Here is a 134,247-nt window from a genome sequence, read left to right on the forward strand (position 1 = left end):
CTCTTTATTCAAGGTGTTATTTTTGCTGCCCTGATTGCATGCTTTACTTGAAATGAATTGGTATTTTTAAAAAATGCTTTGATAGAATAAGAAAATGAATGCTTTTCTACCCATTGACTTCTAGTTTGTTTTTGCTTTACTCTCTTGTTCTGTGTTTTGGTTGAGATTGGAAAGTACCAGTAGCCGGTGAAAGCTCTTCCCATGCAGGCCTTGCTCGGGTGCTGTGGCATCAGCTTGGATATCGGGTTCTCAAGGCCTCTGCAGGACAGTGTGGCTGGAGAAGTATACTTCTCTGTAGCTGTTTTACCATCGTATGCAGCATGGTTGGATTTGAGACATGAGACTGGCAATTTCAGTTAAGTGTTTTTGATAAAACAGACTTGTTACTTAATATTGTTTATAATAGACTAAGAAATTGTCAAGGGGAAAAAAAAGACAAGGTGAGGTTCTGGATGATATTGACTATAGGGTTAAAGGATGGTTATAGTATAATACAAATATATTTGGTCTGTGTCCCTGGTTCCTGGCACAAGAGGTCCTAAAACCTTTGAAATTCCCTGAGTGATAGGAAAGTTGCTTTCCATCATACCTGAGCTTATGTTAATGAGGTGACTAAGAGGGGTTGGTACTCGTGGATAGCCTCAGCGTAAGGCTGCTGCTGCTGCTGCTGCTAAGTCGCTTCAGTTGTGTTCGACTCTGTGCGACCCCATAGACAGCAGCCCACCAGGATCCCCCGTCCCTGGGATTCTCCAGGCAAGAACACTGGAGTGGGTTGCCATTTCCTTCTCCAGTGCATGAAAGTGAAAAGTGAAAGTGAAGTTGCTCAGTTGTATCCAACTCTTCGCGACCCCACGGACTGCAGCCTACCAGGCTCCTCCATCTAGGGGATTTTCCAGGCAAGAGTACTGGAGTGGGGTGCCACTGCCTTCTCCGCAGTGTAAGGCTAGATAACCAGAAAGACTTAGAGAATTAGAAGGTTGGAATTTTCAGCCCCATCCACTAACCTCCAAGAAAAACAGGTGAGTGTTAGAGTTTGAACCTCTGTTTATGTACATAAATTCACAATTTTGAATATTTGCATACTATTTCAGAATTTTATATTTAAAAAAAATTTCCATTATATCATAAACATTGCCTATCTACTATAACCTTGAAATTATCATTTGTGAATAGATGCATTTTATTCTAAGTGAATGTAACCTTATTTTCTTGTTCCTTTCTTCGTTAGATAAATTACCTTATTTGTATTTTTTCTGCTATTGATGACACTATGATACACATCTTTGCATTCTGTTTTCCTCCTTTGGATAATTTTTTTAAGGTAAATTCTTATAAATGGGCCAAGTGGGCATTTTGTTTTGGATGAATGTTGTCAAATTTAAAGGCACAAACTTTACCTTAAACCTTCTACTTCTGTGATATTTGTCTTCTTTAAAAATTTGATACACTTTTTTTTGATAATTTAAAATTTACAGGAAAATCGAGCAGATAGTACAGAATTTCCCATACACCCTTCTACCTATTACTAGTAACATGTTAGTACAGTACATTTATTGTAATTAATTAACCGGTGTTGGCACATTGTTATTAACTAAAGTCCATGCTTACTTACTTCTCCTTAGTTCTCACCTAATGACCTTTTTCTGAGCCAGGATCCCATACTATAGTACATTTAATTGTCCTGGCTCCCCGGGCTCCTCTTGATTGTTGTTACTCTTAGTTTTGACTGTTACTCAAACTTTACTTGTTTCTGATGACTCTGTCTTGAAGGGTACTGGTTAGGTATATTATAATGTTCCTCTGTTGGAATTTGGTGTTTTTGTCATAAGACAGACAACCATGGACCAAGCAGGCAAATGAACCAGATGTGTACATTGCAACGTAAATTTGCCAAGATGAATATGTTTCTTGTATACCAAAATATGTAAAGTTGGTATATCACTTTTACTGTAACCATTAAATACCTAGAAGTAAATGAAACAAGAGTAGGACTCTACTGAAGGATGCAAAAAATACACGTCTGAGAATAGTCTCAAAAATTATGAAAAAAATAGGACAGTGAGTAGAGAGGGATTTGCATATTCTAACACTGTGGTAGTTAGAGCCTAAGACAGGAGTACACAGGAAGACCCACTGAACAGAAATAAATGCAGGCTGTGAGTAAACTTAATGTATAAGAGGAGAGATGCATTTTACACCAATTAGTAAAAGCTAAATTATTTCATAAATGGTCTCAGAAAAAGTGGTAGACATCATGAGTGGTGGAAAAGTGGAGGAAATAATTTAGACTCATATCTGTATCATTCCATTCCAAAATAAAAAATTCTGAATAAATGAAATATATAAAATTTTTTAAATGTACAGGTACTAGAAGAAAATTTGGGCAGTTTCTGATATGAGATAGACCTTTCTTAGCATGAGAGCATACTCAATGGTCATAAAGGAAAAGATTGATAAAAAGAACAAAGTTGGTATAACAACAGATTGGATAAATAGTGTTTGTAACATTTAAGTCTGGGAGACTGAAAGGGCAGAATGTGAAGTAGTCTTCTAAGAGAGTAGGGGAGCAAATGAAGTGGGGGAATGTGGACTTGTCAGGCAGGACGTAGGGTACACTTGAGTTAGTGGTCAGGAATTTAAGTGAGACCAGGCAGCATTTATATAGCCATGGAATAACAAGAGAGTTGGATTTACAAAAGACTGGTATTATGCCAGATGTGTAGTATGTAGGGAGAGAGGGAAGCTGAGGATGTTTACAGCAAACTGCTTATAATGGTGAGCTGTGATATTTAATTTGGGTAAGGAGGGATATTAGGACATGAGGAAGGGTATAGGGATATAAGGAAGATTGAGGAACAGTTAAAAGGTGATAAGATCAATAGTTTGTAGGTCCAAGTAGGGTTAAAGAATTGTTGGCATTAGGGAACTGGAGAGATTCAGTTGTTGAGATGGTGTTGGTGAAAGGGGCTTGGGAGACTTGAAATGGATTACAGAAGAGGGCAGTTACCGGTAATAAGGCCTTGGGTGCGACCTGGAAGTTGCTGCCTTAGATGAGATGGAGGATAAAATTTTTGGAACACAGGAGGTCAAAGACTTCTTGTTGTTTAGTTGTTATGTTCAGTCTCTCAGTCATTCAGTCTCTAAGTTGTGTCCAACTATTTGCGACCCCATGGCTGCAGCATGCCAGCACGTCAAAGACTTACTTAGAAGCCAGTCTCTGGGTAGGATGATCTGTAAGAACATTGACATCACCAGGAATTCTTATGGGAATAATGGTGGAGAGTAGATAGTGAGCAGTCAAGGAATTATCCTGGTGATTGTAGGGGACAACAGTGAATGAGGAGAGCCAGTGGTCAAGTCAGATGCTTGAAAGTCAAAAGCTAGTTTTCTTTTCCACTTTTATTATGAAAAATGTCAAACATATACAGAAGTTTAAAGTACTGTGATCACTTATTTTCTGTATGCCTTCATTTAGTAGTTGATTTTTTTAAATAATTTTTTAAAGTCTTTATTGAATTTGTTACAGTATAATTTCTATTTAATGTTTTGTTTTTGGCCATGATACATGTGGGATCTTAGCTCCCCAGCCAGGTATTGAACCCACACCGCCTGCATTGGAAGGCAAAGTTGTAACCACTAGATTGCCAGGGAAGTCCCTAGTAATCTGTTTTTTACTTAAATGTGTCTTGTATTTTTGTGGGGGCTTTTGTGATAAGGCAGGATATAAATGCATTTCGAAATTCCTTTCCAGAAAGGGGGTGCCGATTTACACTTGTATTAGCTAAGTATTAAGACTGTGTTTTCAGGGATCATTTTTGTAGTGCATATTAGCCAAGAATTGGTGCAGTACTTACTCTTAGAGCTATTGTTACAGTTCCTTGCATTGCTGTTAGCTCTTCACTATATCATGTGAATAAGCTGCTGCCTATTTTCCCAGACCATGCTCTTCTCTCTGCTTTTGCATGTACTGGTACCTTTGCCCAGAAAGTTTTTTCCCCATATTCACTCATTTGACACATGTTTTTATGTATAAGGCATAAACTAATTTAAACACAATCTGAAATGCATGTGCCTGGTTGATTCTTGGGAACTGATTTGCATGTGACCCTCTCTTCTTTTGACCTGTAGAGGAGAGAAATTTGTGTTTGGGCTCCTGGGGGGCTGGGATATAACAGCCTGTTTTCAGTCTGACTCTTTGGACTGTTGTCTGGGCCTGAAGGAAAGATAAAAAGTTACAAAGAAAAGCTGTACTTTCTCCTTTTCTCAACTTCTTTTTCCTCTGCTTCCAACTTTTTTATTCTGTCCCAGATTCTAACTTTATACTCTAGAGCTGTCAACTTCTACTTTCTCTGGACCCAGACTTATTAGGTAACCTTTCCTTTTCCCTTTTCAAAATTAAATCTCTCCTTCTTCCTCTTATAGAGGTTTTGTTCTCCCATCTAAAAAGTAAAGACTTATAACCTCTCCTCTTTCCTAAAGCTTATCTCTCCTCCTACCCTTTTTCTCCCTTCTTGTAACAACACATACTTGTTGAGTTACCTACACTTCACCTCCAAATTATTGCTTCAGCTTGCCTTTAACAGTCAGCTCACCGTCCTGGAACTGTCTTCACAAGAAATTGCCAAAACGAATGGCTTAGTTTTTACTTCTGTGACATTTGGCAGTATGACCATCATCCTCTTGAAACTCATCTCTGTATCTCAATTTCTCTCCTTTTTCTCAGCCTCTGTTCTGATTGTTTTTCTCCTGTTTCCTGTACATACTTTCTATGGGTAATGTCATTCGCTGACATGTTGACAGCTACTCCCAAGCCTTAAGGACTACCAAAACTGGGTTTCTGCCTTAAACAGAATTCTTAACTGTTCCTTATATGTTTCCACCTAAATGTCTTCCTAGGTGTGTCAGATTAGATATGCTCAAAATGGAACATTTTGTTGCTTACCTCACGAATCTATTATCCAGATCCCTGTTTTCTCAGAGCTTCTGTTGGTGAATATTATCACTCTGCAGTTGCTCAAGGTAGAAACTCATCTGTGATGCTTTTCTTTCATCATCCACATTAGCTGATCAGAAAATCCTGTCTCTTCTACCTCTGCGCAAGTTCAGATTTTCACTGTCTGGACTATACTAGGGGCAATGTCCTTGCCTCAAGATATTCAAATGCAGTTCAGTTTCTGTATTATTTGTCAGAATTCTTTCTCTCTGCCCTTAAAAGACCAGGTTCTTCTCTTGTTTCTTATATATGCTTACCCTGGATAATGTCCTTCATTGACATGGCAACAATTTCCCAATCTGGGTCTCTATGTCAGATATATACTGTGTTTCGTTTGTTTATTTGAGAGGCTGCAGCATGCAGGAACTCAGTTCCTTGACCAGGGATCAAACCTGTGCCCTGTGCAGTGGGATCACAGAGTCTTAACCCCTGGACCACGAGGGAAGTCCTATATGCTATGTTTTAAATATCAACTCTCTGTGACTTGTGTAGTGAGGTTCAAAATCAATAACATGACATACTTTGTTCCTTAATTGAGATCTTGGCAAGTTACTTCATGTCTTTGACCTCTTTGTAATTGTTTCTAAATAAAGAGGATTTGGTATGTGTTTAATTCTTTAAAAAAATAATCATGAGATAAAATAGAGAAACCTCAATATGTAAAACACAAAAAACAGAGCTACTTTCATTAAAATTGGTATCCTCAACAGCTCTGCTGTATCTCCTTGAAATTTCTAGAACTGTAAGGTGCGCAATTTGAAACTATTGAGTTTCAAGAATGAGTTCTTTGAAGTCACATCACTCTCAGATTATATTCTCTGGGTAGGAAAGGCTCTGCTCTTTTACTGGCTGTGTTCTTTCCTTCTTTTAGCAAGTCCTTCTCTTAGATTCAGATATGTCTCCTTTCTTTGTAATAGTGCCTAGCAACAGACCGGTACAATGTATTTTACTATGAAGGGAAGTCGCTCAGTCGTGTCCGACTCTTAGTGACCCCGTGGACTGCGGCCCACCAGGCTCCTCCATCCATGGGATTTTCCAGGCAAGAGGACTGGAGTGGGGGGCCATTGCCTTCTCCGATTTTACTATGAGGGCACCATTAAACCCGCTTACTTTAACAATGACCTCATGTTAGATAATTGTGTGTGTGTGTGCGTGTGTGTGTGTGTGTGTGTGTGTCTGTCTGTCTGTGTGGGTGGGTGTGTGCGTGCGTGCGTGCGTTTTGGCTGCACTATGCGGCTTGAAGTTACCTGACCAGGGATTGAATCCAGGATCTCAGCAGTGAAAGCCTGGAATCCTAACCACTGGACTGCCAAGGAGTCCCCTAGATAATTCTTATATAAAAATTGCTTTCCTTGTGATATGTACGGCACTTTGATTTACCTCCCAAGTAGTGTTCTATCTTCTTGATTCTCATAGCATTCTTCATATCCTTTTATTATAGTTCATTGTTCATATTTGAATGAATAAATATATGGATGAAAGAAAGAATGAATGAGTAGATGGGGAAGGAGAATATATATATATACCCTATAAATTTCATCTTACTGCAGGAACTATAAAGAAGTCGGTATTTTGCTCTAATCATTCTTGCATGGAACTGACCTTGATATCCTTGCAAATCAGATGTGGAAAGAACATTTTCCCCAACTAATGAGCAAGTTTAGAGAGCTCCCTTTTATGTATGTAGCATGTGAAGTGGAGGAGGCACTGGAGAAAGATTATATGATATGCCTTCAGGAACTTGATGATCTTGCTTTTGAATGTCAGACCTTCAGTCAAATCTATACTAATCAACATGATTCAAAGTATAGTTGAGAAACCCAAGGCTTTCTCTTCATTCCAATAAAAAGCCTTTAGAATTCAATGGGAAGTAAACCTTTATCTCTAAAAGTGTACTTACAAGAAGAAAAAAAATTGCAGAAGGTCCATATTACAAAGGATAGTTTTGTCTAAGATCCATAGCTCTGATGCCTGTAGGGTTTCAGGGAAGTAGTTTGAAACCTCCTCTGCTTTTTTACCAGTTTCTCTTCTGTATATGTTTTCAATTCAGTATTACTCTTCTCCATGCCTCCCTTGCTTTTTTATTTTTTTCCATATCTCAACCATCTTATTCATTTACCCAGCTTATTTGTTTAGCAGATAGTTATTGAACATTTTCTCTGGGAGATCTGGTTTAGGCAGTAGGCATAGAGGTAAATAAAAAAAATTCTCTGTCCAGAAAAAGTGAAACAGGCAAACGTGAAATTGGGATACAGTATGATAAGTAAAGTTACCGTGGGATGAACAGGTGTTATGAGCATACCTAAGAGATGATGACTGACTGCCTGAGAGGACAGAAATCTTCCAAAGAAGAGGTGACATACGAGTTGGGGGTTGAAGAATGAGAAGAAAGTGTGGCAAATGTCACAGAGGGGAACAGCTTTTTACAAAGGAATAGGAGAGTGAAAAAAGCCCCTCTGATAAAGGAAAGGTTGGTATAGTTAGGACATCTGAATCTAGGGGATGTGTCTAGCAGTGAATGTGATAAAGTAGATTGGGGTGGGATTTTGAAGGGTGCCGTATTTTGTACTATGAAATTTGGACTTTAACTTGTAATCAGTAGGGGAGTTTAAGCAGGAGAAGGGCATTTTGTTTCTTGTCGGCGGTGGGTGGCGGGGGAACGGGGGCGAGGAGGGACTGGTAGTTCTGTGGAAGGCAGGAAGACCCTTTTAGGAGGTTCATGCCCTGATTCATGTAACGACCCACTTACTAAGTCACAGTTTCCCAGGGATAGGCCTGGGAATCTGTAGAACTAGAAAGTATCTGAGGTGATAGGATCAGGCAAATTGGGATGCTTAAAAACAAAGCATTGGACATAAGAAATGTGCTGTCTGGGACCAGTTTTGCTCATGGAAGTCTTTTCGTTTTTCCATCTTGACAATTGAGGGTTTTACACTAATTACTGTAATTGTTTCCTTCTATAATTCTGTGCTTCTAAACAAATCCAACCTTAATTGAACTACTTTTTACTTATAATGGCTATAATTTTTTTTTCCTTCTGTGTCGTATTGACCCTTTGAAGAAGACGGATTGCCTACTCCTATTCAAGTATTTCTGCTTTTCTCTGCCTTAGTATGAATTTCCCACATACTCCAAATGGTGTTTGGATTATGTTAAACTGAAGCAGTGGTTTTTGCATTATGTCTGTTATCTGCCACACATTTTCTTGGTTTCTGAAAAAGAAACAATGAGCAGGAAAATCTCCACATAAATATTCTGAAACCATTGATAATTAACACTGTTCAAATTATATGATAGATGCAAACTGCCAAGATTGCCTATCATTATATGTTATCCATTTTGAAGAGTAGAGAGTGATGTTTATTGGATGCTGACTTCAGTCATACATGCCTGAAGCAGACATCAGGCCTGTAACTGGGGAGATGCTGATCACCCTTTCTTCCTCAAAGGGTTATACCAAGAGGGAAGAAATAATTAGCATTCCCTAATTTATGCATGTGATTGATGTAGGCCTGAGTGTTAGAAGGCATCTCTGGCTGGCTTGTTTTTCTTCTTTCTTTTATTATAAATGTAGCAAGAATGAGTTGATCTGGTACACAGGAACCTGTGACCCACCCGGCATTAATTATTATACCCATTTAAGAGAGGAAAAGGCAGATAAAGTCCACGGAAAGTTCATGGACTTTAGAACTAAACAGGTTTCATCACTTACTGGCTTCATCACATAACTGAATTTTGGCAAGTAATTTAATCGTCTCATTTCTTCATGTGTGAAATGGGCCCAGTATCATCTGTCCTGCAGGGATGTTGTGACGTTTGCCAGCATTATCAAAGGTGCCTAGCTTTGTCTGGCTGGCAACTAGTAAAGAAACTCCTATGTGTGAAGCTCCTTGTACAGAACCTGAAATATTTTAGATTCTCAATGAATATTGAGCATGACAAATAGATAATAAAGTATACTGAATTTGTGGTAAGCATTTAGTAAATGGTAACTATTATGATTACATAAAGTAAAACTGTTGTTTTTTATAAATGCTGGAGAGGGTGTGGAGAAAAGGGAACCCTCTTACACTGTTAGTGGGAACGCAAACTAGTACAGCCACTATGGAGAACAGTGTGGAGATTCCTTAAAAAAACTGGAAATAGAACTGCAATCCCACTGCTGGGCATACACACTGAGGAAACCAGAATGGAAAGAGTCATGTGTACCGCAGTGTTCATCACAGCACTGTTTATAATAGCCAGGACATGGAAGCAACCTAGATGTCCATCAGCAGACGAATGGATAAGAAAGCTGTGGTACATATACACAATGGAATATTACTCAGCCATTAAAAAGAATACATTTTAATCAGTTCTAATGAGGTGGATGAAACTGGAGCCTATTATACAGAGTGAAGTAAGCCAGAAAGAAAAACACCAATACAGTATACTAATGCATATGTATGGAATTTAGAAAGAAAGTAACAATAATCCTGTATGTGAGACAGCAAAGACACACAGATGTATTGAACAGTCTTTTGGACTCTGTGGGAGAGGGCAAGGGCGGGATGATATGGGAGAATGGTTTTGAAACATGTGAACTATCACATGTGAAACGGATTGCCAGTCCAGGTTTGATGCATGATACAGGGTGCTCGGGGCTGGTGCACTGGGATGACCCAGAGGGGGAGGATGGGAAGGGAGGTGGGAGGGGGGTTCAGGATGGGGAACACATGTACATTCATGGCGGATTCAAGTCAGTGTATGCAAAACCAATACAATACTGTAAAATAATTAAAAATAAAAGTGTACACAAGATGATAAAATCAAATGTATTTGTTGCATTTTTCAAAGTTTCAAGTACTATTTCTCTTCAAATATAGATTATGAAGTAATTATTCTATAGCAGGTCAGACAGAATTAGTAAACCTAACAAATATGAAATAGTAGGCTTTAAAAGTTTAATGATTCTGTGGATGGACCTAGAGAATATTATAATAAGTGAAGTCAGGCAGAGAAAGGCAAACACTGTATGATATCACTTATATGTGGAATCTAAAAAAAATAACACAAGTGAATCTATATACAAAACAAATAGACTCACAGACACAGAAAGCAAACTTTCAGTTACCAAAGTGGAAATGGAGGAGGTAGGGATAAATCAGGAGTATGGGATTAATAGATACAAACTGCTATACATAAAATAGATAAGCAGCAAGGATTTAGTGTATATATGTTCAATATCTTATAATAAACTATTAACAGAATAATCTGAAATATATATATGCACATATATAATTTAAAAAGATGTCATCTGAACAATCCATATATAGTTGGGCAAACATGATATTTTGTATTAAAATTCCTGAATATAGCATATATAAAGTTAAAAAAAAGCTTATTGGTTCCAACAAATGATGCTTCTCTATTCAGATGTTACCATAGTCAATCAGATGTTACATACATACATACAATAATGTGATACCTGTATGCACAGGTGGTTAACCGCCAGGTACCAGGTGAAGAATATTCTGTAATACCAGTACCTTTTGTTTCCCGAAGGGGATTTGCCTGCCTTCCTTGCCCTTCACATTATTTGATTCACTTTTTGGTTTTATTTCAGGATTATACTTGTGATTATTGAGCATCTGTTATATTCACAGTACATGATGACTCACCAGACGTCCTAGATAGATGATCTATAAACTTTTACACCCAAATCTAATTGATTAAGGCTTTGTGGCTATGGGATCCTATACCTTATTTGTCTTTTGTAAGCCTGTGCTTTTCCTTCGAGCTGTCTTTGGTAATGCGCACATTTTTATGCAGTTAAAACATGCATCGTAGGTAATGCTTTTGGAGGATTTCTGCCACATAAAAAAATTTTCTCACAGAGACTTAATAAAAATAGGGGCTCTAGCTACTGCGTATCTGTCAGTAGTTTCTTTGCAAGATTTGGCTTATTTTGGTTTAACGTTACTTGTGATAATTTAAAATTGGGGAAGTGAAAGTGTTCTACGTGTTTGTAGAATTTCTATATTTGGAGATGTTGTAGTCAAAACTTGATTTATGAAACTTCCTTCTGTGTTGACTTTATTTAGCTCCTGACACCGTGCTTCATGCAGTCACAAACTATAATTCTGGGAGTCCGTGGTCTCATATCTCATAGAAGTTCTACCTATTGTGAACACTTTGTTGTTCCTCCAGTTCATTCCCTCTCTTCCCTTCCTGCTGCCAGGGTTCTAGATCAGGTGCCAGGTGTCATTCTTCCCTGTGCCAGATAGTCTAACTGAGCTCCCTGTGGCAGGCGTGGCCTTTTCTTCACAATTGACTGTCTACGTGAAATAGGACTCTCAGTTCAGATCAGTTCAGTCACTCAGTCGTGCCCGACTCTGTGACCCCATGAATCGCAGCACGCCAGGCCTCCCTGTCCATCACCAACTACCGGAGTTCACTCAGACTCAACGTTCATCGAGTCGGTGATGCCATCCAGCCATCTCATCCTCTGTCGTCCCTTTCTCCTCCTGCCCCCAACCCCTCCCAGCATCAGAGTCTTTTCCAGTGAATCAACTCTTCACATGAGGTGGCCAAAGTACTGGAGTTTCAGCTTTAGCATCATTCCTTCCAAAGATCACTCAGGACTGATCTCCTTCAGAATGGACTGGTTGGATCTCCTTGCAGTCCAAGGGACTCTCAAAAGTCTTCTCCAGCACCACAGTTCAAAAGCATCAGTTCTTCGGCGCTCAGCTTTCTTCAGCTCTATCCTTCTTTAAAACCTTTTAAGACTTGTCAGTCATAGGTTCAAGTCCAAAATTCTTAACTTTACAGCTATAACTAATTGTTACTCACCTGTGCAGCTCAACACAGTACCTCCTCTAGGAGTTCTTGACCACCTCACCACAGTTTAGATAATCTTTTTCTGCAACTCCAAATGTAGAGTTCACACTACCTTTGAGAAAAGAGGGAAGAAAACCAACTTGTGCATGAGTAAAATTTTCTCCTACCTAAAAAGATTGTAGTGACAGGTGAAGTCTTAAGTGTGGTAAAAGGTTCCAAGTTCCATTGCAGTGAAGCTTACTAGCATCTAGAGAAAGTGTGTGCACTCTGAGAGGGAGGATGGTATATCGTGGCAACATACAGAAAAGTTAGGAGTCAGAAGACTAAAACTCCTTGCATATTAATAAACTGGATTTTATATACCATTGTTTTGTTAGTGTGACTGACTTTGGTGGTTATACAGGTACCGTCATCTTCCCCTTGAGCGCTGTGCATTCACTGGGATATGATGCCTTGTAACACTTCTTGGCAGCTAGTCAGCCAGCTCCTCTCAGGGCACCTTCCACCACGATGCACACCTCTTTATGCCTTCTTTATTCAGATGGCTTGTGCAAACATTTTTTCTCAGGCTTCTAAAAATACTAATATTTGAATGATTTGGGTAAATAGATGAGTTACTGAGCAGTCTTTTAATAAAGTAGTGTTTTCCTACAGTGTTATAAACCATGGTTTTAATTAAGTGCATTACTATGAATTTGCTAGGTCTTCAGTCTCCCTAATTGGTCCTACCCTCAAGATTTCCTGGAATAAATTTTGAATTCATTTGTAATAATATGATGAATTCAGGATTCAAAGTTATATCGTATTCTTCCTTCCTGGACACCCAGGAAACCATTTTTAAGTCATTTTAAAAACACCCACAATGTGTCAGGCAGTGTACTGGGTTACATTTAATACTTAAAAAAATAAAAACTCATGCCAATTATTTTTATAGATGAGAAATCTGAGACTCTGTAAGATTAAATAACTCTTCTGTGATCATAGCTAGGAAAATAAAGTTGGAATTTGGACCCAGAGCTGTTAATTTCCAAATTCCCTTCTCTTCCTAGTGCAGAATATTTCCTTAGTACCTTTATTATGTATAAATAAACATACATGTTTTAATAGTTACTTTTAGTCCATTTTTATAAACCTGTAGAACTGAATTAAACAGCTATGCTACATTTATTTTGGATATTTTTCTTGCGCGAGGTTTTTTTGTTTGTTTGTTTTGAAGGAGAAGAATATTATGACTTCCCATGTTATTGTACACTTAATTTATAGAGTTGATTTCTCTGGAATAAATTCTTGGCTGGTTGTAGCAACCCTCCTCTTTCACAAATTAGTTTCTACAAAATTGGTTTATGCCAAAGGTTCTTTATTCAGTATTTACCATTAAATATGACAGTTTTTCTGTTAAATGGTTTTATTTTAAAGGCAGCACCATTACCCAACAAAATCTTCTGCTCTTCCCCAGCTGTAAATTCTGCCTGTTCAGCAGCAGCCGAAGCTCTGCACTGTTTTCTGTTGGAAGTGTGAGCTGAAGGGGCCAGGCATTCCTGGTGCTTAACGGGTGCACTAAGCTGCAATCTGCCCTTGCTGTATTATTAATGGCACCATGTTTTCATGTTGCAGATGGCTGACCATTAGCAAGGAAAATTCAGGACCATGATGGCTCAGTTTCCCACAGCAATGAATGGTAAGTAGTTTCATGCTTGTGGTGAGATAAAGTGGTTATGAGATTTTGGGTAGAAGTTATAAAATATTCATTTAGATATTTTCCCTTAAATTTATAAATGCAAAATTTCAAGTATTCTTGTTGAAAGAATTTAGATAGTTTATATCAAAACACTGTATGTGTCTTCTATTAGAATATTATGCAGTAAATCCCAAAGCCCAATATAAGCATGGTCTGTAGTATCATCTGGAGTGTGTGCTTGCCTTTGAGCAGTTAAGAGTAACCTAAACATCCATTGTGTTTAAAGCATAAAACTGGAAGACGGAAAGCATAGTGCCATAAGTGGAGAATATTAAAGATGTTTTTGATAGCATGAGATGATTGTAAACTGATTAAACCAGTAAAGATTCATTTATTAATATACACATAAAATTAGTTTGTTTTCCCTTTTATAAAGGGTTATGTATATACCTATACATACAGTTACTTAATAGGAAACATTTTAGAGGACATGTTTAGGTTATTTCAGTAATAAAAAGTTTTTAAAGTTTTTTTTCTGATTCAAGTTTTGTTTCTCAGATATATATTACCCACCTTTAATAGGTATTTTAAACTGTGTATCATTCATAACTGAAAAAATGCATTATGTTTTAAAATTACTAAGGTAATCAAAGATGCTGAGTTCTTAATTATGAGGTAGATTTTATTAGCTAATTATAAATATAAGGAAATAAAGAGTCCAGTCAATAATTCTTTTAACACTTGAACTGAAAACTGTAATTGAAAAGAATACTAGGGGAAAAAAGAGGGAAAAATCACTAATAATTCCACAGCCTTCACATAGGATTGTGTTAATATTATAAATTGATCAATTCCTTTTTTTTAAATGTTTTCAATCATAGGGCCAAATCAGTACATTTTTAATAAAGAAAATATATGTTGTGTATCTTAAGTTTTAAGACTCAGGATTGATCTTGTGACATTTAGAAAAGTTTTAGAAAAATGAATATTTTCATAAAAGTAAAAATAAGTTTTAATATGTGGTAGGACGCTATCGGAGAAGGCAATGGCACCCCACTCCAGCACTCTAGCCTGGAAAATCCCATGGATGTAGGAGCCTGGTGGGCTACAGTCCATGGGGTCGCAAAGAGTCGGACACGACTGAGCGACTTCACTTTCACTTTTCACTTTCATGCACTGGAGAAGGAAATGGCAACCCACTCCAGTGTTCTTGCCTGGAGAATCCCAGGGACGGGGGAGCCTGGTGGGCTGCCGTCTGTGGGATCACAAAGAGTCGCACACGACTGAAGCGACTCAGCAGCAGCAGGACGCTATCATTTAAGGATGGACTTGAGATAAGGGTTTTGTTGTTTTGTTTTTTGCCTTTTCAGATGTGAGCATTGCTCCTTCTCTGGAAATGGTCTGAGATTATAAAGATTATTTGATGCCATGGACTATTTCTTAAAATGAATTTTTTTTCCTTAATGAGTGTTGAATGTAAGTTTAGAATGAGGGTAATAATTGTGGTAATAATGTGCTCTACTCAGATCTGAGAATTTCTATGCCACATACTAAGGAGTTTGCTGTAAATACATTGTTCAGTTATAAACTTCAATCTACGTGTTAAGCAGGCTTATAAACAAAAGAAGCACAGTAGAAATCATTGTAGACTTGGTCTTTCTTCATTTTTTTTTCCATTCTCTGAACATTTACAGATCACTTTGTAGCTTATTCCATTATATGTAAAATATTGGAAACAAACAATATGTGCAATAATAGCAACAAAAAGAGATTATTTGAATAATTGTCTAAAATGTTGGACAATTAATTTAGGAATGCTCAGCCGCTAAAGTCGTGTCCGACTCTTTGTGACCCTTGGACATTTTCCTCTGTCCAAGGGATTATCCAGGCAAGAAAATTGGAGTGGATTGCCATTTCCTTCTCCAATTTAGGAATAGTATATAAGAATAAAGATAGTAATTTTTTAAACTTCTGAAGAGATGATAGCTAATGCAGACTGTAGTGCCTTCCTACTTACTTTATAAAGTAACTGAAGATTGAAGATAATCATATATGAGTCCAGTTCAGGGTTTAAAATCTTACTGAAAGAAGCATCCATGTATAGCACAAACCTTCAAGAGCAGTGTTTGCTCCTTCAATACATTCTCAGTTATAGATTGAGTTAAACCTTTTTGATGCCCAGTACTATTAGAACTTGTCTCTAACTGCCCTCCCTGGACCAAGCTGTTTGTCTAAATATTTCTGACACAGTCCTCAAATTTTGCCATGTCTACTTTATCATCCTGAGACTTTTAAGACGTTTTTGGTTCTTAGAGCTGTATTGTCTAATACAGTAGCCATTAAGTACATTTAACTATTTAAATTCATAATAATTAAGTAAAATTTTAAAAATTCAGTTCTTCAGTCACACAGCCAAGTGCGCTCAGAACCACATGTGCTCGGCCAGTGGCTACTGTATTGAACAGTGCAGATACATCTCAGAAAGCTCTGTTGAAAGGGTATTCTTTCTTTGTCTGTGTGCTCACCATTTGCTTACAGAACTAAAAGATCATTGCATCATATTTTTACCACTTACAACTTTATTTCTGGTGTCTTCTGCATGAGCAGACTCATCCTTGCCAAAACCGTTTTAGTCATGATAGGTTTGTTTTCTGCTTTTCAGAAATTTAATGAAATTATAAATACAGAGAGCATGATACATGAGCCATAAGTGATAGGCAAGAGGCCACTTTGGATACATGTTGCTGCCAGTTGGTATCGTAGTGTGTCGTGGCTTGTTTCAACCTCAAAACTGTGGAGGTACTAAAGGCTGGTTATGTGAGTATGAAATTCTGGAGCCCATGACAGTGGTTCCGTCTAAAACCTGGAAGAGTGAAAGTGAAGTTGCTCAGTCATGTCCGACTCTTTGGACCCCATGGTCTGTAGCCTACCAGGCTCCTCCAGCCATGGGATTTTCCAGGCAAGAGTACTGGAGTGGGTTGCCATTTCCTTCTGCAGGGGATCATCCCAACCCAGGGATCGAACCCAGCTCTCCGCATTGTAGGCAGATGCCTTACTGTCTGAGCCACCAGGGAAGACGGAAGAGAAAAGGAAGGAGAGAAAAGAAACAGCTAGTAATTTAGGAGGGAAAAAAATATCATTTTTATTCTTAGAACCTTTTATTTTATTACCTTTTAGAATTTTAGAGCTCTTTACTCTTTCTGTAATTAAGAAATTTTTGTTGAACATTGGACCTGTAGAATCAGCTGTAGTGTTGAACTGCATATGTAACAACCCAAGCATTTATTACTCAAGTCCCTACAGTTAGGCTTTTGTTCTATCTAGACCAGTATTCCAGTTGTGTTTTAGAGATTTAACTTAGTACTGGATCAGCATATATCATTTGATTATTATTTTGAAATGAACAAATATACCAATGAAGACTATTTCTGATATCATTTAATTTTTACACTGTACAGGTGGGATGTAACGTATCTGAATCATGTATGCTCAGAACTGTGTATTAGAATATTGCTCTGCCACTACCCAGCTATGTGGCTTAAACACATGGAACTTATTTATGTTTGTATGTGTACATACACATATGTATGTTTCAGTTCAGTTGCTCAGTCGTGTCTGACTCTTTGTGACCCCATGAATTGCAGTACGCCAGGCCTCCCTGTCCATCACCAACTCCTGGAGTTCACTCAAACTCATGTCTATGGAGTTGGTGATGCCATCCAGCCATCTCATCCTCGGTCGTCCCCTTCTCCTCCTGCCCCCAATCCCTCCCAGCTTCAGAGTCTTTTCCAAAGAGTCAACTCTTCGCATGAAGTGGCCAAGTACTGGATTTTCAGCTTTAGCATCAGTCCTTCCAAAGAACACCCAGGACTGATCTCCTTCAGAATGGACTGGTTGGATCTCCTTGCAGTCCAAGGGACTCTCAAAGTCTTCTCCAACACAATTCAAAAGCATCAATTCTTCGGCACTCAGCTTTCTTCACAGTCCAACTCTCATATCCATACATGACCACTGGAAAAACCATAGCCTTGACTAGACGGACCTTTGTTGGTAAAGTAATGTCTCTGCTTTTGAATATGCTATCTAGGTTGGTCATAACTTTCCTTCCAAGGAGTAAGCGTCTTTTAATTTCATGGCTGCAGTCACCATCTGCAATGATTTTGGAGCCCAAAACAATGAAGTCTGACACTGTTTCCACTGTTTCCCCATCTGTTTCCCATGAAGTGATGGGAGCAGATGCCATGATCTTCATTTTCTGAATGTTGAGCTTTAAGCCAACTTTTTGACTCTCCTCTTTCACTTTCATCAAGAGGCTTTTTAGTTCCTCTTCACTTTCTGCCATAAGGGTGGTGTCATCTGCATATCTGAGGTTATTGATATTTCTCCTGGCAATCTTGATTAAAGCTTGTGTTTCTTCCAGCCCAGCGTTTCTCATGATGTACTCTGCATATAAGTTAAATAAGCAGGGTGTACATAGATGTAAAACAGGAATGACACTACTTATTGCATGAGGTCTAGCATATGGCTGATGTTCTGTAAACGTGTGTTTTTCCTTCTACATAGACTATAAGAATACATTTGTCAGAGCCAGTAGATGAGACTAAGCAACAGAAATCTTTATGAAAATACCACTTTCTCAATTTAGTGATGAGTTGGGGGAACTGGATAGAATTTTAATATATTTCTAAAGTAATCATCAGAGAATGTAAAAGGTTTTAGGTTTTAAGGAAATAATTGGAAACATCAACTCCAAAACTTAGATTTTCCTGTCTTTCTGTAACACTTATGAATAAATATAGATTAAGATATGCTTTACTTGAAGTTCAAAGTAATAAGCTGTTGACTCTTTAGAAGGTTATTTTAGTATATATATTCTAAATAAGAAAGCCAGAATTGGATCAACTATTTCAAAATTGGCTTTGAATTATATATATTTCATAGCTTTAGTGTCCAGATTTGAATATTATTTGAATACTAAAAATTTATTCCTTCTCATTTGACTTAGAATATTTTTATTCTGTTAGTAACATTAATCATGACAATATTTAATCATGATTGTTGTGTATGACTCTCTTGGCTTGTGGAGCCCCTTTGAGTATTAGAAAGTCTCCGAGCTCATTTAAGGCATTCATTTTATTCCTTTTTATACCATTGTTGCCCTGTAAATGTGAGTTGCATGAATGTATATAAAGTATCAAAATTTCTGGTTGGAGTCATGAGGAACTAAGCAGTAAGCATTATCAGATAGATTGAGTTGACCACTGTGAAGCCAGGTACCAAAGAAAGTTGAAAGTACCATGTGATGGGACTGACACCACTGCCCTTCTGCTGCAGCAGACCTCTCTGTAGTCCGAGGATAGCAGACTGTCTCTGCCTGGGGATGTACACTGAAGTATGTTAGAGCCGCTCAGACTTCCCCAACCAGACCGTTCAAACTTAAAATAGTCTTAAGGTTTCTGACTAAAAAGTGTCACATTCAGTATTTTTCTGGCAAGAATACCTTTATCACAAAAAGAGCCTATGAAAGGTTTAACGCTCTGCCTTCTGCCTAATTATGCCATTCCCTGGGATTGGATTGAATGAATGAAAGTCGCTCAGTCGTGTTCAACTCTTTGCAACCCACGGACTATACAGTCCATGGAATTTTCCAGGCCAGAATACTGGAGTGGGTAGACTTTCCCTTCTCCAGGGGATCTTCCCAGCCCAGGGATTGAACCCAGGTCTCCCACATTGCAGGCGGATTCTCTACCACCTGAGCCACAAGGGAAGCCCTGGGATTGAGTAAGGAAACTAATTTATTGAGCACACATCATGTGACAGGCATGTGTTTGATGTGTTATATTTTTGTTTTAAGTTGGATTTATTGAGGTATAACCCACACTTTTTTATATAGTTTGATGTGTTTTGACGAGTGTATACAGTTGTTTCCAGGAGTGTATATCACTGAAATATAGGTGCCCAGTGTAATTTTAAACACTAGATGGATTTGATCTAATATTTCTTATCCCCAAATGACTGTTTTTTTTTTTAATCTATAAATATCTTCTCATAAAGACAAGGTTTAAGATTGTAATTAAACAGGGAATTTACTGGTGTCCCAGTAGTTAGAACTCGGCGCTTTTACTGTGGTGGCCCAGGTTCAATCCCTGGTTGGGAAACTGAGATCCTGCAAGCCTGAGGAAACAACTTTGTAAAGCAGATTTTTATGGACTATAGTCAGCAAACATGTGTGAGTTTACATTCCTAAAGATACTTGGTTTCTTATTGGTTCAGTTTAGTTCAGTCGCTCAGTCGTGTCCGACTCTTTGTGACCCCATGAATTGCAGCACGCCAGGCCTGCCTGTCCATTACCAACTCCCGGAGTTCACCCAAACTTGTTCATTGAGTTAGTGATGCCATCCAGCCATCTCATACTCTGTCGTCCCCTTCTCCTCCTGCCTCCAATCCCTCCCAGCATCAGAGTCTTTTCCAATGAGTCAACTCTTCACATGAGGTGGCCAAAGTACTGGAGTTTCAGCTTTCGCATCAGTCCTTCCAAAGAAATCCCAGGGTTGATCTCCTTCAGAATGGACTGGTTGGATCTCCTTGCAGTCCAAAGGACCAGATGCCATGATCTTAGTTTTCTGAATATTGAGCTTTAAGCCAACTTTTTCACTCTCCTCTTTCACTTATTGGTGGAAACTGAGTAAACTGGAAGGGTAATCAGAAGTGAAGTGTAAATGACTGTTAGCCATGTTGAATTTTTTGTTGTTCTGTTGCTAATTTATGTCCAACTCTTGCAACCACATGGACTGCAGCACCCCAGGCTCCTCTGTCCTCCACTGTCTCCCCGAGTTTGTTTAAATTCATGTCCTTTGAGTCGGTGATGCTGTCTCATCTCATCCTCTGCTGTCCCCTTCTCCTTTGCCTTCAATCTTTCCCAGCATCGTTGTCTTTTCCAGTGAGTTGGTGCTTCTTGAATATATAGCTTTAAAGACCTCTTCAGAGGGCCAATATAACTATATGTGAAGGATAGACACCAGAAAGATTTGTAAATGAATTTGTCTTTTTCCAAATCATGATCTTGCCTCTCTGACTTTTGTTTACTCCTAATTTTTTCAGATATTTATTCCTCAGTCCATTTTAAGTGTGTGCTCTGTAATACTCTGCTGGTTCTGAGGATAGAAAGATAAACACACAAAGCTTTTGTCCTCCAAGGACTCATTGTGTGGTAGAACAGATGGATAGAAAACAATTACAGAACCTTTGTAAGTGCCCTATAGAAGCATGGTGAAGTCCCTTGAGAACCTAGAGGAGGAAGCAGTTAATTTGACCTGCAGGTGTCAGAGACCTCCTGGAAGAAATGACCCATGCCCTGGACCTTGAAAGGTAAAGTTTGAAATGGAAGAGGGTTATATGAATGGCAGTCCAAGTAAAGGGAACATGTCACAGTATGAGAAAGACAGTTGTTATATATTGATATATGAGGTTTGTAAGAATTTCCTTTTGTGAGATACAGATATAGTACCAACCTCCTCATGGTCCTCAATTTTTGTTTTGTGTACAGAGAAGTCCATACTCCTGGGACTCAGGTGCGCAGGGTTTGCCTAAGACTGAGAGTGGATCAGTCAAAGCCATCTGGTGGGGGATGGCAGGCTCAGTTACATTGTAAGGTGCTTCCAGCAGTTTAGGAGAGCCTCAGCAGGGCATCCTCCTTGGGGAAAAAGACTCCCCGGCCAGCTCTGAAAGAGAAAAAGTCATGCTTCTCCCCTCCAGTGCTTCTTGCATCTAAGGTATTCTCTCCAGATGCTGCTTGGGGCTCTCCACTGCCACAAGATTTAAGTGTTTTGCTTTAGCTTCACTGTTTTCTAATGATCCAGAAGGGTTAGGTGCAAGAGGAATAGGGGCATTTTTGTAAACCCTAACCAGAATTAGCTTTGAATGCTTTAGGTTCCTATTCAGCCAAGCTGCCACCTGAAGGATATACTAACAGCCTGTCCACAGTTGTTTCTAGGAGAAAGAGAGATGCATCATGTCCAAGAACCATCAGGGTAGAATCCTCAGCTTTCACATTAAGACTTGTATTCGCCTGTGACCCCTCCCCCAACCCCTTTAGTCCTGATCATTAGCCAGGAAACAGCCAGGGGACACGATGATCCCTTTCTCAGGACAGCACATTCAGTGGCCAAACTATCTTACTTTAAGGAGTGTGAACCAGGAGGAGATTATGAAAGTGGACTCAGCCTTGATCAGTGCATATGAACAGTTTTTTCTGATAAATGATTCATTAACATCAGAGTACTAATAGACCAGAGAGCTAAAATCATGACACAGGTTTGTTTTAAGGGCCATGCTAGTATGGACATAGCAGGCTGATTGGTAACCTAGAAAGTGTCAACAGTTTGAAGAACCACCAGTAACCCTAGAGGGCAGTCAAAAGTTTGATGTAGTCCATCTGCAAGAGCCAAAAAGAGAGCAATGCCCTGTGTAATGAGACCCCCTCCCCAGACAGGAATCCTTAAGTCTGGCATGCATTGGTATCCTCTGCCTCAGAAACAGAGTCAGACTTCCATCAGAATCTTGATTTCAGTCTAAGTTAGAGAATGGGCCCTTGCCATCCTTCGTGACCCAGACTATTCAATTAGCAATTAAAATTTGTTTCCATCTTGCAGCCCTAAAGAGGTTATCTTTAATCTGTCAGTTGTAATTTTCCAGGTGGCAAATCAAACAGCTGGGCCATTGGCAACATTCCAAGAATCTGAGTTCTGTCCATTGAAGAAAATGCGTCTCGCTTTGGTTCTGCTCAGCGTTGAGGCTGAAGAGTGATGGCAGCCCAGTGGGCGCTGTCAGAACTCCAGCTGCTGTGACCCCTAAGTGAGCTAGGCTGCGGCATTTCAGGGACTTTCACTGATCCAGTAAAGTTTCCGCTTAGCGAATTTGCTTCCACTTTTTCATGTGAAGCTCAAAGGCCTTTGGGGCCAGGCTGTCTTCTGTTCTTGAATATACCATTTCTGTTTGACAAGCAAGGCTTCTGAGGGTCCTTCTCACCTTGTTAGTTGTGGCATTTGTTTGACCCACCCCTAAATGGGGCTATCAGGCCAGAGAGTCACTGGGCCTGCATAGGTCAAGCATTCAGACCCAGAGTAGGCTACTTCCCTTTGCCAAAGCTTCCACTCGGCAGAATCTTCAGTAAAAAAGATTTGTGCCGTTTCCAGTGCCCAGAGTCTAATTTGTTGGGGTTTACCAGCTAGCCCTGCTGGTGGAGGTATTTAGTTTAGCTAGTAGTAGTATACCTGTCCTAATTTATGTGTTTTGACAAATATACGATGGTTATGTAAATTGTTAACTTAGTGGAAATTGGGTGCAGGCTCCGTACTATCTTTGCAACTTTCCTGTAAGTCTAAAAGGATTTCAAATAAGGAGGTTACTTTAAAGTGTATCAGAGGACACTCCATAACTTCCAGAGTAAAGGTCAGCTAAGGATGCTATTTAAGACCCTTTAAAGCTAGTCCTTCCTACCTCTTTCTTAACCTCTTTCCCACACTCACGTGGTGCTTTAGCCATCAGTCTACTCAGGGCAGTGTCTGGAACATGCCTTGACTCCTCATGCTCTGACCTTGTTTTGTAAAATACCATTATCCCGCCTCTTCACATGGCAAAATTCAAGCCAAGCTTCAAGGCTCTGCCTCAGTCTTACCTTTCCTGTTAGCTCATCACTGATGCTTCTGACTCAAGATTAGCACAGCTCTTTGTATATGTTTCTGCTTAGGATGCTTCACAGATTAACACTGTAAGTGCTGATAGTCATTTTCTAGAGTAAGACTTCCTTGAGGATGGAACAATACTTTATTCCTCTTTTTAGTTCTAGTATTTAGCTTGTTGCCCATTTCCAGTGAGTGGTACACAGCAGTTGTTCAAGTAGATGTTAATTGGGTGATGAATGAAAAGCTTCAGGACCATACTAGGTATGGTTATGAATAGAGATTTTTCCTTTGTGTCACTCCAGTATTAGGACTGTCAATAAAGGAGCATTTGTGATTCATGTTTACATTCTGGAATTGTATTTAAGCATTCTCATATATGCAGTATAATATCTTTGTCTTTCATTTATGTTTCAGGAGGGCCAAACATGTGGGCTATTACCTCTGAAGAACGGACTAAGCATGACAAGCAGTTTGATAACCTCAAACCTTCGGGAGGTTATATAACAGGTTTGTGTTCTTATTTTATTTGTGATTTTATGCTCCTTTTCATGAAATATCCTATAATTAGTTTTAATTTGACTGCCACCAATTTGTACTATTTAATGATAAGTTCCATGGTGGCTCAAAATGTAAAGAATCTGCCTGCGATGGAGGAGACCTGGGTTCGACCCCTGGGTCGGGAGGATCCCCTGGAGAAGGGAATGGCTACTCACTCCAGTGTTCTTGCCTTGAGAATTCCATGGACAGAGGAGCCTGGCAGGCTACAGTCCACGGGGTCAGCAAAGAGTTGGACACGACTGAGTGTGGTCATGTATGGATCTGAGAGATCATAAAGAAAGCTGAGCTTCAAAAACTGATACTCTTGAATTGTGGTGCTAGAGAAGATTCTTGATAGTTCCTTGGACAACAAAGAGATCAAACTAGTCAATCATAAAGGAAATTAACCCTGAATATTCATTGGAAGGATGGATGCTGAAGCTGAAGCTCCAGTACTTTGGCCAGCTAATGCAAAGAACAGATTTATTGGAAAAGACCCTGATGCTGGGGAAGACTGAAGGCAAAAGAAGAGGGAGGCAGAGGATGAGATGGTTAGATAGCATCACCAACTCAATGGACATGAGTTTGAGCAAACTCCCCAAAATAGTGGAGGACAGAGAAGCGTGGTGTATTATAGTCCATCAAATCACCAAGAGTCAGACACAACTTAGCAACTGAACAATACCAGAGCTTGGAAACCTTTAGGTCTGACTTTGGAATACATCCTCTCAACAATTATCAGTTCAGTTCAGTTGCTCAGTCGTGTCCAACTCTCTGCAGCCCCATGAACCGCAGCACACCAGGCCTCCCTGTCCATCACCAACTCTTGGAGTTTACCCAAACTCATCTCCATTGAGTCGGTGATGCCATCTAACCATCTCATCCTCTGTTGTTCCTTTCTCCTCCTGCCTTCAATCTTTCCCAACATCAGGGTCTTTTCAAATGAGTCGGCTCTTCGCATCAGGTGGCCCAAACCTTCAACATCAGTCCTTCCAGTGAACATCCAGGATAGATTTCCTTTAGGATGCACTGGTTGGATCTCCTTGCAGTCCAAGGGCCTCCCAAGAGTCTTCTCCAACACCGCAGTTCAAAAGCATCAATTCTTCGGCGCTCTGCTTTCTTTGTAGTCCAACTCTCACATCCATACATGACCACTGGAAAAGCCATAGCCTTGACTAGACAGACCTTTGTTGTCAAAGTAATGTTTCTGCTTTTTAATATGCTGTCTAGGTTGGTCATAACTTTCCTTCCAAGGAGTAAGCGTCTTTTAATTTCATGGCTGCAGTCACCATCTGCAGTGATTTTGGAGCCAAAAAAAATAAAGTCAGCCACTGTTTCCCCATCTATTTCCCATGAAGTCATGGGACCAGATGCCATGATCTTCATTTTCTGAATGTTGAGCTTTAAGCCAACTTTTTCACTCTCCTCTTTTACTTTCATTAAGAGTCTCTTTAGTTCTTCACTTTCTGCCATAAGGATGGTGTCATCCGCATTTCTGAGGTTATTGATATTTCTCCCAGCAATCTTGATTCCAGCTTGTGCTTCATTCAGCCCAGTGTTTCTCATGATGTACTCTGCATAGAAGTTAAATAAGCAGGGTGACAGTATACAGCCTTGACGTACTCTTTTTCCTATTTGGAACCAGTCTGTTGTTCCATGTCCACTTCTAACTGTTGCCTCCTGACCTGCATACAGATTTCTCAAGAGGCAGGTCAGGTGGTCTGGTATTCCCATCTCTTTCAGAATTTTCCACAGTTGATTGTGATCCACACAGTCAAAGGCTTTGGCATAGTCAATAAAGCAGAGATAGATAGTTTTCTGGAACTCTCTTGCTTTTTCCATGATCCAGCAGATGTTGGCAGTTTGATCTCTGGTTCCTCTGCCTTTTCTAAAACCAGCTTGAACATCTGGAAGTTCATGGTTCACGTATTGCTGAAGCCTGGTTTGGAGAGTTTTGAGCATTACTTTACTAGCGTGTGAGATGAGTGCAATTGTGCGGTAGTTTGAGCATTCTTTGGCGTTGCCTTTCTTTGGGATTGGAATGAGAACTGACCTTTTCAAGTCTGTGGCCACTGCTGAGTTTTCCAAATTTGCTGGTATATTGAGTGCAGCACTTTCACTGCATCATCTTTCAGGATTTGAAATAGCTCAACTGGAATTCCACCACCTCCACTAGCTTTGTTTGTAGTGATGTTTCCTAAGGGCCCCTTACTTCATATTCCAGGATGTCTGGCTGTAGATGAGTGATCACACCATCGTGATTATCTGGGTCAACCATTACAGTGTAATGATATTTGTACTTCTGTAATAATAACTACCTTAACTTGTTTCCCGGTAGGGATTTGATTACCCTGCTTACAAGGTAATAATTTGGTCTGTTACTGTCTCTTGAATGCTGGCAGAATACCCGGAATTCCTAAGTCAGAGACACAGGACACTCTTTGTGATAGCACAGCTGGCAGCCCGAGCATCAGCACATTTCTCTCTGTCTCCCTTGTCCCCTGGTTCACACAGGGCCTATGCGGAGAGCCCAGGATGCTGTACATGCCGTGGCTGTGTTAAAGAAGAGGAACACTCAGCCTCGCAGAACCACCATGTTTTAGCAAGCAGAAAGCAAACTTGTTCTCTATCCCAGTGGAAAACATTACCTCCTCCTTTAAAACTGCTCACAGCAAACCCAGTTCTGAGAATTTATCCAGGCAGAGAGCTGTTAGGACCTTACATTCTTGGCTTACACGGCAGGAGATACAGGATTGTCAGATACCCATGAGGAGTACCTTCCCCAAACCTGGTGTTTTTTTATTTAGAGTTCTTCTGGGGAATAGTGCTTTTAGGTATAAATTTTACAAAATAGGATTATTATCAAGTAAGACCCCAATTAGGAGGGAAAACTAAGATGAATAATGTGATCTTTCATCACTTACATTTCATTAATGCATATATTTCAGTTGTGACATTTTTGTTTTAATACCTCGTGTCTTATTAAAGTAATATAAATAATTTTTCTTTAATAATTGGAATTTAAATCAATAGAATTGTTACTAGTGGCCATTTTTGTTATTCAGAGACATCAAAGTAATTCCATTTACTAATACATTGTTTGATTATTTTGTTTTTATTGCCTTCAGGTGATCAAGCCCGTACCTTTTTCTTACAGTCAGGCCTGCCGGCTCCCATTTTAGCTGAAATATGGTAAAATGTGTTCTTTTGTAGATGAACTTAATTTTTTAATACTTAGTGTTAACATAAAGTTGTTTTTACCTGTAGTTTGTTGTTAATAAGTAAGAGTATTCAGCTTTTTAGAAAATAAGTTTTAGTGAGTAAATGACTGAAAATCAATTGGGGTTTTGTTCTGTAGGACAAAGTTCTGATTTCCTTAGAATTTGTAAAGAAAGGAGATGTATACATTTCTGTTGAAAAACATGTCTTTGTAATTTGGCAAGAGTCTCCACCTTCATTATGTTATTTTGTAGTTATTTATTTCATCATCTTTAAGCCTCAGATTAGCTCACCCTTCCCTTGTTCCTACCTTGAAGAAATTGCTCTTTATAATATCTAAGGTTTTGGTTTTCTAATGTATTGACAATAAACATCAACCCCTATTCCACCCTTCTCTCCAGTGCAGAGGGCCAGGCACTTAGCAGGCATTTGGTAAATATTGAACAAATTGTTTAGAATGATTATACTCTTGTATAGTTTCTTTACATTTGCACCAGTGGAATTCATCCCAAAGGTATCTAGGGTCTATATAGACTCATAGTATTTTATTAGATACTGTCTTTGGTCAGTATTATTGTACAGGTTTTAGCTTTTTGTTATACACTCAAATTTAATTAAGTGATTATCTATGTGTAAATGCAATGTCATTTACAAAAGTAATGCTGATCCTATGTTACCACTCCATCGGCCGCATCGTCCTTTTAGGGCTTTATCAGACCTGAACAAGGATGGGAAGATGGATCAACAGGAGTTCTCCATAGCGATGAAACTCATCAAACTAAAGCTTCAAGGCCAACAGTTGCCGGTGGTTCTTCCTCCTATTATGAAACAACCTCCTATGTTCTCTCCGTTAATTTCTGCTCGTTTTGGTATGTGTTTCTTAATTTAGTTCAGTATATCTGATAGTTAAACTTGATTCCTAGGCATAATGTTTGAGAATCAGAAAAGGATTTGTTGGTGTAAAATGACAGTCCCCGGACTCCCAAGTTAACTTTCAAGTCTGAGATTAGAAGTGTTAAGGTCGCTGTCATAGCTCAGGAGTCCACGTGTCCCGGTTTCCCAGGGACAGTGTGATTTATGCCTGTTGTTCTGGCATCTAGTCTGGTTTGTGCTCCCTTTCATAATTCCCGGTTGGATGATAGATTATATGATCCTGCTAGTCATAGCTGATCCTAAATATTATTCTTACTTAGTTTCCTCCATACTTTGTATGCATAACAAAAAATATGAACAATTTAAGTTCAAAATGGTTTAATTTGGGGAGTAATTTAAAATTATACATTAGTAGAAATTTCTTTAAAGGTTAATTTGCCAGACAAATTTAGGGCTAAAAGTTGGAAACTTTGTGCTAATTAATTTACATATTCATCTGAGATCACCAATCTTCCATTAATTTTGATTAACCATTTTCTTACTAATTATTTGTGAGGAGCACTCATTGGAACGTTCAAGTAGAATCTCTTTATATCTGAACCGTGGTCTTCCACTCCAGATGTTAGATCTTAAAATGCTAAATTCTTTCACTCTTGCACTGAATTCTAGAGATAAATACCAAATCATTGTGTAATCATATTAATATAGTATACTTTGTATTCTGCAGTTAGTAAACAAATAGTCATCACTTTGTCCCTTTTAAATAATTGTCCTTGAATCCATATGTGTGTTGCATATAAGAAAAATGAAACAGATGGCATGCTTTTTTTCCTGCACATAATGTGTATGATTAAATGGGTCTCCTTAAGTATGTAGAATTTAGAACATCCTTTGCGGGGGAGGGAAGAGTTTGTGGAGTGTGTGTGTGTGTGTCTGTGTGTGTGTGTGTGAGCATGTGAACTCAACAGCACTGTATTTATTATCGCTACACAAAAACCCACATTCAATCAGGTGATACATTCTCTCATTGAGAATACTAATGGGTAGTTGGAAAAGGCCTACTTAGTTTTATTCATGATACTAGAAAATAATTTTAGCTTCTTAATAGACATTGCCTCAGTTCACACAGGTCAGAATATTGATATTAAAAGCAGTAGCTTACCTCCTACACTGCTGGATCCAGCTTGCTTTAATGAAGTTTTTAAATCCATTGATATTGCCCACAGTGTTTCTGTAACATAGCAGCTGCTCACTGTACTGTAAATTTGTTTTCTGTCCTGTGTTTTAAAATTGGTTTACCAGTACCAGAAAATGTGTTCTGTTTTGTCCTTAGGAATGGGAAGCATGCCCAATCTGTCCATTCCTCAGTCATTGCCTCCAGTTGCACCCATAGCAACACCCTTGTCCTCGGCGACTTCAGGGACCACCCTCCCTCCCCTAATGATGCCTGCTCCCCTAGTGCCTTCCGTTAGCACTTCATCATTACCAAATGGAACCACCAGTCTCATTCAGCCTTTATCCATTCCTTATTCTTCTTCAAGTAAGTGCTTTGTGTCTAATGAGTCAGTATTTTTATGTGAAGAAACTGTTATATTTGCATCCCAGTAGATACAGATTTTTTTTCATACTCTGTGAAATTGTTTAATGTGAACCTTTTTCTTTTTTTTAGCATTGCCTCATACGTCATCTTACAGTCTGATGATGGGAGGATTTGGTGGTGCTAATATACAGAAAGCCCAGTCTCTGATTGATTTAGGATCTAGTAGGTATGAATACTTAAAACTCCCAACTTTTTAGGCTTTCAATAAGAGCTTCCCAGGTGGCTCAGTGGTAGAGAATTTGCCTAATTCACCTCCAGTGCAGGGGAGACAGGTTTTTGATACCTGAGCTGAGAAGATCGCCTGAAGAAAATGGCAACCCACTTCAGTGTTCTTGCCTGGGAAATCTCATGGACAGAGGAGCCTGGTGGGCTGTGGGCTACAGTCCATGGGGTTGCAAAAGAGTTGGATGCAACTTAGTGACTAAACAACAAACAAAGGCGTATTTAACAAATGGCTGTTTGTTTTTTAAACTTGGAGCTACCCAATTTTTACTTTCTAATGGCCAAATCTAAATACTATAGGTAAATTTACTATTTGTAATTCACGTAAAATAATTTTATTTTTAGAATTATTAACTGTCTGTGGTATTTTACTTCTGAAAAATTTGTCTTATGTAAACTAAAAATATCCTGCTATATTTTAATCAGTCAATTTTTTGCCCAAAGCTCCATATTTTTCCTTTCAAAAAATTTCTCAAAACATCTCATGATCATTACACATTATTTCTTGAGCAAAAACTACTAATTGAGTATCCTTTAAATTTCAGAAAGCACAAAAGCATCAATGTTCATTCATCACTCCTCGTATAAATCACAATAATACTCTTTAAAACAATGACCCAGGAAAACAATGTCTGTATCCTTGCTTAAACACTCACTGATTGTGTAACTTTGTTTTTCTCAATGTCACTGAGCTGTAGTTTGCCCATATGAAGGATGGAGACAGTAATAATCTTTTAAGTTTGTGATGAGGATTATACATAATATTTATAAAGGCCCTAGCACTGTGTGGGGCCTGCCACATGATAGGTATTTGGTATATGGTAGTTCGAAACTTTGTATGGTATTTACTTTCCTAAAATACCGTAAAGATAGATTGTTTTTTCAATATCATATACAAAAGCAACTACTGTTATATTATAGAAGGAAGGATTCTAATTGTGTCTCATTTATAAAGTTTAAATGTATTTTATTTAGTAACAAAAATTTTAAATACATTTTGTTACAGCTCAACTTCCTCAACTGCTTCCCTCTCAGGGAATTCACCCAAGACTGGGACCTCAGAGTGGGCAGTTCCTCAGCCTTCAAGATTAAAATATCGGCAAAAATTTAACAGTCTTGACAAAAGCATGAGTGGATACCTCTCAGGTAAGTGGCATACGGTGCTTAAGAATGTCAGGAAGTTATGATTTTCTATGGACTTCTATTGAAGAGCTTTTATTTGAAGCTGTATTTTGTAGCTCATTTAAAATTTTAACATCCAAAAAAAATAGCAGTCATTTGATAAATACAAATAATGGTTAAGTTATGTAGGAGTTCAACGTTCTTATAATCAAGTTAAACACACAGATACACACCCAATGTTTTGAGAAGACCTCTCCCTTGAGAAAGTCAAACCTCATTTTCCTTGTCTTCCTGTGACCAGAGTGTGATATTAAGCCTCAGCTCAGTTTCTGTGAGAGTCTCCTTCCTCATTGGGTCTTTCTCTGCTTGTCCTTCCAAACACCTCACGTGAACACTGTCACCCTTTAATGCTCCAACCCAAGTGTGGCTATCAAACTGAGATAACCTGAGATCCCCCTGGGACGTCTGAGTCCATGCTGTAACAAACATCCAAATTCACTAATTGAGAATGGTGAAGTGGACATAAACAGAGGGTACTAGGCAAGTAGAATTCTGGTCTTCTCACTGGCCCCTCTCTCCTCACTCAGCAATGACTTAGAGTTTAGACAGAGTAAAGTATTTATAGTAGAGCTTTATCAGATATGATACCACTTATATGTGGAATCTAAAATATGGCACAAATGAACCTGTCTACCAAATGGAAACAGACTGAGACATAGAGAACAGACTCGTGGCTGCTGAGGAGGAGGGGGTAAGGAGAGGGGTCGATTGGGAGTTTAGGGTTGGTAGATGCAAACTACTACATGGATAAACAAGGTCCTAATGTATTTCACATCCATGTTCGGTATCCTGTGATAAACCATAATGGAAAAGGAAACTGAGAAAGAATGTTTGTATGTATATAACTGAGTCACTTTGCTGTACAGCAGAGGTTGACCTTGTAAAAAACATTGTAAAACAATCTACCTTTTAACATAAAAAAACCTCCACAGATCTCACATCTTATATGAAGTCTTTTAAGTATTGTTAATTAATTGAGTGAGGCTGTAAGCTGTTTCCAGTGTATTTCCTGTATGTGGTTTCTATTAAAAAAGAATGGAAAAGATTTTAAAGTTATATAAACGTTTGATTGCTTGTCACAGTATGTGGTATATTTGAGTCTGTTCCGTATAGAATATGTTGCTTTGATTATCCAGATCTTTGTGTTTAAAGTTGAGTGAAGCTGTGGATTTAGCAGCATCTGTGCTGGCTTTGCAGTGCAAGCGGTTGCTGAGGAAGAGCTGGCAGTTGTATGCCTTCTGTGTGGGGTTGTTCGGGTGCTCCTTGACTCAGGCTGGACGCAGGGTAGGGCTGACGCTTCTGGCGCTTGTGGCTTATGCACCCGAGAGTGGGAGGTGTGGCACCTGCTCTGCCACCTAGGAGGCCTTTACCAGAGAAGCCTCCGGATTCATCATGGTCAAAAAGCCACAGACAGGCTTACCAGGAGTGAGTGTTCCTCTGAAGCCAAGAGGGATTTTCTGTTCTGAAATATATTCATTGAAGATCAGGAGCCTGTTACGGAAACATGTTTTTGTTTTGTCTCACTGGAGAAGAGAAAAGAAGTTGAACAGTTTACCATACATAGTAAGCATTCAATGAATGTTAGCTGTCTTTATTATCAGATGCTCTTATATAAGCAAGCCCCCATTGCAGCTAAGATAGAGGAAAACTTTGGGTTACAATTTTATTCATTACTTTCACAAACATTTATTAAGCATCTAGGTACTAGGCATGAGTTATGCATTAATGGACACAGCAGTCAAGGCTTTTGTCTTCATAGAACTTGGCATAATAGGGGAAACAGACAAACAGGTAAACAAGCAAATAAATGTTACATTACAGATTATGTTATGAGATATACAGGATAGAAGCAGGAAATATATTGAATGGTAGAACGGACAGAGGCCTCTCTGAGAAGGTGACGTTAAATTTTGACTTCACAGGTGAGAAGGACCTAGACATACAGTGATGTTGCACCTGGTTGTACAGGACAGGGAGGGTTAAGAGGGGACTCTGATTTCTGGCTTGAGCTACTGGATGGCCTTTGATACCATTCACAGAGAAGATTGGGGTGAAGATTAGGAAGAGAGGCCTAGTTGGGGATTGAAAGAGTAGTTTGGTATGTACTTAGTTTGATATGCTTGTGAAATACATACATAAATTTTTCAATTGGATATAGACGTCTAAACTTAAAGGAGAGGCTTGGGCTGTGAATGTACATTTGGGAATCCTCTGCTTCCAGGTTCTGTTTAGTCATAGAAATGGATAGGACTGCGCAGAGAGAACAGAGTGCCCAGGACAGATCCCTGAAGAATGATTTACATGTTCTTTATAAGAGGAAGAGTAGAGACACAGAAATGATGAGAGAGATAAGAGCAGATCTGAAAATGCTAAGCAAAGCCGTGCTTGGGAGCTTGGCCTCTAATACTGGCCTAGTCCTTTGTGTCAGTCACTTGTGGGGACCATTATCTTCTGGAAGGACATGGGAGCACATTCTTCTACTGACTGTAGATTTTAAGCTCCTTGGTCCAGGGGATGTGTTTATTTTGATGACTACTGAATGCTCAGTGCCTCGTGCATGGTAAAATCCTAGGATAGCAGCAGTGTTATTTCACGAGTACAGCTATTTAAGTTTGCATGACTTTAAGAGGCTAAAGAATCTTCTTTTATGTATTTTTTCCCCCACTAAACCAGGTTTTCAAGCTAGAAATGCTCTTCTTCAGTCAAATCTTTCTCAAACTCAGCTAGCTACTATATGGTGAGTTTGCCCGTTAATTATGATTTTTAACTAGACATTCTGTATGATTTTTAATGAGACATAAGAAAGAAACCATTTCTGTAAACGTGACTCAAAAATGTTCCACAAAAGCAACTGTGTGACAGTTAATGCAAACCTGCAAGCAAATAAAATTGCTTTGTAAAATGTTACCCTTGAGAATTTGGCATTTAATTATCTTACAAGTAAAACTTGTTTGCTTTTATGTAATACCTTCTGTGGAGAATTAGAGAATATCTCATTTTCAGTGTTGTGCATGAGGTGATTTGATAAGTGAATTAACCATGAACCAAGACAAGCTACCTTTTTGAAGGGAATATTTCCCTTTTCATTTCAAAATTTCTTTCCTCTCTTTGGTGATATGGAAATTAAGGGCAAAAATTAGCTCACTTTTCTGTACGTACTTTTTACTAAAATACATTAACCCAGCTGTTTTTTTGTCATTACTCTTGCTTTAAAAATGAAAAAATTGAACTCTTCTGAAAATATTTTACTCTAAATAGGCTTTCTGAGTTGTGAAATTTTATACTTTCTTTAGGACTCTGGCTGACATTGATGGTGATGGACAGCTGAAAGCTGAGGAGTTCATCCTTGCAATGCACCTCACTGATATGGCCAAAGCTGGACAGCCATTGCCACTGGCTTTACCTCCTGAGCTTGTCCCTCCATCTTTTAGGTGAGTGTCTCTGAAGGTTAAGGGGTGTTGTTTCAATCATTTTTGACAGACAAAATTTTTACTCTGGGATTTCCTGACGTCTCTGCTCTACTTTTGTGGAAAAATCAAGCATTTACATTGCCATTTGATTTTGGTATTTAGTGAGTTACACTGATAAGAGAGTAGATTTAAGAAGTACGTATGTGTTTTCACTACATTACAGATAAGGAAACTAATGCCTAAAGAGATTAAGAATAAATTTACCCAAGAATAGCAACTGGTTGAACCATGATGTGAATCCAGATCTGTCTGGCTTGATAATTCGTATACTGATGTTCAGTGTAACTATAGACCATGCTGTTTTAAATATCTTTAATATTATATGCTAAATATTAAATTGCTATAGTCATTGGTAGTCTATATAGTCTGGTCTAAAATTCTCAGATCTCATAATGCTAAATTTATTTGTTGTTTGCCTTTCTTAGAGGAGGAAAGCAGATTGATTCCATTAATGGAACTCTGCCTTCATATCAGAAAACACAAGAAGAGGAACCTCAGAAAAAATTACCAGGTAACATTGAATGTCCAAGTTGTGTATTTTATAGTGAATGCTCTTAAATTTAACTGTGAAGTAGAAATGAATATTTAGAATTTTAACTTTCTTAATATATTAAATGCTATATGAGAAACTTATTTGATGAATAGGATGGATTTTGACATCAGTAAAATTAATACGGTCAAAACTGAGAAGAAGAGTCTGACGTATGTATTTGGCAAGAGTGTATGTACTAGATGTCCAATTTAAAATGTCTCCCACTTTTGGAAAAAGCATTACAGCAAGCTTTATGATGAAATCTTGAGCTTTAAAAAAAAGTTTAAATATTGGTTGAAAATGTACATGTGTATATATTTAAAAATGCTAAAAAGTTATGGGCATATAACAAATATAGAGCCATACAATTTTGGTTATCCTTGAAGAAAATGCTGAGAAAAAAATTGAAAAGTATTTTTATTGGCAGGAATAGTAAAATTATTTTTCTCTTGCACGGACTCAAACTTAGTGATTTGTTTTTCCCAGAATGAGTTTTTTCCCCAAATGAATATTCTTATAAGAAAATAAATATTGTATTATTTATGTTTGAGTTAAGATTATCCTTAGAAGTATCCAAAGAGAAATTACGTTCACATGACCACAAGGCATGAGGATGTTGAAACCAGATTATAGGTTTGGTAGGTGCTTCATGCTGAAGAGTGCTTACGCTGTACCTTATTCAGTTACGTTCGAGGACAAGCGGAAAGCCAACTATGAGCGGGGCAACATGGAACTGGAGAAGCGACGCCAGGCCATGATGGAGCAGCAGCAGAGGGAGGCAGAGCGCAAAGCCCAGAAAGAAAAGGAAGAATGGGAACGAAAACAGAGAGAGCTACAAGAACAAGAATGGAAGAAACAACTTGAATTAGAAAAACGCTTGGAGAAGCAGAGGGAATTGGAGCGACAACGGGAAGAAGAAAGGAGAAAAGAGATAGAAAGACGAGAGGTTATTTTTTTGTTAAGTTATTTTATTTCCAGGGAAATCATTTCCTTTAATAAGTGGCTACATTTCATTTGATAAAAGAGGGTACTTTTTGTTCTGATTTTTCTCAGCCTCATTCATTCATTCTTACCCTGTATGAATCTGAATCTTCCTTCCCCTGTGAAGACAAGAGGGTACTTGCTTATGAAGGGTTTCCAGGGCTGACAGCTGGTAGAGAAAGCATATCTGTAGGTGGTATCTCAATCAGAGCAGGATTGGTCACAAAGCTGAGTTGAGTGAGGAGCCAGAAGTCAGTTGATCAGGTCATTAAATGAAACTAAGCTTAGGATCCAGAGTAAAAAGTCAAGTAATTGGAGAGGCAGAAAGAAAGCCTTGAGAGGAATTAAGAGGGTGAGCTTACACAGATCCTTGGGATAAATGTTGCTGTGTGGGGTCCCTGGGAGGCCTGGCTGTATTTTCAAGGACTGTGCATGTAAATTGCAGTGCCACTGAAATAATTGTCAATAAAAGTTTTTTATTCCCTGATACCAGAAGAAAGGTGCAGTTATTCCTACTAACGTCTATATGCATGCAGTTGTCCTTTTGTTTATTAAGGGAAAAGTAACTGCAGCAAGAAGATGGTGCTTGAAGCAGTCAGATAGTCTGGTGGATGAGTTTGCTTTTGTGGACGTCTTTAGGTCCATTGATAGCAATGGGTTTGCCCAGTTACCCTTCGACTGCAAGTCCACTCAGTGCTAAATGCTGCCTCAGCTTTACTTTCTCCTCTCATCAGTTTTTGAGTGATGCAAAAAGTGTTAATTCTAAAATTAACTTTGGTTCATTATTTTCAGGCCGCAAAACAGGAACTTGAAAGACAACGTCGTTTAGAATGGGAGAGAATTCGTAGGCAGGAGCTTCTCAGTCGAAGGAATAGAGAACAGGAAGAAATTGTCAGGTTAAACTCTAAAAAGAAGAGCCTCCATCTCGAGCTGGAAGCACTGGTATGCTTATAGATTTAAGTGAAATTTATCTGAATGATGCAAGAGTTACTTGTTGAGAATTATTACTGTTTTTTAAATCTACCTCATGAATATATTACATCTTAATATAATTAGTCATATTTTTATATGTGCTTTTTAACAGTCTAGACAGTATAGTTTACTAAAAAAGGATAGTGACTCAAAACTTTGAGAATTGTGTTATGGTTTTAGTTTAGATGTGGATAGGCAGTGTACTCTTGGGTAAGACATTTCCCTTTTCTGTACCTCACTTTGTGCATCTGTAAAGTAAAACTTTGTGCTGGTGCAATGATTTTCATTTTTTCACACTGGAAAATGGTCTACAGAAGGATAAGCAAGAGGTGGGAGACAGGAGCCACGGTGGCAGGACAGTGTCTCCTCTCCCACTTCTACCCACACTTCACAACAGAGAATCGCCACATTAATCTGTGGCACTTTTATTGGGGAAAAAGCTTTGATTGGGAGAAAAGGATTCTACTGCTAAAAAGAAAAAAAAATGATCAGAAACTGCTGACCTAAATGATCTCTTACAGTTTCTTTCATTTCTCTAAGACTATGGTTGTTAATTAATATTGGCCATTATGCTTATCAGTTTTCACACATCAGATATTGGGGCATCAAAGTGTTAAAAGACTTCGCTTGAAATGCAGGATGAGAAGATATAAAGGTTCTGAGTAAGGCATGCTACTCAACTACAGCTCTGAAGTTCCATAAACCTGACCTGATTGTATAGTAGGGTTTTGCAAAAAATACATATGTAGCTATGTATAGTAGAACCATATTTGCATCTTGTTTAATTGTAATCTGATGTTTTATTTGGCTGATGAATTACATTTTTTAAAAAGTCATAGTATCTTTCATCAAAAAGATACTGTTTTTTGCCTTCAAATAGGTAGAAAAGCATACCACAATTATTAAGCATGCCATAGTACCACAGAACAGTCCTGAAAACTGTAACTTCTTTGTGTAGCTATGTGGATATCTGTCTGAACCATTATGTTGACTATATATTTTTTTCTTCAAAATACAATGGGAGGAATCCTTAAGACTGTGTATCCCCCCCAAGAATTGGAGTAACACACCAAACAGTAGCAAGTAGCTCAGATTAATGTGCAGAGTTTGGAAAAGCCCAGAGCCTATTCTTATATTTGCTGAAGAAAATAACATGAACTCCAGGATGGGCACAGCATATTCCCTTCAACATATATTTCTCAAATATGAAACAGACTTTTCAGTAAAAACCTCATTATTGGTGATTTTTAACCAGTGGCCTCTTTTTTCCTCACCCCCCTGTGTTTGCTAAGCCTGCCATAACAAAATACCAAAGACCAGGTGGCTAAAGCAACAGAAGTTAATTTTATCACAGTCTGGAGGCTGGAGGTCCAAGATCAAGGAGTCAGCATGCCTGGTTTCACCTGAGGCTTCTCTTCTTGGCTTGCAGATGGCTGCCTTCTCACCGTGTCCTCACGCAGGCTTTTCTCTGCCTGTGCATCTCTGCTGTCTCTTTTCTGTTCAGAAGTTCTCGTCTTACAAGGACACCAATCAGATTGGAGTAGGGCCCCCATCTGACCTCATATAATCTTAATCGCCTCTTTAAAGGTGAAGTCTTTAAAGGTCCTGCCTCCAAATATGGTCATATTCTGAGGTCACTGAGAATACAGTCAACATATGAATTTGGAGGGACACGATTCAGCCCATAACACCTTTAGCTTCTTCTTAGCTTCTACTGAGAATCTCTGCTATTTTTTGTTCCTTTTTTTTTTCTTCTCAGAAGGGTAAAAGAATATTGTTATAGGAGAAGAGTATCACGGCCAGAGAGGCCCTCCTGGACACTGTTTAATGAAGTAAAAGTTGCTCAGTTGTGTCCGACTCTTTGCGACCCTGTGGGCTGTAGCCTGCCAAGCTCCTCTGTCCATGGGATTCTCCAGGCAAGAATACTGGAGTGGATTGCCATTCACTTCTCCAGGGGATCTTCCCAACCAGAGAGTGGCTTCCCTCTGAGCCACCAGGGAAGTCGTGGACACTGTTTAGTTAGAGGAATTAGCTGGTAGTGTTGAAGGTAGAAATAGAAGTTCAGAGAAGGTAACCCTAAATGTCACATACTAACACCCTCTCCTCCTCATTATTTTTTGAGACTTTTTAATATTTTATTATTAAAAATTAGTGTCTGAATGCTGTGTTCAGAAAACAAAATTCAGTGTGTTGTGTCTGTGCTTTCTCATTTAACATCTAAGGCTCTTATACTCAGAATGGTACATTTCCTGCTAATAACTCTCTTGAGTTAACTTGGTATTAGACATTTATCTTAGGAACTTCCTTGGTGACTCAGACGGTTAATAATCTGCCTGCAATGCAGGAGACCTGGGTTCAATCTCTGGGTCAGGAAGATCCCCCACAGAAGGGAATGGCAACACTCCAGTATTCTTGCCTGGAGAACTCCATGGACAGAAGAATTTCCTGCTAATCACTCTCTTGAGTTAACTTGGTTTTAGACATTTATCCTAGAGTGAATATAAATGACAAATGACATTTACAGTTTAAATAAAAATATTATTCTCTTGATGGGAGCATGTCTTAGTAGCATTTTATGTAACTGTGTATTTATATGGTCTTCCCGTAGAATGGCAAACATCAGCAGATCTCAGGCAGACTTCAAGACGTCCGACTCAGAAAGCAAACTCAGAAGACCGAGCTGGAAGTTCTGGATAAGCAGTGTGACCTGGAAATCATGGAAATCAAGCAGCTTCAACAGGAGCTTCAGGTGAATTGTCCTTCACTGTGAGCAGTTACTAATAAATAACTCTTCCTAATCTAGCGGTTTCTTGTTTTGGGGGTCCTGAACCCCTTGGAGCCTCCAGTGACCTCCTTTGTAAAAGGATAGTAGACATACACAACCTTGTGGAATATCAGGAATCTCATGGACTCCCTAAAACTCTGCCTGACACCTGGCTAAATTCTGCTTAATATTTATACGTTACCTGGGCATTTGCTACTTTGTGTTTTAAGTCCTTAATAAATACATACATAAATATATATTAAACTAAGGTTATTGTGACTACTTTTAGGAAATTTTGACCTAATGTTGTTCTTTCAGAATTGTGGTGAGAATATTATTACTAAATATGCCCTCAGGGACCTGGTAATTCTGCTCTTTATTTGTGCAGAAAAGAGACCCTGAAAGCATTTTGCATCTCGAGTCCTCTTAATCAAATGTGTTTTTCTGTAAGGACTAACAGTAATTAACATAATGTTTTTACTTTCTCACAGCAGACGTAGACAAGAGGCCAAATAACATTTCCTGTCTGATTTACACCTGCTTTCCCCCTTATCCCTGAGTTTTTGGCCCCTCATTGTTCTTCATCCTGGGGTATCATAGCCTGCTTCCACATACCATTCAGAGCAGATACCAAAGGCACCTCTTAGGCTGTGCCTGTTCTCATCCTTTAGGACATGGGAAATTGTCAGACTTCTCGACATACCCTACTAGCAAAGCTTTCTTCACCACCTTTTATTTTCAGCCAGTCTTTCGTAAATGGATTTATGTGTAAATATTAGTATTTTAAATCATGTGTGATCCCATTCTAGTTTATCTATAAGTTGTAAGCTATTTATATATTATTCTACATATTAATCCCATACTAAGTTTTACGAGTGATGAAATCATGTTTTTACATTTTCAAAAAATTCATAGACAATATTACAGAGTTTTATTCAGATATTGCTTTTTCTTTTTTAAGGAGTATCAAAATAAACTTATCTATTTGGTGCCAGAGAAGCAGTTATTAAACGAAAGAATTAAAAACATGCAGCTCAGTAACACACCTGGTAAGTCTCTAAGGTTTGTTTTGCCTCTTTTATTCTTTATTCTTTTCTGAATGTGTCAGGCATACTCTGTTACTTTTAAAAAGTAGCATCATTCTATTATAAATAACATTTTTTTGACAATAGTTAAACTTTTTTAAATAATGTGAAAATGATCACAAGTTGGGTCATTTTTAGCAGTAAAAAGTAAGTGCAAATAAAGTAACAATTGTGATCTGACTTCCTGTCTTCACACCATTTTTATTTATATATTTTAAATATTAATCAAATAAAATGTTAGATTACAGTTAAACAAGACCTCAGTTTGGCTTGAACACGATGCTATCTGTGCATTTTGGCAAGATTCTTCGCTAATTGTAGAAAGAACTGTTTATGAGGACACTTTTCTATGAAGCCAAACCTGTTGGACTCTAGGGTAATAGTGTACAGCAATGATAGGCCTAAGCAACTGGCATGCCCTTCCTGGGACTTTAAATCATCTAACTTTGTGGTTCATGAGAAGAATTTTTACCAACTTGGCCCTCTGACATCTGTGGAACAAAATATTCCAGTGTAATTTATAAGAATATAACATTTCTCTTGATTCAAGTCTCAACCAGAAAACTGAAAAGAAAAAAAATCTCTATGTTGGATAGCATGCCAATAATAGCGTAGCAGAAGAAAGATTTATTTAAAGAAAAGTAACTCTGCAAATGTGTTAAAACTAGCTAAAGTATCCTAAATGTCTCCCAGTGAGTGCCAGTTTTTCACTTTACGGCTCTTTATTACACTTCTGGTTGTTGAGGAGGTCCAATTAAGTAGAGTTATCCCTCTTCTTTGCCCAAGTTCTGAACAAGTTAAGAAATAAGGCAAAAGAGTAAGACATGAGAGACCAAAATACCACTTCATTATTAGTAAAGCTGATGTTAGATAGCATGGTTTATCTGTGAGCAGTACAGCTGCCTAATGTAAGACATTGGGTGCATGAACAAAATAGAATGCAGATTCCTGTGGGCAGTTCAACCTCAAGAAAGCAAGGGATAGGAAAGATATAGGGCCACATATGCCCGGCTCCTTATCTTGATCTCACCAATTATGTAAGAGTTAGAAAGAAGCTGGGACTGCTGTTCTCATCAAAGTTCCCTTACATGGAAGAAGCACCAGGCATAGAAAAATCAATCTTGTGAACTACTCTTACAGTGTCCCTCACCTTCCATTGATGTCTCTTCTCAGACCATCTTCCTGGAACAGGGTGCTTTCTTTTCTTGGTTATTTAAAGTGTATCAGCTCCCACCTCACCCCTCACAGGCATTCCAGAGGCAACATAAGACAGCCCTCGTGATCGGTGCAGAGTACAAAGTATGTTGTCATCCTCACTGTCAATATCTGAATTGTGAATAGGATGTAGACTGTGTCTTATTAGGGACCCAGTAGAGCTGTGCTTCTGGTAAAGCATAGATAACCATGCTATCTAACATCAGCTTTATTAATAATGAAGTGGTATTTTGGTCTCTCATGTCTTGTTCCTTTGCCTTATTTCTTAATTTGTTCAGGTTAGCTGTTATAAATTTATTAATCTTTGTTCTAGTCCAGTCCAGAATAGGAAGCTCTTATTTGGAGTTTGCAAAGTACCCAGTATCCCTTAGATTCCTCTCTCCATAAGAGTAACCATTTAAAATTATCAGCCACGCACCACGCACCATGCTAGACAATTTTCATGCATTATTTCCTTTCATCTTTACAACAACATTGTGAAGCAGTTGTTGTTATTCCCATTGTTCAATATGGAAAAACTGAGATTCAGAGGGAATAAGAAGTTACCCAAGATCCTCTCAGCTTCCCAGGTGGCACTAGTGGTAAAGAACCTGCCTGCCAGTGCAGGAGATGAAAGAGACATGGGCTCAGTTCCTAGGTTAGGAAGATCCCCTACAGGAGGGCATGACAACCCACTCCACTATTCTTGCCTGGAGAATTCCATGGACAGAGGAGGCTGGCAGGCTACAGTCCATAGCGTTTCAAAGAGTCTAACGTGACTAAGCGACTTCGTGCACACACACAAGATCATTTAATAGTAGGTTCAAATTCTTGTGTGTCTGACTCTAAAGCTCACTGCAGTACGGTGTTGCCTTCTTCAGTTATCCAACACAGAGCTCGTAGATGGATATGATCCCATTCGGTATAAAAGCACCCACTATTACTGTTGCTGAGTTTGAATACTAAGAATGAATGTTCTTTGGCTTTTATTTTTCCCAGTGCTTGTCTCCCACTAGAATAGGACCCGTGCTCATCTTTTACTTTTACCTACTGTTGAACAAAGAACAGGGCCTTGGATATAACAGATGTGTAATTTAATGATTAAATGTTTATTGAAATACTGGAAAGCTCTCAGAATTATAAAAGAATTTATCAAGGGGCCTGGATATAAAATCAGCATATAAAAATTAGTAACTTTACTATATATCAAAAGTATTTATTCAGAAAATATGGAGGAAGGTCTCACATTAGCATTCTCATTGTTAAATTAATAAAGAAAGGCACAGCCATACAATTTTACTGATTAACATAAAAGATTCCTGGATAAGTAGCTACATATTATATTCTACTCCTGAATGAACTAGCTCAACATTTTAAAGATGTTGTTTAGTTCTCTACTAATTCATCTATATATTCAGTTTAATTCAGATTTCTTTAAATGAAACTTGGCACAATAATTCACAAATTCATCTAGAAGAGAAAATACGCAAGATGGGGCAAGACATGAAAAAGTGGGAGGACGAGACTAGCCCTGTCAAATACCAAAACATAAGTTATGAAAGGTATAATACCTAAAATAATGTATGTTTGATCAAAACTAGACAAAACACTGGAACTAAATAGAGAATCTAGAAACATAGTATGTGTGTACACCTTTTGTCTCTCTAGTTATACCAGTTTGACCAGACAATAACCATTAATTATTGGTAAGTGCAAGAACTTGTGCAAAAAGTAAACTGTGTAATGTTTGTATTTCAGATTTAGGGATCAGTTTACTTCATAAAAAATCATTAGAAAAGGAAGAATTATGCCAAAGACTTAAAGAACAATTAGATGCTCTTGAAAAAGAAACTGCATCCAAGCTTTCAGAAATGGATTCATTTAACAATGAACTGAAGGTATTTATCTTCTATTATATTCATTTTTAATTTGCTGCCTCTTTACCTTCCTTATTTTGATTTAATTGAATGAATAACTAAAGCTATTATGTTTGTTATTTACATAATTTATTTTATTGTTTGAGCTACACCAGAATTGCAAGATTGTTTTTAATGTTCTCCATATATATTATAAACATTAAGTCATGTAAACATACAATTTACCATAGTTTCCAGTTTTTGATGACTGTTTTTATTGGCATCTATACATTTAAAACATAATTACCTTTGTCAGTATTAGTATTACATTAGATTTGTCAGTATGGATCTCAGCCAGAATGATCTTAAGCAAATTTGAAAATGGGAAATATGAAAAATTTTAAATAGTCCAAGTGGTAGAGGCTCTTTTAACACACTAAATTCTTTTTTTATAATTTAATTAACCTTTGTGAAATAATGCAATAACCAGTGAAATCCAAAGCATAATTTGGCACTAAAAATTTTGCATGAAAAGTAGATTCGTGACTCATTATTTGCTACAGCGGAAGAGCAGATGTCCAAAACATACACCATATGCTTCTCATTCTGTGCAGTATTAGTTGTATGCTGAAGCCATGTCTATGAAAAAAAAATATTAAAAGCTAAAAATCAGACTAATGGCACATGATGGAAATTTGGGACTAGTCTCAGTTACTCCTTTGCTAACAAAGCGTGAAGTTTTCAGAGCATAAAGTATTACAAGGTTTTTCAGGCAAATCTGTCTCTTCATTTGACTAACTTATTTAAAATAATGTTACACCAACCATAAAGTAAACAGTATGATCAAGAAAAGAAACCATGGTGGCTTCAGTGAAGGAGGGAAAATTTGAGGTGAATAATGTTAATGACACATTCTACACCAGCATATATTCTGTAGAAAAAATTTTAAAACCAAATAATTTGTCATTGATGGACAGACAAACCAACCAAGTTATCTTCCCTGCGTTATTTTTTTAATCTGTACGTAGTTTAATTGGCTTTTTATCTGCCTTATCTTACAGTGTGGGAATGTGGATGACTCTGTTCTTCAGTGCCTTTTGTCTCTGCTAAGCTGTCTCAACAACCTCTTCCTCTTACTTAAGGTTATTTTCTAATATCTAGCTCTTTTTCTTTGAGTTACTTTACTGTTTCTTTTTTTAAACACTAGACTATTCTTTGCATTTATCTGAGTATCTTTGTTTGAAATAACCTATACAATATAAACATTTTTCTTTCTGCTTGCTTAAATATCCTTCTGCTGTTTCACTGCCTGTTTGAGTCTAATGCCAGGAATCAGTAAGGTTGCCCAGAGTTCTCATGAGGAGCCCATGACACTTAGAAATATTACCTGGTTCCTTGTGAGTGAGGCTAAATGATGGGATGATTACTGATTCAATGAAAAGGGAAACTAAGGGAATGTGAGACTAAATTATTTACCCATATCACTGAAAACTACTGTTTAAAGTAAAACTTAAATACTTTCTGAGATCTAGCGCAAGGTTATGTCATGTATGTATCAGGCTGCTTCCCAGTACTATGATAAGAACCGGTAATGTAGGTGCAGCTTCGGTTTTGTCTAGTTATGAGGTCTCATATTTAGATACACTTGCACCACAGAGAAAAACGTTCAAATCATAAATAAGCAGTTCACTTTTTCATGTGTAAATAGCACAAAGAATATTTAAAATACTCAATGAATTTCTATTTAAATTTAATATAGAGTTGCTTTATATTTACCACTAGCTGAGCCTCGTAGATTTTTAAATACATTCTACTCCGTACTAAAGTGGATGGCAATAGAGCACGTAAATGTACATATACAGTGATGGCAGGAAGTAGAACTCAATTGTTACCTAAAAAAAGGTAGATGGAAAGATGATATCAGCCTTTCCTTTATGGTTATATCGTGAACGGCCAGATTATCTGACCTTAGAATGTGTGCTTCAGGTCACACACAAGTTTAAACCTGTTTCTTCATGTACACAGTGAAGTTTGATAATGGTTTGTGGACTATGCTCACACACACAAGTCTGATTCTTTGAGTTAGCATTTGATTCTCCACAGGCCTGCAGATTATTCTTGTTCCTTGTTTTACTTTCTTCCTTCCGCTTCCTGCCTTCCAACCTTTAACTGCTTGTTGATGCTTTCATCAGAGGCAATTTAGGAATCTAAAAGGAGATGAAACCTGTGCTGTCAGAGTGGTCAGGAGAGTGACTGTCTTAACAGAAAGTAAGAAAAGAGGCTTTCTGTAGCCATTAGAAATGATACAGAGCAGTCAGTCACTTTTCACTTTCCTGCACTGGAGAAGGAAATGGCAACCCACTCCAGTGTTCTTGCCTGGAGAATCCCAGGGACGGGGGGAGCCTGGTGGGCTGCCGTCTATGGGGTCACACAGAGTTGGACACGACTGAAGCGACTTGGCAGTAGTCAGTTAACTTAGTACTGGAAACTATCCATTGAATTGCCAACAAGGAGACCTTTGAAGACCTTTTTGAGAGTGTCATCTCAGTTGAGTGACCACCAGAAGCTGGATTGCTGTAGATCAGGAATGAATGGGAGCCGAGGAGGGGTGGAGTGAGTGGGGAAAGCTTTAGGAGAGTGAAAAGAGAGCATGGAGAAAAAGAAAGCATTAGTTAAAAAGAGAGCATTGGGGTTTTTTGGTTTAAGAAAGACAACAAAGGATACAAAGTTTTAGTTATGCAAGATGGAAAAATTGTGAAATCCAATGCACAGCATAGTGACTATGAACTATAGTTAGCGAATTTGAACTGTACAATACAATATTGTTAAGAGGATAGGTCTTAAACATTCTCAGGAAAGAAAAAAAGAGGGAGAGAAGACAGGGAGGGAGGAAATGAGGAGAGGGAATGGTAACTATATGGAGAAATGAATATGTTAATTAGCTTGATTAGGGTGATCATTTCACAGTGTATATGTATATTAAAATAAGTTGCATACCTTAAATATATAGTTTTTATTTACCAGTTATACTTTATAATAAAGCTGAAAAGTAAAAGAATAATTGGGGCCACGCTTGAAAGTGGTATCACCTTTTTGTGCAGCAAATGGATTCATGAGGAATGGATAGTTTTTGTTAGGACAGAAGCATGAAATGGAGAAAATTGAGCTTTTGGGGTAACTAACCATATCCATCAGAGGGTCTTAATTGCCTACTCAAGCCAAATATTTTATTGCTGCATTCTCAACACCTAGAACAGGGCATGGAACATCATGGGTGGCAGTACATACTTGCTGAATGGATGAATGGTTTTGAATGTTCTCAGTCAGAAGATAGGCAGCATTTAGAGTTATTATTGGTATAGAGTTTATAAGAAAAAAGTGGAAAGAAATTAGTCAAAACCAGTAGGAAACCATATATCCCAGATTTTAAGAACACTTCTCATTTCATGTAATTTATTCTTTTAAGTAAAGGCTACTTTTTTCATTCAAAAAAGGAAAGGAAAGACTTGAAGGCGATAGTAAAGAGAGAGGGAGGGAGGGAGGAGAAAAGTGAGAGATTGAGACTTTGAAAGTGGTGATAATTGATGGAATAAAGTTCCAGGGAAGCAGATTAAGATATAATCTTGTTCTTCAAGATAAAAAGAATACTTCCAGTATAGCATATGGGGATAAGATAGGCATGAAGTCAGTTAAATTTGTTGGTGGAGAGTAGGAAGCTGACAGCTTCAAAACTTAAAATCAGAAGCAAGTTAGATCGTTGCAAGAAATCATGAATAGTTGAGGACATGGAATAACTCGAGACTAGAAGGAGATGGATCAGATGTAGGAAGGTTTAATGCTTTGGAGATGGAAAGATGAGGGAGATCCAGTCTGGCTTAATGTAGCAAGATTATTGGCTGGTAGTGAGGAGAATGAATGGAAGATTGGGAAATTTCAGGAGAGAAAAGTAGCCATGAAATAATACATCTCAGTGTGGTTAGAGGGTGCAAGTTTAGTAGAGGAAAGCAGTCCACATCCTGAGCAATGTTGAATGCCTATTCACAGTTGGAGTTCATGAATTTAAAAAAGAAACAGCATGACTAATTGTCTTTTTTCTCTCCACCAAAGTTCAGCTGCTTGTATGTAAGCACAGAAAAGGGTAATGACATAGATTCATAGATTTAAACAGGTTTGAGGTTTTAATAGACATGGGCAGAGAAGGACGAACAAGGGAGCTGCAGATCTTAACAAAGTAATTATGATAAAAATGAATTCTGACATATGTTCTGAACATGAAGGGATATGAAAAGAGGAATGGTTGTTGATGGAAAAGAGAGGATAATGGGGTCAGCAGAGCAGAGGTCCCAGAGAGGTTGAAAAACTGTTGAAATGGATGCATCAGATATAAGAAAAGCTTGAAGGATAAGAACTTATGTTTGGAAAATGGGATACTGATCAATGGTAGTTTTCTTTGAGATGATGACAAGATATAATGCAAGTGATAGATCAAATGAACCCCGCCCCCCCAGAAAAAGAGGTCATCATTGAGGAGATCAGCCTGAATTTAGGTTTTGATGGGGTTATCTATGTGGATGTCAAAGCTTGGGAGAATAATGAAAATGAATGAGTGAGGAGCAGTGACCAGGTGATTGATAGATGACAGTAAAGAGGAAGGGGAGGGTGGAACTGCTGGATGGTATTCTGAGCCTCAGAAGCACGGAATTTGTACGAGTGAGGAGAAATAGTCATCTCAAAAAGGCAATGAAGAGCAACAAGAATACTCAGGCCAGAAACCCAGTCAGTCATATTTACTGTTACCTCAGGCCAGAAACCAGGCAAACAGCCCTCAGCCAGGCAGTCATATTTACTATCACCAGAATGGCATGACTGACGTTACGCGTCTCCTGATAGGATGCACTGAGAAAGACACATCACTTCTGTGCTGCTTTTGCCAAAAATATTTCATCTGTGTAAATGTAAGGAAATAATTAGGCAAACCCAAATTGTGGTTTGGTCTATAATATACTAACCCACACACTAGAAATGTGAATCTCATTAAAAAATGGAGGAGACCTCACAACAATGAAACAAAGTGTATGGTCCTTGATTGGATAGTGGATCTAAAAAAAAAAAAAGACTTATTAAGGACAGTGTTTACATGATTGGGGACATTTTTGGAATAAGAGTTCTGTATTAAGTAATATTACTATGTCACTATCAACATTGACAATAGTTATGTGGAATAATGAAGTTCTAGGGGCTGAAAGCATCAGTGTGCAACTTAGTCAGACTTTTTGTAAATCTGAAAATTTTCAAAAAGAAAAATTTAGAGTTGCAAAATGTTGTCAAATGTTTATGAGAATGAAATAGTAGTTTAAGTCTATTTTTAAGTTACAGCCAAACATTGGGAAATGAAGAGGAGATGTGGGATAGTATAAATGAGCAGATTCCTCATATTTCATACTAGGAGTCAATAATTATTTTCTAATTCATAAATCAAGCTGTACTAATAATAGATAAGATTATTACAGGCTTTCTCTGTGACTGGCATTGTCCTAAATGTTTTACTTATATTAATTTATTTAATCCTTAACATTATCCCTGTGATATACCTTCTATTATTGGTTCACATTTCACATAGAAGTAAATTAAGCTGCCCAGAGTCACACAGATAGCAAAAAGAAATTCAACCCAGAGAGTCAGGATTTGACCTTAAATGGTTATGTTAGGAAAAAAATGAAAATTTATTAGCTAAGTGTTCAATTTAAGAAGCTAAAAAAAGACTAGCATAATAAAGGAGGAAAAAAGTAGAAGGAAATAGTGAAATAGAACACATATATTTAATAGAGCTAATAAAACCAAATTTTTACTTTTATAGATTAAAAAAATTAACAAACCTTTGGCAAGACATTTTTAAAAGGAAGTAAAAATAAAGTTAGGAGTAAAAAGGAAAAATAACTGAATACATTACAAACAATAAGAGGGAATATTATGATGGATTTTGCATATAAATATAAAAACAGGTGAACAAATTATAATTTGTTAACACTGATTCAAGAAAAAAATAGGTAGTTCTGTTGTCATGAAATATTTTAATTCTGTAGTGTAAAATCTCCTCTAAAAGAGAGTCCAGACCTGGAATTTTACTGACAGAATAAATAACTCCAATTTTATACATCTGTTTCAAAATATAGAAGAGAGAGTATTCCCAACTTAATCACATGAAACTATCATAAACCTCATAATTTGATAATAGTGTGAGAAAGGATCATTATAGATCAATTTAGCATAGAGGCAAAAATTCTAAATAATATTGAAAAGTTGAATATGGAAATTTATAAGACAGCTACTCAGCTATGACCAAGTGGGATTTAACTTATCCAGGCAAAGATGATTTGATATGTAAAAATGTTTTACTGTAATTTGCCATATAAACAGGTTGAAGGAGAAAAACAATTGCTCATCTCTCTAAATGCAGAAAAGGTATTTGATAAAATTTAGCACCTATTTATGATTAAGAAATGAAAAAGTTATTAGCATACTGCTGCTGCTAAGTCGCTTCAGTCGTGTCCGACTCCTCTGTGCGACCCCACAGACGGCAGCCCACCAGGCTCCTCCGTCCATGGGATTTTCCAGGCAAGAGTACTGGAGTTGGGTGCCAGTGCGTTCTCCAGTTAGCATTCTAGGAACAGAAGAAAACTTCCTTAACTTGAAAAGAATGAGCTATTGTTCTGTTAAGATAGAGAACAGCTCTGTTCGTAAATGCAAATTGTTTACTTGTTTTCAGTTAATTGATAGATTATTTTTAAAATCAAAGTATACTTATTTTACAGTGTTGTGTTAATTTATGCTGTCCTACAAAGTGATAGTTAACTATTAGATTTAACCAGGACCTCCTAGAAGCATAACTTAACTCAGAGGAGTGAGTCTAATGATACTTTCTAGGATCATTGTAACTCAGGTAGAGGAAATGTTTTTGGCAAGCCCCGTGGTACTTGTCACATCTTACTAATATGCATAGACTATGGTTTATGTACGGTTAAGAGTGCAGGCAGTGCAGGAGACCTGGGTTCTATCCCTGGATCTGGAAGATCCCCTGGAGGAGGGCCTGGCCACCCACTCCAGTATTCTTGCCTGGAGGATTCCATGGACAGAGGAGCCTGCAGGCCACAGTCCATGGGGTCACAGAGAGTCACGCATAACTGAGTGACTTACCTTACCTTACCTACGGTTTATGTATTTTCATTCACCCAGTAAATACTAACTAAATAACTATAGTCTACCAGGCTCTCTCTTGGCTGGGATTATCTTGATGAAAGACAGTCCTGTTGTCAGGAAACTCACTCCAGTGGAGAGACAGTCATACAGTTGGAAGATGCTGCCTGTGATAGGAGAATGCACATAATGCCTTGCAGAGCGCAAAGAAGCTCGTTAATTCTGACACAGGAGGAATGGCTGATGCAGGAAGACTTGGACCAGTATTTTTTTTTTAACTTTTATTTATTTATTTGGCTGGTCTTAGTTTTGGCATACAGGATCTAGTTCCCTCATCAGGAATTGAACCCTGCTCCCTTGCACTGGGAGCGTGGAGTCTTAGCCTCTGGACCACCAGAGTACTCCCTGGAACAACATTTTAAAGGACAAGTTAGAGGGCTAGCCTTGCAACCGTATTAAGATCAGACATTTATTTGGCTCCTCTCCACTTTGCTTTTAAACTTAAAATTCTCCTTTTTACAACTTCAGCCAGTAATATAGCTAATATTTATTAAGGACGCACTCAGTGCCCTGCACTATTGTAAGCACTTTATGTGTGTTAACCCATTCAGTTCTCATAGCAATGCTGTGGGGCATGTACTGTAATTAACCTCATTGTACAGATGAGGAGACTGTGAGGTTTCCTATGGTTACTCAGCCAGTCACTGCCAGAGCCTGATTCAGATCTTGGGGGTCTTATTCCAGACCAATGCTCCTGAAGTCCTTTCACTAAACCAGGCTACTTCTCCATAGCATGTAACCACGGTAGTCTTCTGCTTTTCAGTAGAATCTAGAGGAAGGTGCAACAGAGAGAACTGAGATCTGTAAGAGAGAGAGCTGAGAGCTGTGAAAACTTTGCTGTGAATGGTGGTAGTTGTATTATTATTGCCTTAAGTCTTGATCTTAGACATTTTGGACATACTCTCTGGATACCACATTTACTCAGTCTAGTTAAAAGGGTTCATCTATAAAATATTTTTCTTTCTGAAAAGAAATAGAGCTTAGGCTGCTTTCCTTTGTTTGCTCATGACTTGGAGTTTTTGTTTTTGTGTATAGATAGATGCCCCAAGACATCTTTTACCAAAAAATTCTATCTAACTGTGGTCTAAGCTCCCACCTTTGCTGTGAAGCTTTCTTTGTTTACTTTAGGTTTTTGTGGTAGTTTCCTTGTTTTTGGCGTTTTTTCTTCTTCCTTATCCCAGCCTTTTTCTACCATCTTGTTCAGGATTCTATAGATTCCAAGTAAAAGAAATTTAGTTGTATACCCGTGGTGGATTCATGTTGATGTATGGCAAAACCAATACAATATTGTAAAGTAATTAGGCTCCAATTGAATAAATTTAAAATAAAAATTTTTTTTTAATGCAAAAAAAAAAAGTATGTTTGTGGAGTCCCACTACAATATATGGCTTTCCTGAAATTCCATATGAACTTAAGATGGTTTCAATATTCATCCATCTATAAAGCAGTGTGACAATATTCTTTACATATAGATATTTTATTTTTACCTTTAGTTAAGTAATAAAAGCATACTTTATCCCAGTTCTGTCTTGTACTAGTATTATGATATTGGGCATACAAAACTTCTCTGTGCCTCAGTTTCCTTATTTTTAAAGCAAGTATGATAATTGTATCTTCCTCAGAGATCTTTTGTGCAAATATTGTGTTGTAAAGCAAGTGATAATTAAATATTTGCTGTGTTTATTACTTAGAAAAAAACAAAAAAAACAAAATAGTTAAGCTAAAAAGAGTGGTAATTGGAAGAATCCTAGGACTGCTAACTGAATCAGTAGAAGGGGCAGTTCCTAGACATGGGAGTGAAGTCAGAGATTTGGTTCCCCAGCACTCCTTGCTCCACCTCTCCCTAATCTTTGCTTCTCTCTTTCCTGTGTTGACTTCATTTCTACCCCTGATGGCCTCACTAGGAAATGGGGCAGCCCCAGGTTTACCTTACCCTCACTTTAATGAGTTTAGTGAGGAAAAGGCTTCTTTCTCCCCTCCTCAGTATATCTGAATCCTGGGAAGGGATTGTGGCCCAGCTTGGATCACGTGCATGTCCTTTGCACCAGTCATTCTTACCAGGGGAGTGAGGTGCTGTGATTGTTAAGATCACGTGACCACACTTGGGTGGAAGTGGGAGGAGCACTGAGGGTGAGAGACTCCTCAAAAACCACATAGAAGGGTGGCTTCCAGAGGGTGAAGCAACTTCCCCAAAGGGGGAAGAGGATGTTAGTAGAGAAGGGGACGGGGTGCTGAGTGGATAATCACAGGTTTCTGCTAAGACACTCAACTATATTCCAGATTTGGCACTTTTCTCTACTTTGAGGCTGAATTCTTTGAAGACAAGGACTATAGACTCAGGAGTCAGATGGTCTTGGATTGGATCCCCTGTGAATCTTTATAGCATTTTGCACAGAACTAGATGCTCAATAAACATTTAATTCCTGTTTAATACTTTTCATTATTTTGACCCACTCTAGTCATGGTTTTAGGTAGACGTTATCTTTTCTATTTTAGTTATTAAATTATTTAAATTAAATAAATATTGCATAGTTTATTAAATAATTACTTCTGTGTTTAGTTCAATATCTGACCAGATAAAAGTTATGGGTAACTTGGTTCAACTACACATTTCAAAACTATGACTGAACAAAATTCCTCTTCAAATGTTGTAACAAGCAAACTGTTTTCCCTGAATTTTTATTGGATTGCTTTTCTATTGAAAATGAAATACCAAATCAAATACTTGGCTTGTAAAAGATTTTTGTTCCTTAGGAATGAATTAGTATAAAAGCAGTTGATTTTAACATACATTTGTCCTCAGTGGCTATATACCTTCAGTACTTAATGTATTCAAGATTTTTTTAAATCATCTTTTTTAAGACTTTTAATCTTTTTTACTTTAGTTTAACTTGCTTTATGATTTTTATCTTTAAATGCAGTTGCCACATTTTTATGTAAGGCAAAAGTATTTAAATCCATGCCATATTAACTTTCTATTTTCTCCTTAGGAACTGAGAGAAAGCTACAATACACAGCAGTTAGCCATTGAACAGCTTTATAAGATCAAACGTGACAAACTGAGGGAAATTGAAAGAAAAAGATCAGAGTTAATACAGAAAAAGAAACTAGAAGATGAGGCTACAAGGTAATGTAATTGATAAATTTATTATACTATATTGCTACTAAAATTCTAATTATTGTTGCCCATATCTTTAGTTTGACTATGAATAATATACGGTGAATAAAGTTATTATCCTAAGATGCTAATTAGATTCTAAAGTTTAGAAGTTTAGTCCTTCTTTTGTGGACTGAGTTTATAGTAACCAATGGTAAATGTCCCCTTAGTGAAAACTACAGGCTTTGGAGTTCAACCTGGGTTATCTTGATCTACCAATTACCATCTGAATGACCTTGGTTAAGTCACTTTACCTTTTGGAACCTCAGTTTTTACCATCTGAAAAATAGAAACAGTAATGCATACCTCATAGCTAATTCAGAATTAAATAAGATTAAAGAGCCAAGTATAATGTTTAGCAGGTAATAAGCACTCATTATTTTTGTCTCTCCATAGTAAATCTATTACTGTTTCCTGAGAAATCATAAAAACCAAATACTTAATTTTATAGAGTGTAATACTGAGTGTAGAAATACCATGTTGATAACAGTTTTGTTTGTATATATCTGGGCTACATCACCTGCCTACATTTGTAGCAAAGAAAAGTGAGACAGTTGTGTATCTGAAGCATAGAGCCATTCATTTAGAGACTTCACATGACTTTTTTTCTATCGGTAAGATTCTACTTCTGATACGTTCCTATGTTTCTCCTAAGTTCTCTAGTGTCAGAAATTATAATTAACAAATATCAACACGCCAGCATTTCTTTACCCTGGAGAAGAGTAGAAGAGTAATGTCCATAAAATAGCTACTGGGAAGACAAGAAAGACACATTACCATATAGCAGGCCTCTTTTCTTACTAACTTCAGAATAACTACCTCAGCACATTTTTATTTAGTGGTCACTGTTGACTGTGATGCAGGTAAACTCTGGGTTACTCCTTGTCTCTAGATTCCTCATAATTCTAGTAGGGGATTCAGACAGCTAAGCAAATAGCTGTAACATTTTTTACTCCAAGACTCATACTTTTGTGACTCCCTAGCAAGAGATGCTGGAGAAGGCAATGGCAGCCCACTCCAATACTCTTGCCTGGAGAATCCCAGGGACGGTGGAGCCTGGTGGGCTGCACAGAGTCGCATGGGGACTATGTGACTATGGAAGGTAGTCGCATAGTCTCCATGGAAGGTAGTCACATGGGGACTATGGGGTCGCGCAGTCGGACACGACTGAAGCGACTTAGCAGCAGCAGAGGCAGTCAAGTTTAAATTAAGGAGGTTTTTATCTGCCACCTAACTTGTGCCGCATTGTGTGCCACAAGGGAACTGTGCAATGGGTGCACCACTAGTCACTGTGCTAGGATTTGTTGACACAGGCAAGTACCTTTATATCTCTCCATCATTGCTCATGGTTCCTTTCAGCCCAGTAGACCATATTAGCAATACACATTTTCATTTTATTCACCATCTTCACACGTTATCCTAGTTTAATAGAGGGAAGCAATCAGAACGTGTAGGATTGGTTCAGAGCTGGGTCTTAATACTATATCTTGACTTCTTGGCCACTTGCCCAGCTATGTTGCCTTCTCACCCAAAGCTATTGGTAATAGTCAGGTTTTCCCATTGTAGGTCTGGTCTCTTTGCCTTTCATCCAACTTTTGAAACATCTTCTGGCCCTGGACCAGTTTCTCATCCACAAACTTAGAAACTACCAAAATTTAATTTTATATTCTCTTAACTCTCACGTCTTTTCTTTATCTCAATAAACATTTGGCAAGTACTCTGATGGTGGTGTTCATAATGCTATGGCAGTTTAAATGAAGGTAGGTTGCATCATCCTAGACATGAGAGTCTGTCAGGGAACATTACCAAGGAACTAGGAAAGGGAATATTGGTGGGAATTAAGTCAAGACTGCTAGAGACGCATACTTCTGAAAGGAGAAGTAGATGTCAGTTACAGAAAATGCTAGAGAAAGCACTCTGCAAAGTGTTAGAGGGTGTAGGAGGGTTTGCAGAGGGTTGAGTGGAAGCTAGTTGTGTGATAATGAACCAGGAGTATGAGGTGTAAGATATTTGGGGGATGAGGAGAATTCATGACTAAGTGGGTCTACAGTTTTTAAAATTATCTAGGATTTCCAAATTCTTCCAGGAATTATAGGAATAGAGATACAGAATTAAGCCAAGACTTTCACCTTCGTGGGGCATAAGTGTCCCCCAAAACCCAGGATGCATCAGTCACAATCATCACAGCCCCTGAGAGAGTATGCTGAGGCTTGAAGAAGGTGTTAAATTTGGTGGTGACTGCCCTGCCTTCAGTAAGATCGTCAAAAGTATGTGCAGGAAGAACTGTGGTGAGCATTAATTCTGTATGACCACAGGTCGTCTTGACTAGCTAGAAACCAAGCTGCAGCTGTATCAAATGTCACAGAAACTTGTACAGAAGCGTAGACCTCTCAAGGAAAAATGATCTGTTAACCAAAATCTAACAAATGAAAAAGACTTTTAATTGATAATATAGGAAGTAATCTGTCTGTCCAGAAGCATTTCCTATTTTCGTAGCAATGACTAAATCCCGAAAACAGGGATTAGCTAGGATAGTGAGAGTAAGAGTTTGACAGCAGTCCTGGTGGAGAATCTAGAGAGAAGGGAAGAAGGAAGTTTAAATACAGTTTTTATATTTGTTTTCTGATTAGTTCCATTTCCATTTTTTTCCACTTTTTTCCCCTTGGGTTTGGGAGATTGGCTGGCAGGAAGAAATCTGAGAGTGTGAGAGATTGTTAGTCATACACTTCAGCTCATCTCTTTGTCCATAGTTTCTCTCTTGATTGATTGACTAATTGGTTTTCTCCTTCAGCCCTGATTCCCCATGGTTTCTCCACTCCCCCCCGACATGTCTTTGCTGTATGTAATAAATACGTAATTATGTTTAAAATTATATTTATATAAGAAATATTAATTTTTCTTCTGTTAGGAAGATCTATTATATTTTTATTTTGCGTAAAAGAAATTTAGGACATTATGCGAACTTCTTCTTTTTTATAAAGGAAAGCAAAACAAGGAAAAGAAAACTTATGGAAAGAAAATCTTAGAAAGGAGGAAGAAGAAAAACAAAAACGACTCCAAGAAGAAAAAGCACAGGAAAAAGTTCAAGAAGTGGAGCGGAAAGCTGAGGAGAAACAAAGTAAGGATAAGGATAAAAACAATTGGTTTGATTTTTCTGAAACAGAGCAACAGAAGCAACAAGAAAAAAAATTCTAATGAGGCAAAAAGAAGAAGAAAATTTAAATGGATGCTAATTCTTTTTCTAAATTAAACTTGGATGAGAAGTATGTAGTCTTAACTAAAACAGATTGAGGGTAGAAATCTTAAAATGACACAAAGAAAAGAAAGTAGTCGTCACTACCAAGGCATAAACCTGGACCCAGTGTTCATAACTGAAGTAATTTAAAACTTTATTTCACTAGTGTAACTAAACTGTTTATTTTAATGAAGTAACAGTAAACTGTTAAGTCTTTGCACAGTGAAATTTTCTCAGATGATATACGTTGTTTTTAGTACCCCTTCCCAGCGTATTTGTAAAATATTAACAGCTTAAGTATTATTGTATTTTTTCTGGATACACATATTTTTGAATCCTTATTAATGACAATGTATTAAAAATTTTTTAAGTTTAAGCATTTATTCTACAAATGAACAAAGTAAAATATCTTTAATCTAGTAAGTCTAGTATGCTTGTGAGCCCTTCTGCTGTGTTTGTTTTTAGAACCATACTGATGAATCTGTAATTAACCCTGTTTATACTGACTCACTTCCTCACTTGTGACCTCCCTTTTGTGCTCGTCTTCCCTGTGATAGTCTGACCTCCACAGATCAAGTTAAGCCTCTTGCAGCTTAGCCTCCTTCCACCTGGCACAGCTCAGTCCCCAGCCCTCACCTTCCCTTATCCATGCCTGTGACACATCCTGCCAGTCGTCTCTCTGTTTTGCTGCCTCCTGCTTAAGACAAATATCCTTGTTTGTTTTTTATATTGATTGTGACTGTTAGAAATACTTAAATCCAACAAGCCTATATCAAATGGATTCTCATTGTACTGTTTGATGCTCAGTTTGTTTTTTTTCTTTTTGAGCTCTTCCTTGAGTCATAGCAAAGATGTGTATCTATGAAAGAAGCAAATAATGATAATAATCTTCTCTTTAGGTGAGCCGACTGGTACTTTGGTGAATTACAGAGCATTATATCGCTTTGAAGCAAGGAACCATGATGAAATGAGTTTTAATTCTGGGGATATAATACAGGTTGGAAACAAAGTCTTTTCTTTTTTCTCATGAATAAGCTGAGTGCACTGTACTATATTACTTTCAATAATAATATTGAGTATACTATTATGGGGCTTCCCTGGTGGCTCAGACGGTAAAGCATTATACAGTAATTTACCATTTTAAAAATACATCTTCAGCATCACCTCATTTTGTTCTTAAGACATACTACAGATCTGCAGACGACACTACAGGTAAGGAATACTTACACAAGCTGTAATCCTCAGCGGCACGCTGCCAGCTTGGAGTGCGAGTACATGTCTTTTCATTTCTAAACCCAGTGTTCTTTTCACTAGGCCATGCTGCTTTATGCTGTAAAAAGTGACACTGATTTTATTTTAGTAAATTACCAATGACATTTGGGAGAACTAGTTATTTTCTGACAACCATTAGAAGAGTTGAAGGAGTTAGGTTCTATAGTTCTAACTTCTAACTAGATGCAGAACAAAAAGGATTTTATTGTATAATCACATGCCATGTAAAATGGATGAATAAGAGAAGATGCAGGGAATAGCATTGATTGAGCTATTGTGATACATTAGGAAGAATACAGGCTGTAGAAGCATAGCAACTTGGATTTTAGTCCCGACTTCAGTTTTCCTCTTAGAAAATAAAAGTTATATTACCTAGATTACCTAGCCAGTGTCTGTTTTCGTTTTAACCTGCGTTGTCACCAGTTTGGTGTATTTTATCAGTTGAGTAGCAAAAGCTGAATGGTACTTGGACTAGGGTTTACAAGAACTGACTCTTCAGATGCTCAGTATCCTCCGCAGCTGCACACTGCTTCTGTTGCCATTGCCGCAGTGGCCGTGCGTAGCTGCTCCTCAGCTGAGGGAGGTCCATTACATAGGCAGCTTGAGTCCCCAGTCTCCTGGCCCCGCCATTCCTCCTTGTCTAATTGGTGGTGATGAGGTGGTGTCCAAGAATGAAGAAATATAGCCTGTCTGGGCATGTCTGGCCAAGAGCCTACTTAAGGTTTGGTTATGTCTTTTGTTTCAGCAAATTCTTGTTGGAGGTTATACTAGGCTAGGGATATAGTAAACAATTCACAGTCTCTGCTCTGAATAAGTTTACAGTTATTGAGAAAGATAGACATCCCAAAGAAGTAGAAGAAGGGTGTGGACGGCTGCCCACTTTAGAGTAGACCTCTCCCACAGTCAGAGGGCCAATCTGGTGGTGGTGACAGCAGGAACATAAGGTTAGCTGGAGTTTCTTGAGTGCTTATGTTCTCTGCCGAATCATTGATGTAAAGAATGTCATAAGTTACTAATGTAAAGAATGTCATGAGTTACTGTCAGATATCTAATTTGGAGGCTTCCCAGGTAGCACCAGCAGTAAAGAACCCGCCTGCCAATGCAAGAGATGCAAGAGACGCAGGTTCAAGCCCTGGGTCAGAAAGATCCCCTGGAGGAGGGCATGGTAACCCACTCCAGTATTCTCACTGGAGAATCTCCATGGACAGAGGAGCCAGGTGGGCTACAGTCCATAGGGTTGCAAAGAGTTGGACATGACTGGAGCAGCTTAGCATGCATACACACACCTGATTTGGACAGCTTAGTTAATAATGGTGTTCATTCACTAAGAGAGGAGGATTAGAAGGAGGACATTTAAAGGGGAATTATAATGAGTTCGGTTTGCGATGAATTTCAGATTTCTAGGCAGCAGTTGCGTATCCAGAGGTATCTCAAGCGATCTCTGGCAAAGGTCAGAGGGGGCCAGTTTGGATGTCATCAGTGTGTTGTGATGGTCATTGAAGATGTGACCGTGGCAGAGCTCCCCTAAGGGGGAATAAAGAAGGGGGAAGATGGCTGAGGGTGCACTCGCTGGGAAGCATGGGCACTGAGGGATTGTCAGAGGAAGGGGAGCCGGGGAAGAATGACTAGAGGAGGAAACGAAACAGAGTGTAGTGTCAGGGAAGTCTGAGAAGAGGGGTCCACAGGTAAAACAAGACAGTGCTTTAGAAGAAATAACCATTGTATCAGCAACAGGACAGTTACTATTAACCTTGAGAAGAGTGTTATTTGAGTGGAATAGTGGAGGAAGAAGCCAGATTTCTGTGAGTTGAACAGTTGGAGGGGAGGAAGGAGGAGACAGTGAATATATGAAAATCTTGAAGGAGCTTGGCTTCTGAAGGGGAGAAGGTAGTGAAGGTGGAAAATAATGACAAATGTGGATTGAGGGAAGTTGTTCTGTTTTCTTGTTTTTTTAACTTGGCAGAAGCTTGAGCAAGTCTAATGATAGAAAGGGTCTGCAGAGAAAAAGGGTTAATGATACCAGAAAGAGTAAATTACTAATAGAGGGAGAATTTTTTTCCAATTAAGCTATAATTTACATTTAGTAAAGTGCACAGCCATCAGTGAATAGCTCTAATAATTTATACACATATGTAAATCTTTGAAGGGGCTTCCCAGGTGGCTCGTGGTAAAAGGATCCACCTGCCAGTGCAGGAGATATGAGTTCATTCCCTGGGTCAGGAAGATCCCCCTGGAGGAGGAAATGGCCACCCACTCCAGTATTCTTGCCTAGGAAATCCCATGGACAGAGGAGCCTGGCGGGCTGCAGTCCATGGGGTCGCAAAAGAGTCACTACTTCACAAGTAAAACGACGACAACGTAAATCATTGAAGCCACCATTGAGATCAACACATAGAGCACAAACGCTCAGGAAGGCACCTCAGGCCTCCCTGTCAGACCTCTCTGTTCTGACCAGCGGATGGAGACGAGAAAGATTCTTGACAATGTGGAGGGCCCAGGAAGAGGGAGAGGTGGAAGGACTGGGTACATTTTCCTTTGTGGTTGGAGGGCTGGATGAAAGAGTGGATGGGATCATAAATATTGCTGAAGTAGAGGTGAAGTCAAATCTGAGGGCTTCTGTATTGTTGTTAAGATAGGAGGCAAGATCTAATCAACTTCATGCGAAAAAGTGGCAGAGGAGGTTTGAGAGAAAGTGGAATAAATTAGAAATTCCTCTGTACCCTGGCAACATTTTTCATCACAACCTCTGTTTCTAGTCTTATCTGTTAATGCTGTTTTTGAAGTTATAGTTTCTCTAGGCTTGTGAGAATTATGTAAAATTTCCTATCTTAGGTCTCTATGTAAATTGCCAACTAGAAATTAATTATAATCATAAATGACAAGTATAAAATTGATTAAAGTTGACTGCTTACAAAGCAAATCTGGCCTAACTGAAGAATAAATGAATCAGCAGTTTCTTTTTCATAAGGCAGAAAATAATAGGAAACAATATTAAAGAGATTATGCTTTTAAAAGTTTGTAAGAAAAAGAGGAAGTTAGTATTTGAACACCAGTACTCATACATTTCAGTAATTCCTCACCTTGAGACCAAATATTTAAATCAGGTTTAGGTTGTATAATTCCTGGGGTTTGTTGTTCTTGCCTTCATGGAGATTCTACTGGTCTTTGTGAACTATTTTTGTGTATTAACTTGGATAAAATTAAAAATTTAAGTTTAAAAGGGCCCCTTGTCAGTTGTTAGAGGTAGTAACCTATTGTAGAAAATGCTTTAACCATGTAGTTAGATGGACTTGATTCTGAAAATTAGGCTGCTGGACAGTGTTCTGCGTCTCTTCTCTTTGCAAATATGTGGCTTTCCAACCACTGCTAATTCTTCTTTTTGTTTCCATAGGTTGACGAGAAAACTGTAGGAGAACCTGGTTGGCTTTATGGTGGTTTTCAAGGAAATTTTGGCTGGTTTCCATGCAATTATGTAGAAAAAGTGACATCAAGTGAAAAATCTGTGTCTCCTAAGAAGGCCTTACTTCCTCCTACAGTATCTGCTACCTCAACTTCTGAGTAAGTTTTTAGCTAATAACGGAATTTATATATCGCGGCACATGTTTGAATCCCTACTATGTATTTGTGTCAACCTGATATTTAATCATATTGTAATCTGTACTGGACTCTGTCAGAGTACGTTTTATTCCAAATTTAATACTGAAGTTTAGTAAATAAAAACATAGGTCTTTTTTTTTATTAATTTGTGTTTAAGCACTATGTATATTATATATATGAGTAGATAAATTGGTAGTACTTCATTAGATTCTAAATAATTAAGTATACTTACATCATATTGTTATATTTATAGATCACTTTCTTCAAACCAACCAGCATCTGTGACTGATTATCAAAATGTATCTTTTTCAAACCTAAGTGTTAACACATCATGGCAGAAAAAATCAGCTTTTACTCGCACTGTGTCCCCTGTGTCTGTATCACCGATTCATGGACAGGTTTGTATATTTCATTTTTGTGTGTTTTATTCTTTAATATTGCTCCTGCTTCATATAAAATAGAATGAAGATTTTTGCACAAAGGCTTCATTGATTCATTTACCATTTGTAGCATTTCGTTTCGGTCCTTAACCGTTCATGTGTGATACAAAGTTGAAGAAATTATTAGGGGTTTCTCAACAATTTATGGAGAAGGTGATGGCAACCCACTCCAGTACTCTTGCCTGGAAAATCCCATGGGTGGAGGAGCCTGGTAGGCTGCAGTCCATGGGGTCACGAAGAGTCGGACACGACTGAGCGACTTCACTTTCACTTTTCACTTTCATGCATTGGAGAAGGAAATGGCAACCCACTCCAGTGTTCTTGCTTGGAGCATCCCAGGGACGGGGGAGCCTGGTGGGCTGCCGTCTATGGGGTCGCACAGAGTCGGACACGACTGAAGCGACTTAGCAGCAGCAGCAACAATTTGTTCTCTTAGTAACAAGTTCCTACCAGCTAAGGTTTCTAAACTCAAAATATCATCGTTACAAATATTGATTATATTCTTAATTTGTAATTATTATAAGAAGAGCTGTGGGCTTGGGGGGATTTTTGTTTGTTTGTAATTTTCCTTAATTAAGTCATTGTGTGAGAACTGTATTGTATGTGTATTTAGCCTCTGGTTTAGATGTAACCAAGATGCAAGCATTTACATTGCTGGCGAAGTCATGTCAGACTCTTGCAACCCCATGGACGCCTGCCAGGCTCCTCTGTCCTGGGATTGTCCAGGCAAGAATACTAGAGTGGGTTGCCATTTCCTTCTCCAGGGAGTCTTCCCGACCCAGGAATGGAACCCAGGTCTGCTGCATTGCAGGCAGATTCTTTACAGACTGAGCTATGAGGGAAGCCCATTGTTACATTAACATTATTAAAAAGAAATTGCAGACTTTATCAGAATAGAGTCCTGCAAATTTCACGTTACTCAAAAAATGTTTGCTGTGTGACCATAGGTCCTAGGCATTTATTCTGTGCTAGAAATTTAATGAAAGAAAATTCTGTCATTAGTAAGTCATCAGCTAATGAAGACACAAATAAATAACTGTATGAGAAGTGTTGTAATAAAGATATTTTATGAAATCCTAAAGGGTATACAGCAGAGAGAGTATTTCAGTTCAACCAGTGGGAATCAGAGCAGACTTCACAATAGTTAAGGCATTTCAGTAGAACCCTCAAAAATGAGCAAGCTTTTAACAGAGAAGGAAAGTTACTCCTATGAATGAACAATTTGGGGAAAGTCACTGAGGCATGTTAACACAGGAGTTCATAGGAAACAAGTATTGTTTATAGTGTGGCTAGATTACCAGATTCATAAAGAAAGGGTTAAAATGTAGTTGGAGAGAGAGGTTGAGATTTATTTGTGAAGCGTTTAATGCCATGCTAAGCAGCTGGCAGTGGAAAGTCCATGTGAACGTTGCTCAGTCGTGTCTGACTGTTTGCGACGCCATGGTCTGTAGCTTGCCAGGCTCCTCTGTCCATGGAATTCTCCAGGCCAGAATACTGGAGTGGGCAGCCGTTCCCTTCTCCAGGAGATCTTCCCAACCCAGTGATCGAACCTAGGTCTCCCACATTGCAGGCGGATTCTTTACCATCTGAGCTACCAGTGGAAAGCCCGTGAAGGTTTTCAAAAGGAGAGTTAAGTTGTGTATTTTAGAGAGAGAACTCTGGCAGTCATATAGAGGCCAGATTGGTAGAAGGAAGCAAAGGGAGGAGACCACCAAAGGGTGGATATTACAGTAGTAACAGGTGATGCTGTGAACCAGTGTCACAGTAGCGAAAATACACAGAAGAGGGGAGGGACTTAAAAAAGTATCGGTCAACCCAAATTTGGCAATCCATTGAACAGGAGGAATGAGGAAGAAGTTGCAGTTAAAGATACCTCTTCAGGGTCTTTAGCTCAAGTGACTGAGAGGATGGTGGTATCATTGTGCAGTGTAGGAGGAATGGGTTTGGTGAGTTCTAAAAGTGATTACATTTCAGATGTATCACTTAGGTATTTGTATACCTAAGCATGAGGGCCAGGCCCATCAGGCAGCTTGATTTACAAGTCTAGAGGTCAAAAGATTAAGTTACAGTTAAAATATAGATTTGAGGGCTTCCCTGGTAGCTCAGTGGTAAAGAATACACCTGCTAATCCAGGAGACATGAGTTTGATCCCTGATCCAGGAAGATCCCACATGCCACAGAGCAACTAAGCCTGTGCACCACAACTACTGAGCCTGTGCTCTCAAGCCCACGAGCTTCACCTTCTGAACCCGCGCACCCTAGAACCTGTGCTCCGCAACAGGAGAAGCCACTGCAGCAAGAAGCCTGAGCGCCACAGCTAGACAGCGGCCCCCGCTCCCTGCAACGAGAGAAGAGCCTGAGCAGCAACGAAGACCCTGCCCAGCCAGAAATAAGTAAACGAAAGTATATACATTTGAAAAGATACAGATTTGAGAAGTCCTGCCTGGAAAATCCCATGGACGGAGCAGCCTGGAAGGCTGCAGTCCATGGAGTCGCTGAGGGTCTGACACGACTGAGCGACTTCACTTTCACTTTTCACTTTCATGCATTGGAGAAGGAAATGGCAACCCACTCCAGTGTTCTTGCCTGGAGAATCCCAGGGACGGGGGAGCCTGGTGGGCTGCCGTCTATGGGGTCGCACAGAGCTGGACACAACTGAAGCGACTTAGCAGCAGCAGCAGCAGCAGCAGCAGCAGGCGTAAATAAGATTTTAAGAGAAATCATGTGAAACAGGAAGAGAAAGAGGCTGGACCAAAGAGGAGCCGTCAGTCACCAGACAGTGAGCTTCAGGAAACTGGAGGGATTTCAGTGATGTCACCACCAATCAGAGATCAGGGAAAGTAAGGGTTTGAAGAAGCTTTTGGCTCTGAAATTATCAATGATCATGTCAAGAAGTTCAGTATTACAACGGTTGCAGAACCTAAATTAGAATGGACTGAGGGGTGAAATTGGAAAGCAAGTGCAAGATTTCTGTTTCTTTAAAAAGTTAGAGGTAGAATGAAGTAGAGAAGTAAAGAAATTAAAGATTCAAAAGAGAGAATTCACAATGTTACAAAATATTTTTAGAAGATGGGAGGGCCTGGTAGAAAGTTTAGAGCCCAGGTAGAGGGGTTAGCCTTATCAACAAAACAGAAACACTCCTTCCTCTGAGAGAAGAAAAGAAAGGAGAAATCAGAATATGAAGAAGTTACGAGAAGAAAACAAAAGTGGAGGAAGGTCAAGCACAGCTGCATCTCCATTCCTAGTGGAATAAACTGGACCCACTGCAATGCGGAGACTTGAAAGTGAGGAAAGAAAGGGTTTCCCTTTTCATTTGTTATGTGAGTACCCATGGTGCTTAATGCCAAGGGGTCTCCTTGAATGGTAAGTGTTGGGTCTTTATTCAGATGGTCGTCTGTCGTATATAATTTTAAGTCAGTTAGTAGATTATCTTAAGTCATCATTGATAATAACTCACCGCCATACCAAACCAGTCTGCTGTTAGAGCAGTCAGTATGTTATATCCTGGGAAACAGAAATCACAGTTGTCGTTGTTTTCTGTGTGTTTTTGATTTTGTGGTTTTGTCTTCACAGGGACAAGTTGTGGAAAACCTGAAAGCACAGGCCCTTTGTTCTTGGACGGCAAAGAAGGAAAACCACTTGAACTTCTCAAAGCATGATATCATTACTGTCTTGGAGCAGCAAGAAAATTGGTGGTTTGGGGAGGTTCATGGAGGAAGAGGATGGTTTCCGAAATCTTACGTCAAAATCATTCCTGGGAGTGAAGTTAAGCGGGAAGAGTAAGCACTTAGTTTTGTGTGTTTCCATGAGATGTGGATGTTGCCAGTTTCACTGATGAGTCAGCCACAGTCCAACTGGCTGTGCAGGAAAATTAGAAGTTTAAACTTAAGTCTGAATATCAGAATGGTGATTCCTAGAGTGAAACAAAATCATACCTAAGGTATCTGTACCAGTTTTAGAATATCTTTTATTCTAGTTATTTCAGATTCCTAAAGTTTTCGAAGTGCTTAAAATTTTAGATCGTTTGCTTTCTTTGTACCAGCAGGTCAGTTAGAGAAGTTATTTTTCATTGCCTTTGGAGCTTTCTCCCTTGTTGGTTACTGTAAACTGTCAATATTTAGATAAATCTTTACTGAGGGCCTCACCTCTGCCTCTCCCATCTCTGGATCTCCACAGTTCCTTGCAGGTCACCTTTCTTGGTGCTCATGACACACTGTGTTGTAGCTATTTCCCTTCTTACCTATATTCCTTATTAGGTCATAAGCTCCAGGAGGTGGGATTCATGTCTTTTTTGTTTGCTTTTTAGATTTTTGATCCCTAGTGTGATCTTAATGCCTAGTAGCTGCTCAGTCATACTTGCTTAGTGAAGAGAGGAGCTAACGAAAGAACACACTTTCTTTTGCATGAACAAAAAACAAAACCAGATGGGGCCTCTTGTCTTTATTTCCCAGTCTCTAGAGGAGTCAGGTCATCAAACATCTTTACTACCAAGAACCAAGTACTCTAATGTAGCTGTGGGTAATTATCACTTGTGTTTTATGTGGAAGCTGGTCTAAAAAGAAAAGCAAAATGATTTATTTTAAAGGAATGGGGTCAATGGAAATTAAGATCTTTGAGTTCTGATTCTACCATTTTTGCTAGACTGTATGGGGTAAGCCTTCTTGGTCTCGAGTTTTTTCATTGATTGAATGAAAATAACTAAAAAATCTTTAAAAATTCTTTCAGTGCTAAGGTTCTGTACATTAATTTTTAGTTCAAATGTCAGAAGACATTGACTTTTCAACCTGACGTGGAATTCTAGAGTGTGTGATAGCAGTAGCAACAGCAATAGCTGATATGTGTGCTGGCACTATGCCAGACCCTTTATGGTAATTATCTTATTTAAACTCCATAACATTTTACAGAGAAGGAACACATAAACACAAACAGGTTAAGTTTAAATGCTTAAAAAGACATTTCTTCTAACTTTTCATTCGATTACTGATCCTTTCTAACATAAGGCACGCAACTTGAAAACCTGCAGTAATGGAGAATTCAGCCAGGCAGTCCTTTTGGTGTGCCCATGAGTTGTAGTAAGAGTCCACTTTTAACCTGAAAACTGCTTCACTATACAATTTAGTCACATAAGTGGGGACCTCTGATATATATACAGATGTCTACTTCTTACTGCCACAGTTTTCTAGATTTCTTAGTTTCCTGGGTTAAATTGAAAATAAAAGCTATATATGTTCCAATATGTAAAAATAAAGCGCTGTTATTTGTATATATTTTTAAATGTACTGTGCTCTAAACAAGTAGTAAAATTTATAATTGCCCTTATTTTTTTCTAACCAAATCCAGCCCCATATGTGCTTCACCAAATAACTGCCCATTTACCAGTGCCTAATGTCTTTTAGATTTAGAAAAGCAAAATAGCTCACATTTGAAGAACTATTTATAAATCATACTGAAATTACTTAAATAGATTTAAAAAATTTAGTAGTTTGTAAGTAGGCAGTTTATAATCCACTAAGATTTTGTGTGTGAGCGTATTTCTAGCTTCTGTACTGAGACAACATTTCAGTTAATTTTAGCCCTTAAAAGAGCACACTGCTAAAAACCTGCTGTCTTCATCAAACCATCTTTCTTTTTTATTTACGTGATGATGCCTTTTTTATTGTATTATTATTGTTTTCTATCTGTTTTGTATGTTTATTTGGCAGACCAGAAGCTTTGTATGCATCTGTAAACAAGAAACCTACCTCTGCAGCCTGTACAGTGGGAGAAGGTGAGCTTTTGTTAATTTGTAAATTAGGTGGAGGTCAAATTAGCTACTGACTGATTATATAACTGACTTCCCACAGTTGTTACTCTTATTGCTTTTGTGTCTTCAGTGTTAAAGTGAAATTAGGAGAAACCTGCTGCCACTCTATTTCACATGAATATTTAGGAGATAGAAAATATATGACTGAAAATACTTGACACTTTAAAAAAATCAGTACTATAAAAGTTCATATCAGTTCAGTTCAGTTGCTCAGTCGTGTCCGACCCTTCACAACCCCATGAACCACAGCACGTCAGGCCTCCCTGTCTATCACCAACTCCCCGAGTCTATCCAAACTCATATCCATTGAGTCGGTGACGCCATCCAACCATCTCATCCTCTGTCGTCCCCTTCTCCTCCTGCCCTCAATCTTTCCCAACATCAGGGTGTTTTCAAACGAGTCAGCTCCCAGTAGCATATTGGGTACCTACCAGCCTGGGGAGTTCATCTTTCAGTGTCCTATCTTTTTGCCTTTTCTTATTGTTCATGGGGTTCTCAAGGCAAGAATACTGAAGTGGTTTGCCATTCCCTTCTCCAGTGGGCCACATTCTGTCAGACCTCTCCACCATGACCTCAATAAATAAATAGATAAGTGTGGCAATGAAATAGCATAAAATTTTTTGTTTTCCTTTTATTATAGATTATAGATGTTTAAAATGTAAGGAAATTTTAGTACATTTAAGTGTTTATGAATTGCCTTTTTTTTGAGCCACACTGTGCAGCTTGTGGGATTTTTAGTTCCCTGACCAAGGATTGAACCCAGGCCCTTGGCAGTGAGAGCATTTTAATTACAGTATGCCACATAAATCATTAAGTAGGATTTGAAATCAAGATATACTTTAATCATAAATATTACAAAGAAATTTTTGTTGTCCCTTGGGTGGTTTGACTATCTTAATTTTGAAAAGGTGTTGAAAAATGTCTACCCTTATTTCAGGCAGTGTTTTTATGTAATAGTTATATAGGTTTATAAATGAATTGTATATATCCATTGTAAAACTAGTTGAATAGTTTACATTTTGTTTGTATTGCTCAAGAAAATCAGTTTAATAGTAAGTTAAACAGTTTATTCATTATCTACTACTTTAGAGATTCTATTCTAGAGCCTAGAATTATGTTTTATTTATCATATACAAGGATGAATAAAACAGTTTCCCAGGTGCTAACAGCAGAACGGGAAGGATAGGCTTATAGTTGTAATAAATTCTAAATGAAAACACAGTTTTGAGTAAGACCTATGAATCCACAGAGGTGGCCACATTGAATCATCTTAAACAATGAGTAGGGTCTTGCTTAGTGATGAAGGAAAAGAAGGCTTGGTGGACAGAGGGAAAGGCGTGAGCCAAGGCTCAGCTGTGAAAGGTTAGGAAAGGAAAGTGAAGTTGCTCAGTTGTGTCTGACTCTTTGCGACCCCATGGACTATAGCCTACCAGGCTCCTGTGTCCCTGGGATTTTCCAGGCAATAGTACTGGAGTGGATTGCCATTTCCTTCTCCAGGGGAATCTTCTCGACCCAGGGATCAAACCCAGGTCTCCCTCATTGTAGACAGACGCTTTACCGCCTGAGCCACCAGGGAAGTCCTAGGGAAATCTAGTTACCAGCAAGCCTAGAGCCGGAGGTTTACTGTGGAATAAAGGCAGTGGAATGATGCTAGGAAAGTGGTGAGGAGCATTTTGAAAAGAACCTCGCTTGTTACAACATACCTTAACCTTGCAGTCATCTTTTGTTTTATTGAGTCAGCTAAATTGAATAGTATAGGAATGTGGATAGTAAATAGTTTTTGTATGATGGTTCTGGTCATCTTCAGTTTATGATCTGCAGATCAAATTTCATGTCAACAAATACATATAAAAACTTAGATAGTTCCTTAAGGTTATTCATTAACAAATATTTATGGAGCATCTATTCCATGCGAAGCACCTACTAGGAGCTGGACCATTGTGATGGAAACTGGCCTCTCATACTGATGTCAGCTGAAGAGTGGGCATTTGCATAACTATATATAAAAGAATTTAAGAGATTAAACTATATGTAACAAGGTTAAAAAAAACCTTTCCTGTCTTGACCCTGTAGAGATACTGATAATGTATTTGTAGCTTTGGGGTTATTCTCTGTGACATGATGATGATACAGTGGGAAAAAAGAAACCTGTGATAAAGCTTTCCATCCATCCTAAGTCGCTTCAGTTGTGTCTGACTCTGTGGTCCCATGGACTGTAGCCCACCAGCCTCCTCGGTCCATGTCATTCTCCAGGCAAGAATACTGGAGTAGGTTGCAGTTTCCTTCTCCAGGAATCTTCCTGATTAAGGGATCGAACCTGTGTCTCTTACAATTCCTGCACTGGCAGGCTGTTTCTTTACCACTAGCACCACTTGGGGAGCCCCAGCCTTATCCCAGTAACTATTAAGTAATTACTTCATTCTACTTTCTACCTTAACATCTCTTTACATTAGGTTTCCTTAAGTCACAATGTCTTTTACAGCAAATTTACTTAAAATCTTGGAAATTAACACTCTTTTTTTTACTTCTGTAATCTTATAACCAAAATTAGTTTCTTTTTTCTTTATTCCCTACAGAGTATATTGCACTTTATTCATATTCAAGTGTAGAACCTGGAGATTTGACTTTCACTGAAGGTGAAGAACTATTGGTGACCCAGAAGGATGGAGAATGGTGGACAGGAAGTATTGGAGACAGAACTGGAATTTTTCCATCAAATTATGTCAAACCAAAAGATCAGGAGGTAGAGTTACTTTGGTATAGAAACAGAATCATTCCATTTCTGTTGCTCAAGGTTCATATTTATAAAGGATGCTTACATATGGTTTTGGTTGGGCTGCTTTGGTTACAAGGAGACCATTTAAGGTAACTCCAATAAAATATAGTTTAAAACAGAGATCCTGTTAGATAAAGGAGAAATGATTTTATGAAATTCCAAGAACAAGAGCCATAGATAGGGCCAGGCCTCATGATAACTGAAGTTAGGGAATGGTTTGGATCCAGGGAGGCTTAAAAGGAATCCGTACATCTTTAAGGCTCTGCCGTTATTATGACCCAGCCCACTCTTAGAGTTCCTGCTGCCTTGCTCCTACCACTAGCAGCAGTTCTCAGACTTTTTGATTTCAGGAACTTGGCACATTCTTAAAAGTTATTGGGGACTCCAAAGTTTCTGAAAATATATGGATTATATCTAGCAATATTTCCCATATTAGAAATTAAGACTGAAATTTTAAAAAATTTACTAATTCATTTTAAAATAACAAAATTAAACCCATTATATGATGACTTAAATAACTTGCTTTTAATGGAAAACAAATATGTACTTCTTCATCTTCAGAAACATTTAATGAAAACGTTTGGTTGAAGTAGTTGAAGAAAATTCAACCTCACACAAATATGAGCGATAACAAAAGTGTTTTAAGAACGTGTTCAGATACCTGTGGATATTCTTTGACACTGCTGTACCAAAACTTGACAAGTACTAAATTCTTGTAGATTACTTGCAGTGCAGAATCTGAAGCCAAATCAGTGAACATTCCTTATTGTTACATTAAAATTCACCAGTCTGTTTTGCATACTGAGTGTGATGACATCATTCATGGATCATTTGGCAAATACTGAATCACTGAGTTATGCAAATATTCTCTATATTGCTACATTTGATTATATAATATTTTAAAAATTACATTTGTGGCTTAAAGACTCAAACATAAGACATGGCACCATAAAACACCTAGAAGAGATCACAGGCAAAACATTCTCCAATGTAAATCATACCACTGTTTTCTTCAGTCAGTCTCCCAGGGCAATACAAATAAAAACAAAAAATAAACAAATGAGACCTAATCAAACTTACAAGCTTTTGTATAGTAAAGGAAACCATAAACAAAATGAAAAGACAACCTATAGAATGGGAGAAAATAGTTGCAAATGATGTAACTGACAAGGGTTTAATTTCCAAAATACACAAACAGCTTATACAACTCAACAACACTAAAAAAAAAACCCAATTGAAAAATGGGGAGAAGACTTAAATAGACATTTCTTCATAGAAGAAATACAGATGACCAATAGGCACATGAAAAACATGACCCACAGAGATGTTATGGGGAGGGAGGTGGGAGGGGGGTTCATGTTTGGGAACACATGTAAGAATTAAAGATTTTAAAATTAAAAAAATAAAAAACTATTAAAAAAAATAAAAAGTAAAAAAAATAAAAAAATTTAAAAAAAAAAATTAAAAAAAAAAATCACTACTTACTAGAGAAATGCAAATTCAAAAGTACAGTGAAGTACCACCTGACAGAATGGCCATCATTAAAACGTCTACAAATAACAATTCCTAAAAATAAGAAATGTGATTGGCCCAACTTATCCTGTAAAGTCAAACAGGTCATAGTTGCTGGTATGCAGTCTTTGTTCTTAGGTCAGGTTCAGGAGGAACATGGCAAACAATTAAAAATAAAAGCATGACCTTATATGTAGCAGGAGCAAAACTCACATATCCCTTAACATACCCAGAGCGCAAGTGTTATATGTGGTGGACATTAATTCTGACCCCCGCAATGATGAAATGAAATGTATTTGTATTAACATTTAATATTCAGAAAAGATTCGGAAAACAAGCTGTTCCTGTTGAGTTGCCAACATCAGCTACTTATATATAATGTATTCTGTCAGAGTCAGCTTTCCCTATAAGTATTGGATTCTTAACTTATTTGATCAGTATAAGGTTAATCATTATTTTGCTTAAGAGATGAGGACCTCTAAAGAAATGAGGACCCTGGGAATTAGAAATCTCTAGTTCCTAATAGCCTGTGTACTTTTAACCCTGGATTGTTGAAAAATGATAAAACAGTGTATCATTTCCTTATAGGGTTTTGGGAGTGCTAGCAAATCTGGAACATCAAACAAGAAACCTGGTATGTATCATGATGAGGACAACAAACTACTAAAGTGTTTACCAATCTTGAATTCATAGTCCCTTATATTTCTTCTTAAAGAAACCTGGTATAGGTATCATGATGAAGCGGACGAACTACTAGGGTGTTTAATAGTCTTGAATTCATAGTCCCTTGTATTTCTTCTTAAAGAAACCTGGTATATGTATCATGATGAAGCGGACGAACTACTAGGGTGTTTAATAGTCTTGAATTCATAGTCCCTTGTTTTTCTTCTTTTCAGAGATTGCTCAAGTAACATCAGCATATGCGGCTTCTGGTTCTGAACAGCTTAGCCTCGCACCAGGACAGTTAATACTAATTCTAAAGAAAAACACAAGTGGGTGGTGGCAAGGGGAATTACAGGTAATAACTTTTAAATAACATTTCTTAATTTTATTATAAAAGTAATGCCTGCTCATTAGAAACATCAGATTAATAAAAATTTAATTTGTCTTATTTGACTGATTAATAATTAATAATTATTTGATTGATTATTAACAAAGCTCCAAGAGGTATTTACTTATTAGGAGAACATTAGAAAGGTCTTTTTAGTTTATGAATATTATTTGTGCGAAGTATGCAGAGAACTTTGAGACTGAACAATCTCCGAATAGACTTCTACAAATAGTGTTGAGATGCATATTGAATCTTCCAGTTGTTTAATATTGACCTCAAAGGCCAGTGCAGAATTCAAGTGTTCTCAAGATACCCTCCCTCCTAACACAGATTGTAAGTTTGGAGGGCCCTAAGACCACTGCAAGATTCAGTAATTTCCCATAAAAACTCACAGGACTCACTGAAAGCTGTTATACTCATGGTTACGATTTATTACAGCAAAAGGATTTAGATTAAAATTAGCCAAGGGAAGAGATGTATGGGTCAGAGTTCAGGAGGGTTCCTAACACAGAGCTTCCCATTGTTCTCTCCCCGTGGGGTCATGGGCAGCATAAATCTCCTGGCAATAGTACACATGGAGTATTGCCAAGCAGCAGCAGCCTTGGGTTCCAGTGTGCTTATTGAAACCCCATCAAGTAGACACGGCTGATTGTTCGCATGCCTGAACTCAGTCTCCAGTCCCTCCAGAGGTTGTGTTCATGTTATGACCCAGAGGGCCCACCGTTAATCATCACATCATTAGGCTCTCCTGCATCGTTAAGGCCCCCCACATAAACTGAGACACTCTTTTAACAGTCAAGACATTCCACAGGTTGAGATTACCTTCCAGGAGCCATAGGCAAAGGCCAGGCCTCCCTTTGGGCAAGGTTAAATTCTTTACTACACAGTTTGGATTTTCTAATTTTTAGTTTATGTCTCAATAATTGTCTTTAGTCTCATTTTTTGTGTTCTTTTTGCTAATTTTATAGGCCAGAGGGAAAAAGCGACAGAAAGGATGGTTTCCTGCCAGCCATGTTAAACTTTTGGGTCCAAGTAGTGAAAGAACTACACCTGCCTTCCATCCTGGTATGGAAATGGGTTAACTTGTGTTTCATCTTAGGAAGCTTTTTTTTTTTTTAAACTCAGCATTTCTTAGATTAGCCAATTCTTTGAAAAATATTTTAAAGTTTGTTCTTTCTTTACCTCTGTGAGAACTTCCTTTCTAAAAAGTTCTGTTAGAAACAGCCAGCTGTTCAGTGATGCTTGAACTACACCACTCCTTGAAATTGTTGAATTGCTCTACCATCATACTTCAAAGCAGTTGCTTGGATTTCCAAACTACATTTGGGAAATTCTTGCTTTAGTGAAACAGGGAATAGAGGAAGGAGGGTGGGAGAGAACAGCTAGAGGGAAATGTTAGCAGAATTTTAACGTATGATGCTAATAGGGAGAATTACTCAATTTGACTTGTTGCTTTTGTTGCTCTTTCTCTGGTAGTATGTCAGGTGATTGCCATGTATGACTACACAGCAAACAACGAGGATGAGCTCAGTTTCTCCAAGGGACAGCTTATTAACGTTTTAAACAAGGATGATCCTGACTGGTGGCAAGGAGAAATCAGTGGGGTGACTGGTCTCTTCCCTTCGAACTATGTTAAGATGACGACGGATGCAGATCCAAGTCAGCAGTGTGAGTAATACCAGACTATTTACTTCTTCGCAGTGCGTCAGCTTTAGCGTACAGCACTGCACTCCTTACTTTTCTCAACCAGAATCTTAAGCTGAGCACTCTCGGCGAATGTTTATTAATGTTTAGAGTAAGAAAAAATAATAAGAAACTTGCACAAAATCAAAAGTTATATTGCTTTTTTTCCAAATTCTTTTTTCCTAGCTTCAGACCTTACTGTTAGACTTTATCTGAAAGAAAGTTCTAGTTCTTTCATGAGTTCCTTGGTGTGATAACAGTCTATACTGCGGCTTCTCTTTACACCAGCCTTTTTCAGCTTAAGAGAGAGTAGAGACTAGCTGGCAGTTCGTGTGTTCAGCTGTGCAGAATGACCCTTGTAATGTACAGGTGCTATTAATTTTGCAAGCTTATTTCCCACGTTATTACACATCACCAGGTTAGAAGAAAATTATAAAATTTATTTTACAAATAAAGTGCTTGCAAAAATCTCATTAGGTGATTTTTTTAAGGTAGGTAACTCATGCCACAGAGATATATGAATTAAGATCTGTTTTACTACTTTTACTGCAGGGATCCATATCTCAATGTATACGATTTGGTATTACATAAAATTATCTCTTGATAGTTACCTCACCTTTCTTACACTTGACAGTAAATGTAGCATTAGAGAATAAACAGTACTTGGAAATATTTTTTTAGCTTCATAAAATAGAGGTCACCTTTCCTCACCCTTTTGATCTTTTTGTCCTTCTTAATAAAATACATCATGATTAGTATTTTTATCATTCTTGTGAAATTATCTAAAAGCTTTAGCCTTTCATTTTAACTTAGCTTCTAAGAACATATAAATGGTAACCCAGTCAAAGCTGAGCTGTGTTTACAATTAAGTGCAAGTATTATGAATTTACTTTGTACTGTATCTATCATTTTAAATTATTAGTGCATTATTTTCACTTTAGAGCTTATAAAGATCATTGTGATTTGGAGAGAAGACCGTCCTTTAGATAGAGCAGCTGAATTTCCCAGTCTGGACGTGGAGTCCAGTTTTTTATGCTTTGAATATTCCTAAAAATACCTCAGGGTTTCAGAAGAGGTAGTAAGGAAAATTATAAAACTTGGATTACTTAAATGAAAGACCATTTTTAAATTCTGCTGATGGTTTGGCAGTTTTCAGGGCTTGCCAGTTTGTCTGGTTAATAAACATACCCGAGGTGTCTTTCCTGGGCCTGAGAGAGGAAGGTACTTTTCAGACCCACTAGGTCTGGAAGATCTTGGGCTAAGTGATCCTTGGAGGCATTCTGGTTTGTCAGTGCATTTGCCTTTTATAGTGTCTACAATGTAAAGTGATCATGTTCCAAATGTTTTGTTGTTATCTTATTTTCCAATGGTGGAACATATTTTTCCCTTTTAAGTCTTTTATAATAAGAAATATAAGAAAAAAATGAAACTGTTCTAAAGGAAGAACAGGCAGGAGTATATGAGTCAGTGAAAACTAGTTAAGTTGTAGACTATTGTGTGTGTTTCTCAAGCCTTTATAAATTTTCATTTCACTAGGTAGGTAGGATATTTTCTAAAGGTTGAGAATTTTAGTAGTTCAAATTTGTTGATGTTGCATGTAATCAGTAGAATTTTTCTCACCCACTTGATTTGCTTTATGTTCATTTTATCCCTCATTTTTCTTTTTATAGGACCCAGTGTTGTCATCCAGTGTGAAAGCACCCCAGAGACCCACTATCCAAGTTTGACTCTAGCGTGGAGACAGGGCAGGCAGCCCTGATCAAATATCTCCTACACAATTCCTTAGCTTCGTTCTCAAATGTTAGAGCCATTTGTGGTTATTTCTCTGGGTTTCTAATTTACAGTTAAAATTTATTTGTAACAAGTTAAAGGATAGTGGGTCTTTGTGTGGCTTTCCCTGCTGTTCACTCTGGCATCCTTTAGCATTTTTCTCCTTTTTTAATTTGGTAATTGTAGGTCATTAGCATGCATACTGAGTTTGCCCTTACATGGTGGGAGTTCAAACACACAAAGACCCACTATTTGCACAAACTGTTCTTGCTGGTTTGGAATGGGCTGCCATGCTTTTCTAATGTTATTGCAACATGTATATTCATTACAGAATTCAGAACTGCTTATGTTTTGCTGTTACGTTTGACCTAATCCTAATCACAATGAGCTCTTAATTGGTTCAATATGCAATTTGTCCCCCGATAGGCACTGTTTCCTCTGTTACTTTCTAATATGCCACTATAAGTACCAATATTTAAGTTTGTTAAAAGGCCAAGAATTGGAAATATCCGTTTCTCTGTTTTCTGTGTATTTTGGTGTGGGAGTGATGACACTTTGAGGGAGCTCTTCTTACCTCATAGAAGAGGGAAGTGGCCTGCCCTACCCAGCCATATGTGCAGAACAGGGTGGGTTTTATCTGTTGCGGCTGTCCCAGAATGAGCCCTGCACCGTAGGAGTCCACTGGGGTCTCTGGGCTCGTGAAGATCCTGCTGATGTGCTGCAGCAGTCAGTTGTTACTTCTTTACTGATTACCTAAAAATGGCTTATTTTTGAGGAATGAAAGGCTCCCATTATTGACTATAAGATATGAAACTTTCCCTACCTTAGGCAGAGAATTTATATCTATACATTTTAAAGTCAGAAATTCATGTTATCTATTTTAATGAGGTGACTCCATATCCCAGGTCACAAAGGGGCACTGGTTGACTTTCTTCTTAATGTATTTAGTAAAGATCATAAGGAATGCTTGAAAAGTTTAAATGCCCTTGAAGCAGGCAGACAGTCTCTATCTAGTTGAGAATGAATTAGAGTGAAGGAAAGCTGCGTGGGAGCTGGCATTCCTCTGTGACCATGAAGCTGCTTTGTGGCTACAGAACTGATTTTACCATTCAGAATTCTCTACCTAATATCTATTCTTCAGCCACATTGGTAACTTTGGCATAGGACTTTACTTCTTTTCCTTGAGCCAAAAACTGCAAGGATAGTAAAACATTATTATAAATGTGAGAGTACTTAGTTGACTTTTAGTGGATAGTATTAAATCATATTTGAAAATCAATGAGAAGATTATGCAATTTAAACTGTTTACAAACTGCAGTGCAATCTACTGTTTCTGAATGTCCAAGTATTATCAGGAAAAGTGTACATACAATCACAGAGTCTTATTTCCTCACAGAGTTCTTTAAGAAGAGTGAAATGTGTTTTTATATCTCTGAGGCATATTTTGTGCAATATTTGTGTTAATGTGCCTATACATTATGAATGAATGATTTTAGTCATATATTGCCTAAATCGTAACTTTGCAACACTTGAGGAAGAATCGACAGTTTAGTTAGAACTTCACAAAATTTAAATGTCTGTGTTCCAGAATACTTCACATCGTTGGGATGTATGGTGACAGGCATGTATGCTCCCTGAGGCAGGGATTTCTAGTTACTAGACCACCTCAACTTTTAGCATTTGGCATCATCATGATACTTTTATAAAATATGACATTAAATGGAAAGCAATAATATTATTTTACAGGTGGCATAACAGATTTGCCTGCAGTCACTAAAGGGTACAGTGTAAAGACTGGGTCCTTGTAAATTCAGCTGATCTTCTAAATTGTACGGGTTACTTGGTCTTGCCTTTTATTTTCTGAACATGTTAGTTGGGTTCAAATTCAGGGCAGTTACTTTAAATCCACCTTAAACCCTGAGGTTAGAAATAAGACCACTTAATTAATCACATGGTATAGTATAACATTCTCTCTTTATAATTTTGAATTTGGGCTTATTTAATACACTGATAAATTATTTCAAAGGTATCTTTGTAGCTCAAATTGCTTCACTTTTACACTGATAACTATAAAGAATGACATTCTGGTAGAGACTAGTGTCTGTAAATCAATATGAAAAGAATATATTCATCAGGTACTATGGACTAAGTCTTATAATGGTGTATTTAAACTGAGTGTCTGGGAAATAAATTTACTGTATTTACAGAAATACCTCTCTCTGTTTAGGTATTTTGTCATATATTTGACAGGGAGTGAAAAGTAAAGGAAATGGTATGACATATAATAATAACTTGTCCTTAAGTGAGCATGCAATCCTTTGCAATACCTCATATTCAGCCACATGTTTGCTCTCTTCCTCATTCAGTATAAGAGGCAGCTTCAGTTTACTTAGAAAGAGACATTAGAAGGAGTTTATCAGGAACATAGAATTTTAAAAATGGGAGCACAACTGAGCAAATCTGAACCCTGTAGGAGGTGAAGAATCAAAATACGTGTTTATTTAAAAATTGCAGTATGTTGTAATCATTTCTACAGTATGTGATTAAACCTGATGGGTTTTCCAGCAATGAAAAAATCAGTTCTAAGACCAAAGCTGATTTTTTTTTAGAAAATTTGAAAATCTAAATCAGTCCTACCTGTTGTATAGTTTCCTCTAAAACTTTATCCTAGGGAGTCATTTTAAAATAATACAGCTATTAAAACAGTATAACTGCTACATTAGTGTTTTAAAATATAATATGAATTCTGATAGTTTAAAATAAAGTAGGGGAAGGAAAAGTAGAGAAAGAAATGCCAATTCCAGTCCAAAGTTTTATTTGCCAAGTTTTCTTAGGATGAATTTTACCAAGTTATAAATTCTTGTAAATAGACTCTCTAATGGAAAGACTGAGAGATTTTTGCCTATAGTGGCATTATTGGATGCTGCTGTGATGCTACTGTAATGTAATAAATTATTAAATTGTTGCAAAGTGCTGTTTTTTTGCCTTAAATTTTTATTTTGTGCGTCTTGAAAACTATAATATTAAAGGTATTGAGATTGTGCAAATGCTGGGCACGCTTGGCATGAGGTCATTCGTTTTCATTTTTACAAAATTGTAATATAACTATGCAAGTGTGTTTATTAAAGGGACACAAACTACATTACTTGTATTGTGTATTTCTTTTGAAGCATCCTTTAAAACTTATTTTTAACTGTTTATATTGTAGTCCTGTTTGAATTTCTTTGGAATTTCTCTTTTCCCTTAACGTGGTCTCTTGGTCCAGACCAGCAAGTTGTATTGTAGTACAAGGGACAAAAGAAATTTTTAAGTGGTAATGATTGAGATAGTTTGGTCCAAGATAAGTGTATGTATCTCAAAAGCAAAAGAAATTTTGATTTGAAAATTTCTAGGATAATAATAAAATAAAAGAAAATATCTAGGATAATAATAGACTACTATGTTATTTATAATTTTAAATCCAACTTTAAAAAGATTGGAAGGAATTTACAAGTTAATACTCACTGCAAATGTAGACTAAGACATTTTTAGTACAAAATAATAAGAATCTATATTCAATAAAAGAAATTCCACTGGATGCTTGGAGGCACCAGAGTTAAGCAGTTTTACACTTCAGTAATCAAGTTGGTGGTTTCACCTTGAGTGAAAAAAAGTGGATCAAAATCCAACCCATCTGTCAATGTATGATATAAACAAAACGTTTCTTCATCTCTGTAAAGTCTTTCAGCTAACATATGTTGAGCATTTGTATAAGTGAATGCAGAGTACTAGATCCTGAGAATATGAAAATGAGTAACAAGTGGTCCAGGTCTCAGGTAGGACCCAACTGTGAGAGGATAAGGCATGAAAGCAGATAATTATAAAACAGCATGCTAAGTACACTGAGAGAGATTTACTGGGCACCAAGAGAGTACAGGGACTTCCCAGGAGGCACTAGTGGTAAAGAACGTGCCTGCCCCTCCAGCAGACGTGGATTCAATCCCTGGGTCAGGAAGATCCCTTGGAGGAGGGCATGGAAACCCACTCCAGTATTCTTGTCTGGAGAATCCCATGGAAAGGAGCCTGGCAGGCTATGGTCCTTAGGGTTGCAAAGAGTTGACCACGACTGAAGTGACTTAGCACGCATGCACACAAGAGAGTATGGAGGAGGAATGCCTGATTCATCCGTAGACTGGTGAATTAGAGAAGACTTCTGGATAAGGCAACTGCTCGATGCATAAGATAAGTAGGAGAAAGCCAGATTGGAGGGTAGAGGGGTGGGGAGAGTGATAGAGACAGGCAGCAGCCTGGATGCCGGAGGAGAGGGGTGACTATAAGCAGTTCATTATTGCTGGAGTGGAAGTGGAAAGCCAGCAAGACAAGTTGAGGCTTGAGAGCAGGCCGGGGGCTAAACCAGAGATTCCTGGTCTGGCTGCTCGTTGGAATCACCACCTGGGAGGCCTTTGACAAGCTATTGATGCCTGAGTCCTGATTTAAATGGCCTGAAGTGAGGCCTGGGCATGGGGATTTTTAAAAACTCCTCAGATGATTCTTACGTGAAGCCAAGGTGGAGAAAAAACCATGAAGCAGCATTAGGAATAGTTTCTGAGGGAACACTGGGAGGAGGTGGGGGATTTATGGATTGTGTGGGCAGGTGAAAGGATCAGTTTGATTCCCAGATTTGTATCTTGGTGACAGGGAGAAATCATGGTGCCACCAGCTACAGTAAAAATCAGTTGGGAGAAGATGAGTTTGGTTTTGACTACAAAGTACCCGTGGGACATCCAGATAGAATTGTCCAGCAGGTAATGAGATATAATTAAGATATACAGCATCAGATGTATATCAGCTGGTGGCATGAATGCATATTGATAGTTTCTGAGCCAGTGAAAGTAAATGAGGTGACCTGGGGAGAAAATCAGACCTTTGAGGGTATCAGGAGTTAAGGGTTGTATAGTGAAAGGAACCCATGAAGACAAGAAACAAAGGTTCTAGGAAAATAAAGAGATTGTTATGCTAATATCACCATTCTTATAAAATAATAAAATTCTACCTATATAACCATTGCTCATATCAATAAAATGAAAAGAGGAAATGTGCTATTTATTGAGTACTTATTAGTCTAGGTATTTTTCTAAGGTCCTTATTACTGTTTTCTTTTTATAGTCATGGAAATTAAAACACAGAGAAGTTAAATAACTTGGTCAAGGTTACACAGATAGTCAGTGGTAGAGCTGGGTTCAAACCCAAGTGGTTGGCTCCAGAGTCCATGCTCTTAGCTTCTACTCTCCAGTGCTAATATTGCCTCCCATTTTCATAATAATGAAGTTCCTGCAGTACAACCGTAGCTTGAACCAATGAAAAGAAGAAAAATCAAAGGCTGCAGTGTTTGTGTAAAATGTACATGCAGAGAAGATGAGGAAGCAAGGGCTGAATATTATAACAAGGATAAGAATCTCTAAGAAGAATATTCAAAAAGGATAAAATTGAACATAATCACTGTTTTGGTAACAGCTTTGTTGAGACATAATTTATACTCCATACAGTCCCCCCAACTATACAAATCAGTGGTTTTTAGTATATTCACTGAGTTATGCAGTCATTACCAGAGTCAATTATAGAACATTTTCATCACCTCAAAAAGAAACCAGTATCCATTAGTTATCACCCTCATATCTTCCTAAGCACCCTGCCTCCCATGCAGCCCTAGGCAACCCCTAATCTGTGTTCTGTCTCCATGTTTGCCTATTCTGGACATATACAAATGGAACCGTAAAATGTTTGGGGTTTTTTTGATTGGCTTATTTTGCTTGGCATAATGTTTTCAAGGTACATCATGCTATAGGATGTGTCGGTACTTCATTCCTTTTTATGGCTAAATAATCCTCCGTTGTATGGATATTATGTTTTCAAGGTACATCATGCTGTAGGATGTATTGGTAGTTCATTCCCTTTTATGGCCAAATAAGAGTCCATTGTTATTTATCCATATATTAATTGGTGGACATTTGGGTTTTTACTCTTTGGTTCTTATAAATAATGCTATGTACATGTATGCACAAGTTTTTGCATGGTCATACACCTTCATTTTTCCTGTGTCTGTACCTAGGATGAAATTGCTGGATCAAATGGCTTGCATTTGGGGGAACTGCCAGACTGTTTTCCAGAATGGCTACTATTTTTTTTTTTATTCCCACCAGCAGTATACAAGGGTTTTTGTTTCTCCACATTTTTACCAATGCTTGTTATTATCTGACATATTATTAAAGCCATCCTTGTGGGTGTGAAGTGATACCTTGTGATTTTGAATTACATCTCCTCTGTGACTAATGATGACGGAGCGTCTTCTCATGTGCTTGTTGGCCACCTGTATGTCTTTTTTGGAGAAGTGTGTATTCAGATCCTTTGCTTATTTTTAAGTTGAGTAAATTGTTTTTATAATCACTTTAAAAACTGTTTTAAACAACAACAAATTTTGAAAGATGTGCTTAAGAGAGATGTCTTAATGATGTTATCAAAGGCAAAATCCAAGAATGATAAAATGAATGTAATAGGAAGTTGTGGCTGCTTTGAATTATGGCTCTATGAGCTCACCCCTAGGAGCCTTCTCCTCATCTGTATAATGAAGAGAGTAATATCTATCTTACAGGTGAGACTTAAGCAATTTATGAAGCACCAGTCCAGTGTCTTAGCATATAGATACTGGAAGTAACAGGTAATGCTTACCAAGCATTTGCTGTATCCTAAGTGATGAACTAAACATCTTGGGTGTGATGGAATATAACTAGTGTCCAGATCTGACTCCAGAGCTTGTGCTTCTAGCCATCCCTCACTAACTTGGAGTTGCTGTTACTTCAAATCACAAAATTAGAACAATCATCATTTAATTCCAAGATATAGGTGAGAAGAGGGTAAAGAGCATTAACAGCTTTAAATGAATTGAGGCTGGTAAAGTTGCATTTCAAGGTACTGGAAGGACCTGCTGCTTTGAAACCTGTCACCAGTGGTCATCTGTTAACTACCATGAAATCAGAGTCAGGCAGTGCTACAGAATTAGTGTGTTCTAAACTCGGCAGTTTGGGGCATAGTATTATATAGTCATAAACAAGCTGGAAAACACAGGCTGTATAGTCATACCATTGGGTAAAGTTAGAGGTGTAGCAGTCTGCTTAGTAATAACAAGAAAAAACTATATGTGCAGATGAAACTCCTGTTGCCCCAGGTCAGTACTGTAGCAATGGACGATCTAATACAGAGCGTAAAGGGTACACAGTCTGTTTGAAATTGGCTGTTAGATACACGTTGTTACGTATGTGTAACCGAATAGAAGTTTAGTAAAGGAACCAATGATGTCACAGAGATATAAAAAGAGTTAAAGGTGAATAAGGACCCTGTTGGCTTCTTCAGTGCCTTTGGATTTTTTGGCATTCCAACTATTTCTACTGAAATCTTTTTTTTCTCAAGAATTCAGTAAGCTTGAGGCCAGGTCAGGTTCGTACACGCTATTGCCAGTGTTTCACCCCAAATAGGATTGCCATGTAAGCACCATTTAAAAAGGCCTGGAATTTCAAAGTGTAAGACTTGGATCAACACACCTAGATTTAGGGATTTAGTAGTTCTAAATCCTACAGTAAGTCCCTTAACTACTAAGCCTCAGATTTTCCATATGCTTATATGTAGGGGTCAAATTTGTATTTGTTAATCAGAGGATTGATCAGAGGTTTGTAAATAGTGATACACATGTTGGTTATTTGTACTGTTAAAATTGGAAGTTCTGCGCTGGGTGGACATGAAACTACTCTTTCATGACATCTCTTCATAATATTCTGTATTCTGAATAGTACATTAATTCCCTCAGTTAAGTCAGTGATATAGAATCCAGTCTGGGAGACTAGAAGATAATGCAAAAATCAGCTTCAACTAACTGCTTTTTGAGGCCAGAATCTGCACTTCTGTCTGCTTTGGGGAGGTCTTTGCTGTCTTTTAGGCTTATAATATTTTCCTGTAAATTAAAAAATAACACCAAATTGATTTTATTTTGGTAAATGCAGATGCACTTGCATTTATCATTAGAGCTGCTTTTGGAAGTTCTAGAATGTGTCTGTTTTCTGATAGTCAAATATTTTGCTTTCTGATGGTCTGCAGCATTAGACTATACACAGACAGACCTTTCTGTACTTAAGCGACATAACACCTGATGGCGCAGAACTTGACAAGCTCAAAAAACCACACAAGAGCTTAAAAAATGGTTCAAGGATTATTTAAATTTCCAAAAGCAAAACCACAAATGTGTATGGCTTCATGGTGGGAGCATGCTACCCGGCACATGGTTTGCACTCAGTAAATATTTGCCAAGCAGATAAAAGGCTATTCTCTTACAAACTGAGATGTCCAGTAATTTCCTATTGCCTTGATAAAGCTTCAGTATTAAAGGCAGCCTTCAGAAAATGCACCCAGCTCAGTCATCTGGATTTACTGTTAAAATCTCATCTTTTCACTGATTTTCCACACAGTGAGACTGAAAACCATTATGTGACACCCTGGCAGCTGAACTTGGGGACACAGAGAACAGCATTGTTCAGAGGCGTTCCTCTCCTCAGAATGGGCAAGGACCTTTCTGGGACTTTGTGATGTCATCTGAACAAGCCCTCTTTGTGTCAGTCATCACAGATTGCCTTTTGTCCTTCACTTTTTGGAATCTTGGCAGCTATCTGTGAAGATGCCTCATTTTCTTGCTTGCGCTGTAATTTAGAAGAGTGGTTCCCAATTATAGTGGGACACAGAGTTTTCATAATCATTATTCATATTTTGTCTCTCAGTCTCCACATGCTAAAAAACAAGTGTATGTGGGGAGGGGGAATGTGGTTGGGGGGGTCTTGTGGCCCAGCCTACCACTCATTATTTGTCTGGGAACTTTGACCTGATAGTAGCCATGATCTCTCATTGTTCCTGCTTTCCCATTCTTCTTGTCTATCAGAAAGAACTTCCCAGGATGTTTTCATCATTTTCTGACTGCCTGTAGTTAATATCTATGTACCATCTCCTGCAGCTCAGAGTCTATCTTCATATCATCATTTATAAATACTTGTAAAACCTACTACTATGTGTCAGCCACTGGAGACATAGAAGATTGTAAAATAGATAAAAAGTCCTGTCCTCTTGAAGCTGATATTTGAGTAGGGTAAGACAAAACAGGGAGAAGGCGATGGCACCCCACGCCAGTACTCTTGCCTGGAAAATCCCATGGACGGAGGAGCCTGGTGGGCTGCAGTCCATGGGGTCGCTAAGAGTCGGGCACGACTGAACAACTTCACTTTCACTTTTCACTTTCCTGCATTGGAGAAGGAAATGGCAACCCACTCCAGTGTTCTTGCCTGGAGAATCCCAGGGACCGGGGAGCCTGTTGGGTTGCCGTCTATGGGGTCACACAGAGTCAGACATGACTGAAGCGACTTAGCAGCAGCAGCAGACAAAACAAGACGAGTAAGTATGTGAAATCTTAGAAAACTGAAGCAGGTTAGGGAAAGAAAGTGCTGGGTGGGGAGAAGTGGATGCAGAGGGATTTCAGTTTCAAACGGACTACTCAGATGAAGCTTCTCCGACATGGTGATATGTGAGCAAAGACTAGACAGATGTGATGGGTATCTGGAGGAAGCCCTGTGGACACGTGGAAGATCACTGTAGGTAGAAGGAACATGACGTGCAAGGAGCATGCCTGTGATGCTTGAGGAGCAACACAGAGGTCAGTGTGGCTGGAATGAGGAAGGAGCAAGAGGAGGAGGCAGCGAGGACAGAGGTATCCACGGAGATGGGGGAGATTTTTTCATGTGGCCTGATTTTAAGAACTTTGACTTTTGCTCAGAGTGAGAACACCCCATTGAAGGGTTTTGATCCAAAGAGTGTTATGACCTGCTATGTTTTAATAGAATAGCTCTGGCTTGCTAGACTACATTGGGGGTTAGGGGGGATCAAAATGATGGTGGTTGATGAGGTAGGACGTGGTCAGATTATGGACCACTCTGATCTATTTTGAAGATGGAGCTATAGGTGGACTGAATGTGAAGTGTGAGAAGAGAAGTATCAAAGATGTCTCTGGTTGCCTGAGCAAAATAATGTGTATTCTCTTGTTTATATTCTCATTATATGAGGCCTGTTAATTGTGTTCAAATCTTTCATATTCTTACTAATTTTCACTAAGAGAAAAATATTAAAATATACTACTTCAATGATAGATTTTTTAGTTTTCTTTTTTCTTTATTTTTTGGGGGAGGTAATTCTGTCAGCTTTTTATTTTAGATTTTGAGGTGCTCCTGTTGGTTGCAAATAAAATAAGAATTATTACATTTTCATGAGTTGTTTATGATATTTTCTTATACAGTGTTTGAAATCCTGTTTTGTCTGTTGCTAATAAATCCCCCCACACACTGCTCTTTTATATTTTGCATTTGGATAGTTTTTTCCAGTCCTTTATTTCTGTTACTTTACATATTAGGTATCTTTGTAAATAGCATCTAGCTGAATTTTTTTTTATCCAGTCTAGAATCTCTCTTTTAACTGATAGTTTTAAGCTGTTTACATTTACTAGAACTGTCTGATACTTTTATCTATCTTTTTTGACGTTTTATTTACCGTGTATTTTCTTTGCTTCTTTTTTAAAAATTCACATTGAATTTATCCCACTTAGTCATTATTATTATTTTCTAATATAAATAACTTTTTCCACATCATTACTAGTATTTGTGCTCACCATTCTTTTTTTTCCCACTACCCTTTGCATCTCTTTATTTCTCTTTTTGATTTTTTTCTTACCAAAGTACATCTCTTAATGGTTCCTTTAGTCTCATCTATTAGTTGTAAATACTCTCAAACTTAGCCTGAAAATGCCTTTATATCCCCCTCTTCCATGAAAAATGGGCTTCCCTGGTGGCTCAGAGGGTGAAGCGTCTGCCTGCAATGCAGGAGACCCTGGTTCAATCCCTGGGTTGGGAAGATCCCCTGGAGAAGGAAATGGCAACCCACTCCAGTATTCTTGCCTAGAGAATCCCATGGACAGAGGAGCCTGATAGGCTACAGACCACGGGGTTGCAAAGAGTCAGACACGACTGAGTGACTTCTTTCTTTTCTTTCTTCCATGAAAAATAGTATAATTAGAATTCTAGTTTGACAGTTACTTTTTCTCGACACTCCCATTTCTCAGCATTCTTGGGTTGCATTGTCTACAGCCAGGTCTGATCGCTGTTCCTGTGTAATTGTTCTGCCCCTTCTTTATTACTGTTTCAACAATTTTTTTTTCTTGGTATTTTGCAGTCTAGGTATGGGTTTATTTTATTTTTTTCCCAGGAGTCATTGTTCCTCCTGAATCTGTATAATCATAACTTCCATCAGTTCTAGAAAATTATCAATCATTCTCTCAGTATTATCTCTTCCCATTCTTTTTATTCTCCCTTCCTTGACTCCTATTAGACGTATGTTGGGCCTTGTCATTTCCTCCTCTGTATCTTTTAACCTTAATTTTATGTTTTCCATTTTTTTGTCTTTCTGGGCTCTATTCTAAGTAATTTCTTCAGCTCTTTTTCAGATTTACTGATTGTTTCCTCAGATGTGTTTGATCGGCTATCTCATCTATTAATATTATGATAATATTTACCTTTCTGTTCATTTCTTTTTTAAATCTGCCTATTGGTTTTTTAGACCCTACTTAGGATTTCAAGTACATTATATATGTCTATAGAGTTATTTTAAACATACATATTTTATACCCCGTTTTGTTCTAAAGTTCCTGCAGCTGTAATCCTCAAAATGAATGGGGAGTCTGTCCTTGTTTTTTTTACTATGAACTCAGCTTTAGCAAGACTTGGTTTTTCTATGTAAATCCTGTGGAACTAAGATTGTGAGAGTGACCCTCCAGACCAGTTGTACGTTTTCTCTGGGAAGCACCCTGAAGGTATCACCAGCCAGAAACTAATTTTTGTGTTAATTCATCAGTTCAGGAGTTCTTGAACTCCACATTTATGTGAGATGCAGCCCAGGCATTTCTGTTCTTTACCCAGCGGGGACTAAATGCTTTCTTGTCATCTCACTGTTGTGGCAGGAGGATTCTTTTCCTAGTCTACCCTAATAGTCTTCAGTATCCTGATGGAACCTCCTCTCGTTAACCAAATCCAGGCAGAAGCCAAGTAAGGAAGGAGCTTACAAAAGTAGCCTTAGAGTTTGGCCTGTTTAGAGGTTGAGAATTTTCTATAAGTGATGAAAGATGTGATTTCACAGATTCAGGAAAAACAGTGACTTCTGGGAAAAAATAAAGCCATACCTAGACTGCAAAACACCAAAGAGAAAAAAAAAATTGTTGAAAATAGTAAGCAAGAAAGCAGAATAACTACACAGGAACAGCAGTCAGACTTGACTACACACAACTCAACGATAGGAAGTGTTATGAAAAAATAACTGTCAAACTAGCATTTTAATTAAACTATTCATGAAAGGGGGGGAGATAAAGGCATTTTCAGGCAAAATTTGAAAGTATTTACCACTAATAGATGTGACTAAAGGAACCATTAAGAGATGTGATTCAGTAAGACAAAAGGACGGAGCAGAGCAGGGGAAAGACGAGAAATGGGTCTGGAGAAGACAAAATAGTCTTCCATTCAATAAGTATTTCCTGACCTCCATGGGCAAAAGCACTGCTAAGTGTTATATTATAGACTGTGTCAGACACAGTCCCTAACCTCCACTGGGAGAGATGGCCATACTAACTGTATACAGATGGACTACAAGTCACGTTATGTGAAGTATTATAATATAGATGCAAACCAGGATCACGGAAACATGAAGGAGAGGCAGTGTGGGAGCAAGTGGGGCAGGGGATGTGAGAGGTTTCCCCAGAGTGGGATCCTGTGAGCTTCCCCTGAAGGGGTAATGAGATGGCTTCTGTGTGGAGATGGGCTGTGGACAGAGCCCAGGACAGAAGCAGAAACAGCCAAGGCATGGCCAGTGCATGCAGGTCACCATGAGCACTGAGCACAGGCCAGGCTGGCCAGAAGGTGGGCGGCACGCTCAGAGGCAGGCTGCTGGTGGATTCAGGAGACTCCGGAGCCTCGTGCTCTCCCTGAGTTAGGACCTCATTCTGCAAAAAAAAAACAGCAGCCATTGAACATTTCCATCAGGGAGGAAACCTGATAAAAAAATGTAGCGGCTGGCTTGAGCTGTTCGATATAAATATAATGTAAGTCACAAATACAAGCCCATATGTACTTTAAAAGTTTCCAGCAGCTACATTTTAAAAAGTAAAAAGAAACAGATGGAATTAATTTCAATAATTATTTTTACTTAACCCAGCATTATCCAAAATATTATCATTTCAGTATGTAATTGGTGTAACAGTTTCTGTACTGATGCGTTATTTTACCTTCCGGGGGGATGTTTGTACTGGGTCTTTAAAGTCTGCTGTGTATTTCACTTTCATAGCACTTCTCTGTTTGGACTGGCCAAGGTTCAAGTGCTGAGTAGTCACGTGTTGCTAATGGGTACAATATTGGACAGTGCAGGTGTAGAGGATGGCAGAGGGGTGTATTCTATCCATAAACCCTAATTCCTCAGTTCTCAACAGATTCACTCTCCCCTCAAAACAGAGGGTTCTCTGGTCAAGTAAGTGTGGGGAGCTCTGAGTTCACTCAAACTGAACGTTTCTTTAGAGCAGGATTTCTCAGAGCCTTGGTATGTCCATGCACCTTGTGACCCCAGCAGAGAAAGACATCTGTAGCTTAGCCCACACTCATTTGACCCTGCAGGTCAGGAATGCCAGGAATACATTGTAGTGTTTGCTGGACTGGGGGAAGCAGAGAGCCTGGAGGCAGGCAGAAGCAGAAATGCAAAAGGACACACCGGGAAGAGGAGAGTGACGGGCTGAGGGAGAGACCGGAGGGCTGGAAGCAGCAGCTCATCAGAGGTATCAGGGCTGTGGGCAGGTACAGGAGGATATGAGCTCCCAGGGGTCTTTGGACTGGCAATGCTGAGTTGTCATTACCTTCACAAAAGCAGTGTCTTGCTGCTATATTTATTAATAAAATGGATAACCAACAAGGACCTACTGTGTAGCAAGGTAACTCTGCTCAATGTTACCTGGCAGCCTGGATGAGAGGGGAGTTTGGAGGAGAATGGATACAATGTTTATGTATGATTGAGACCCTTAGCTGTTCACCTGAAACTATCACAGCATCATTGGCTATTCTCCAAAATAAAATAAAAAGTTAAAAAACAAAAGCAAAAAGCAGTGTCAGTGGAGCAGTGGGACAGAAACCAGTGACTCTAAGTTGGAGAGGTGACAGAGCCGGGGTTGGGGGGAGTGAATGACAGACCCCTCTAGAGCCATTTGGCAGTAAGACTAGAGACGGGTCTCTGAGGAGGGAGCAGCGTCGAAGGAACGTGTGTGTGTGGTAAATACTGTGGTAGGAGGGACGCAGGACTGTGTTCATAGACTGGAGGGACCACTGGGGACTGGAAGTGGAAGGGCGGGGAAGGGTCCTGCCAGAGAGGGTGGGTTGGGATTCTGCTTCTGGACAAAGCAGGATCCTCTTGGCCCCTGACACAGGCAGGAAGTACAGGGATAAGTGAGCCGAGAGACAGGCAGGATGTTAAAGGGGCATCATGCCTGCATTTTTTTTTTTCCCCTGACATCAGAGATAAGAGCATCTAAAAGTGATGGTAGGGGTCAGCTTAGAAATTTTGAGGATAAACATTTAAGAACCATAAGTAATGAAATGCACAAATGTCAGCTAGGGCGTTAGTACAAGGATTGTCCCACAGTCATCCTGATGAAGCTCACATCATGTATGTTCCAGCGTTAGAAACAATAAACTACCTGAGACTATTCCTGTTATTCACAGACACTGAACAGACAGGCCAATGCTTGCAGGTTTTATCATATATCATTCTTTCCTAAAGTGTGCTATCCTGTTGGTGCCCAACACAATGGCATGCAAAAAGAGGGCCCAGGAAAATTCAATTTATGTTAATGGTTATATGTTTATGGTGGTGACTATTAGAAGAAACATAACCAGCACATCGAACCCATGATTTCCCTAGGTATTTAGCTCAAACATGGACAAAAATGTTATCTAAGTAATAGTAGAGCTGGAATGTGAATGTGGCAGAATATGAATGACCAAGATTTGTAAACCACCAGCGAAGACGTGGAGCAGCCTTAGAAACTGTTGTCACTGCTTCCACCAGAGCCAGCTGGGTGGTGGGTGATCAGCAACTGTCCCAGGCATCAGCCTCCCCCAGCCTCCTGGCTGCAGAGCCGGGCAGGCAGGGACTTGTCCCCAGTTCTTGCTCATTCCTGCAGGTCTCCCTGCTAGAACAGGGTGAAACACAGTCCCCAGAAAGCTTGAGAAGTTTGAACGTGACCGTGGCACCGTGCTCTCTGCTTGGTACCACCAAACGGAACCTGCCTTAAATCAATTTTTGTTCGACCGTGGGAGTAATTTCTTTCAAGCTGTCAGCAGCACATGCAGAAAGTAGAACAGCTGTCTTCACAACTCTCTGTAAGGCCCAGTCTCTACAAAACACATAAACATTCCGAAGCAGCCAGAAAGAGAACCTCCTGGTCTGATCCTGGCCTTTTCCACCTCTGTGGCTTTGTGCGGTTGTCCCCGAGCGGGCGTCCGCCTCGATCCAAGCTCCGCTGTCTGCAGAGGCCGCTGGCGGCTGCCCCTGCTCCTGCGGCCTCACTCCCCAGACCTTCGTGCTGCCCTCCTGTCTGCCTCCCGGACACACACTGCGACTGCTACTGCTGTCACTTGCAGGGCCCCTACCTGCTTTTTCTTTTTGTCTGATAAGGGCTTTCTGAGGCCTTTTCCCACCTCCTGTACGTAAGCCAAGCCTTCAGTTTCTAACCCAACGACTCTGAGATTAACATCACTTCAGTTAGACACTGAGCTCTGCCTGTACACTGATCTGAAGTGAATGCGGTATTTCTCACCCTGACGCCATGCGAGACTGCCTTGGGCCGCCCTCAAGCTCTGTGGCTGCAGAGTAGCCTGAACCACCAGTTCGTTCCCTCGGTTTGAGGTAGTGTTCCTGCTGGGAACTGCTGGGTTCTGGGCACTTTAGGTTTCCTCACTGAGCACTTAACTTTGGGAAATCTAGAGAAATGTTTCTCAAACACTTTTTAAACAGCAGCTCACAGTAAGAACTACATTTTACATCCACAAATACATACCTAACTGAAAATTTTCTCAGCAAGTACTTACCGATCCTGTTTACGTGGTGCATGCTAAGTCACTTTAGTCGTGTCCGACTCTTTGTGACCCTGTGGACTGCAGCCCGCCAGGCTCCTCTGTCCATGGGATTCTCCAGGCAGGAATACTGGAGTGGGTTTTGCGATGCCCTCCTTCAGGGGATCTTCATGACCCAGGGATCAAACCCGTGTCTCTTATGTCTCCTGTATTGGCAGGCAGGTTCTTTACCACTGGCGCCACTTGGGAAGCCCCCTGTATACATGGTAGCTTCAATTCATTTATTAATTTTGTTTTGTTTCTGTTTAAAAAATCAATTGATAGAATGACTCACAAATGGCTCATGACCTGCAATTTGGAAAACACTGTTCTCAAGCATTTGATTCCTTTAATTATCACAATAGTTTGAAAATGTGTTGAGATGGCAAGAATAGCATAGGTTCTTCACAAGCTCAGCACAGTTTATAGCCTCTTTGAGGCTGTTTCTGAAAATCCTTCACACTGTCTTGACTTCCTTAGAAAGACATTCAGGCCACATTGAGCCATTACAGGCGTTGCTAATTTGTGGCTCTGGAGCACCGAGGCACCGATGGTGAATCCAGCTTCCGCAGGTGTACACTGCTCTGCTCTCCCAGGTCCCAGGGCCCTTTGGCTGGCCATGGGATTCTTGGGAGGCAATATTTGTAAACTCAGTGCATCCTGCCAGTAGATGTCTCTTTCCTTCCAGGAGAAGAAAATATTTTGAAACTCTACCCTGCTTTTCCACAGGGTGTGCTGATCTCCAAACACTGGACACCATGCAGCCGGTGGAAAGGAAGAGGCAGGGCTACATCCATGAGCTGATTGAGACGGAGGAGCGCTATGTGGACGACCTGCAGCTCGTCGTGGAGGTCAGGGCGCCAGGCTCTGCGGGCTCCCTATGGGCTGGGGGCTTGTACCGGGGTGTTGCCTTTGACAGTGGAGTCACCAGCAGCAACAGGTGCTCTCACACCCTCAGAATGCTTCCTCTGCCTGTTGGAGGGGCCTTGACGGTCTCAAGTCAGCTCTTGCCATCAGATTAGGTCATTCAGAATGAGGAGAGAAGAGGTGCTCGGTGCCTCAGTCGGCCGTGAGGTGGCCTTGTCAGGAAGGACAAGGGTACAGGGTGGGTGGGGAGGCTTGAAGCAAATGTGCTGCCTCAGACTTTCTCTCACGACATCTGCACTGCCAGTCAGATACCTGACATTTCTGACATTTTCATAAAGTTTAGCTGTTTCCAGTGGAGTTGTGAGGCAGTGGGAGTGTTCATCTAATATGTGTATCAGTTTTGAAAACCACTCTGCCACCTCATAAGACCCTCTCAGGGGTGAGGCGTCAAGTTGGGGTCAGGGGTTTAGGATGAAAAGCACTGTCCACAGGCGAGTGGAGAGCATTCTCATCAGCATTCCCTCCCCGAAAGGACCTGGCCACCACATCCTCCTCTGCTCTCCTCACTGAGGCTGACACTGAGCCGGTCAACAGAAGGCACAAGCAGTAACACAAGTCAGTCAGCGAATGAAAGGACAATCAGATGCTCTCCCTGTCCTTCCAGAGTGCCTCAGAGCAGTGTCCTTCCAGGCCTCTCTCTCCCATAGGAGCATCCAGACATCTTCCGTCTGACTCTGAAACCATAGAGATTTAGAGATGTCAGTCCATAGACTTTTATCTGAATTCTTGGACTCCAGGTTCAACTCGATAAACATCAGTTTAGAACAGTTTCAACAGAGTAATGTCACATGTATTTTGGAGAGATTGCACATGAGGAGAGGTGTCTCAGATGATGTCACCATTTCCTTAAGGCTTTTAAAGTCATTCCCTAGTTGTTTAGTGGAAACTAGCTTTGTGACCTTGAGGACATCACTCTCAGCCTTCATTTCTTCATGGGTCAGTTGGGAATAATAATACCTGACTCAGCATGACCTACATCATCATCTGTGAAGTTAACTGAGAAACCTACACACACATGTGCATGTATGCACACACCCATATGCATGTGTGTGCATATCAGAACTTTGTGAAACCTTAAGTTCTATGGATTACCAGTGTAAAGTGTTATCACTTCCCCTTTGGTCAGCCAGCCTCTGAAATCCACATGTGCTTGGTGGTCAGCATTGGGGGTGAGGTAAGGCATTGGTGTTTCTTGCTGCACTTCTCACTAAATGCTTCCAGACTCCTATGGTGCAGTCTGACAACAGTCCTGCTCCCTCAGTTCTGCAGGCCCTCCTGGTGTGGGGTGCTTTATGCCCACGGTTTAATTAACCTGTGTAAGACCTCTAGGAGGTGGGTATGAGACTCTCCTTGATGGGACTGCTGGATTCAGTCCTCAGAATCAGCCCTGAGAGGAGCCGAAATAGCAAAACGTAGGGAAATTTTGCAGTTTAAAATTCAACAGTCTATGTTTATATAAAAATACCTTGCTCTTCCTGGTTTCTGAGTATGAAGATACCATTTCCTTTAGACCACACAGGCTGTGTACTGCCCTAGAGCTGACTTCCTTTTCTTGTTCTGAATCTAGGTTTTTCAGAAACGAATAACAGAGCCAGGTTTTCTCACTGAAGGAGAGATGGCCTTGATCTTTGTTAACTGGAAGGAGCTCATCATGGCTAACACGAAGCTGCTGAAGTGAGTTGTGAGCACCGCTTTTGGTGGCAGCGGCCACCCCAGCCCTAGGACCACAACTCGCACCTCACTCCCTGCAACTGAGCTGCTTAACAGAGAACTTCCACTGCTTTCCTCTCCCTCAGGCTTTCTATTATTATCTTATGAAATGCTAACTGTAATGTACTGTAAAGTACATCATTATTGAAGCAAAATATAACAAAATATTTGATTAAGTAAAGAAAAAATGAAGTCATTAAACAATACATTAACACATGATTCCAAACCATACTTGACTCTGTATCAGCTAGAGTCAGGAGAGAAGCCACAGCTTATGTCCCAAACATAAGCAGCTGGACCAGCAGTCCTCTAAGTGCAGTGTGAAATTCTATCCCTTACGCCCATGAGGACAGGCTCCTGGGGGCGCTCTGAGCCATCGCACACTCGCTGCTTCTCCCCACTCCATGAGGTTTAACAGCTCTCTGGGCACAATGTCCACCACTACCTTCACCTCCACACCCGGCCTCTGCGGGCTCTTGCTCCCTTACTTCTCCTGCAGAGAATAGAAATTTCTTTCTTCTTGGTTCAGCTGAAAACAAGTTAGAAAACTTTCAAAAGAAACTTTGCTAAGAAGCTAGGCTGAAACCAAAACAGTTCCAAAGACCGAGGAACACCCAAGCGCAGAGTCTTCATTTTTTCTTCTTTGCTCACAGTTCACCCAGGTTGGCTGGGCAGGTGGAGCTTTAGGTCCCAACTGCCTCCTTCTCCTGACTCTTTCCCCATAGTGCTAGAGATCTTTCGGTAACTCGCTGGTTGTTATTACTGTTAGTCTCCCAGGATATTCACTGTTCACTGGTGACGGACACTCAGTTAAACAAGAAGTGAGAGAGTGTGTTGGTTGCAGGGCGCTGCGGGTGCGGAAGAAGACCGGGGGTGAAAAGATGCCCGTGCACATGATCGGGGACATCCTGGCCGCTGAGCTGTCCCACATGCAGGCCTACATCCGCTTCTGCAGCTGTCAGCTTAATGGAGCAGCCCTGTTACAGCAGAAGACAGACGAACACACAGACTTCAAAGAATTTTTAAAGGTAACTCCATCCCGGGAACGTAGGCAGGCCAGCCCTGTTCTGAGCCAGGAGGCAGAGGCGTGTGGAAGCCTCTGGGGAGGCCTCAGGGGTAGAGACGGGTATGACCATCACTTTCTGTGTGTGCCCAGTGGCTTCAGTCGTGTCCGCCTCTTTGCAGCCCCATGGACTGTAGCCCACCAAGCTCCTCTGTCCACGGGGGGAAACACAAATACGGCAGAGAATTTTCTGACTGCTTTGAGTTGCCTTTCCTATTGAATTGAATTTTTTCTTGGCTCTGGGACCATTATTTTGCCCATCTTAAATAGCATGTTTTTTTAAGCCTACTTAATGTAAATCAGCTATTTTCTACTCCAAAAAGCATCCAGAATGTTACTTTCTTAATTTTGTAAATTGTTTTTATTTTATACCCGTCTTATTCAAAGGAAGAATATAAAATAGCTTACATAAATCGGATCATTCCAGGAGGCAATACAATATCATGCTTGTAACAAGACAGACTTCCAGCTGTGTGGGCTGAAATCCCAGCCCCAACATAGTCCACTATGGAACTCGGGCAACTTTCCTAACACTTGGTGCCTTCAGTCCCTTCATCTGTAACCTGGAGATAATCAGATATTACTTTTAAAGTACTTTAGCACAGAGACCAGCACATAGTAATGCTAATTGTATTTATTTATCTTATTATGATCTCAGGAATGCAAAAATGGTTCATTATAAAGCACTGAGGACAGAACCCTTCAATCAGTGGGAGACAAGGGGTTGCCTGGAAATGAACTAGAAGAAAAGCACAGAAAGAAACCCAAGATCACAGAAACAGACATTCATCAGTATAATTAGATAAATGTAGAATTAGGAGTATACGTGAATGTTTTAAAATTATCAATTGTAGTATTAAATATAGGACATTTACCTTCTCAGTTCAGTTCAGTTGCTCAGTCATGTCCTACTCTTTGTGACCCCATGGACTGCAGCACACCAGGCCTCCCCATTCATCACCAACTCCCGGAGTTTACTCAAACTCATGTCCATTGAGTTGGTGATGCCATCCAACCATCTCATCCTCTATCATCCCCTTTTCCTCCCTCCTTCAGTCTTTCCTAGCATCAGGGTCTTTTCAAATGAGTCATTTCTTCGAATCAGGTGGCCAGACTATTGGAGTTTCAGCTTCAGCATCAGTCCTTCCAATGAATATTCAGGACTGATTTCCTTTAGGATGGGCTGGTTGGATCTCCTTGCTGTCCAAATCATAGTAAAAGATTTAATTTTTTTTTCACATAGTGATAAAAGTAGCAGTGTAAATAGGACATCAGCATCACCACAATTGTAACAATAGCAAAAATAAAAAGTGTTTAGTCTTTTCATAAAAGGCATGGTGTTGATTACATTAAAAGTAGATCTAACAAGCTGTGTTCTAAAATGTTGCTTTTTAAAAACACTCAGAAGATATTGAAATATATAGCTTGAAGATGTTTATCTTAGAAACATAGAATATCCAAAAACAGAAGGAGGGGGCGATTTTTAAAGTGGGGAATAATTAGGTAAATTATAGTAAATGTGTTCCTTTTCAGTTGTTAAAAATGATCATCCTAGAGTACTAGCCACTCTGTTAGGTCCTGTGCTACTCCTAGGTGTAGAATCAAATCAGTATGGTCCTTGGCCTCCTGGAGTTTACAGTCTGAATGGGAGGTCATAGAGACACTCAAACATGGCACCTCTGCCTTTGTTACTCAGTCCAGATATGGCGTGATGATAAAGAAAGCCAAAGGGGCTTGAAAAGGATCACGGGAAGGGACGGGAGACCCTGGAGTGGAGGAGGCTAATCTGAGTCTTCAGAGATGAGTGTGAATTAGCCAAGTGAAGAAAAAGCAGTAGGACAGTGTCAGCCTGACTCAGCCAGGTGCTCAGTAAACGGTATTATCATTGATGAAGCCCAGTGATGCGCAGCCAGAGGTAGGGGAGAGCAAGAGCTGCTTGGAAGACAGATTGACGTCAGTCTTGACTCCTAGGTGTGTGGGGGGGAGGCGGGTGGGTGCAGAATGATGCTACCAACTCCAGTAGGAATAGAGGTAGAAGACGATGCTTTTATGACAGAAGACGAGGACTTCATTTTGAGGTATGCTGAGGTATTGAGGTGCCTTTGGAACATCAGATGAAAAGGAGAATAACTCGGCTCCACTGAGGGTCTGGGCTACACTGTGGGACTCAGCTGTGGGAGACTGTGGGGAAAGAAGACAGGAGTGAGGAAGACTGAGGAGGTCAGTGGGCTGGGAAGACAGCTGAGAGAGCATGGTCCTGGAAGTAACAGAGGGAAGGCTCGCACAGCCTGTCAAAACCGCCTTAAGAAAGAACTGAAAGTATTCATGGGGTCGGGCTCACGAGGTGGGATATTCCTACTGTTAAATTGATGGGTATCATTTTGGATCCTGAGGTTTTAAAGGAAATTCAAAATCTGAAAGCTGTCAAAGTGAGGAGTAGTTCCAGTGTTCCCTTGCTTTTCTTAGGCTCTGATTTCCTCACAAGCCTCTCAATTATTTTGCAGAAGTTGGCATCTGACCCTCGGTGTAAAGGGATGCCCCTTTCCAGCTTCCTGCTGAAGCCCATGCAGAGGATCACCCGCTACCCACTCCTCATCAGAAGCGTGAGTGTCCAGTGGGGAGAAGCAGGGTCCTTCAAGGCTGATGGTCGGGGAGCCTCCAAGCATGCCAGCCGCCTGCCACATGGTCTGACTCCATGTCTGATGCACCAGGCACCAAGTGTGTGTGGGTATGCCCACAGACACACACACATGTTGTCTGCAGGGATAAATCCTGGACATGGGCAAATAAAAGACATATCCAGGGTCATTTGGGCTGCCTGTCCTCCCCCTTGCTAGGAAGCCTCTGGCCTCTCAGGGTCATGCGTGTATGTTGTCTAGACGGAACAACACCCTCTAGGTCCCCAGCTGTGGAGCCCATCTTGAGCCCAGACAGAGTGTCTTGTTAGTCCCACAACCTTGGGGTCCAGTCTTCCCCCCGAGATCTGCAGTCATCTACCAACTAAATGCCGAACCTGGCCATCCAAGGAGTCTCCAACTCAGTGTCCTAGACACGTCCCCTCGCTGAGGTCCCCACCTCAGCTTGCTGACCACACAGTCCTACTAAAATTCCATTCACCTTTTTGACACCATGTGGGCCCCTTGAGCCAATGAACCATCTAAGGAGAAGGCAGACCTTCGAAGGATTATTCCACAAGTAATCATTGAGGTAATTTCAGTCATCTTACAAAGAAACACAGTAGAAATAACATAAAGACTGTTGCTTTTATTGATTATGTCTTGACCACCAGTCTGTAAGCCATGTTAGACCCTGTCAGAACTAATTAGCCACATCAAAACTAGTACAGAACTAATGTCACAGTTCTGATACCAGACGGACCCATTAATACACATTGCTGCTGCTGCTGCTAAGTCACTTCAGTCATGTCCGACTCTGTGTGACCCCACAGACGGCAGCCCACCAGGCTCCTCTGTCTCTGGGATTCTCCAGGCAAGAACACTGGAGTGGGTTGCCATTTCCTTCTCCAGTGCATGAAAGTGAAAAGCAAAAGCCCTTACCTGAAATATTTGGGGCCAGATGTTTTTCAGAATACAGAATATAATTCAAATGCTGTGCATTACATGATACCCCAGCAAAGCCTGGGCAGCACTGATAACATGTTAAGAGTCTGAAGTGAAGTTAATGAATAATCACTAGACATAGACTTAATTAGTACACCTCTTCAGTTTAAGTCAGGTCTTACCACCAAATGAGTAATGAAAAAAGCATTAGGCTTTCAGAGTTTTTCACATTTTGGGACTGTGAATGAGGTACCGGGAACCCAGAAAGCCAGACAACAGTGGTCTACTGGTGGGCCCGCCCTTTTCCAAGCAACCACGCAGAGATGCATTCTCTATCCTTTTACCTTCAGAAAAGGAGTGTAGAGTCACTTCAGAATGAGATGAGTGCATTTCCCTACATGCTGACATCATGGTTTTATTGTTTTATTCTGTGGCAGGGGATTCACTGCTCTCAGCAGATTTTTCAGAAAGATCAGTGACCCCAAAAACATAATGAATGGCTGCAGAAAATTAACACACTTATCAAAGGTACAGCCAGTTTATACTGGAGGGTTCACCTGGATTACTGGGAGGAAGTAGGGAGGCATCCCTAACCGCCGCCACCCCCAGACCCAGCCAGAGAGCCAACAGAGACCCACAGTGCAGGGCACTTGGTCCATGTAGCACCTGGCCCACCCTCTTGTCCCTGAGTCACCTGTCTCCCCAAGAACTCATGGGCCCCTGAGCCTCTCAAGGGTGAACGACTGTCTTGCTCACTGTTGTATTCCCAGCACCCAGCACCTGGGCTGGTGGGGCAGGTGGAAGACTTAAGACATCCCGCATGAAACAGCCCCTCTCTTCCAGATTCTGGAGAACACCCCAGAGAATCACGTAGACCACTCCTCTCTGAAGCTGGCCCTCGAGCGGGCAGAGGAGCTCTGCTCTCAAGTGAATGAAGGCGTTCGGGAGAAGGAAAATTCAGACCGACTGGAGTGGATCCAGACGCACGTGCAGTGCGATGGGCTCGCGGAGGTGAGGGCTGCAGGCCTGAGCTGGGTGCCACCCGGCAAGCTCTGGGTGGGGAACCAGGCTCATGCCTTCTCCTAGTGTAGACAGTACGCCTCAGCTCAACCCATACAGACTCAGCATCCTGCCCCCTTCTTGGGTTGTCATTGTCCTTTTTCATAGAGAGATTTATGTTTTGCGTTCTTTGAATTCAGCTGGTACAGTCAGTGTTCTGTGGGTTTCTAAGTAATCTTTTTCACTGTGCCACTCTGAACTCTGAAGAGAAATAAGTGTAAGGAGCTTCTGTGTGAAGGTAAATGATTACAGCCACATTCCCACTGGAGAGGTCTGCCACCCCTCCCTCAGGCCCAGGACCTTGCCAGGGGTGCTGGGACTTGCAAAGTGACACCTTCTTCTCTCTTTAAGCAACTGGTTTTCAACTCCCTTACCAACTGCCTGGGGCCCCGGAAGCTCCTGCACAGTGGAAAGCTGTACAAGACCAAGAGCAACAAGGAGCTGCACGGGTTCCTCTTCAATGACTTCCTGCTTCTCACCTACATGGTCAAGCAGTTTGCGGTCTCCTCGGCCTCCGAGAAGCTTTTCAGCTCGAAGTCCAACGCTCAGTTCAAGATGTATAAGACGGTAAGTGTCCTGGCAGTTAGCATTAGGCACATAATGAGGTGTTTTCTCTCCCTCCAGGGCCTACTTCCTTCCTGGCCTGGGCCTTTCCCATCCTCAGGGGACTCTTCACCTACCTCCAGATGGCTCATGCCTCCATTGTCAGTCACTTCCCAGGGAGGAAGCCTAGAGTGGCTAGGCCTTCACTGCCCTCTGATAGCATCCGTAGATCCCAGCTGTGGATTCCAGCTTCTTCCCCAGCAAACACAATGGGCAGTCCCACCTCCGTCCACATTCAGCATCAGGTCTCTCTGTGAAACCAAGGCTGACGCAAAGGGCTGAGTGTTAGGGCCTATGGAGAGACCTGTCACGTGAGCAGTCACGGACACTCGTTCTAGTCCCCATTCAGTAACAGCTGATAAACCCCAGATACTTACTTTCCTGAAACAGGAGGCAGTTTCTTTTCTCCTGAGTAAAAGACTCTGGAAGCTAGAGTCCTCTCCACTGCTCAGCAAGACTCTTCGGGACAGACAAGGCTCTGGACATAGGTGGGTGGAGGGTTCCAACCCATTTCACAGCCTGTGTTTTGGCCCTTATTCTTTCAGCCCATTTTCCTGAACGAAGCCTTGGTGAAACTGCCCACAGACCCTTCCAGCGATGAGCCTGTCTTCCACATCTCTCACATTGACCGGGTCTACACCCTCCGAACAGACAACATTAACGAGAGGTCAGTCTCGACCATGTGTGTGACCTGCCTTGAGGCCCAGGAGAAAGCCTGACCTCTACCTCTGCCATAACCCACCTCCTGTCTGTGCTCCCGTCCTCCTCATCCCCGCCTCCACCAATCCCACCAGCAGGCCTGGCTTTAGACTGCCCAGTGACCGTGAACACCCCTAACGCTTCCCTGCTTCTGGTCTGTCCTGGATCTTCTGAAGGGGGAGACCAACACCTCACTTCCTGCCGCACGACCCCTCAGGGGCAGCCTGTGCTCCCTCGCCTGCTGAGGCCCCTGTCCCATCCTCTGTACTCCGTCTGGGATGCCTGCCCCCGCCCGCTGTCCACTGGTGCAGCTCCCCCTCTGCGTGACCAGAGCCCGTCGTTTGCCGTGCTCAGCTGTCACTGCATCTTCCATCTCCGTGCGTCCAGCACCTGACAAGTGCCTGGTGCCACCAAGAACTGTCTAGAAATTCTCAGCTTGATCCTCAATAAGCAAACGAGCCCCTCAGTTGCATTCATGCTAGGTCTAGGATTAGGAAGCTCTCAAAGCCGAGTGTGGAGTTCTGGGGCTTCCAGTGACCCTGAGGGAGGTGTGTGATGGCTGCGCCCTGCTTCTCCTCCAGGACAGCCTGGGTCCAGAAGATCAAGGCCGCGTCTGAGCAGTACATCGACACGGAAAAGAAGAAGCGGGAGAAGGCCTATCAAGGTAGTCGGCAGTGCCCTGGAGGGCTGTAATTCACCACACCAGGGTGCCCTGGGGACTGGGTGGGGTCCCAACTTCAGAGCCCAGGCTGCAGAGAGAGGCTAAACAGGGACAGCCTGAAAGACCAGACTTGCTCCCCTTACGTCCTCCACAGCCATTTCGAAACTCCAGGGGGCCTCCTGAGCCCCGCCAGTGCCTACTGCACAGATAGGGGCTGTCCAGCACAAGCCCCGGGATGCCCCTGTGGCATACAGAGTTTCTGCCCCTCCTGCCTGCATAGTTACTCTTCACTTCTGTTTCCAGGCAGAAGGGTCTGACCTTCACATAACCAGCCCCACCTCCTGTTGGTCCCTTTTGCTCCATCAGACTTCACCTCTGTGAAGATTCCCATCAGCTCCTCCGCACCCTGCTCCTCCTCCCTGGCCCAGCCTGTACCCCTGCCCCCGCTGGGGACCCACCCATCCTCCCTCTCCCAACACCCGGTCATGGACCTTGAGTCTCCCCCTCTCCCTCACTCGCTGTCCCCTCACCCTGTGTAGACAACTTGCTCACGTGACACCAGTGACCCCCGCCCCCCAACCAACAGCAGGAAATTGAGGTCCCTCCCTCCCCAGGCCCCCGTGACACGCTGAGGCTCCTCCCAGCACCCAGTCTTCGTCCCTGGGCTCCCTCTGAGCCCTGCTTCCTCCCACTGTGCCCCGTGAGTCCTGCCCTGGCTCTGGGCCTCCCCAGCTCACGTCACCATGTTTCTGTGGTGGTTTCAGTGGTTGCAGCTGGTCTGCTCTCTCTCCAGCCCATGCTTTCCCGACACGCCTGCTGCACCCCTCCCGTGGGATTAATTCACCGCCCCCCGCCGGAAGTAGCTCCTCCAGAGACTCTCAGGGGACAGCTCTTGTCCTCGGCCATGCGCTGGAAACGTGCCCCCGACACCCCCCTCCCCCAGGCCTCTCTAGTCAGCTGCCAAGTCCCGCATGTTCTCTCTGTGGTCCTCTCTGTGGTTCTCTGTCTGGTCCTGTCCTCTCCTGGTGGCAGAGCCCTGGTAAGACCCCCATCTCCCACCAGGCTGTGGCACGAGGCCCTTCCCTGACCAGTCCTCCTACTTGTGTTCCTGGCTGCTGGAGTTGCAGCTCTTTATGTTTTTTTATTCAGGTTTCCCTTATTTTGTTACATACTCCTGAAAGGTATGTGTAAATTGGCTTCTGCTAACTGAATCCTATTTTAATGGTACTTTAAAGTCTTGCTATTGAAAAAAATTAATGATTGAAGCTTTTCAGAAAGCGTATAATGATCTCTTAATTGGTCAAAGATAAATCAAAGTTTTTCATTAGTTTTGCTTCACAGCAATATCTGTATGTACGTTTATGCACTCTCCATGTGTTCAATTCTTAGACATTTATTGATTACTTACTCTGTGCCAGGCCCTGTGCTAGGCTTAACCAGGCCTGCAAATGAATACAGCCCAGCCCCGCCTTCAAGGAGACTGAATGCAAGGGTCTCCTGGGCCGAGGGCACACAGCGGGGATGAGCTGCTTCTCACAGAGAAAGTTCTACTTGCCCTGAGTTTTGAAAAGTCAGGAGCTCACCAAGCAGCTTTCTTGTTCGTTTTTAAACCCCTACGAGCAAACCCAGCTTAACTATCTCTACATTTACCAAGAAAATCTGAGTTCACTAACTCATTTATCCCCATATTAAAAGTGTTTTTGAGTACCTCCTTAAATAGAATAAGGTCTTAAGTAAAAGATATAAGCTAAAGTGTTTACACGTAATTGGAATTACGGTGAGTGGCGAAGAAAGTAGACTTTGGTGCCTGACATTTTAAGTTTTGACCTTGCCATTTAGAGACTCTGTGACATAAACATGTTACAGTCATTTCTAAGACGCCGTTTCCTCATATATGACAATGGCAGTTATAAAGAGCTACCTTGTAAACATTGCAGTTTAAATAATATAACTTATTTAAATGCCCAACACAGAGTAAGTATCCAATAAATGGTAGCTGCTTCTAAGTGCTGAATGAATATAATATGATGTTATGAATATCACTACTTGCCAGGCAGTTGAGGGGTTAACACAAGGATGAATTTTAAAAACCTGCACTCCACCATGGGCCCTGGAAGAGGGGATGACTGACCCAGAATTGCAAACCGGGCAGCCTGTGATACACAGTGAGACTGGACCTGTGTGTTTAAGAGTGTGTAGGCTGCCCACAGGCAGAGATGGCTGCCAGGTGCCCCAGCAGGTGACACAGCCTGGGCGGAGGCACAGAGCAGGCCCATGCTGGTCTGCCAGTTCCAGCTCAGGTGGCAGGCATGGCTGGGAAGTGCTGGGGCTGGTTAGAAAGACAGACTGTATGTACACCTTAGCACCATAGCTACACTGTTTGTGTTCTCAGAGAAGACATTAACGTCACTCATCTTCCTCTTTTGTAGCCCGCTCTCAGAAGTCTTCAGGCATCGGGCGTCTGATGGTGCATGTCATTGAAGCTACAGAACTGAAAGCCTGTAAACCAAATGGTAAATGCTTCTTTCACTCAACAGATGTGGTAACAACCCTGCTCTTTGCTTATGACTCTTCTGTACACTGAATAATGGGACACTTTTTAAAAGTCGGTATTTCCAATGCCACTAAAATGGTTATTGGGCCAAAATTCTTCTTCCTCTGTTTTCCCAGAGGGTACTGATGCCTCCTTCCTCAGTGCTTCTGAGTTGGAGAAAGCAGGAAGCAGGCTGCACTGACACCTGCTCGTGGGGAGTGGCCCTGCTCAAGCCCGCACAGTTGGTTCCTCCCCAGGTTTATGATGCTCTCAGCATTGGGAACAGAGACCACAGGCCATGGTCTATAGAGAAACACCATATCCACTCTGCTCAAGGAAGGCCCCTCCATCACATGCCACATTTTGTTTTTTTCATTCAGGAAAGAGCAATCCATACTGTGAAATCAGCATGGGCTCCCAGAGCTACACCACCAGAACCCTCCAGGACACACTAAATCCCAGATGGAATTTTAACTGCCAGTTCTTCATTAAGGACCTCTATCAGGATGTGCTGTGTCTTACCATGTTTGACAGAGATCAGTTTTCACCAGACGGTAAAGTATAACTCAGGGAGGGGTATGAAGGTCCCCACACACACTAGGATCCGGGGTCTGGATGCCTAAGGGCAGTGATACAGCCCATGGCCCTCAAGAGCTCTCAGTGGCCACAGGTGGGGCCCCTTCTCGGGGGCAAGGGGTGGGTGGCCTCAGGTATGTGTCAAGTCTCCCATCCCGTCACCCATGCTTACCTAATGGAAACGCTGTGCTCCTAGCACCTGCTGAATGGGTGAGACACTCCCTGACCAATGAGGCTTGGGGTCCCCACAGGCAGCTTCCTTCACACAGACCCCTTGTTCTGCACGTATCCATCCACTGAGTCTCCAACAGCCATTAACCAAAAGGAGTTACTTGTTTTGGATGCAAACATTTTATGAATCCTGCTTCAGACACTCCTTCTGGGATAGTTTTTTTTAACAGTTTTTTAAAGACTTTTGACACTCGTGTCTGTTCACCAGATTTCCTGGGTCGCACTGAAGTTCCAGTGGCAAAAATTCGAACAGAGCAGGAAAGCAAAGGCCCTACAACCCGCCGACTCCTGCTGCACGAGGTCCCCACTGGGGAGGTCTGGGTCCGCTTTGACCTGCAGCTTTTTGAGCAGAAAACTCTCCTGTAGGGGCCTCAGGGATCTGCCCACTGGGCTGGGGCCGGAGAAGACAACCGGTGCTGCCCCTGAGCTGGAGGAGCACCATGCAGCTTCATCCATCACAAGGCCATGCGCACTGGGGCCTCTGTTTTATTGCACACTAAATCGCTCGCAATCTATGCAAACACGATCTTTCCTAGAAATAAACCAAACCCCATAGCACAGTGCCTTGTATTAGTGTTAACATGTTCGGCTGTGTTTGGATGCCAAGGTTTCCATTTTCAGGGCTATACAAAGTATTATGTGGAAATGAGGCATCAGACCACCAGACGTTACCACTTGGTTGAATGTGTCCACTGTGGGTGGTTTGGGTGACGCTGTAACCATTCCACACCGTGTGGCCCCTGCTGGGTCACAGCCGCTCAGGAGGAGGAGGACTGGAAAGAAACGCTGCAGCCTCAGCTTGGGAACAGCCTGCTATGGAAACAGTGTCCACTTGTGCACTGACTGGAACAGAAACTTGAGCATTTTATTCCTGACTAGATGTTATCATTCTCTGCTGAGACAATATAGTTTGAAATCTAAGGGAGAAAGCTTGATCTACTTTAAATACTGTGAACTCTTAATGATGCGGAAAATATTTTTCAACTTTAACTTTCTGAAGTATAAATTATTTATGTAAATCCCTTGTTTTGCGTTATGTCATAGGACATGCATCTTTAAGCTTTATCATTGCCAATATGTACAGAAAGAGAATAAAAATCTAAGTTTATGAATGTAGCTTCAAAGCCTGACTGATTTACTGTCTATGTGAAAGGGCTTTTTAAAAGGTGATTTCAGGGACTGCTTGTAACGAAACCAAATTTCCTTCCTGCAACAATGAGACACACCCAGGACAGAATGTGCAGAGAGAGCGGGCAGGAGCCCCAGAGCCTCGTCTTGGCTGCCACTGACTTGCTGTATGACTCTGGTTAACATACCTACTGTTTCTAGGGTTTCGTTTCTTTTGACGGCTGAGTCTCTGGGAGCTACACTGTCCCCTTTTAATCTCCTCTGCTTGCTTTGCGGAGTAGAAACCTCAGGGGGAACTCAGCCATGAAGGGAATGCATAAGTATTAAGGATCATCAGCAGGCCCCCCGGCCTGTCCAACTCTAAAGCGCCATTCTCTCCTCCTGCTCCCCGTCCTGTTGGAGCCACATCCACAGCCATTTACTTGGCTTCTGGATTCTGAAGGGTAAAATCTGTCCTGAACATTGATAACAAAGAAGGCGTTATACATTAAATCCCTGGGTTACTGACTACAGCCGGGAAAAGAGCTGCCTTTTGGAAGGAGTCATGTGGGGCTGCAGGAGCCCTGCCTGATTTCTCGGGGAGCAGGTCTTCTCTGGAAGCTGGAAGAAAGAAAGGATTCAGATGTGCCTCCATCACAGCCTCTGTTTTCTGCCTAAACATCACAGACAAAGAAAAACTGGACAACATAATTCAGAATATTCAAGTGAAAAAAAATCCATCATTCCAGTATTGACCCTGGGCACTGATTGGCTAAAAGAAATATGCCCCAGTGTCAGAGGAAGAGACACTCAGTACCTGAACCCAGACAACTGAGTATGTTGCTTACTTCAGAGAAAGCTGGGCTGGTCAGGCTCAGCCACACTGAGCAGAGCAACCTGGTGATCTTTACAGGGTTCTGGGAGTCGAGCTGTGTTGGATCAGAAAGCAGGTGTGGGTTGATATTCAGCCAACTTTCAAATCTTAAGGCTGCCACTGATGGGTCAGGCAGGTGTAAAAGCTGTGACTATAGCTATAGGATAATTTTATAGCTGGGACTATGGGACTTTATCACTGTGATGAACTGCAGCTGACATGAACCATGTTCTTGTCAGATTTAGGACACAGGAGCCTGCAGGAGGTGAGTCACATGACTGTGACATTACAGAAAAATAGTTAATGTCAGTACTTCCAGCAACTCCAGTCGCCCCTGTTGACCAAGAAACACAGCTCTGCTCCTTAAGAAATCACGTTCTCGCCTGACACAAAGGAGCCTGATTTTCTGAAAGGCGAGGAAGGGAGGGTGCACCCTGAGATTACCTACACTTCGGGAAAGGACTGGGCACACACTGGAGGAGTGCCCAGAAAGCCCCTCCTGTGCTCTTCAGTATCACGGTACCCTGCAGACAAGCGGGATAGCTGTGCCCTCTGAAAGGGGACCCAGGTTCTGAGCAGCCTGACTGACATCACACAGTCTGAGTGGCTGCAAGGAGAGCGTGTGCCCTGGGGAATGAGTGTGTGCCTTGGCACCTGAGGGACTAGACCTGGGCTAGAGGACACTGCCGCCTTCAAACTGTGCAGCTGACCTTGAGCAAGTTACTGAAGCTCTGAGCTTCACATAAGGGGAACCACCTTGCTGGGAACACTTTTAAATGAGTACAAAGTACACAGTTCCTGATTCACAACCAGAGCTTGATAAACTGTAACTGTTATTAGTTGGACATTCCTCGCAATATTCCATTTCTGGAGAAAAAATGTTGGCAGCATTTTAACTGCTGCACAGATACTGGAAACCATTTATTACGAATGGCCCGGGCACTGGTCCTGGCTGCCTCACCTGCCTCCCAGCTGCAAGGCGGCCAGGTGCTGCCCCAGGACCTCTGCGGTCATCACTCTTCTGTCCACGGGCTGTGACCTGCGCCTCTGCCAGCCTTCTCCTGCCGCCCAGGAGTGGGGTCTGTGCTGTCCGGTTCCTAAAGCCTGTGGGAGAAGAGAAGAGTTGGGTGAAGGGTGGGGAAGGACAGGAAGGAACTTCCCGGCCCATCCCAGCTGACATCTTCCAGGCAGCTTCAGGGGGATAGGCTGAGCGCTCAGCTGTGCCCTGGGGCTGCGAGCTCTGGGCAGGAAATCTGCGCATGGAACTCGCCTGCCTGTCTATGCCTTTTATATATCTTATCTATCATTTTGCCCTAATTTTTTAAGTATAAATTTCATTTCAAAAGATTCCCACCTATTGTGACTAAACTATGAAGAAAAAATATCTGGTCTAGTTTGGATGTAATAAGTAGTAAATGGTAGGAAAATGGAAGGAGAGCAAAAACTCAGAAAAAAAGAGCTGAGGAAACCTTAGCGGGCAGATCCCCTCTGAGCAGGTGGTCTCTCCCCTTATGAAGGACACAATCTGACCCCCGACAGTGGGGCCCAGGGCCCCGCAACCTGCCCCTTTTCTGAGTGCCTTCACCCAAGGCTGTCCTGTGGAAGGAAACCCGTCTCTGCAACAGAACTGAGCTCGGGGAGACCCTACCACTTCCTCTGCCACCTCTTTCAGCCCCTTCTTTGGCCACCGCCTGCTCTGCCCTTGGAGTCTCTGAGAGGGAGGGGTCTGTCAGTGCTCTCTGGTGGGTGTTACACAGCTGTACCATCCCCACCCTGCACCACCCCCACAATCTCTGCTCACCAGGCCCTTCTTCTCATGCCTTTTACTCTCCTGGCTGATCTTCGAGGAATAAAACCGTCTTTCAAAAACAGTTTGATTTACATCACTAGTCATTTTCACCTTATAAGGTGGAAATTTCTCTTCTGCACAGACAAGCTTTTCAGGACTGTAAAGAATAGTAGAAGAAAATGATCTCAACTCAGTATAAATAGAATTGTATCATTCAATAATTGCCTGAAAATTAAGTTAGTGAACTCAGCACTCACTCTATGAAAATGAGAGACTGAGAAAACATCACTTGGTGGCTGTTGATCAGTCTGCCCCCCACCCACACCCCTGCCGGCTCCATCCTTAGGCAGTGAGTCATGTGACCTTCTGCGGCTGTAGCTGAGGCCTGAGACCCAGAGCTTCAGTCCTCAGAGTTGTAATTGGGACAGAGGAGCTCCAGGCAGCCTCAGAGGGCTCAAACCAGAAAGGCATAACCAGGGCATCCATTTTCCAGGACATGCACAAGAAAGCAGAGAAAGAGAAATGAAGCAGGTTCACAAAGAGAAGCTATGATAGATGACACACATCCATCATCCATCAAGTCCCAGAGAAGCAAGGAGTGACCTTGTGGTACTTTAAGCAGCCTGGCTATCTTTCTGACTGCTGTAGTCTGTGTCCCCTCACAATTCACATATTGAAACCCCACCCCCAAAGTGATGGTATTAGGAGGTGGGGCCTTTGGGAGATGATAGGTCATGAGGGCAGAGCCCTCCTGAATGGGATTAATGACCTTGTGAAACAGGCCTGAGAGTTCCGTCACCGTTTCCACCAGTGAGAAGATTCAGTGTCTGAATCAGGAAGCCAGTCCTCACCAGACTCTGAATCTGCCAGCACCTTGATCTTGAACTTCCCTGCCTCCACCGAGAGAAATATATTTCTGTCATTTATAAGCCATCCAGTCTCAGCTCCTGTTATCGCAGTCTGAACAGATGGAGACACTGGCTTCCATGAGAGATGGGTGCTTTCTAACATACCCAGGCCCCCTTCCCTTTTTTATCAAGTTGAGAAGGACTCCGCTTTTTGTGATCAAACTGTCTCTGACTAACAAAGCTACCTCACTCTTAAGTCCTTTTATTACTTTATTGAATAGCAACTTGAGGCACCCGCAGGTGCATCCTCTCGGAAGGTTTCCCAGGGCTGTCTCATTCCTGCCCGGGAAGCCAAGGCCTCTCTAGGGAAATCACCTTCGCCTCCACTCCTCCCTTCATTCATTCATCCCACAAGTACTGACTCCTCATCTGCTATCTTCCAGCTAAGTGCTGGGAATACCAAGATACATTAGCAACCCCTGCCCTCAGGGAGCTTGCTGGCAGAGAGAAGAGGCAGAAAGGGGAGCAGAGAAAAAGCCAGGTGATAATCCGCCAAGTGCTGACTTGATCCAAATATTTCTGTGCTTTGTCATATTTCTTTTCTTTAGAGAGAGGGGATTTTTTTAGACAAAGCTAGAAAAGGTAACACAGCCCAGAGAGCACTTATGTGCTAGTTGGGCTGGATGTTATTGGAATGGTTATGGGAATCTACTAAAGGTTTTCAGTTTGGTTGATCAGTTTGAAGAGGTTCCTCCGGCTATGAGGTGGAGGGTCCATCGGAAGAGACAGACCCAAAGGCAGAATATCAACTAAAGAAATATGACCGTCTATAAAGGCTGAGGAGCCAGAGAGGGGAGATGAGGAAATAAAGCAATATAAAGGCTTTGCCTTGCTAGGGGATGAGGAGTTATATAATTATTGATGTTTAAATAAAAATATTCGCTAAAATTTGTAAAGAAACCATGAAACCAGAAATAGAACACAAAACTTTCAAATCACAGGAAAGCAGAAACAAAGCAGTGTTGTTCATTCCAGCAAAACTCAAGATGGGGGACAAAAAGGAAACACCAAGAGAACATGACAGACATGGCAGCTGCTTTTTTTCCTTTTTCTGTAGAAAGTTTGCAAAGGCCAATGCTCCTACTACAACAACTTAAGAGAAAATAAAAAAAATTCACCCCCTCCAAGCCCCACAAAATTCCTATTTTAAAGTCGCTGGACAGCAGTGGAACGATTCTTCCAGAGAGGAAACAGTCCTTTCAGAGGGAGCCTTCAGTCTGGCTACTTCTCCCCTGGGAGCTTTGCTCAGCATCAGGTAGCAGAGACTGATTCCTCCGTGCTCCCAGCGTCCCTTTGGCAGATCTTCCCTCTCAGGCCTGGTGCTGTCCTGGAAAGCGGGTAGTTAACCTCGTTCTGAACAAATCCCCTCCCTGGGGATAGGGGAAAGTCAAACCAGGGCACTGGAAATAGGTTCCCCCATCGGGGGTGGAGATCCTCCAGGCCCTGAGGATCTCCACAGCCTTCCTCAAAACTTACCTGAAAAGGAACAAAATAAGATGCTTGAACTATAAAATTTTAAAAATTGAAAATAAAAACTCAATGGATGGATTTAACAACAGATGGTTAGATACAACTGAAGAGATAAAGAGTAAAAATACCTAGAATTAAATTTGGAGCAACTTGGAAATAACACAAGAAAGGGTAAGAGACAGGGAGGTTACAGTGAGACAATCTAAAATACATTTAACTGGAATTCCAGAAAGAAAACAGAGTATATGGCAGAGGTAGCAATCAAAGAGAAAATGAATGAAAACCTCCCTGAACTGACTGAAGACATCACTTTACAGATAAAAAAAGACCCATAAATGTCAAGTAGATTTAAAAAAAAAAAAATCCACACCTAGGGACATCATAGAAAACTACTGAAAATCAAAGACAACAAGAAAGTGTTAAAAGCATCCAGATAAAAAGATAACTGTCTCCAAAAGAACAACAGTAGGATGGGCAATTTTAAGAGCAAAAGACAGGGATATATGTTGAAAGAAAATATCTGCCAACCTAACATTCTTAATCCTGTGAGAACAGCCTTTAAAAATGAAAGTAAAATCTTGAAAAGGCTACATGCTGTGTGACTCCAGCTGTATGACATGCCGTACAGGCCAAACTCCGGACACAGCAAAAAGACCTTTACCTGTGTTTGCTATGTGTTTTGCTTCCCACAGGCCTCGCAGAGGCTTTGGGCCTCTCCTTTGAAACCATGCTGTGGAGACTGAACGTGAACTGGGGCAGTCTGGCATACTGCCTGGCCTTCTCTAGCTCTTTAAATTCTTTTAAGGTACATCGTTTTCCTATAGGAAGATAAAAATCTAAATCAACACCCTTAAGGTCAGCTCCAGTCACCCTTGGGGTAGGAGATCACTCAAGAATTGAAGTCTCTAAAGATGAAGCCCCCTGATCACAAAGTACCTGTCGTGTACTGAAAAATAGCTCTCTGCTCTTCATCTATCTCTTGCTGTCTTCTAAACAGAGGATCACAGAATGGTGGGACCACGACCTGCGAGAAAATGACTCTCTGAGGATCCAAGTACAATTTGTTTTAAATCTGTCTGAAGCGTTTGAGTGTAGCCTTACTATACGCTAAAGCAGCTGAGAACAAGGACCCAGGGGTAATGTCATACAGAGCAAGGGAGGCATAAATGCCACCCACCTCACCCAAGAATATTTCACTGGGCCTTAAGTGGCTGAATGGACCAAGGGCCACCCAAGAAGACACACACACTCCTGTTAAGAGTTCTACAGTATAAATGCATCAGGCAATAAGTATCTGCTGATGCAACTGCAGGGGTGGCTGCCTCCCAGTGGGGTCCTGTATTCAGGAACCTCTCAGTCTAGAACAGACAAATCAAGCATAACAACTACCTCGTCGTGAGAGGCATCAGCTTGGCTGCTTTAGGAGCACAAAAAGAAAGAAAGTGAAGTGAAGTCACGTCCGACTCTCTGCGACCCCATGGACTATAGCCTTTGAGGCTCTTCCATCCATGGGATTTTCCAGGCAAGAGTACAGGAGTGGGTTGCCATTTCCTTCTCCAGGGTATCTTCCCAACCCAGGGATCAAACCCAGGTCTCCCGCACTGCAGGCAGGCGCTTTACCGTCTGAGCCACCAGGGAAGCCCTAGGAGCACAAGGCAGAGCTCTAAGCTAGCTTGGGAGGAAGGGCACTCCTTGAGGGCTGACCACTGGTCTCCAAGGGCCTGTGAGAACCAAAGGGCAGGAGAACAGCACAAGCTGAGGTCAAGGGCCAGCTACAGAGGCCGTGGAGGAAGGTGGTTTTCTCCCTCCCTCCGCATCCTGAGTATAGGCTTTAGACAGAAAAACTATTCCCCCCTTTTACTTCCCCAGACACTTGATCTTGACCCGATGCAATTTGCAAGGACAACAGCCACTGAATGAGGGAACAGCATAATGACTCCCCAACAGAATACTCAGTGAGTCCCCCAGAGCCAAAAAGACCTTCCTATCTTCACAACCATGACCTGCCTTAGTTTTCAGAGAGAAGCAAAAATAAATCACTTTCCTCTTCAGAGATCAGGTGGCCACTTCTGCTACGCAAGAGTAAAAGACATGAAACCTACATCTCAAAATGTTAATACCTATATTGTCAGTGTAAAATGTGAAGATGCATTACAAGCTCAACTACTGGCTCCTGGACAGCCTTTCCTGCATCCCTCCATCCACCTCTTCTATGAAGGAGCTCTCTCTGCGCTGGTTCTGTGACACTCCTGTCACATTCACTGTCCACTTACCCTCCCCAACCTCCTGGGCTTCTGGTTTGCTGAATGTGAGTGGACAGAGCAATGAATGATCAAATAAATGATCACACACATGCATGTGCCTTTTTCACAATGTTCATTTCCAAGTGGTCAAAATTACTTTGGATTCTTAATCTAAAACTCAGGGGAAATGCTTTTGTGGATTTTTTTTAAGTGAATGCAGAAAAACTGTAAGACTTCTAAAACAACCGGGTTTTCCCCAACCCCAGAGCTTCTAAGAATAAATAGATAATAATAGGTAATGTACTTACCTTTCCATAATTTGGGTCCTTTTTTGTCATATAAAAAGGATTGTATACTTCAGGATCATAAAAGTCTCCAAATATAATTTCCTTTAAACAAAAAAGTATGCTTAAGAGCAAACCACTACATACAAGTGTGTTTTTGCAAGATTCAAGAAAGTGAAATACTTTATTCCATTTTTTATATAAAATCATAGATTCAAAGGGTTCAGAGAAACTTTAGAAGTAATCTGGACTGCACTGAGAGTCCACCACCTTCTGGAAGAAGCAATCATCCAGCTTTAGTCTCAAGTCACCCACTAGCCTTATTTGAGGAACTTCTGCTTCATGAGGGCTTCCCTGGTAGCTCAGCTGGTAAAGAATCCACCTGCAGTGCAGGAGATCCCAGTTCAATTTCAGGAAGATCCCCTGGAGAAGGGACAGACTATCCACTCCAGTATTCTTGGGCTTCCCTGGTGGTTTAGATGGTACAGAATCCGCCAGCAATGCAGGAGACCCTGGGTTTGATCTCTGGGTTGGAAAGATCCCTTGGAGAGGGCATGGCAACCCACTCCAGTATTCATGCCTGGAGAATCCCCATGGACAGAAGGGCCTGGTGGGCTACAGTCCATGGGGTCGCAAAGAGTCAGACACAACTGAGCAACTAAGCACAGCACAGCTCTGCTCCATTAGGCAGATACTCTCTTGGTCATTCTAACCACTAGGAAGCTTGTCCTTAGAACAGAGGTGAAGTCTGCCTTGTCACTGCCAGTTCTCCCCATGAAGCAACACAAAATACATCTACTCTTCATCCACATGTCAGCCTTTTACAATACACACTTAAAGATTTCATTTCCCTTCGTGTCATCTCTTCCCTAGGCTAAACTTGCTGTATGCTTTTTTCCACTTTTCCTCCTGTGAAGTGTTGTCAAGCCTCCACCCTTTTCTAAAGGTTCTGTAACTGGTAACTGTCCGTGGGTGGACAGGCTGGACCCAACGTTTCCCACTCAGAGCAGTGCCTCTCAATACTGCCTAAAAGCTTGGATGATTTCTTGGAAGCCAGCTCACACGGCTGACTCACATTGAATTTACTGTCATTTTAAATCACTTGACTTCAACACATAGTTTTTCTAAGGCACGGCTTTCCCATGGTATGCTTGTGCAATCACATTTTTGCACATGCTTGTAAGATTTTGCACTTTGTTTCAAAGTGACCTGGATCTGCCCTTGAGCTCTGCCTCTTAGGGTGTTTAGGAAGATGTATTTAGTGTACACATCCAGAAATTCTGCTCATTAAATATACTTCAGTTCAGTTCGCCTCTCTAATATTCCAGTCACATTGCTCTACATCTCCGCTGAATACGTGGAAATTTAGGTGGGCCTCAATTTCAAAAGAGGGTCTTGATTTCAAAGTTAAAAAGAGAAAAATCTCCCATAGAAGAAGCTAAAATTTGTTCTTATTTAATAAAACTGAAGAACAGAGGATAGAAACTGGTGGTCCGTTCACCTAATAGTTGCTAACTCAATAGCCATGGAACAGTCCCCTTCTCCTTCACCCACAACATACTAAAGAGACTGGAAAGCCACACACACCTGCCCAGCTCTGCTTTTAGCTAGGACTTCTGATGTGACCTGGTTTATGGACAATAAACCAGGGAAATTTGCTAGGAGCTTCTGAGGACTTTTTGCTTCCTGATCAAAGGATGAGATTTAAGAAAAGGGCCCCCAGATATCATTTCTCACCCTTTCTTCCTGCCTAATGCCAGAGCTATAAGAAACCAAACGTGCTTACAAATGTGAGGATGATGGGCACAGACTGAAAATACTCAGGATATCAGAACAGGAAAAAAACAAAACAAAACTGGGTTATTAATGACATTGTTAGACTTCCAGAACCCACCGTGCGACCACCAACCCTTCTGTTTCTTATTGAGTAACCAATAAATGTTCTTATGGTTTAAGCCCCTGTTATATTATTAACAATCACCAAAAAGCATTATCTAGTTCCAAATAAACACTTCTGTTCCCTCTACCTTAAACTTTGGATTTTAAAATGTAGTAGGCTGTTTTACAGTTCCATGACTTCATCTTAGATACAAAAACAAATTTGAGAATCTGCATAATCAATAAAAATAACAGCCCAAATTTTCAAATAATATTTCATTAAAAAAATTCTCAGTACCGTTTTATTTGTGTGCTTTAAAAAATATTCAAAATTCTCTTGTTTTTTTTTCTCCAACGCTTTATATGAAATTACTTTTTCCATAATTCTCTGCTGAAGAGGCTTTGCAACATTCTCAGTCCATTTTTTATGCAACAGCTCTTTCCTTCTTTCCTTAAAAGCATCCAGATGCTGAAAATACACATCCAATCTCTAATGAAGTGATACAAACAAGGAAAGAAAACAAGTTACTAAGAGGTTTTACATTTATTTTAATCTGAATAAGTTGGGGGGGACACTTGTTCCCACTCCTAAGCTCTCAGCACATTTAGGCTGCCAAGTCATAGAATAAGATAATCAAAGAACAGAATAAAGTTCAGAAAGAGAACCTGAGAGCATAGAGCATGCAGAACCCACGGACAGTTCTACACCACAACAGTGCCTCCAGACCAAACCACATCCAAACACTTCCTAACTCAGGAAACTGTGCTTCTTTTCAGGATTCAAAGCATTGCCTTGTCACCATTCCTCATCTCCAGCCTTTATCATCAGTAAAGTCTGTGATACAAGTGGTAGAGGAATAAGAGCACCAGACTTGATTCAACACCTCTTTCTCTCTGAGGGTAAACCCACCTTCGTCTTTTGAGGCTCATGTGAGAATATATATGTGAACCTCCTTTATAAACTATGTCACAGTACAAATGTTCAAGTATTATTTACCAAATTCCAATCCCTTTCATTGAGATGAAAACCTCCTTAAATTTATTAATTCCATAGCGATGATCAGTAGTGATTGGTCATTACCCTTAAATATTAATTCATTTCTTGTGGCTTTATAGCTCCCCACTGTGATGTGGGAACATAAGAGAGAGAGGTAAGTTCTAGGAAAAATTTCTATTCAGTACCAGAGGAGTAGTTAGAACAGTCTCTCAGATCCCTTAAGGATAAATCTGGGAAACCTGACCTCTTGGTGATCCTACAAGGAGAGAGCACCAGCTTAGATCTATGTAGTATCAATGGGTGATTCAAAGGAGGTTCATTCTCCCAGAAAAAATGACTCTCTCTGACATGGTAACATCTTCTTTGCCACACTGCTCTATATCACTCTTGCTTATCTAGAACACACTTAGAATCCACTCTGTAGCCCACTCTTACCTTTGTAATACAATTTTCTCTAAATAATATTGCATATACAGCTTCATCAATGTCTTCTCTGGCTAATGCCTAAAATTATAGAATTAAATATTAAGATGTGGATCCTGAATAAACAAGCCTGTGACAAAACTCAATGTATTTTACCAATAATTTGAATGTGAATCTAACATCTGTACCTCAAAACACATTTTGTAACATTTTATTATGGAAATTTTCAAACACAATTCTCCATGAACACATCACCCAGGTTCAACAACGATCAATTCAGTCAATCTTATTTCATCTTAATACCTACTCACTCCCCTGCCCTCTACTAGATTATTTTGAAACAAATCTCTTACATCACACCATGATTTTTAAAGTACCAAGAAAGTGTATTAAAAAGCAGAGTTATCACTTTGCTGACAAAGGTTCATATAGTCAAAGCTATGGTTTTTCCAGTAGTCATGCATGGATTTACGAGTTGGACCATACAGAAGGCTGAGCACCAAAGAATTGATGCTTTTGAATTGTGGTGCTGGAGAAGACTCTTGAGAGTCCCTTGGACTGCAAGGAGATCAAACCAGTCAATCCTAAAGGAAATCAACCCTGAATATTCATTGGAAGGATTGATGCTGAAGCTGAAGCTCTAATACTTTGGCCACCTGATGCGAAGAGCCGACTCATTGGAAAAGACCTTGATGCTGGGAAAAATTGAGGGCAGGAGAAGAGGGTGACAGAAGTTGAGATAGTTGGATGGCATCACCAATTCAAAGGACGAGTTTGGGCAAAGTCCAGGAGACAGTGAAGGACAGGGAAGCCTGGTGTGCTGCAGTCCATGGGGTCACAAAGAGTAAGACACAACTTAGTGACTGAACAACTATAAGATGAAGCCTCTTTACAGGCAGTCTGTGGGTATGTTTTAAAAGCCCTTGAAGTTCCCTGACTTCTGCTAGGTCTCTTTATAAGTTATAACCTCCTTATAAGTCAAAACTGCAGAAGTTTGACTTAGTTTGACTGGACTAGAGCCAGTTAGTTGAGAACTCCTGGCTAAGAACCAAGATGGTTTTACATTTAGGGACTAGCTATTTCCATTATGAGTTTGGGTAAAGTTAATGCACTTAAATCCTTACTCTAGGGCTTTTCATTTGGATCACTATGAACTGATCTTCCAGCCTTTACTCTTACAGAAGTAAGTAGGAACAAATGGAAAAGCAATAAAAATTAAGTATCTGTAAGAGAAGTGCTGTTACCTAAAAGAATTATCTACTGTAAAGTGATACAGATTCTTAAAACTATGTTATTCAATCTCTGGCTTTGCTTTCAGTTCTGTCACAGTGAGTGCATCAAAATGAACTAAACCCCACACTCAAACACCAACTCTGTGAATAACAGAAATCTTGAAAGGGACAGTTGTATTTTTACTTGTATATCTAACAGCTTTGCATGAAATCTAAAATGATATTTGGACAGCTACTAGGGTCTTCTCCAAAATAAAACTCTCCTGATAATATGAACAGACTCTTGCTTTAAAATAAAGCCTTCTTAAACTTATTTTAAGATGATAATTGAAAAATCATGTAAAACAATTAAATGTTTTCCCCTAATACAATACAAATTTAGAATAATCAATCTATTAATCTGAAGAAGTAGAAACATACACTGACAATCATCTTGGGAAATCAATTTTTTAGCCATCCTATTGACACTATTAGCAAATGTTATACATACTATTGGTTATATGCAGATTTGCAAACCAACTTTTGTTTTTAAAGAAAATAGTTTTTGTTTTAACAGCTCCCTCTTGGTGATTTTGTCAGAAAATATGAGGATGTTAATCATTTCTAGCAGCACCTTTGAAGTCTGTATTTTCCATGCATGTACACTCATGCACACACACACAATCTCACCACTCTTACTGCTACTACAGTAAAAGGGGTGAAACAGAGGAAATATCCAAGAACTTCTCTATAAAATAATGAAACTTTCTTTATGAGAAAATCATTGCTTTACCAGATCCTGAAGTGTCATGAAGTAACTGCAAGCCTAGGCCGGGCCTCCCCTGCTCTCCTGCAGGGCAGCTCTGGGACCCCTGTGTTTACGCACTGCTGCCCTGTGGCCGTCCTCACCCTGCCTACCACAGGAAACAGGATGACCACCCTGGGCCAAATGTGACCCCCGCCCCCTGCCCTTCCCACTGGATGAATTTCTTAAGCACCAAGTCTATGCCAGGTGCTGTTCTAGTTCTGGGGAAAACAACTGTGATTAAGACACAACAGATCTTAATTTCAAGGGATTTATGCCCCATCACCAAAAGACAGGCCCCTAAATGCCATATAATTTTACCTCCATCAACGTGACTGACTCGGGTTCTGGCCACTTTTCTAATTGTTCAGGCCCAAAATGTTTACCACAGTTGGACATTTTTGTGGCAGCCATATATAATACCATCCCTGAGGGGAGAAAGAATAAATTGAGGAGATAGGCAAGTCCAGTTGAAAAAGTGTAGGTCTTTGAGCTCAGAGAGCGGTTAAACACTTCATAGTCTCGGTTAAGTAAAACAAAAAAATCCTCCCGCGCCCCTAAACCTGTTTCTCCAAGTGGGTGACTAGTTAGGCTCCCCGACCTACGGCCTTGCGGACCCAGCCAGGCAACACCTCAGGGTCCGCCTGGGCCTCACAGCGGAGCAGCTGCTGGAGTGGTCGCGGGCCTGGCTGCTCCCTGCCGCCGACCTCGAGCTCAGGGCCATCCAGGAACCGGCACAGGGGACTGACCGTTCTGGCAGGGGGAAAGGGAGCGCCTTCTAAAAACAAGCTAAAGCACTCTGTTTAAACCCCAACCCCTCTTCCCTCAATCCGCCTACGCCTCTTATCCACCCGGAAGTCAGCAGAGGGGAGCTCAGGCCCCCCACCCCTCAGCCTCGCGCCGCCCCAGCCCCTCCACTCCCGCCAGGCTTCAACCGTTCAGTCCTTTCAACCGTCCACCCTGCTGCTGCTGCTGCTGCTGCTGCTAAGTCGCTTCAGTCGTGTCTGACTCTGTGCGACCCCATAGACGGCAGCCCACCAGGCTCCCCCGTCTCTGGGATTCTCCAGGCAAGAACACTGGAGTGGGTTGCCATTTCCTTCTCCAATGCATGAAAGTGAAAAGTGAAAGGGAAGTCGCTCAGTCGTGCCCGACTCTTCGCGACCCCATGGACTGCAGCCTACCAGGCTCCTCCATCCATGGATTTTCCAGGCAAGAGTACTGGAGTGGGGTGCCATTGCCTTCTCCGACCGTCCACCCTAGGTTTTCTTTATTTTAAATAAAAAAAATGTAGGTCATGTAAAGTTTACTAAAGCGAATGTACCATTTACCTGTATGATCTAGGGCTACAAGTAGAAGCGCCGAGGATAGATTTTCAGCGGCCCTTTTGCCCAAGGAAAACCTCATTGTCTTCTGTGCTCCAGATCCTGCCTACTGAGCTCCTGGGAGCAGGAGTCAAACTCAACATGAGCCAGAGGCAGACATGCAGACCCAGAATCAGCGAGTGAGTAATCAAAAGGAGTTTTTAAACTTTCTAAAGACTGTTGGGAAAATCTAGGGAGACTATCTGGGTATGGATTTTCAGGGTGCCTGACAATTTTAAGGAAAGAGCAAGTGAATTGAGGTGGATGCTAAGGAAGGCAACAGTATTTTTATTGTATCTCTGAGGCAACATTTAACTCCTGTGGGAAATACATTTGCAGTAACTGTCAATATATAGTACGGTCATTTCTTAATTATCATACAGACAATTGGACTCAAAGACAAAGTCCATTGCAGATGCTTTTCTTAGAGAACATTTCTTGAGTGCTTTCCTTGGTCCTCAATCTGAGCGCTTCCTGCAACAGATGGCTTCCTTTGAAGCAGCCTTCTTTTGTGTCCTCTTTGACCAGTCAAGGACCAGGGTGTGTACTCCTTGGTTGCTAAAACCTTTTGAAAGTGACAGAAGAGAAGAGATAAGTGTGACTGATATAGGGATGAGGGGCTTTCCAGAGCAGAAAGAATTCCTCTGCTTAGCTGCGCTGACCTCCCTGAAGCCTAGTCCTCCTGTTGGAGCTAAGTGGCCTGGAGGCAGGGTGCCCTCTAAGCCTCCTGACTCAGCCTCTCCTCACTCCATCTGGATTCAGAAACATACAGAGATTCCAGTACAGAGCCAACCCTATTACAGGTGTGATAGATTACGGATGTGGGATATGATCTGAGGGTCCCGCTTTCAGATGTCAGTATGTCTGGAGTGCTCATTTACACTAGGATTATTGTGATTTATAAAATACTAGGTTCCTTTCGTCCCTTCTCCTTTCAAACCTCTAAATCTTTGTCCTCCATCTTCACTGTCAGTTCATGAATGACCTTCTGATTTCATTGAGAAAAGGAAGTAAACAGAAGTAAACAGTCTTCATTCACAAAATTCACCAAGGTGTCTTCATCTATATCCATGCATTCTGTGTCCTTCCTTCCTCTTACAATGAGAGATTGTCCTGACCTCCAGTTGAGTCCTGGATCCTACCTCTCCACAGGTAAAGGGGATAGGGAGGGTAGAGAAATGGATGAGGGAGGTATTTTAAGTAGAGAAGTCATAGAAGCCTTCTTGGGAGAGATGATATTTGTGCAGGGATCTGAGTGAGTGAGGCATGGGGAGATCCGGGGAAGGGGTGTTCCAGGCAGACAGAACGGTAGAAGCAAAAGCCTGATAAGGTGTGCCACAAAACAAGAAAAGGAACACAGTGAGTGTGGGGAAAAGGCAGGTGATAAAGGGTGGAGAGGAGGCAGGTGCCCAGCTGTACAGGGGTTAGAGGACCCATTAAAGAGTTAGGATAAAATCCAAAGTGTGAGGGAAGCCATTAGGATTCCTGGTTTTGGGTAGGGGAGAATTTTGGTATAATAAACATTTCTAACAGACTATGGTGCTGCATGAGAACCCATTATACAGAGGCAAGAGCAGAAGAAGGGAGACCAGTCAGGAGGCTAGTGCAAGAGGCATGGTAAGACCACAGTGGCTTGAACCAGTGGCAGGACTGAGGAACTGAGAAGTGAACAAGCTAACAGACATGAGCTAGAAGACACGGGAACTGAGGGAAAGCAAGAAATAAAAAATGACTCCTAGACTTTTATCCTGGGGGTCCTTCTTGGATTATGGCCCTATTCACTGAAGTAAGAGAAACCTGACAGGAAGAGGGGCAGAAGTGCAAAAGTAAAGAATAATCTTGTTTGGGGCCGATTATATCAAGAAACCCGTAACTATTACAATACATAAGGAGGGTTTGTAAGGTTTGATTACAAAGTAACTTGTACTTTTCCTCACTGTCCACTAAAACCTGTTGTGTTGGGTAGTTCTCCAGCAACTTCCTGTTTTATTTTCCTCACTGCACTTATTACTAGCTCAGTGATATCATATATTTGCTTATTTATTGTCCATCTTTCATCAAAATGTAAGCTCCCTGAGATCAGAGATTTATCTGTTTTGTTTACCTCTAGTCTTCAGCCTTTCAAATACTGCACGGTTCAGAGTAGGTGCTTGTTAAAATTTGAGGAGCAAGCAAGCACATGGGAGGATATTAAAACATGACAAGTAAAAGGAATGAGACCACAAATTTAAGTTTTTATACATTTATCATGAATTAGTTAAAAACAAAGGAGCTCCCTTATCCTTTAGGAGTAGGAGTGAGGAAACAGAGAGTCAGAAAAGAAGTCAGAAATAGAAAGAGAGTCAGAAATAGAAAGAGAGTCAGAAATAGAAAGATTGACTGTAGACTCAGACTAACAAACCATTTCCATGTTGATTTCTAACTGGGAGATGAGGAAATGGGCTGCGACTTCTTCAATCCACTCCTAAAAGCAGCTACGCTCCAGAGACTTGGGACACAGGTTGTAGAGAAGAGAACTGAAGGGCAGTAGCACCTAGGCCTAGAAGCAGTAGCTAGGCTACAAGAGTCAAACGGCGCCAACTTTAACCATAATCACGTTAGACGAGAAATCTGTGCTCGGTGAACACCTATGTTTCCATACATTTTACATTTGGGGACTTTTACTTTTCAAACCTTACTACTTTTAGTATATGGTCCTTTTGAAAAATTTTGCATTTCTTGGCTAAATTAAGAGGAACAAAATTTGAGACATGGCTTGAGCGTGGTATCTGATAAATAGTAGAGAGATGATTGAGACAGTGGAGGAGTAGAAGAAGAGCAAAAACTCAGGAGAGGGAGCTAGGGAAATATACAGTCTGCCCTCCAGAGGACACTTCATTAGGCAGTACATGGAGTCTCACTCTCCATACCCCTGAATCAGGAAAACCTGCCTCAGTTTCTTCTACTCACTCCCTCACCCTTTTTTGGCAGGGGGAGAAGCTAGGGAGGATGGCCCACTGCCTCCTGTCTTTGGGAAGCCTGCCATACAGAGTTGTTCCCAACTGCTCAGATTTTGGTATCAGCAATTGCTGCTGTGTGTATTGCAAAATGGGACTACCCCAGCTCTCGCTGCATCCTGGTCCCAATCCCCGTCTACCTCCTAGCTCAAGGAAGTTCAAGGAAGAAAGGTGCTCTTTAGAGTTGGCTTCTTTGGAACTTGGATTCTTCCCTCCTGATAACATAGAAAGGATGACCCTGTGTTTGTGGAGAAAGGAACCAGGAAGGAAAGAATTCTATCAACTCAACTATAGCATTTAATATCTTATTTAAATTTGAGGTTGATGAGTTCTATATGACTTTATATATTTTTTTGAAAAATAAACAGCATTACCTTGCTCTACTAACATTTTCATCCAAAATCTCATTACTGCTTAATCAAACAGGTGAGTGATGGTCCTTTGGCATAAATGACCCCCACCCCCTTACAGAGGTATACACTGTACCTTCCCTGGGAAGGTCTAACTGTGTCAAAGACAAGTATGCCTTTTCCACCTCGATGCTGTAATTGGGTGATGTGGTGGTTTAATCGCTAAGTCGTGTCTGACTCTTGCAACCCCATGGACTATAGCCTGCCAGGCTCCTCTGACCATGGGATTTTCCAGGCAAGAATAATAGAGTGGGCTGTCATTTTCTTCTCCAGGGGATCTTCCCGACCCAGGGATAGAACCCTGGTCTCCTGCATTGCAAGTGGATTCTTTACCAACTGAACTACCAGGGAAGGCATACTTGGGATGATTCCCTAATTCATGGAAGAAAATACAGTGTAATCTTCCTCCTTATTCAGGGAGATCTCATGAATTTAAGCCTCTAGTTTAAACCCCTACACATTCTAATGATGCAATATTCTCCTTCATATCTGAGTCATACTCTGCTATAAAAGATATTTAAAGATAAAACCACCCCTTTTATACAATATACAAAAACTAAATAAGACTAAAATGTTTACTATTCTAAAACCTGACTCAAACAAGTGTGTATGAGATCATGGCAGTTACAGATTTTAGAGGAACTTACTCTTTCAGAGCCTAATATACAAGAGTGATGTTGAATCAGTCCACCTTTTAAGGACTTCAGCTGCCAAGTGCATAGGGCTTAGTTTCAATATTTCCTATTATCCCTCAATTTCAGTTCCCATGCAGAAGAGCAGTAAAGTGTTAAATGTACCTCAAGGACACTGAGAAGTCCGGAATGCCCAGCACCATCGCTAACAGTCATCTGTTTCTACTTTAAATCTACTAAAAAGACCCTCATGAGGCAATTAGAACAACTAATTCTAATTCTGCTGGACATGCCAGAATCAAGCATTTCTAAAAGCCTTCTGGCTTCTGTCACATTATATTTGTTCAAAAAATTCTGAGTTTATTCAGAACAAGAAAAGGGAAACCCACTGCAGCGTACTTTGTGGCTTTTTAGTAACAGAGAATTATAAGCCAACCTCCTAAACGTCATATAAGCTCCCTTCTGCCTTGCTAGGTTCTTTTTTTTATTATTGTCAACAGTTTTACTGAGATATAATTTAGCACCATAAAATTCATCCATTTTACATGTTCAGATCAATGATTTTCCTATATTTACAGAGATGTGTAACCACCACCACGGTCTAATTTGAGTACATTTTTGTCAGTCCAAACCCTCACCCTCACTTACAGTCACTCTCCATTCCCAACGCTAGCACTAGGCAGCCAATAATCCACCTCCTGGCTCCACAAATTTTCTTTTTCTGAACATTTCACATAAATATAAATAGAATCAAAATTGTGATTGTCTTCTTTCACTAAATGTAATACTTTTGAAGTTCATGTTGTAGCATGTGTAAGTGCTTCTTTTCCTTTTAACTGCCAAATAACATTCCATGTATGGATGTGCCACATTTTGTTTATGTATTCACAAATTGATGAACATTTGAGTGATTGATGGTGTCCTGAACACCCACTCATATACAAGCCTTTATGTGGCCATATATTTCCATTTTTCCTGGATAGAAATCTAGGAGTTTAATGGCTGGGTCACTTGGTAATGTAACGTTTAATATTTGAGAAACAGATAAATTGTTTTCCAAAGCTGCTGTACCATTTTATATTCCCTTCAGCAATGTCTGAGGGACCTCATTACTTTTAATCAGATGCTTAACAAGTTATATAACTATATAGAGAAATCTCTTACTTTTAATTCCATAACTAGTAAATTGAGGTGACTCCCCATGTTACACACACAGTAGTCTAGGAACGCTTTTCTGCCAATAACCTCTTGTTACTGGTTATAATATTGTAACAGCTACTACCCACCAGAACTAGTCCAAAATTTCATTTTTACCATTCCAATTCAATTAAAAATCTCCTAACTTTTAACTTTAATATGAGTTGTTAACAAGTTTTTTCTGTATCTGTGCTTGTTGTTTCTGAACATGTCAGCTGTTTGTTCTTTAAAACCAGAAAAAGCTGAGCAAAGTTGCCATCTCACCGAGAAACAGTGGTGGTAAATGCCTGATGTCTGGCCACGAAAGTCTGCTATATTCCTCAGGACTGACTCCAGTAACTTAAAATGATGGCAGGTGGTGGCAGTCAAGCATGTCAAATGAAAGAAGAACAAAGCCATGGAATAGCAGACTTACTTATAAATAACTGCTTTATCTTCTTTTTGGAATTCCAGATGAGGAGTTCTTGCCGAGGGTCTCAAGTCAAAACTGCTTTCATTAAAATTCACTTTTATTTTTAACCTTTAACAAGATCACTTGTGTGAGAGGATATTCAGAAAACAATACTAGCTTGCATTTATAGAGAAATTATTATTATATATTGACCACTATGTATACTGTCCAAAATACCATTATTTCAAACTGGTGTGCATTCTTGGGTATTTAAGAGTTCCTGAAACTATGATAGAGATTGGTTTACTATTTACTGAGGACCTAGAATCAGGTAGGCAAAGTTTAAAGTACTCCTTATATCCTAGAGCTTATACTCTAAGTGTAAAAAGAAGTTACAGAGATTGTGTCATTTACAAGCATAAATGTAAAATGCTTTTCCTAAGAAAGAACTCAAACACCCCATTTCTCAGTCTCCTTGCCATAAGGTGGCAGGCAGGTGACTTAGAACCCTCCCATGTTGCCCCAACTCAAGACTGTTTGGAAGGATGATACCAGCCCTGTGAGGAGCATCCACTTCTGGCACAGATTATAGCAGAGCTGGTGGGGTTCTGGGCCAACAACTGGAGCAGCAGCTTCCTGCTTCTGCCGTTTCCTGACCACAGCAGAAACAACATATCCCTTGGCCAGTCAGTTCTACACTGTGATTTGGGGAGTTATTTCTGAAATTTGAGCCCTGTTTCTTACAACTTCCCAATGATTTTGTGAGCGGCAGAAATCCTCAATGAATGAATCCTTTTCTGGGGGAGGGGGAGATTCAGTTGTCTAGAATCAAGAGCCAGTATCCCAACTAACATACCCAGTACCCCCGGCTTGCAAATAGCCACACAAAGAATTAATGGAGAGGATCAGTCTGATACTGACTTTATCAGAATGAACCTTCCTAGAGAATGTGGACTTTGAAATGTTTTGAGTAAAAGAAATTGGTACAGCAAACATCTAGTAATCTAGATTAGTAATAAAGCATTACTCACAAGAGGACAAAAGGGTTTCCTGTGTTAATATGTCTGACAAGGGCTAATGCAGTGGCTCATTTGTCCCCAGGAACTTTTTTAGGCAAGGCTATCCTGGAGAAGAACTTGAGATAAGAGTAAATACTAAGGGAACCAAACGATAATGAAAAGGCTGGATGAGAAGGGTATTATCGGATAAGACCTTCTCAACTACCTCTGCTTTTGCTCAGAGCAAACTAAGAGTATGGGTAGGAATGTCCTTAGTCAACAAATCCCATGGCTTCCTCTCAGTTCACCTCACTCCAGAGTATCTGGCATAGAGTGATCCTTCTTGTCACTTTTTCCTCTCCTGACGTCTGTGGCAAACCACAGACTGCTTCTTCTGTCTCCTTTTCTTCCCATCTCCCAAATTTTATTGCACAGCCTTTCATCTCAGTATTTTTCTTTTTCCCAGTATTCTCTCCTCAGCCTATCTAATCCATTCTAATCCTTTTATTCTCATTCCAAAGTGAATAACTCTTTTAGTAATCCAGCCTCAAATCCTCTTCTCTTTTGAGCTGTAGTCTCACTTTTCCAACAATCTGTAATACATCTTTACCTGAAAGGACCACAAGTATATAAAACTCAGAATAAACAAAACTAAATTCATCAACTGCACTTCTGAATCTGCTCCTCCTATGTTCCATCCTATGCTGATAGCACCTCCATCCTCCCAGTGGCCTATTTTATACATCAGAGTCTTCCTTGAGCTCCCCTCTTTCCTGTTCACCATATCCAAACATTACTTCATTAGTCTATGAAACAAACACTGATTTTGGGTCACTCAATTACTATCCGCAAGGAATTTATAGCACGTGTATGTGTATATAGACATATATATAGGAACAAAAATATATATAATAATGGCTGACTAGGAGCTTGCTCTAAAGCAGTGATCTTTAAGCAGTTTTGTTTATGCATTCCTAAAAGAGTTTTGAAAAGCCACGTAACCCCTTGGATATTTTAAAGCTGACATCTACAATTTTTTATTGTAAGTTTAAATAAGTTTGTTTCTTGTTAACAGATTTAAAAAATATCAACTGTCCCTTAAAAATCAAATATTCATTAGGATAAAATGAGTGTGGGCCTTACTAGCAATGAAAATTTTAAGACATTGTTTGATAAAATAGATTTTAACCACCATATTGAATAAGGCACACCAAATCTAAAGCAATCATATAAAGCTGTTATAAGAGAATTATAGCTAATATGTTTTGAAATTCTGGCTGTACCAGAAAACATTTCAGTTATACTTTAAAAGAAGCATCACTAAATTATATAGCTTCAACCATCCAAATTCAAAGCAACTCAACACAGACCAAGTATCCTGGTTTTATAGCAGGCCTTTAAATCAATGAATTAGTTAAAGTAAAATAAAATATATATGAAAGGCCTGTGGGTTAAGTTTTCCTGCTTCATCATTAAAGTCTCTAAAAAGCCACTATTTTTATTTGCTCCTTCATTCTGTATCTTAAAATTTTTACACATAGGTTGAGAAGTATGTTTTTCTTTTAAAAAGTGGGATAAGAAGTAATATAGATGCAGGCTTGTTCTCAGGCAGATCAACTTTTGGGAAGAGTACCTATAGACTTATGAATCTGGAAGCTGAGTCTCTTAAAATTGCCCATGTCTATGTATACCTTGGAAAGTCTTTACCGACCGTCACTGTATATTTTGAAATTCACAATTTGAAATTCACTGCTTTGAGGGAATCTACTTACTGTAAACAACTAGACCTTGGATAAAATGTACCCTTTGAGGTGTCACTAGTCTCACAAGAAAAAGAAGGGTCTTGAAGAAACACACACATTCACACACAAATGTAGCACAGGCTAGAGGTATGGGAAGCTAGGGCCACAATGCTGAGCAGCAGGGGCATGTGGAATAACAGATAATGACCCCTGAGGACAGATGGAAACAACAGAGCTAACGGAATACTGAGCCCTGTCTGGGCCAGCTGTAAGGTGGGGACACTACGCTTGAGAGACACCCCACTGAGCCAAGACCTTTAACAAGAGCTAAATAGATTCAAGGGACTAGATCTGATAGACAGAGTGCCTGATGAACTATGGACTGAGGTTTGTGACATTGTACAGCAGACAAAGATCAAGACCATCCCCATGGAAAAGAAATGCAAAAAAGCAAAATGGCTGTCTGGGGAGGCCTCACAAATAGCTGTGAAAAGAAGAGAAGTGAAAAGCAAAGGAGAAAAGGAAAGATACAAGCATCTGAATGCAGAGTTCCAAAGAATAGCAAGAAGAGATAAGAAAGCCTTCTTCAGCGATCATTGCAAAGAAATAGAGGAAAACAACAGAATGGGAAAGACTAGAGATCTCTTCAAGAAAATTAGAGATACCAACGGAACATTTCATGCAAAGATGGGCTCAATAAAGGACAGAAATGGTATGGACCTAACAGAAGCAGAAGATATTAAGAAGAGGTGGCAAGAATACACAGAAGAACTATACAAAAAAGATCTTCACGACCCAGATAATCACGATGGTATGATAACTCACCTAGAGCCAGACGTCCTGGAATGTGAAGTCAAGTGGGCCTTAGAAAGCATCACTACGAACAAAGCTAGTGGAGGTGATGGAATTCCAGTTGAGCTCTTTCAAATCCTGAAAGATGATGCTGTGAAAGTGCTGCACTCAATATGCCAGCAAATTTGGAAAACTCAGCAGTGGCCACAGGACCCCAAAAGGTCAGTTTTCATTCCAATCCCAAAAAAAGGCAATGCCAAAGAATGCTCAAACTACCACACAATTGCACTCATCTCACATGCTAGTAAAGTAATGCTCAAAATTCTCCAAGCCAGGCTTCAGCAATACGTGAACCGTGAACTTCCAGATGTTCAAGCTGGTTTTAGAAAAGGCAGAGGAACCAGAGATCAAATTGCCAATATCCACTGGATCATGGAAAAAGCAAGAGAGTTCCAGAAAAACATCTATTTCTGCTTTATTGACTATGCCAAAGCCTTTGACTGTGTGGATCACAATCAACTGTGGAAAATTCTGAAAGAGATGGGAATACCAGACCACCTGACATGCCTCTTGAGTAACCTGTATGCAGGTCAGGAGGCAACAGTTAGAACTGGACATGGAACAACAGACTGGTTCCAAACAGCAAAAGGAGTACGTCAAGGCTGTATATTGTCACCCTGCTTATTTAACTTCTATGCAGAGTATATCATGAGAAATGCTGGGCTGAAGAAGCACAAGCTGGAATCAAGATTGCCAGGAGAAATACCAATAACCTCAGATATGCAGATGACACCAACCTTATGGCAGAAAGTGAATAGGAACTAAAAAGCCTCTTGATGAAAGTGAAAGAGGAGAGTGAAAAAGTTGGCCTAAAGCTCAACATTCAGAAAACAAAGATCATGGCATCTGGTCCCATCACTTCATGGGAAATAGATGGGGAAACAGTGGAAACAGTGTCAGACTTTATCTTTTTGGGCTCCAAAATCACTGCAGATGGTGAATGTAGCCATGAAATTAAAAGACACTTACTCCTTGGAAGAAAAGTTATAACCAACCTAGATAGCATATTGAAAAGCAGAGACATTACTTTGCCAACAAACGTCCGTTTAGTCAAGGCTTTGGTTTTTCCTGTGGTCATGTATGGATGCAAGAGTTGGACTGTGAACAAAGCTGAGCACCGAAGAATTGATGCTTTTGAACTGTGGTGTTGGAGAAGACTCTTAAGAGTCCCTTGGGCTGCAAGGAGATCCAACCAGTCCATTCTGAAGGAGATCAGCCTTCGGTATTTTTGGGGAAGAATGATGCTAAAGCTGAAACTCCAGTACTTTGGCCACCTCATGTGAAGAGTTGACTCATTGGAAAAGACTCTGATGCTGGGAGGGATTGGGGGCAGGAGGAGAAGGGGACGACAGAGGATGAGATGGCTGGATGGCATCACTGACTCAATGGACATGAGTTTGAGTGAACTCCGGGAGTTGGTGATGGACAGGGAGGCCTGGTGTGCTGCGATTCATGGGGCTGCAAAGAGTTGGAAATGACTGAGCGACTGAACTGAACTGAACTGAACTGAACCAGGCCCAGGTTGATAGCATCTCAGCTACCAGCAAAGGAAGAAACAGAAGCAAATCCTCTGTGTAGAAGTTTCCTCAATTTAGGCCAATAGGACACCCAAGATAAAATTAACTCAAAAATAAAATTCACTAAGCATATGAGAAAGCAAACCATTATAATTGAGAGTCAGTGAGGGAAAAGATTCAGCATCCTCAAGAAATACAGAATTTGGGATTAACAAATATAGAATGCAGAATAGCAATGTATAAAATGTTTAAAGAAACAAATAATCCAATCACCAAGGTAAAACAGTAAGAGCCCATTAGGAATGAACAAGTGTATGGGGTGGGAGGGAGAAAATTTTAAGAAATTAAAATTTTAATATTCCACACAGTGAAAAAAGAATTAGTAAACAGGAAAATATAGCCAAAGAAATTACTGGACTTTCCTAGTGGTCCACTGGTTATGAATCTGCCTGCCAGTGCAGGGGACATGGGTTTGATCCCTGGTCCAGGAAGATTCCACATGCCATGGGGCAATTAAGCCCATGCATCACAGTTACTGAAGCCCTAGAGCCTGTGCTCTGCAACAAGAGAAGCCACTGCAATGAGAAGCACACTGCAGCTAGAGAAAGCTCGTGTGCAGCAACAAAGACCCAGTGCAGCCATAAATACATTTTAAAATTAAAAAGAAGTAGAGTCATAGATGTAGAAAACAAACATATGGCTACCAGGGGATAAAGGGGAGAGGGATACACTGGAAAACTAGGATTGACATATACACACTCAGTTCATTCAGTTCAGTTCAGTTGCTCACTACTATATATATAAAACAGATAACTAATAAGAACCTACTATATGGCACAGGAAATTCTACTGAATACTCTGTAATGGCCTATATGGGAAAAGAATCTAAAAAAAGTGAACATATGCATATGTGTAAATGATCCACTTTCCTGTATACCTGAAACTAACACAATATTGTAAGTCAAATATATTTCAATAAAAATTTTTTAAAAAGAAAAATATTTTAAAGAAATCATAATTATGACAAAATTTATATCACTGTGTTAAGAAAAAGTCTTCAAATTCTAAAAGGTTCCT

The 134,247-nt window shown here is 40.4% G+C and overlaps 3 protein-coding genes across 3 annotated transcripts in view; 1 reads left to right on the forward strand and 2 right to left on the reverse strand.

The window, feature by feature from the left end:
- Nucleotides 1-23,405: 23,405 nt before the first annotated feature.
- ITSN2 (intersectin 2) lies at nucleotides 23,406-108,045 on the forward strand. Its single transcript, XM_052648268.1, has 39 exons — nucleotides 23,406-23,434; nucleotides 23,556-23,680; nucleotides 26,839-26,902; nucleotides 27,635-27,798; nucleotides 29,136-29,342; nucleotides 29,472-29,568; nucleotides 30,631-30,770; nucleotides 33,480-33,543; nucleotides 34,100-34,237; nucleotides 34,702-34,787; nucleotides 35,492-35,754; nucleotides 36,582-36,731; nucleotides 39,370-39,510; nucleotides 40,487-40,574; nucleotides 43,563-43,702; nucleotides 44,722-44,802; nucleotides 53,905-54,041; nucleotides 57,053-57,189; nucleotides 58,206-58,303; nucleotides 61,970-62,136; nucleotides 62,429-62,573; nucleotides 66,189-66,394; nucleotides 68,318-68,382; nucleotides 70,995-71,161; nucleotides 73,295-73,340; nucleotides 73,603-73,724; nucleotides 74,726-74,822; nucleotides 75,234-75,425; nucleotides 94,193-94,314; nucleotides 95,958-96,064; nucleotides 96,945-97,128; nucleotides 99,668-99,766; nucleotides 101,567-101,734; nucleotides 102,134-102,349; nucleotides 102,931-103,052; nucleotides 103,666-103,748; nucleotides 106,175-106,258; nucleotides 106,659-106,832; nucleotides 107,294-108,045. Exons 1-39 carry the CDS (start codon nucleotides 23,406-23,408, stop codon nucleotides 107,449-107,451), a joined length of 5,073 nt encoding a protein of 1,690 aa, XP_052504228.1. The 3' UTR covers nucleotides 107,452-108,045.
- Nucleotides 108,046-108,755: 710 nt separating this feature from the next.
- FAM228A (family with sequence similarity 228 member A) lies at nucleotides 108,756-121,488 on the reverse strand. The gene is made up of 9 exons (XM_052649686.1): nucleotides 121,396-121,488; nucleotides 119,071-119,139; nucleotides 117,937-118,128; nucleotides 115,785-115,865; nucleotides 114,170-114,257; nucleotides 113,895-114,051; nucleotides 110,868-111,012; nucleotides 110,028-110,170; nucleotides 108,756-108,813 (listed from the first exon to the last, which is right to left on the reverse strand). The coding sequence occupies exons 1-9, from the start codon at nucleotides 121,486-121,488 to the stop codon at nucleotides 108,756-108,758; spliced, it is 1,026 nt and encodes a 341-aa protein (XP_052505646.1).
- A 6,593-nt stretch (nucleotides 121,489-128,081) lies between these two features.
- The window catches only part of FAM228B (family with sequence similarity 228 member B), a 31,530-nt gene continuing 25,364 nt past the window's right edge, over nucleotides 128,082-134,247 (reverse strand). The window contains exon 8 of the mRNA XM_052649118.1: nucleotides 128,082-128,190. Within this exon, the coding sequence (XP_052505078.1) occupies nucleotides 128,082-128,190 (109 nt within the window). The remainder of the gene's footprint in view (nucleotides 128,191-134,247) is intronic.

The sequence above is a fragment of the Budorcas taxicolor genome, chromosome 11, assembly GCF_023091745.1.
Source record: "Budorcas taxicolor isolate Tak-1 chromosome 11, Takin1.1, whole genome shotgun sequence".
Lineage (NCBI taxonomy): Eukaryota > Metazoa > Chordata > Mammalia > Artiodactyla > Bovidae > Budorcas > Budorcas taxicolor.

Excerpts from the sequence above, each read along its gene's own strand:
- ITSN2 (XM_052648268.1), top strand. The coding sequence starts at position 23,406 with ATGAATGAAAAGCTTCAGGACCATACTAG. Across the intron at positions 71,162-73,294 it reads TCAAACCAAAAGATCAGGAG|GGTTTTGGGAGTGCTAGCAA; the intron begins GTAGAGTTACTT and ends ATTTCCTTATAG. Across the intron at positions 99,767-101,566 it reads ACCCACTCCTCATCAGAAGC|ATTCTGGAGAACACCCCAGA; the intron begins GTGAGTGTCCAG and ends CCTCTCTTCCAG.
- FAM228A (XM_052649686.1), bottom strand. The coding sequence starts at position 121,488 with ATGGCTGCCACAAAAATGTCCAACTGTGGTAAACATTTTGGGCCTGAA. Across the intron at positions 115,866-117,936 it reads TAAAGCACACAAATAAAACG|GAAATTATATTTGGAGACTT; the intron begins GTACTGAGAATT and ends TTTTGTTTAAAG. Across the intron at positions 110,171-110,867 it reads GGCATGAGAAGAAGGGCCTG|GCTTTAGGAACCGGACAGCA; the intron begins GTGAGCAGAGAT and ends CTTCTCCCACAG.